This window comes from Micrasema longulum, unplaced genomic scaffold (assembly GCF_059751315.1).
Source record: "Micrasema longulum isolate JH-2025_06_02 unplaced genomic scaffold, ASM5975131v1 h1tg000227l, whole genome shotgun sequence".
Taxonomy (NCBI): domain Eukaryota; kingdom Metazoa; phylum Arthropoda; class Insecta; order Trichoptera; family Brachycentridae; genus Micrasema; species Micrasema longulum.
Window position 1 is genome coordinate 29 of NW_028277432.1, and position 144179 is coordinate 144207.

Sequence of the window (144179 nt, forward strand, 5' to 3'; positions counted from 1 at the left end):
TGGAAGACTTTCTGTCAGCTGTGCATAGAGTAAAATTATTATAAATATTCTCCTTGGAATTCTCTTAACTTCTTATTCATTTATTTTCCATGAAACTTTCCTTTTTTATTGAACGTTGCAAACGCCAACACACGGAAAATTTGAAGAGATTTTAATGCTTAAACATACGCAGAGTGGTGAATGTTAGACAGTGAGTATAGTGATAAGTAAAGTAGTCAATGCCAGGTCAAAAGATGTAAATGTAAATGCCTTGACTTCCAAATTTTACTGTTGAAAATGTTTCACGTCTCCGTCAAATTCACGTCATTCATTAATGTTAGTATTTATTAGAATTTAACTAATTACGACTTTTTATGCCTACCGGTTTTGAGACGTACCGGTCTTGTCTTCAGGACACTCACAACACCAACATGCAAATACTAAAATACAGTTTCATCTTTTCTATCCCCTTAGAATACGTAATATTTACGCAATAATGAACAAATTACAAGTACAGTTAATTGGAAGCAAACACCACCATGGCCAAACATGCACTAAAATTTATAAGGTTGATAATATTTAGTGATATGTTGCAAAATACGTAATAAATAATTCCTAATACACAATCGAATACCTCTTCAATATATCTTTTTATTTAAAAAATAACCAACCATGTAACGTTTAACCTCTAGCCGCTCTCTTTCCCAACTCCCACCCGCAAACATTCTGCAACATATTGCTAAATATTATTAACCTAATTTCAGTGCATGTTCGGACATAGTGGTGTTTGCATCTCCTTTGACTGCATGTAATTTATGTATTTTTTTTGTAAATACTATGTTTACTACAGTGATGGTTTAGTTTTTGCATGTTGGTGTTGTGAGTGTCCTCACAAAGAGAGGGGTACGTCTCAAAACTTGTAGACATAAAAAGCTGGTAAGTGGTAAAATACTAATATTTACTTACAATAATTAAAATGCTTGACCACAAAGTCAATGCTTTGAACACAAATATTTAAAAAAAATAAATTCTTTAATTAATACCTTTATAAACAAAACAATTATAAACATTATTTATTGATAAACAATTAAATAATACATTCAGTAAAAAAATGGAACACTTAAGGTTAAACTTGCCAAAAAAGAGTCTGTGTTTGGCAAGTTTACAAAATAACATAAAAAAGAAAAAAAAATGCAAAACAAAATAATAAAATAAATAAAAAATTAACTAATTTTAAAAATTGAGAAAATATAACACTAAAAAATATTAAATAAAAACACAAAATTTGGAAATTTATAAACACAGGCACATATTAAACAAACATTTCCATTTTCAAAATACAGTTAATGTTAATTATGTCAATAAGCTTTTCTTTAATTTATCCTTAAATTTTCCGTAATTTATTTCTTAACGTAGATTTTGGGGTAAATTATTAAAAAGCTTCCGTCCTATGTAAGTATTGATGTTTGGCTGTGGTAGTTTTAATTTTCTGTAGAGCGGGGCATCCTGTTCTTAACCTTCCCGTAATACGGTCCGATGGAAGGCTCTCCTTATGCACCAGGAGCATACAACACTTTCCGTAGATATTCTCCACTCTTCAAAACATTAAATTTTTTGAATATAATGTGGTATATTTTATACATTGATTAGTTGAAGTCGTAAAATCTTAGTTTATCTCAGAAAATGTTTTTTTGTAAGTATATGGTTCCCCTAGTACTAGTAAAAAGGGAAAGAAAATTTAATGAAGATTTATTTTACTACAGTGATGTATCGAGATTCTTCGCCTTCTCAAATACTTAACCATTCAAATTTTCAGCGACGATCCTAAAATGATAAGATGTTTTTTTTAAAGCCATTAAGTTGTATTCTCAAAGGATTAGACGAGGCATAAAATTTTAGGATTTTCATTTGGCCTACAGTTATGAATATATTTTAAAAACTGTGTTAAAAAAGTTATCGGCATTTCTGATAGCAAAGTTTAAAAATGAATAAATAGAAAAATATTTTAGCTTTGGCAGACAAGATTTGGGGTAGTACTATTATTATTATTTGTTGTGTTTTTATTATATTTATTAAGTTTTAATTGCGTTGTTATAAAACAAAAAAAATGGTTTTAATGTTTTCTTCGCTAGAAAAACACGCCAAGGAATAAATTTTACAATTTTTAAAGCTTTTTTAGACAATATTTTTTTTTAATAAGTGCAGAATAATATTTGACACAGTAGGTATACTGAATTGTTGCTAAAATATTAATACTAACTCATAATCATTCCCTTTTCGCACCTAATAGTGCATAGGCGGCAGCCTCCGTGGTGTAGTGGTCAAGACGCTTGACTCACGCACGGAAGGTTCCGGGTTCGATTCCCGGTGAGAACACAAAAATTAAAATGTGATTTTTCTCAAGCCTGGGTACTCTGTGATGTAATTCACCACTGTAGTTAGGCCTCCTGGCCTGTTGTGATGTAAAAAAAAATAAAAATAGGAGACTGCATTGGTACAGAAACCGCAGCGTTTCTTGTTTATTTTTGTTACATGAAGATAAGATGATCAGTCTTACGCTTCAGGCACCAGTCCAGGTACTATGAAATAGTCTAGTGTAAAAACACCCTATTAAATAAATAGTTCATATCAACCATCTCGCGAATCGAATCCGAGACCTCTTGCTTGGAAGGAAAACGTACTGACAATTACACCACGAGGCCGACTACTAACTGGGTGGCCATAATTTTGGAAATATAAATGATGTATCGATGGCAAAATAGAGTGTTTGACAACCGCCGGTCCCCGGACTGGAAGCGGTCCATTGAGATGTTCTGCTGGAACGCAGAAATACGTGTCGCCGAGTAAATTTTAAAATTTTTTTTATTTTATTTTTTATTTTATTTTTGCACCACAACAGGCCAGGAGGCCCAATTACAGTGGTGAATTACATCACAGAACACCCAGACTTGAGAAAAATCACATTTTAATTTTTGTGTTCTCACCGGGAATCGAACCCGGAACCTTCCGTCTGTGAGTCAAGCGTCTTGACCACTACACCACGGAGGCCGCCAAATTCTTAGGCTAAAAAATAAAACGCCATTTGTTATTTCCATACCTGTAATAATAATTTTAAAACCTGTAATATATACCTGTAATAATAATATTAATTAATAATATTAAAATTATAATATTAAAACCAGTTAACAAAATACTTCATAAATTAAAGTTTTTGTACTTGCATTTCCGGCCCGCAAAATTTTTCTCCTTTTTTCACCGGTCCGCTGGCTTTAAAAAGTTGGGAAACGCTAGTCTAGAAGACAAACGTGCTTATTACGAAATCTTAAATTTTTCAGTAGAGCTGATTAAATTTTAACAAGTTGCCATTTTGTCTTTGTTTTCATGCCACTTATCATGAATATGTTACTAAGAATAGGATACTTCAGAAAGAGATAAAATGATAAGATTTGTTTTATTGTTTTCTTTGATCACTAGCATCATTTTCTATTTTTAAAACAATATCAACTAATTACATACCAATAATATTATTTTCATTCGCTTAAAGTAGGCAGCGTAAAATACGCAAGAGTTTTAACATGTTTTACTATGTATTTTTAAAAATATGTTTTTTTTTTTCTATATCTTTTACTATGTTTCTTGGTATATATTTTGTTTTTCACTTCGTACATATTTACTTAGTTTAAAGTAAAATATTTTAATATGTTTCTTGCTATGTATTTTGTTTTTCACTACGTTTTACTTGGTTTTAAAGAAATATTTTACTATGTCTTTTACTATGTTTCTTGCTATGTATTTTCTTTTTGCTTTGTATTTACTGAGTTTTTCAAAACGTTATTTACTACATTTTTTACAATGTTTCTACTACGTTTTTTACTTTGTTTTTTTTTAGCTATGTATTTTAATATTGCAAATTTTCGGAAATTTGACCACATAACCGAGTATCGCACGCAACTACACTGGTTCAGTATCAGGCATAGAAGAAACATTCACATTCTATCACTTTTTCACAATATTTTAAATAATCCCACTTCGCATGTTTATCTGAGAGAGCTCATCCAACCTTTTTCACAACACGGACTATCTTTTCGTTCTAGTAACGAGAGAACCCTTTTAATACCCTGTCATCGCTCTAACTTTCTTGCCTCCTCTTTCACAGTAGTAGCCGCTCGATTGTAGAATAATCTACCCACTAATGTTAGAGACGTCCCTTCTTTATTTTTATTTAAGTCAAGATTGAAATGTCACTATCTAAATATTTAAATTGTTCCTTTATCCTTTTTCTTTCCTTCCCATCCCCTCTCCTCTCTTCATAGTATAGTGTTAATTTTTTATATTTATATATTTTTATTTTTGTTAATTTGTTAATTTTTGTATCAAATTGTTAGATTCAATATGTCCATGTATTTATAGTTTTCTCAAACTGCATGGTTTGGGTAGGTAGGAAGAAATTTACTTAAGGCAATATGCCTGCCCTTATATGTATGTTTATTGTATATGTATATAAAGTGTCAAATAAATAAATAAATAAATATTTTACTCTGTTTTTTACTATTTCGTTATTTTTTTGACTGGTTTAGATCAAGGTTAATAACCCTAGTTAGATAATCAAAGTAACGTTTTATAAATGTATAATTTTATGTGTATAATATGATTATAAATAAATGAAAAATAAATATATTTTGTAATATTAATCGTTCTACGACCATTGGTTGCCGAAGTAAGATGAGTATATTTCCAAGCTACACTGCGGTGTGTATGTTCTTGGTAACCAAATCCCGCTAGTGAATCTCGTTGCCACTACATTAATTACCAATGTTTGCTATGACAACCAAAATATTAAATCAACCTATTTACTGGCATTTAGTGCTACGTGGTATCATATTTCTGCATCACAAGTTGTTTCCAATGTTATAATATATGATAAAACCTTATTTTCCATAAATGTACGTAAATATTGGTTTATTTTTTATTAATTTACCTCTCTCTAAAAACCCGTTGAGGTTATTATGAGAAATATTATAAGGTCTTGTTATGTTATGTCTCGTCTGGTTAGAGTAGTTATCATGTGCTTTTTCAGGTTAATTTAAATTTGTCTTCAATGTAATTTTTCAAGTTGTAGGGTAAGTCGTTGTGGCGTCCACTTACCATTGTAAGTCCATTGTATAGTTATTGATTATGATAAAATTATAAATAAACTTATCAGTGAAACTTCTTGGTTTTGTTTTACTTTTTATTATTTTGACCAACAAGCGCTTTGGCCTAAGTTGGCATCTTCAATCATTAACTATGGAGTTTTATCAAGAAATATCAACAAAAAACATCAATACCATTATATAGTATTTTTGAATGACCTGCGTTTGTCTTTGCTTTTTTTATGTGGTAGTGTTGTTTTTGTCAACGTCAGCATAGATTGTTTCATATTCCGATATTCAGGACCAACCTGCCTATGGTTATGCCTGTTGGAAGAGCTACCGCTATGCTGAACAACATCGCTCTGGATATTGATCTGTTTCATGTATCCGAAGGGATTTTCCGGAGCAGGATTCTTCGACTCCTTTGACATGAGTCTCTTTCGTGTATTTTTTTTCCTTTTTTAATTATTATTATTAATGTACGTATTGAATATATTTTTGTAATGTATATGTTATATTTAAAATAAATAAATTGAATTGAATTGAATTGAATTGTCTGGTTTGTTTATGTCAGTATTTTTTGGTAATGTTATGTCATCTTTTGTATATTTTCCAATGCAACTTTTTCAACAATTTTCAAAGTTTCAATTTCCGTCAAGTAATTCGTGTAAAACTGGCGTATTTTTTCGTATAGTTCAGGCGTTATTGTCAGGTAGGGTAAGTTGCGTATTAACGAATATATTTCATTTTATTGTCTTTGTATCCTTGTTATGTATATTTTGTTACCAGTATCCCCGGAATGAGATTAACCCGTTTCTTTGTCAATACATTAGTAACACTAACATGTAAATGTTGGTACATTAAACCGTGATACGTTATCGGGAAGCACGACCTTAAAATTAAAATATTATAAAAAGCTTACAATTAAATATAAACCACTTCCACTTAATATTTGTTTTAACATCTAATAGCATGTGAAAGATTTTTGTTTTATGATTTTCGTTAGAAATCTGATAAATTAAAGTTATGATACACTGATTAAACAAGAACATACAGAACAAAACCAGTCATTGGTGAACTATTAAATATTGTAAAGTGGTTAAAACTAAAAAATTTCTCACTTTAATTACAACTCAGTTCTACCTATAAATTTTTTTATTTTTTTATTTTTTTATTTTATTTTTGCACCACAACAGGCCAGGAGGCCCAATTACAGTAGTGAATCACATCACAGAACACCCAGACTTGAGAAAGATCACATTTTAATTTTTGTGTTCTCACCGGGAATCGAACCCGGAACCTTCCGTGCGTGAGTCAAGCGTCTTGACCACTACACCACGGAGGCCGCCAATGCCATTAGATTAGGTTGATCTAAAAGAAAATAAAAACAAGCTAATTTGAGACCACGGCAAAAGGAGCTTTTAAGTATAATACTTAAAGTAGAGATGTATATTATACTTTAACTACTAACAGCATTTACAAAGTACACCAAAAAATTCTGTTAAAAAAACAATCAAAAATACACATTATTAGACAGTATCAATCGAAACGAAATAAAGTATCTGTAAAAAATATAAATATTTACCTACTTATGCGTATTTTATTGGCCTAAAAATTTTTTTTTTTTTTTTAACTGGCAATATTTCAAACTTCAATGCCATTCAATTCCAAACTTTCAAAATTTTCCTTCTTAAAACACGCAATTTCCTGGATTCAAACTAAAGTCAAAAACTCTTTTTTTCTATGATATATTTTGTTGTCCTGGAATATTTTTATGTTTTTTTTAAAATATTTTCTATTTCCTTTTTTAATTAGTAAAAAAAAAAAAATTAACTACAATTAATATTTTCTTTTCTCTTTCTTTATAATAAAAAGTACCTTTCTATTTATTATGGGAGCAAAAATTCATAAATATTTCTCATATACCCACGAACAAGCCATGCCTTTGTGGGATTTTTTGTTCACTATTTTTACTGTTAAAATGTATTTCATTGTTATGTAATTATCCTTTATTTTTGTATACTCTGTTTTACCTCTTATGTATATTGTAAAAAAACAAAAAAATAAAAAAATAAACATGTAATAAAAAGGTAAATTAAGCAAAAATAACATCAGCATCATTCCCTTTCCGCACCTGATGGTGCATATGGCACTACATTGTTACACCAGTGCCTTATGCACCATTATGTGTATCTTGATCATTTTTGTTACATGAAGGTAAGATGATTAGTCTTACGCTTCAGGTGCCAGTCCTGGGACTATGAAAATATTCTAATTTGAAAACACCGATTTAAATAAATATTTATTGTTAACCAAATTGGCAAACGAACCCGAGACTCACATGGTAGGCAAACCAGCTGACCACTTGATAAAATAAATCATAAACCGAAATAAAATAACAGCTGCGAAAAAAAAAACTTTATTTCAGAAATAATGTTTAAAGGTTACGTTCTTTTACTAAAAAGCCGTTATGCAAAAAAAAAATGTCTTAGAAGAAAAAGAAAGAAAAAAAAAAAAATCTTTTTTGTACTAAAAGATAGTTTAAATTTTTTTTTAAAAAATTGAACGTTCTAATATATAAAAACAAAAAAAAATCAAACCTAGAAATGCATTAGAGCGATGGATTGCTATTATAAATCCGTATTTATTTATTTATTGATAGTTTTAATAATTGTGCGATGGTTTGTAGTTCCGTAGTTAGTAATGCGGACTCGGCATCAAAATGTCCAAGATTCGCTCCATGCTCTACCATAACGAGTATTATATTTTCAAATACGGTTTAATAAGAGTTAAAAAAAATTGTGTAAAATTTAATATTTTCAGTTACTCATAGTGGCCCAAGAATTTATTGAAAAAAAAAATCAAATTTCTAGTAAAATCCTACCAATTTACTTTTTCTCATTTCAAAACTACGCTGGTTTTGTTATTAAATTTATTGAGTTGAGCAAGACCACTCATGTGACATTCGAGGCAGTTTTTTCGAAGAAAACAATAACAAATTTTGGGCAAATAAAAATGTTGACACGCTAAAAAAGTTTTGTATTGATTAAACATCAAGGAAAAAAGGCAATTTTGCGTAAACCATCAACTGACTACATACTTTACCTTGTTATAACATTTTTACTAGTAAGCCTAGAATATGAAGGCTACAGGTCTCTAGATGAAATTTTATTACTGAAAATTACTTTAGTAGGAAAAGTTTGTTTTCTTCGTTTTATGGCGGGTTTAAGAAACCTTTATTGGTTTTCCGGCTATAAGTTTCCATACTCATCTTTTCTTCCAGCAACGCACTTATCTGCTGTTAAGAGGAAAATTGTTTAAAGGCTGTATCGGGTTTTATTGTTTCTTAATGGGAGTTCAGTTTCAGGTGTCACGAAATTATTTCTGGCATATTTCACATGACGCCGAAATGGAGACTGAGTTGAAGGGTTTTTCTTTTCTTTACAAGTGTGCTTTCAGCCTTTTTGTATCAGGATGTAAAATAATTTAGAATGTCGTCAACACTCTCAAAACCAAATACGAAACAAAATTTATGGCAACATTACAACTTATATTTTATATTAAAGTTAGCAAACAATATTTTGAGTTTTTCCAAATGTTTGCACATTAAATGCATTTGTTTTATACTGTTCTTTAAAAAAAAAAAATATATTAAATGTTTTTTTTATTTTCATTTTATTTTTAAAATATAAAAAAAATATTTCAATTTAGATTAATTGACTTTATTTTAATTAAGTTTATTTCAATTTATTTTATTTTCAATCCAGAAAAACTTTAAAAGCGTGTCAACATTTTTATTTGCCTAAAATTTGTTACTGCTTTCTTGGAAAAAAACTGGCTCAAATGTCGCTCGAGTGGTCATGCTTGATTCGATCAATTTATTTTATATACGGCCTAAGCCAATCACAACAGTTAAATAAATAAATATATGTTCAATAAACTTGACAAAATTAAAATAGAACCATTTATCAAAATCAAATATGGGCAGAAAAATAATTGTATTCAATATATATATAGCACCCGCTTTTTCCCTATAATTTTTTTCGCATATTGTTATCCTTTTCTTACGAGATAGTTACGTATAAACAACTCTTCTAACATATGGTATAGGTTTGTATATTCGGCCGCATTCCAATGCGATGCCCTTCAGCCACCCGCGCCAACCTCAGGCCCCGCGAGACCCCTAAATTTCTCATCCCCCCCTCAATTTTGTCCTTTATAAGGCGGATTTCTAGCCCCAGAAGTCAGAGTATTCCGGGTCGTCCTCTAACCTTTCTGCTTACCTAACTTCTTGGTACTTTTTGGTAAGGACACCCACTCGGGGCTCTCCTAGCAAACCAGCTTGCTTTCCTTTTCTGGAACTCTTTGGTACTAGGATACGCCCTGGCTCTGATCCCGTACAGTCATATTATACTGTCAACCCTTGCTAACCTAGTTGCTTGCCTTATTTGGCTCATCCGGGTTCTTTGGTCAGACATATAATTTGATTAATCGAGATCCTAGTAATTGGATATAGAGGACATTACACAACAGGACATAGAGAGACAGAGAAGAGCCATTTATGTCAGGGCCTCTATGCTAGCGAGACGCTTCTTTCAATGCAGTAACGAAGTGAAGAAAATCATATTTACTTCGTATTTGACGTCCATGTATACATGGGAACTTTGGAACAACTATACGCAAGGAGCGTGGAATAAATTAAGGATCACGTATAACAACTTATACCGACAATTATTCGGATTGCCTAGGTACTGCAGTGCCTCTGAAATGTTTACAGCTGGACGAATAAACACCTTCGCTGCCCTGCTTCGCCTAAAAAAGAAAAGAAAGTCTAGCCATCCACATGGTCTTTTACCTGTCACTGAATGGTTAGATTAGCCATTAAGACACTGCAATAAGTACACCATTTTTTCGATGTTTAAGCATCCATATTTCTTCAATTCTTCTTTGTTGATTTTTTAAAATCTAAACTTTTATGGATATGGATAAGATTCAATTGATTAAATCATTTAACTACATACTAGGCATCACCTGAAAATATTTTTATATTTTATTTCTTCTCGGACCCATAGGTTTTATAGACGTTTTTTTTAGTTTTTACAAATGTTTCCCGACAATAACTAGATTAATTTAGTCCAATGATTCTCACAGACAACAAATAAGGTTTCTGATCGTGAACTTGGTAAAAATCAACTGGTAAAGGAATGGAAGAAATGTAGACATTTAAACATAAACCGAATGGCCAATATTGAATTTATTTTTAATGAAATACTTTGTAATTTTTACCACCTAAAAGTTCAATATATTATAACACAACTAGATTCAAGTATTCTGAATTTCCTATCATCAGGTGTATATAAATATAAATCTTAAGTATCTAAATACTCAGTGTAACCGATATGTGTATATTTTTACCACATAAAAGTTTAATATATAATATGATATTATAACACAACTAGTTTCAGGTATTCTGATTTACCCATCATCAGGTGTAAATATAAACTAATTTAAAGTATAAACACAGATTAGTACTTAGGAACTGATTACTTAGATACTTAAGTTTGGTTTATATTTAAACCCGATGATGGGTTATTTAGAATACCTAATATAATATATGAAACTCTTATGTGGTAAAAATTACAAATAAATTCAAAATGTTTTTCCACAAAGTAAATGCTGAAACAATAAATGGTAGAATGGTAAATATTACTGAAGGTGTAAAGTAGCCACTTAAACCATCTAATGACACGTCAAAAGCCTTGCAAATGACTTCGATATTGCTTTCTCTAAAATATTACCCATCTATGCTGTAATATGTTGAATATTGTGTATTTTGAATTGTAATATCCGTAACGAAGTTAAATATGATTTTTTATAAACTGTATCGTCTTCTAACATCTGGGCGGAATCAAGAATACAGTTATGCATGCAAAAAAATATAATACTCATTTTATTTTATTACAAAAAATATAAACAGAATCTGACGATTTTTACTTGTTTGCTATCCTATAAAAAGATATTGATCGGAGATCCGTCACTTATTATTGTAATGATTTGCGCATTTCCCTACCTTGCTTGAGCTTTGTTCAATTTTGGAAGTAAAGATGCGCAATGTTTGTTTTAAAGATAGTCCTACACTTTAAGATTACATTGTTCTTGGATCGGGACAAGAAAATTCAGTGGGCCAAAATCCGTAAAACCGTTTAATTGAAACAGTGATTTTCTCTACTTCCTTGACTTAATCTGAAACATAAAACGAATCATCTTGCCTTTACCTATCAAATGAACATCACTTTTTGGCTAGTTTTTTTGTCTTAAACATTTTTTCAAACAATATCGGTCAAATAAAAGCCTCCTGAATCGACTTTTGTAAGTTTATTGCTGACAGGGTTGAGAAATTGATATCGGATATCGCACCCCTAAAAAATGAGGGACAGAATAGTGATATGTGAGAGATAGAAGATGATACATAGTTTCCCTTTTTAGCTGTTACATTTTCGTTCCAGTTTTGCACAAAAAAAGTTCAAAGAAAGAAATATTACCTATGTAAAACACGATATTTTGAAACAGTTTTACAACATTTTTAACGTTCTTGAATGGTAATAAAGTTTTCAAAACGTGATAGATCTCTTTTTAAAATTGTAGGTTCATCTGAAAAATATTTGCGTTCTCATGATTTATAACAATAATATATGGGCGGAAATATGAAAAAAATGTTTTGTAAGTGGTTCTACATTGCAATATTTTATTGTTCATTGACTGGACTCTGGAGCGTAATAATAATCAACTTATTTTTAATTTAACATAAAATAAGTTACGAAACTCTCAAAGAACTAGAACACGCTACATACCTAGGACATACCATGGACAGACAATTAAATTGAACGAAACACACAGACAGACGCACCAAAGTAATGTCATCATAGCGTAGCCTCTTTTATAAAATTTAAACCAAAAAACTAGAAATCGCGATGGGCGAACCTTATCTTAAAAGCAAATTGAACTACATAATCGCCAACTGGGGAACCGGTAAAAAGACGTTCCGTGTTTGAACTACGGTTGAATTGTCTTGTCCTGGGTGGAAGAGAATGTTTACGGATCAAGAACAAGACAATATTGTCCCATCTATTTTATTGTCTTTGTATAAATCCCACATTAAAAAATATTGAATTAATGTTTAGAATTATTTTCTAGGAACCTGGACTAAAGGTCCAACCGCTAAGTTTGGTTACGATTTCTGGTATCAACCTTATCATGACGTTATGGTGGCATCAGAGTGGGGAGCACCCAAATTCTTTAAGAAGTAAGTAAAATTTATAATGTTTCTATTTTTAATACTAAACTATCTTAATTACTTAATCAAATACGAACCTAAGTAAATGTATAATAAATTAGATTACGGCAAAATTCTTAAGCACAATCGTGAAACAAGAGCAATTTCGAGAAGTGTGTTTATGGTTTGTGTTGGTGGTTTATAGGGAAGGAGGATCTTTATCATATAATAATAAATTGGTTTAATCTTTGCATCAATATTTAAACTCACTAGATTTTTAGGTTTAGATGTTCACAATATTTACGTTTACCACTTAATCGTGGAAGCTTTATAGAACAGGCCTCATATTGTTTTCGAGAAGTAGGTATTTTTGATAAATATGAGTACATAAATAACAATTGGTTTTAATTTTTTTTAAATACTTTATAGCTTTTTGTATAATTGATAGAGAAAACGAATTTTCCCTGCGGATGCGGGGGCGAAGCCCTACGGCTTCTATGATGGTATAAGAGGGGAGTGGATTGTAATTTGACCGAGCATTTTATCAGCAATGCGGTATCAATTTTCTACGGAAAATTGGATATAAAAATGTATTCGTACGCGCAGTAAAAATTAGAGCATTGAAAATGTGTGATAAAATAATAAAAATGATTTCAATAAAAACCAATTACTCTGTATGACGTCACCAATTCTTTCGAATCAATTTATAAAAAGAGCATCTTTCTTATTTTATTTAAATCTTTTAGATCTTAATTTTAATAGGTACTTTTAATTTTCTTATATATTAATTTTTTTGTAGATATGAATTGAAATTTTCGATTAACTTTGCTTAATGTTTTATCTTGTTTTGATTATATTTATGAGTACACACTATTTATACATGTGTTTAATTTTTTTCTTTTATTTAAGATATTTTCAAGTAAATTACTACTCTTTAATTTTAATTGTTTTATTTTACACTATTTTCTTACTTTATTTTTTTTTTATTTATTTAAACTATTGCCATCTGTTCATTATTTTATTTTATTTTATGTTTATTGTTTTATACGTATACAGTATTATGTTTGTGCTCTTTTTATTTGATTATTAATTAAAACTAATGTCTGAGCATCCGATGACAAACTATTTTTAAATAGTTTATAGGGACATAATATATTTTAATACTTTGTTTTCTTTATAATGTATTAATATTGTAATAATGGGTATAATTTATTGAATAAAGACTCTATGATTTAGAAATAAAATATGAAAAAAAGAAAAATGCATAAAATTTTTCAAAAAATATTTGTGGCTCTTTAGCAAATGAATGTGTATGTAACAAATGCATTACTTAAAAATTGGATCTCTGATTAAACAACTATATCATAGACATTTGACCAACATTATCTTTAAAACATCAAATATTATTTAACATGATATAAAAATATCCGTTTTATGTAAAATAAATGTTGTTCCATATTTTAAGTTCAAAGTTCATTAATTCAATTACTCTTATTAAATGACCCTTTACTTGTCTACTCTGTTGTGTCAATTAATGTTTCCGCGTGCACAATAAAATTATAGAGAAATTAACAAGTGCTTTTTTTAACCATACATTTGAGGGTACTATTTGCAAACCTGGCAAAATACATATTTCTTTATTTTGAGCAAATAACAAGAAACTAATACAATTACAGCTTTAACTTGTTTTTCCATTTCTTATTTTTATTACAACAAGTTATTATTTTATATGTAACTGGTTATGAAATAATCATGATTTTACCAAGAAATAATAAATTTGATTTTAGAGATTGCCAACTTTGCAATACTCAAGTAGAGGTTGCTATATTTGCAACCGACCCAATAATTTGAATTCTCGTAAATAAAGTCGTATTTTAACTGACATTGTTATAATTATTATAAACAATTGCATTCTGAATCAGTTTCAATTCGTATTGCACAGTTATAAGATTTTGGATTTTGCCGGGTATGCAAGTAATACCCTCATTTGCGTTATGATTATTATTTTTTCCCATCAAGCAACATTACGCGGTGACGTCACGAATGCGCGCGGCAAAAGTGAGGCATAGTGAGGAAATTATTGGACACAGTCCGATGTTTTCCAATATGATTCTACGCTCCTTCTGAACTATTCTTGATTCTATGTTTTGTACCGTCATAAACGTCAAAATTAAACATGTAAATTAGGATGTCTGCAAAAATATATCGTTAAATGTTTGTCCCATGAATGTTTCATAAATAAAAAATGCGTCTCTCTTTCTCTCTTATTTTTTATGCGCATATGGGAGCATGCTATCTATACTTCCATCCTAACATTAGAAATGCAAAAGTGTGTTTGTTTGTGTTTCCTTCACGTCTTAACAGAGAGACCGATTGACGTATTTTTTTCACAGTGATAGCCGAAGACGTGAGAAGTAAAATAGGATACTTATTTTTTATACCGAATAAAATTAAATTACAATGAAATGACATGAAATGTCAACAATAAGCAACATTATTTGTAAATGAGTGGGCGGTGACATGTCCAAAATAATCAATTTGAAATTAATTATTTTAATTTCTATACTAAACTTATTTTATATATTGTAAGTTTGGTTTGCTTTTCGATTTGTAGGATTTTTCAATAGAGTAACGACACTACGTCACTAAAGAGTAACAGATCGTCAATTTTTTTCATAGTGATAGTTAGAGGACCGGCAAGCGATACTAATACTTTTTATCTCGAAAAATATATTATTCATTCTGGAAAATTCTTATTGATAAACAACAAAACCAATAATTAATTTCCTAACTATTTTCTCTTTAATACCATGCGTGCAAAGCCGTGGGTAAAAGCTTGTAATTTATATAATTGTAAAATTATTAATTAATAATAAACACAGGGAAATTATATTATCAACTAACTAGAAATAAAAGTACCTTCAATAAAAAAAAAATTATACACTGGTTTTGAAAATATGTTTCTCAATGTAAAAAAGTGATGAATACACATTTAAAAATACCTATGTTCAATGTAACCGTCCCTTCCACAGAAATATAAAAATGTATTGTGTTCAAAGTTTAACTCTTTTAAAATCATTGATTTATTAATATACATAACTTTATCTTCAAATTTGACGACATTTAACTGGAGCCCAAACGCTCAATAATGCCTAACGATTATTTAGTCGTTCTTTGACCGCCAGTCGGGTATGACATGAGCTCAAAACCAAAATGCCTGCTTGTATCGTGACAACGTGTAAAATTCGTTCGGATAAACACTGTAAAAATAATGGTGTTACTTTTCACTGGGAAGTATTTGTTTATAAGTGATTAACAAACCTTAAAATCGTTAATATTCAAATGTAACTACCATATGTTTTAAATAAAGTTGCGGGTTTTCTTGGTATCAACACAATTTTATTAAATGATTCGAACCTTTCTCAGAAGAGAGACTTTCTAGAACAATATATCTACCAAGTAAACATTCATTTTAACTAAAGTTTCATTAACACAAGCATCCCAAAACTTGTGTTAAATGCACAGAATACAATCCACAATATACAACAATTTAAGTTAAGAATATTTGAATTAAATATTAGCGTGACATTCGCATTAATTAAGGTCACAGCAATCAGCCATTTTGAAGCATCTTCCCTAGCGGTGAGGCGCCGAAGCTTCGTTGATTACGCGTCACATTTCGGCGGGAAAACCGCAGGGAATAATAATTTGAGACGAAACCTTACGCCAGTTTTATAGGGAGTAGAAATCTGAACAGCTGTTTTAAATTCGACATGGAAAATATTGTGTCGTGAAATATAAATTATATCCCTAAATTAAATATACAAAAATACAAAATATTCAAATTCAGTGAAATCTTGCATGCGAATATTGAAGTTTACGGTTTTATATTTATTTTTTAGATTTTTCATTTAAATTATTGTTTTAAAAATGAAGCATTTTCTGCTATGACATTTTTGCTTGACTATGGACTCGATAAGAATACATTATTATTTTAACAGTTAAAAAAAAGTTTCTTAGTGTATGTACTAAAATGACATTTGTTGTTTTAAATAAATACACTCTCATGCAAATGTGTGGTAACACTGTGTACGGTGCATAAATGTTTAGATTCATGCATTAAGTAAGATTGAGACAAACAAGATCCTGGGTTAAATTCCTGGTATGATAAGCGCTAAATTGGTTTTATTGATTTATTCACCGCAATATTCAATTATTCCTGAACTGGCACCTAAAAAGTAAGACCGAAGATAAATCGATCAACCTTTCTTTTCCGTTAACGAAAATGATCTATATATGGTGCAATTTTAGGACCAATGCAGTGCCCTATGCACCGTTGGATGTGAATAAGGAAATTATAAATAAATCCATCATTTTTGCTATTTTTTACTTAATGGTGCATAGGGCACAGCATTTGTACACCAATCCCGATTATTTTCGTAACGTGAAAGCAAGTGATATGCTTTACGATTAAAAAGCTTACCCTGCGCTGTGAAGTCTCGCAGTGTTAAAACTCCCTTTGAAATCAATATTTCATGTTTAAAATCGTACATTAAAATAAAATCAAACTTTGTAATAAATCACATGAAAATGCAAAATTATTTCTAAATTAAAATAGAACAACTTTGTTTTCAACATTTTGTTTTAACACTCAAAAAGTATCTCGCTAAAAACAATGTTATTTTTATATTTATTTTATAATTATGAATAGCCAGTTAATAAGTGCTTCAAATATAAATTTCTAGGAAAATTATCTGTTTGTTTTGTTTCTATAAAAATCGTAAGAGTTTCTGAATTAGTTGATTGTCCCATGTAAAACAGACTTTATAAGACGCTAACGAATTTACTCAGCCATTTTGGCGTAAATTCTTACCGCTCAAACGTCATGTGTACACAGCAACATAACGCAACTTCCGCCGCTTAATTGTGACGTAATTTGTGTCAAATTGTATTAATATGTCTCGCTTATGAAGGCTTGCGTCTAACTAAGAATTGAATGAATTTTCCTCGTTTTACGTGGCGTTAAAGTACCAGTTTACGCTTTGCTACATTTAATAACGACTGTGCAAAGACGCTCGAATAATGAAACCACGTTCGAAGCAAAACAGGCAATAACGAAATATATCTAAATCGACTCAAAGAGAGAGATTAACAATATGTTGAGTTTGTCCAAATTTTTGTAGACAGGGTCTGGATTCAACATTCAACCTCTTGGGAAGCTGTGAATATTAACATATTACAATAGAGATAAATGATATTTTAGAAAATGGAATTCAGAGGTCAAGGCATCTACAGGGCTTGTAACCTGTCATTTGGTGGTTTAAGTCTCTTTGACGTAGTGGTGAAGATGCTTGACTCACACACGGAACTTTGCGGTTTCGATTCTCGATAAGAACACAAAAATCAAAATGTAATTTTTCTCAAGCCTGGGTGTTCTGTGCTGCAATTCATCACTGTAATTAGACCTTCTGGCCCGTTGTGCTGCAATTTTTTTTAAATGGTCACTTTACACACTGTGTAACATTTACCATTCTGCCCATATTTGAACATGTATATTACTTCAATTATTCTTTCTGATGATGTTTATGAAGTAAAAGAGCTGAAACTTTTATTGATGCGGGTGAGATTCATTTGATTGTATTATTTCACCTACATATTAGGTAACGCCCGTAGACGCCTAGATTTCTATATTCCCTTTTTTCTAATGTTCTTCATCTCTGTTGCAATATATTAAAGACAGATATATTATTTGCATAGGGAAATCGATCATAAGCCTTTTAAATGCCTAGATTAGTTTTAGTTCTCAAAAATGTTTTACCGTTCCGTTACAATAAACAATGTATATCCTGATAAATCTGAGGGGGTGGAATTCAACCATTGTTTGAAGACATTTAAAGACTCAAAATATTGTCAATAAGAAAAAGACATTGGCCCTTATACACCCAAGCCACATATATGTAGGAATCAAAATAAATGTACCTGAAAAAAACAAAGGGCCTATTCAGTAAATTAAGAATAATGTTTTTTTTAGGGGTATGAATTTGGGAGATTTAAAGGAGCCCAACTCTTATGGCCAATCTCTAAACTTCTACAGCTGGTCCAAGAAAGAGCTGGTGCAGACTATTGATCTTGGAGCTGAAGGACTCACTCCATTAGAGATAAGATTTCTCCACGACCCAAAGAGTCCTGTAGGATTTGTTGGATGTGCACTCAACTCCAAACTCTTCAGGTATTTTTATATTATTTTTTATTATATTTTATGTAAATTAATACAGTTCATTCCAATATTAAATAAACTTTGCTTATGTGTGTGTGACAGAAATAAAATATTATAGAGTGCCTACTTATACAAACGAAATTTGTATGTTTACTTTGTTTACGGACAGGTATTAATACATTAACATATGCATGTTGAACATTCGTTAGCACTGTACTTACATTAAAAAGCACCAATACATTAACACATGCATGTTAAACATTTGTAAACACTGTACTTACATTTAAAAGCACCAATACATTGAAATGTAGGTTTGATGGCTAGGTACTAGTAATTAATCAAAATATTTGTATGTGTAAATATACATTTATGTATATTTTTCATCGTGTTGTAAACTGGTTTTTGTAGTTTTGATATTATTTACTTCTTTAATTTATTTTGTTAAAACTGCACGAATCGGGTTGTGGTCCTGTGGCTAGTGTCTCGGACTCACGGACCAAAGGTCTGTGGTTCGAATCCCACTTTACCCCAACTTGATTCCCATTTTCTAATAGTGAGTTATTTACAACTCGTTGAAAATGGCCCTTAAAAATAAAATATTTGGGTAAATCATAAGAACGCAAATATTTCTTTTAAAAAAAAGAAAAAAAAAAAAAAAAAAAAAATATCAACAAACATATACAATTGTTGTCATACATACATACAAATTTATAAATTTATAAAAATTATAACAGTAATCTTCAGACTACACCGGCTCCGAAACGAGTGTGGAAAAATTAAAATGATTCGTTTTCCATTGTAATTTATCGATTAAAAATGCTTTCCGCTAAAAAATCACAATGACTTTATACCATTATTTGAATGCTATAAAAATCAATTTGTGTTTTTGTATTTTACTTACCTATGTTTAAATGATACCGACTGTATACTCCATTTTTTTGCCTAAAACTGTAATAATTTTTCAAAAACATTTGATTGTGTACGTACCTACCTACTTTCATGTAGTGTTTTACGTTTATTTATAAATATATAAAAAAAAAATGTAATAAGTTACTCGAAAAATAAAAATCAGAAGAATTTCTCTTCTTAAGTTACATATTTATTAGACCAATAAATTGATTTGTTACACCATAAAATGCTTGAAATTTATTTTTGTACCTGTCTTGCAAAAACCCTCTAGGCGTTTATAATTTAAGGAATCGTTGAACACAAGGTAATACATATATTTTTTAATTTGTGAGTTTCCTTTAATAACTCACATTTTTAAGCCTATAATTCCAATTTTCATCAATGTAATTTCAAAATCTCGATAGAAATCATCACCTAGCATTTGTCATTAAGTAAATAAACATTACTAAAAAAGTTTTGAAGATTTTTTATTATTATTTCTTAAGTTTAGTTATTTAAAAACATAATAATTAAATGTCCAATTGGTATAAAAGTAACCAAGAAGTTAATATTAAAGAACAATTAAATGAAAACAAAAGAATAAGCAATTTCCTGAGAATATCAGCTTCATAAGTAAAGATTACTTTCTACAATAATTGTCCCTGAGTGCCTATTAAGTTTGATTTTCTTCACGACTTTTCCTTTTATCGATTTTTCTTTTCCTTATTTTCTTACACAACATATTTCTCATCTGAGAGCCCTCAATTGTTTCCATCCCTTGGGTGCATCCAAGCCTATAAGGTTCTATTACTATTTTCTACACCAAATGACCCTCTCTCACCCTGTGAACCTTCTACATCCTGCTAAAATATTTTTCTTCAACTGAGTAAGAAAAATATTCGAGTATACAATATATTTTCAGGGCTGTAAGTACACTTGATAATACTTTTCCAACAGATAGACGTTATTTTTATCTTTATATTTATTTACTAGGATACAATATCTGTTCACAATTACAATTCTTATTTATAACTTTACCAGCAAATTTTCAATTTACATGTAATGTTTTATAATTTAACTTATTTCGTTTTATCTGTTGATTATACAAAGGTCGGTCAAAAACTAAAAAAAAATCTTTTTTTATTTAAATAAAGTTAGTTAAGTAAAAGTTTTAAATTTGGCGATATTTATTAAACTTTTTTTACTATTAGCTGCAGTAGTAACTGCGTCAACCGGTGATAAAACTATAATCACTTGCCAAATGGCTGACATCGACGTTCGTATTAAACAGTGCTCTATGATTTAATTCTTGAATGCAAAATGTGAAACGCCCTTTTGCATTCATGAATGCCTAAAAAATGTGTAACAATGACATCATTTGCGGTGACCACCGGATAACTACAGATGAATTGTTTCACATTCTCATCCTGTGCTATCTGCACAATCTGTCCAAGTGTCAAGATTGTGAAAATTGAATAGGTAGGCTTCCTCATCCTCCATACAGCCCTGACCTGGAGCCATCAGATTTCCATCTGTTCGGGCCGCTGAAAGAACCTCATCGTAAGATTCGCTTTAAAGCTATAATATACAATTGTTATAAATACAACATTATTATTTTTAAATAATGGTTTACATGACTTTAAGGCGGACTTATTTCTGCTTGCAATGTCTAAGTTTAACTAATATTTTTTTTAGAAATACTATAAAATATTTTTTACAAAAATTAAATAAAAAAGTTAAGAAAAAATAACGATAAAAATAAACTGTTATAGTCCTTAAAATGCAATATGATTAAAATGACAGTTGTCAGAAAAACTTAAGACATAACTTTGTAGTAACGTCTAAGGAGTGATTTATATTGACACACGAAAAATCATTCGTATTTAGTATGTTAATTTATTTTTTTAATAAAATTCTTGACATACAAATCGACATAAATATATAAAATCAGCTTTAAAACTGAAAAAACACTATAATTAACCCAATTATTAACAACTTCTCACAAGGTTACATCATTTTGCAAACACGTTAAAGATGGGACAAATTGATCAATGTAATTTGATCGAATAAAAAAATGATTGGTTTGATAATGTTCACGAAAAAAGTATAAATGTCTTATTTTTGGTGTATAATTGTATTTAACACATTAAAATAGGCTTGTTTTTTCGTTTTTTTTATCAATTTTCGGAAGAAGAGTTTCATATTTGCATGAAAAAACGGATAAAATCGATTTGATCGGTTCATGATCAGTGATCAGTAATTTCACATCACAATTGATATGAGTTTGACAGCTGTCATTTTAACCAAGCTAAATTTTAAGGACTATAGTTATGTTGATTTGTGCTTACATTGTTTGTGTTAAAAACATTTCAATTTACTTTGTTTCATTTTTCGAATATTCATTAATACTATGGTTACATTTATCTAATAAGAACACTTTTAACACTCTTGCAAAAAAAATATTCAAACCTTTTTGAATGTATGTATCTTTATAGAATCAACTAGTTTATCAAAATTATTTAAATCAGATGCAATTTTTCTGAGCTCACAGTTTTATAACTAAGCCAATAAAATGTATTGTAACGTAAGTAAGACCATATACTTTTTGGAACTTATAATGTGTAACAAAAAGTTAACGGAATTTAAACCATATGTTAATCAATTATATTGCAAATATAATTTAGAACTCATTATAGGTATACAAAAAAAATAACGGTCTATTTTTTAAATTTTTTGGTGAACAATGTGAGAACCCGCCTTTTTTTCGGGAATTATGTACTACTTTATTTAATATGAGATATAGCTACATGTTTACTTTGTTGCCTTAAATTTTTTTTTAAATAAGTTTGTGCAAACAATTTATGCATAAAGTAGATCAGAATTATAATCCTTTATCTATTGAATAAAATTATTATTGAGCGAGACTCAAAGCCTTCTAATTAAGCCAAAAGCACGCTTCAAAACCATAAACCTGATCGCCATAGGAATAATGAGTATGTATTACGAATAAAGTTTAGAAAATTATTTGAAGGAAAAGTTTCCACACTAAACCAGATTGTGATCTTGTTGAAGCGTCGTTAAATCAATTCAATTTTTATTTTCAAACACAACTTTTAAAAAAGTCCTCAAAATTGAACTACTTGTGCAAATATCAAAGATATGAAATGTTCATATAAAATGGTGTTATCTCACCAACATATTTCATTGTCGCTGGACTGGTACCTAAACCGTAAGACTGATCATCTTACTTAATTTAACAAAAAAAATGGCCAAAATTCGCTGCGATTGAAGTACCAACATAGTGCGCAATGCACCATTAGGCTCGGATAGGGAAAGATGTTTATAAATTAGAATTACTTTAAAATCCAGAAATTTCTTAGTCAGGTGGAAATAACTGTTGGGAAATTGAATTGACCTAAAATAGTAGATTTAATTTCAGAATTTAGAATTTTTGCCATATAATTAATCATACTTTTTACATTTATACTAAAGCGTAAGACTGATCATCTTACCTTCATGTAACCAAAAATGATCAAGATACGCTGCGATTAGCGCACCAATGCAGTAAGTACCCTATGCACTCTGCGCTGTCTAATTTTGAGCCATTTCAATTACTCAGTACTCACCGTTACCGTTTGGATCATGTTGCATTTTACAGAACTGTATTCAAAGGTACAATAAATCCAATTTTTTATGATTTCTCCCTTTCGCTATCTGATGCTGCGGCTTATTACTTCCTCCGAAATTTGACGCCGGTAAGGTGGGTGAATAGGAGCAGTTTGAACATGCTCAAGACATACATTGGTAGTATGATCAGATAAATCAAAACATCAAACTTGTTTTATCTAACTCGACAAATTTGACGGACCATCCGTCTTTTTTTACATTATTTTTTTTGCACCAAACAGGCCAGGAGCCTAATTACAGTGGTGAATTACATCACCGAGCACCCAGGCTTGAGAAAAATCACATTTTTAATTTTTGTGTTCTCACCGGGAATCAAACCCGGAACCTTCCGAGCGTGAGTCTAGCGTCTTGACCACTACACCACGGAGGCCGCCAATTTTCTATATTCGTTATAAATTTTCTGGCTACCCTATTCAAAGTGAAAATGGCTACCAAAATTGAAATATTTGGGTTAATTATAAAAACTTATAATAAAATAAAAAAACTGACATTAATGTCATTCAACATATATTAATTATAGATATTATAAAATGTTCTTTACTGTGCAGTAATATAATGATATTAGTAACGCCCAAGGGGGGGGTTAAATCCAGTTCTTGTTTTCAAAAATTTAGACTCACTAAAAATGTTGTTGACAAAACCAGTTGGTCAAAAAAAGTATGTATAAGGCGTTGCTTAGTATGCAGGTGATATAGTTCTGTTAAATCTCACCCGCATCAATAAAGATTTCAGCTCTTTAACTTGATAAAGGTCAACAGATGAAACAAAGAAGAGACATAGATTTTCGAACATAGGCAGAAAGGTAAATGTTACACAGTGTGCAAAGTGGCCTCTTAATCCAGCCAATGACAGGTTAAACCCCGTAAATTCCTAGACTTATGTATTTCCATCTAAAAAATGTTCATCATCTCTGTTGTAATATAATGTCATTTAATATTGTTTTTTCATTTTAAAAAGTTTTGAAAAATGTATATTTCATATGTGTTTGCACGTAATTAATGAGAAATATGTAGATAATGCCTTTTTTATGTGTGAAATCTGTTTTAATGCATTATTTTTTATTGTTTGTAAATCAAACAAGTAAAATAAATTAACGAAAAAGAAAGTCAAATTAAAATTAATTTACAGTATACTCGTATAAGACATTATATATATTTTTGAAACATCTGTGGTGTCAATCCGTATCTTTTTTGGGTGATTCTGTGTTAGTTGGATACATTCCGATGATTTGGCTACCATTGCAGAAGCCGTCTTCATGGTAAACTGTGTGTTTTGTGGAAAAAAATATGTGTTTATGTACTAATAATTTGTAGCCTGTCGCAGTCGGCAGCAGGGACATCCTGTATCAGTTTAATAGCGTGTAGTGCCCGGGAACCATGTTGAATTTATATTTTGGCGTCGTCTTTGTTTATGTTATGTGGGTGTTTGTATATTTCAACTGTTTCTTTATTATTCGTGCAGTGTAATTTCTAGGTAAATGCGAAATCCAACGACTGCAAAACGGTGCAATTTACTTACACATAAACATTTTTTTTTACCCTTATCCAAAACACATAGTTTACCCTGAAGATGGCTCTTGCCACAGTAGACGAGTCGTCCAACTTATACGGGAGCCCAATTAAGATGCATTTTGATGAAAGTGACCGCAAAAATCATCTGCGTATCTGTGGTATGTATAATTATACCTTTAACCCACTACCCGAAATAATTCATAACAACGACAAGTTCTAGAAAAATTTATTCAGTAAAACAAAGAAAACTGTTATTTATTGAGCCATCTAAACGCGAAACTCTCTTTCCTTATTTTTGTTGAAAAATAACGAAAACGATGAAAATGTAATCCCGTTTCGTATGATTTCTTAAGATGGGAGTCTGTTAACAAATACCCCGCACAAACGAATTTTTATTTTTTTCCCAATAATAAAGTAATTTAAACAAAAGAAAATAATATAATAAATAATAAATATGTATTATGGTTTTATATTTTTTACTTGCACCACAACAGGCCAACAATTACAGTCGTGATTTATTTATTTACTCATTAAAAATTACTCTCGTTTAAATATTAATAAACTTACAAAGGCTATTTTAGGCTGTGCCCGTGTCAAGTTATAATAATTAATAATAAAAAGTACATGATAAAATTATTTAGATTAAATTATGAAGACATATGAAGCAATAGAATAACAATTCAGAATTATAAGGTTTAAGTTATAAATAATAAAATTCCAAAGAATTCAATGTAAAAAAAAAAAAGATATAAATATTAAAATATATATTCCGTCAATTAAGATTCATACATAATCAAATATACAAAATAAAAGTATAATAGTACAATACAGAAGTACTGAAAAAAAACAAAATAATAGTATCATTAAAATCAATCGAAAAATAAAAAACAAAATTGAAATGATAATTGAGATATGGTACCTAGAAACTCACGCTATACTATAGTAAGACATATAAGTAATTAATAATATGCCAAATAAAAGTGAGTACTAAATTAAATAATACATTGTAACAATGAGTGACACCGATTTCTTCATATACCCAACTTTGGTTTTTATGCACCAATGTCCAGAATGTGTAGATTAGTCAATTCATTACACGACTTCGAATTTTTTGGGATAGATCTTCCGGCTTTTCGTAGATCTCTTCGCGACTAAACAGTGTGGGATGAAGTTGGATTGGCATGGTTTAGCTCAAAGTTTTTGGTCTTTCGTTTTTTTTAATATATTGTTTACTATTATTGTTTTGCCCTTGTTTGTCTTTGCTAAATAGTTTTATGTTATTTTTGTTCAGTTTCTTGCATTAATGTTTCTTCATGTAACTGTTGTAATTGGCTTCGGCCGTATATAAATATAAAAATAATAATACCCGAAAACCACGAAAGATGATTTTTCTTATCGATTTCGAAAAATGAACAATTTTTTTTGTCAAAAATCGAAAAATTTTGTTTTTAAAATTTAACTTTATAAACCATAATATAAATTGAATTAAACTCTATTGTTTTTATTGCCCTTTACATTGTTAGTTTGACAAATTATATGGAGACTTTTTGGTATTATTATGGTCGAATATTGTTGTTGGAATTTTGTTTCTGAGGGCTTTGATCTAGTCGTTATGTGCAAAACTGTTAGTCTTGTACTCAATATTCAAGGAGAAGCTTCATCGGTCGTCGCTCTATTACGTGAAATGATTTAGCGTGTATGTGTCATTGATCACGGACTGTGAATTTCCTGTGTTCATTGTTTCTCATGACCAAATAATAATAAATAATTATTTATTTTAACATTTCATAAACATATACAGTTTATAAACATATAAGGGCGGGCATATTTCCTTATGGCAATTTCTTCCTACCTACCCAAACCATTCAGTTTGAGAAAATTACAAGTACATAGACATATTAAATCCTACAACTTCATACAAAAATTAAAAATAAATATTACGAAAATAAAAAAATACACAAAATAATTTACACTTTACTGAGAAGAGAGGAGACAGGATGGGCAAGACAGAAAAAGGATAAAGGAACAACTTAAATATTAAAATAGTGACATTTCAATCTTGACTTAAACGTAACTCTAACATTAGTGGGTAGATTATTTCACAATCGAGCAGCTAGTACTGTGAAAGAGGAAAAAAGAAAATAAGAGCGATGAAAGGGTATTAAAAATAATTATATGAACAGTGGCGAAAACTGTTTAGTAACATTTTGTAAATTCAATAGCAAAAATCCATTTTCGTTACGATGTTTTAATATAAATTCAATTACGTCGGTTTAATTTATTGTCATCATTATTTTTTAAAATTATTACGTAACTCTTACGCTCTTCATACAAATTAACTAGTAAATTACAGTAGGTACGAAACACCCTTGCTTGAGATTTTTTTAACCGGGAATTGAACCTGGAAAACTCCGTTAGTGAGATTTTTAATTTTTTTTAAGGATTGCACTATTTTGAACCTCGCTTATAATGTTCAAGGTTTTATATAACTTAATGAGATTCATTTGCTTGAATTAATTGCTGAAAATTATCTTTAATGTAAAAGAAGTTTTACATGAATTGTAAAAGAACAAATAAATTGATACTAAAATAATTTTAAAACGATAATATTGTTATGAAATCCAGTCGCTTACCAATGACACTTTAATCTCCAAAGTTAGCAAAAATCATGGCCATCCTGCGAAACGACGCGATAGACCCACCCAGCATCCCTAATCTCTTTTGGCAACTAATTAAACATCTTAAGTCTTTTACAATACAGATTTTTTAGAGTTGCCAGGATTCTTATCAAGGGGAGTTTGAAAACCACTGTCTGAAAGACACTAGTGCGTATCGCGTGAGGACAGCGCGTTAATGTGCAAAAATGTTTGAACAAATCAAGAGAGTAAAATCACTTTGACCATTTGCTAAATAGCCTGTGAAATTAAATACGACAAAAAAACTCGCAATAATTTGGTAGATCGAAGTTTATTTGATGAATAAGTTAAAAAATATTAAATCATTGTCATTTTTAAAAGGCTTTATTTTAAAATTGATTTCAGTTGTCATGCCTAAATGCCCCTTTTAAAAATTTTCACAAATAGGAATTTGAAGTTTTCTTTCTGTTACTTTTTCACAGATGCCTCCAAGATTAGATACAGTGCAAGAAAGACTGCCCGACACACTGATTTTGGTCAACTAAAATGGACAAAATCGACGTTTTTGTGTACCATTTTGTGTACCAAAACTAAATCAATTTTTCCTTAAAAAATAAATAAAAATGAATTTTATCGTATTTCTAGATTTTTCGTTTTTCAAAATTATTTATCATATTTGCACACCGTACGTCCGAAGGCGGTAAATAGAATTGGGCGCTTTTTTAGGGTTTTTGGTTTATCCTAGCTTCCATAAGAAATCATTTATCAAAAAAGCAAAATAATAAAAATATGCTAATGGTAATATCTATAGTGTGTAAAAAAAAAATCTATAGTGTATAAAAAACTCATTGTTCTTGTGATATAATCTAGGGAGAAAATACGGGATATCGGTTGTATGAAGAAAAGTAACACCGCCTTTTCTCTTAAACCCTTAAACAATTATTGATTCGACATTAGTTAGTGCAGCGCAAACATTAAAAAAAAAAATAAAAAATAAAAAAAATATTAACAAAACAAGTCTGAAATTTTAAATGTTTTGTTTATACGTACTAAATGATAATGTTTCCAAACAATATTTTGAGTTTGTCCAAATTTTAGTGGACAAAGACTGGATTCAGCTCCCTGGGGAGCTGTTTATATAAACATATTATAACAGAGATGAAGAACATATAAGAGAAGGTAAAATAGAAGTCTAGGCATCTACAGGGCTTATGACCTGTTAATGGCTGGTTTAAGTGACTACTTTACACACTGTGTAACATTCACCATTCTTCCCATATTTGAACATCTATATTCCTAAAATTCTTTCATCTGTTGATGTTTGCCATTCACAGGTCATAAGCCCTGTAGATGCCTAGACTTCTATATTACCTTATCTTAAATGTTCTTTATCTCTGTTGTAATATGTTGATAATGTGTCTACCTCTCTAATAGATTAAAAACTCGTGTTAAGAGAAGTTCGTATTTTATTTATTTTTATATTTGTACTATATTTTATTAACATTTCATTTTTATTATCTAAAAGAGGCTCCTTTGTTATTTTGATTTAACGCATTATTTTATAAATACATTTATAAAAGAAGTTTCTGTATTTTTTTCTTGGTACTCCCCTTCTAAAGTTAACGGAGAATAAAAATGAACCACTTCCAGAAATAATATTATTTATTATTTACCCATTAAAGAAAATGGGTTTTCTGGAACTTTTTCGCTTACCAATAATATATTTTTCCAAGATAAATTAACGCAAGTTTTATTTCGATTCTGAGAAATAATAACTCATTTACTCTTGAAAAACGGTGAAAGCTCTTATTCTCTTTAAACCTTCGAATAAATGGGCTTATATATTCTTTTTTTTTAATGTTCAAGATAATAAAATAATAAAATGTTACGCGTTTGTTACCTTTTACACATTTGGTTTTGGGTTCAAACTGTAAAAAATATCATCAATATTCTAATTTACTTATCTGGGCTTTTTACTACTTTATTAATTATAATTGATATGTACGCGTATATATGTAGGTACGTATGTGAATTTGTGTATGCACATATGTTTATGCGCGTATGTGTATATTTGTATATAAGGATGTGTGTGTGTATGTGTATGTATGCATGAATGTATGTATGTTGTATGTTGTATGTGTACATTTAAATGCATTTTTTTTTCTTTTTGCATTGTTTTATATTTACTTGTTTTTTTTAATAAAATAAATATTTGCATTCTTATGATTTATTTACCTAAATATTTAATTTTTAGGGCAATTTTCAACGAGTTGTAAAAAAATCACTATTAGAAAATGGAATCAAGTTGGGGTAAAGTGGGATTCGAACCACGGAACTTTGGTCCGTGAGTCAGAGACACTAGCCACAGGACCACAACCCGATTTTCTTCTTTCTTCTTCCTTCTTCTCTTTCTTCCCTATTTTCCCATTCCACTTCCTTTCACCTCTAGCACCACTGTTTTATATAATTTTTTTCAAATTTAAAACTCGTAATTGGTTTTGTTATTTGTTGTTATTCTGTATGTATTGTTTATAACTATGACTGTGTTGGTTTCAAAAATAAATAAGTAAATAAAAAATAGGCTGTCTAAATACTGTAAGATTATTTTGTTTTGCGAGCTGATATTGTCATGTTTATCCTTTTTGATACAAGGATGGAGCTTAAATAAGATTCTCTGTAGGTCAACCTCAGATTCAGCTGTTAAAGATAATTACACAAAATTATGCAAAATTAGTGTCATAAATATTAAGTTTCTACCAGCTTGATTTAAAATATATGAATTCTTTAAAAACTTACCAGATAATTACCAACCCAATTTTTTTTATTTTAATTTCAAAACTATTAAAAGTTTTGTTTCTAGACTGCCACTTTTACCTTCATTTATGTACATTGCCTTTTGTAAACTTTAACCTTGTTCAGATGTTGAGTTAATCCTATTATACACCGTTGTTTTGTGTGTTTGTTCAATTTAAACTCAAACTGCATACAAATTGTCCAAACTTTATTGCGTTAACTGGTAGATAATGTTTACCTTACTAAGAAGTCAACGATAATAGTATTTGTGGTCAGTAATTTTCGTTAAATGATTTCTTAAGGACCTGCGGTATTAAAGTAGTCAAAAATGCAACCGGAGAAAACTTATTTTTATCGCTAAATAATTACAACAGGGATGGAGAATACCTTAAATAAAGGAATACGAAAGTCTAGGCATTTACAGGGCTTATAACCTGTCATTGGTTGGTTTAAGTGGCCACTATACTTTATTTTTATTGTTTTCATTTTCAATCCTTTTGGATCCAGAACTGTGGGATATATATATAACAAATAAGAAAACATTCAAAACCACAAAGGTAGCCTCCGTGGTGTAGTGGTCAAGACGCTTGACTCACACACGGAAGGCTAGGGGTTCGATTCCCGGTGAGAACACAAAAATTAAATGTGATTTTTCTCAAGCCTAATTCACCACAGTAGTTGGGCCTCCTGTCCTGCAAAAAAATATAAAAAATAATAATAAATGGATAGCTAAAAAGGCCAGAAAGGAAACTGATGAACGTGTCTCATAAATAAGAGCGTAAATGCGCTATTAAAAATTTCACTATTAAAACCAAACAAGTATTGAGATTGAAGTGAGTAAACAAAAAAGTATTTGACCCATAGTACCAAAAAATTTTTTGGGTGTTAATGTAAGTTGTATCAGTTTTTTTCTAATTTTAAATGGACACCGAGAGTAAAGAAAATGGTTAAAAATTATACGTAATTCGAAAGACAACTTTCTGTTCTACAAGATCTTGTATTTGTTTTTACTCTACAAATATTATTAACTTACTAACAAGCTTTTCAAATGAAATGTCAAGTAGACGAAAGTGAGCATTGTCAACATATTATTTTGTTTTCGTTCAATCGAGGGAATAAAATAAAAATATTATTCATATTTAAAGCATTAACTTTGTGGTCAAACATTTGACTAAATGTTATTTAATGTTTATATAAAACCATTTACCGACTTTTCTATGTCTACCGGTTTTGAAACGTACCCGTCTCTTCGTCAGGACACCAATTAAACCAGCATGCAAACCAACATGCAACACCCACTATACACCTTCAACATAGTTGTAGCATAAAAATATAAAACCAACACTACATGCATTTTAATAAGCACATGCACTGATTAGGACAAACATGCACTGATTAAATTATGAAAATATCATATGTTGTTTGAGAAATAATTGAAAAAAGTTAGAGTGGATGGAGGAAGGGGGTTAGTTTAATAGGTTTAATAGGGTGACCACTGCAATGGAACATCGTATAAAGGACTATATTGAAAGGTTGTTTGATTATTGATCAAATGAACATTATTTTAAGGGCAATAAGCCCGCCAATGTACAAATAAAATTATTTACAAAAAGTTAAATAAAAATAAATAAAATAAAAAACATTATTTTTTAAAGCTAGAGTGGCCACTTAAACCAGCCAATGACAGGTCATAAGCCCTGTAAATGCCTAGACTTCCATATTCCCTTCTTTAAGGTATTCTCCATCCCTGTTGCAATTTGTTACCATCATTATACTAACAGTAGAATATAAAAAATATTAAAATAGTTTATGTAATTTTAATAATTATCTATGCCCAGAGGGTTTTAACACGAATAACCCTACCTACTTTAACCTTACCTGGCGGCTTTTGGTTTGGCCGTTCTTAAAGGTTTGGCTTTCAACCAACGTTAAAAGTTGAGCTATATGAATTCATTCAACGAACGGCCTAGCCATTAAATTGAATGCCGGGATTTAATGAATAGCCTAGTCGCCCAATTGAGTGGCCGATTTAGCTATTTGGCGGCGACATGTAATAAACTTATATTTAATTCGTATGAAGTTGAATTTTATAAGTTTTTTTTTAATAAAAAAACATTTTGCTTACGTTATATGTTCAACGTACTCGTTTGTAAATACATAAATTCGTAAAAATCATTTGAATTTTCAGTTTAACTTCAACTAATTTCGAAATTACTACTAAATACTCCTTTTAGTACGATGAGGCAATAATCTCGTAGTCCTAACGTTGTTTTGACGACTAACCTTCCATTAAAGGCAATGGTACATTTGATTATTTCTTTACAAATCTCAATTTAATTGGTAATCAGTATTCTATTTGGATTAAAACTGTTCATTGATTTTAGAACTTTGTTTTTAAAACCATAAACAGATCTAGAGAATTCCTAATAATAAAATAATATTAATTAAGGCCATCACAAGAAATTCAATTAAATCTTTTGTTTGATTTATTATCATGTTTTCTTAGAAGTGTCATTTACAATCATTTGTAAATTGTCTGAGGGAAATAATATAACATTTTTAGGACCGCTTTTGACTTCCTTTGCTAAACTTATAAATAAGGTTGTCAGTTTTTGAATTTAAAGGCTTTGAGCATAATTCATGTTGCAGCTATAAATACTACAATGAACAATAATTGAAAAATAATTATTGCATCATTAATAATTTAAACTCCAATTTCTTTTTTAGACTAATTTAGGTTTAAATGAATTGAAGAAAATAAAAAACAGGAATTTAATAAAAACAAAAAAATTATTTTTTAGTGCTTATACAAACTTCACACTTAGTAGTGCATAGAGTACTGTGATAGTATTTTAACCGAAGCGTATCTTGGTCATTCGTTATTTACATGAAAGCAAAATGATAAGTGTTAAGCAACTAATATTTCGGTGTAAAAACACCTTTAAATAAATAATTAATAACAGCTTTACAAGGTTTTGAACCCGATACCGAATGCATGTAACATAAACGACTAGACCGCTGAGCAGACTGTTAAAAGTTTATATTTTGCATTGATTTATTTTTCATATCGTCTTGTTGTTTTTTTTCTTTTTTAACCGACGTAATTCGTGTTTCATGATTAATTAAAGGATTATTTTTTCTTTATCAGAACACAATAAATAGTAACATTATAAAATACATAGTAAGCAAACAACTTACAAAGTAATAATCATCGATTGATGCCGAAATTTAATTATTACGTATGTTCAAACATAGGCACAACTGAGAATGTGACAATAGAACATGGTGTATAAAGTGACCACTTGCTCAGGTCAACGACAGGATACAAGCCCTGTAAATGTATGGATATAATAAAATCTTTCAATCTTGATGACCCCCCAGGGGGTGGAATCCAATATTTATCTTCAGGCGTTTGGACTTTTTTTTAAAGGAATAACCCTAAAGCTTCTATTTTAAAGGCTTGCCGGCTGGTGGAAAAGAGAGGATATGGAAGCGAGTTACGAAAAATACACCATAAAACCCGGAGCAATTGAGAAAATAATATTTCTTGGATTTTTGTCTTGTAACTAGCTGGAATCGAACCCGCGATGCCAGTTTTACATTTGGCCTTCTTATCAACTGCGCCACGGCACCTTTAACTCTTAAAAGACTGATGTAACATCGTGTTACTACTAGTAAAAGACGGAATATTTTAAAGTTAGAAGATTGAAAAAAAAAAACATGGAGACATAGTTTTTAATAATTACTTTTCCACAATTTATGCAAATAATAATATAATTTAGCCCTATTATAGCAAAAAAAAAAAAACATAAATTCGATATTCATGTTGCCCGCGTGCGTCCTTCGTCACTGTCATCAACTGACTGAATACTGAACCTATTTACACAACACCCGCCACAGAACAGCGTGTCTGTCTTCCTTGTTCTGAGTTATATCTCTGTGCTCTCTCTTATACAGATGTGTTGTTGAATTAACGAACATTCATTCTTCGCGTAGCAAGGATAAATATTTTTTGTATTTACATCCAGCATAGTTTTACAAATTTTATTTTCCAAATGCGGTGTGAAAATGTTCATTTGAAGATTACACAAAATACGAGTTCATCATTGAAAAGAATAAGAGAGATATATCATATCTTGTGTCCTATGTCGACTAGTGTGACATCACAGCCACACAAGATTTAAAATAATAATTATATTGTTACCTTAAAAGCCGGTTTTATAAACATGCTTAAGTTAACTTGACATCATTTTTAACTAATATTTGAGGTACCGACCAATTAAAGCGTTTTATAAACGTTTGTAGCTTTACCGGTCGGATAAATAAGGATTAAATGGTAACCACCCAATTTCGGTCCGTTAAATGCTTTACAATCACATTGTTATTTGATTTTTTTTTTTCACCGCATGATATTATTTCATAATTATTATTCAGATTTTTTACTGGGCATTTTATTGAGCAAAGATATTACAAGAAGTAGTTGGTATACAAACGATAAAACAAAGATTTCTAATGTTTTTGAAATACCAGTAAACTTACATAATTTTCTAATTGTAATTTGCAATATTATTACTTTCTTTTTCTCTGATTTGTATATTTTTTAATTCCTTAAAGACTATGATACAAATTTTCTTTACACGCGGTGATGTAACGGCGTGTTACTACAAGCAATAAACAGATTATTCCGAAGTGCAGACGTATGAAAAAAAAAACATTGACACATTGTGTTAAATTCAAAATAAATTTCCTTTCCAATAATTTATAAAAAATATAAAATGATTTAAGCCTGTTATAGCAAAATATATTAAAAATCACAAAAATCAAGGTCGGTCATATAACTTGCATGTACTTTCACCTGCTGCCAACAGCCAAATGATTGAATGAATTTCTTCTTTTGTTTTTGTCTCCTTCACACACACACCGGCCAGAGAACAGCGTCTCTGTCTATTTTATTATAAGTTATATTGTCGTGATTTTTGTTATACAGATAAACAGAATGATTTGAATGAACGAATTTTCAAATAAATATTTTTTTTGCAAATGTCGAATTCTGCGCTACTTACCGACAGTGGTACATTTTGTGTAGGAATCCGTTTTTCAAAAATGTATAAGATATCGGTTGAAATTATTTAAGCATTACCAAAAATTAATTGAAAATAAGTTTATATGTAGAAATTAAGAAATTGTTAGGAAACTAATCAATTCAGTAGCTTTTGAAAAAAATTTATGTTTGTTAACGTTAAAATACAAACTTTTTTAACAAACAAAAAAACAACATTCTCCGTTTTTTTAAAAATAATTATTTCAGTCAAATGTAACCCTGGAAGTTCGATGAAAAACACATATTCGCTCCTAATTTCTTTTCCGATGAACATGTCGAAAATATTATTATTTATGAACCTAAGTCAACTGAATTGGATTATTTTGCAAGATACCGCATGTAAATCACTTCGGTACTTATCGAGTATATAAAAGACAAACTATCATAAACTCACAATATTTGAGTTTGTCTAAACGTCTGTATACAAAAGACTGGATTTCATCCCCTCGGGATACATTAAGATTAACAAATAACAACAGGGATGGAGAATACCTTAAAGAAGGGAATATTGAAGTCCAGGCATATACAGGGCCTATGACCTGTCATTGGCTGGTTTAAGTAGGACTTTACACACTTCTACACTTCTTTAAGGTATTCTCCATCCCCGTTGTAATTCGTCAATTTTTATGATTCCCGGGGGGGTGAAATCCAGTTTTCGTCTACAAACATTTGGACAAACTCAAATATTGTAACAAAACCAACTGTTCCAAGAAGAAGTTTAAAAAATGGAAAACTGTTGTCATGCGTTGCCAAGTGTGTAAAATAATTCAGTCAGATGAATCTCTTCACAACAATAAAGGTTTCAGCACTTTAACTTCACTAAAACCAACAAATGGAAGGATTTGAGAAAGATGGATGTTCAAACATAGGCAAAATGGTGAATGTTACACAATGTGCATAGTAGTCACTTAAACCAGTCAATTACAACTCATAAGTTCTGTAAATGCCTAGACTTGCATATTCCCTTTTTGAGTTATTCTCCATCCCTGTTGTAATTTGTTAATACTGATTTATCAAACCGCTCCTTCTTCGCATATTCTTTTAAGATTTTTTGTGATTTTTTTAACGAGATTGTTTCGGAAAATCGCAGATCTCAAGCTTGCCAGCCAAACATGCTAACAATGCATTATAAATTATATAAAATATGCTCTCCATTTCTAGAAATAAATTCCCTTCTTTAAGGTATTATCTATCCCTGTTGTAATTTGTTATCATAAACTCATTTTTATATATAACTATAGATTTAAAACCGGAACATAGCAATGGGAGGTATTTGGGTTTGTCAGATAAAAGGTTATTTTATAGTCTATCAACAAAAAAACCTAGAAATTAATTTTTTTAATTAGTATTTTGTGACCGTCAACTAACAAAATTTCTTTCACCAACCATCAGTTATCTTTTCGAACGGTTCATAGTTCTGATGAAAATTTGGTAGATTGTTTGTAAAACCAACCCTTAGTAGTCGATATTTTTCTCATTTAAAATTAACTTTCATTGTAATTTCATTAAATTTCCATCCAAATTTTATCTCTGTAATTCTATGCCTAAATAAACACCCAACATGAAATTTAATTACTAATTCTGGGATGATTGTTTTTATAAACGCGAACCCGGTTGTTTCGCTCCTTAAATTAATTTCGTTATTACTTAAATTAAAGTTTTCAGGACTTTTTAGCTTGTCCGGTATTAATATCGTCAAAATATCGGTCATTTAACCATCGAGGCTTTAGATAGCAAAACTTCGTCTTCTGAAAAGTTCTAAGGAGTTTTGTGTCCACAAGTAATGGCGCCGCGAGCTTCCTTTCATGGCTTAAATTTAATATACTCGCGGAGAAAGTTTTAAAATTTTATAACGTATTCTTCAATATAAAAAAGAGTGTAAGTTCCAAATAATTTATTTAATGTGTATTACATGTTTTAATTTGCTTTTACAAAAAAATTATAATATTTGACATCTAAACATGTATATATATTTCTTTCATTCTTATAAGATAAGCATGTTCAAATAAAGGCAAAAAGGTGGATGATAAACTGTAGGTTAAATGGTTATTTGAACCTGCCAATGACAGAATGTAAGCTTTATTTATTTATTTACATTCTTTGTGTTATTTTTTATACGGAATAATGTTCCCTGGGGTGTCCCGTGTCGAGGGAAACATTTTACAAAATGTAAAACATGCCTTAAATGAGCTATTTAACAAAATTAACATAATAATAACAATAAAAAACGTAATAAATCCAATTAACCTAATAATCATGGACAACCTAAACTAAAATAATCATAAAAAAACATAACCAATGTGTATAGACCAATAGAACAAATTTCATAATCAGTATACACATTTGACTTATTTGGCTTGATCCACTCATCGATCCGTGTGCAACCCACCTCTACTATCCATTTCTTAATCGCAATTTTATATTGTGCTTAACTTATGAATTGTCCTTATAGATAATGGAAGTAGATTGTATGCTTTAACCGAGTAGTAGGCCAATCCTCTTTGACCGAAGATTGTATTAATTTATTTTTTTTGCAGCATCAGGGTGGAGTACCTAGTAACTCTTGTATTTGTAACGGAAGGTAGAGAATAATGTTTATGTGCGTTTAGAACAGTGCTTTTAGATAAATTGTTTTATAGATTTTACATTAAGATTTTTGAATATACCGAGGGAGCTAGTTCTTATTGGGACTCTTAAGATACTTTTTATAAATGCCTAAAACTCCATATTCACTTCTCTAAAATGTTTTGCTTCTCTGTCGCAATAAAATTTGTCTTTGAACCTCTTCATATCGTAGATTTACATTTGCATTGCTATAAAACCTAGCCAAATACGTTTGATTAACAAATCGTTCTACGTATTTTCAGACCAAGTCTTTAAAAACTACGTACTATAATAATATAAAATATATATGAGATTCTTTCCAATGCAATATCTCTCGTTCCTGTTCGAATCGGATATATGAAATCTCATTCTGGTGTTTCAATATCCCTCGAAGTGGCTTTGTTTATACCAAACAACGACCGCAGGTTGTATTAAGATCTATCCCTCGATATACAAGGCATCGTGTCTGCTCAGGTGGAAGGAAAAGCGGAAGGATGCTGTGACTGCATTTATATTACTTTTGTCGATAGTCGGGAACCACGATAAAAGATCAATAAACAAAAATTATTCATACTAAAAATTAAAAATACTGGTTGAACCACTAGGATGGTTGTTAATTATAATTTAATATATTCTGAACTCTAATCAAATGAAAAAACTTCACCGTGGGTGACAAGACCTTTGTTATACCGTTGGTTTAGTTAATTTTTGTCTAACAGACTAAAACATAAATCTGCCGAAACAGAGCTTTAAAGTTTTTTTTTTTTAAATAGTCATAATTTTAACAAACAATGATATAATCGAGACCTCACTATGCTGACTAAATGGACAAATACAAACTTACTTACACTTAATGAAAAAAAATGCAATATTATCCATTTTGAATCTAGAAAAAAATGTCATAAAGTAGATGCTTACATAAATAGTGAACGACTTACTGAAATTGAACATGTTAAATACTTAGGACTAACAATAGACATACAATTGGCATAGACAATTTATATCATTAATTTAATTAGCAAAGTGGTGACATTATCGAGTCTTTTTTAAAAAATCTAAAACTTTGTTCCAAAAACGGAAAAAATTCTAATGTTTGAAGCCTATGTAAAGTCAGATATGTTTTACGCAACTACTATGGGAAACAGGATATCAAGTGGCATGAACAAACTACATGAACAAACTACAACGACAATAATATTAAATATTAAAGTTAGTATATGACCTTCCCTATCTAACTGCAACTAGAGAACTTTTTAAACAAACTAAGCAATTAAATATAACTGAACTCTTTCAACTAGAATCATTAAAATTTATACAATATTAAATTTCTAATGTAACCCTAACGGGTTTTTGAAAATTGTAAATAAATAAAAATAAAAAAAAATACGAGAATATCAGAAAAATATCATATACAACTTTCTAAAACAAGACAAGGACAATCAAGACTTATTAAATCAGGGACTGAAATTATACAATAAACTACTAAACAAAATACTCAGACAAACTTTTCAAAATATGTAAAAAATATTATTTTGAACAACAGAGTATGAATAAAAAATGTCTATTTTATTTTTGTAAAATAAATGTAATAATCTGTAAAGGTTTATAAATCAATTTTAAAATAAAATAAAATAAAAAATAATGACCCCAATTTAACACAAAACTCGTTTAAAAATCCCGTAAAACAATTTAAAAAAAATAATAATAATTTCATTTTATAAATAAAGGCTTTCTCAAAACTTCTGTACACTGAACTCAATGCCGTTAAAAATGGTCTGTTGGACAAAAACGATCTAAAGCGACGATATGGCGGTGAGGCTTCCGCGAGTGTTTTTTTTATAGCCGCGCGATCGCAAGTTGTAATTTGTGATGTACGAGTTTAACTATTAATAATTGCAATCTATTAAATTTTTTCGTTTGGTCGCACAAAACTATTCAGGGGACAAAAATACTTTATTCAAAACATTTGAGTCAGCATGATCGCGAGAATATTCAAACAATAAGGTGGAGGACCCTTTTGAGAAGGATTTTTGAGTTCGCCACCCTCCCGCGGCTGTTACAGAGACCTGGAAGACTCTCTGACAGCTTCGTTAAGAGGAAAGTTATTATAAATATTTCATATTTTATATGTCCTCGTCAGTGCTAGCAGAAGAATTCTATATCCACTAAGAAGTGCTAGTCTAGCCACTCCGATATTAACTAATGTACCCATACCTGGGCTGCATACGTAACCTGGGCCACATAAGATCCATAATATAGGATCCACAGGACTGGAGAGTGAATTTTTGTGAATGGGTGGCTGATTGGATTGCTTTTTATTTCTATGGCATTGCTCCAAAGCGACCATCACACGGCTGAGATTGCAATTAAACATGCTGATATTTTGGTAATTGAACTCGAGACTTAGACATGTTGGGCAAACGCCCTGAGCAGAACACCAGGAGGCGAATTGATTTCTCCAAGATTTTTTTTACCTGGGAGTAACCATATACATATTTTAGAGTTCTAGTGTTATTTTAAACAAAGAATTGTATTTTTTATTTTACCCAGATTTATGGAATGAATCATGCAAAATTCTGATATATTTTTTACATCTAAAATCCTGAATATTATTCAACAGTATTTGTTAAGAACGGTAGTGGTTACACACATAAATAGAGACATTTACCCGAGCGTCAACCACAACCATAATACAAGATACTCTAACAGGGATCTGATACTAAGTGAAGGGGTCAACACTGTTCTAGCATCGAGACTATTATGTAGAATACTATTACTATTACGTAGGCAAAAAGGTCCATAACCTTTTGCCAGTATCGTGGAAAGACGGGAGTGTTGTCAAGTTGCGAAAGGTGTTGACCTCGCTCTTTCAAGACATTGGTCGTAAGGAGTCAGAAAAATTGATGCATGCCACGGATCGGAGATTTTTACTGGATGTCGAAAATAAAATATAAAAATAAGGAATAATTTAAAAAAATATATTTATAGATGGCAACCATGAAGTTTCGCATAAATAAATTGTCTATGTTTTTATGAATGTATGTATGTGTATGCGCATGGGTGTATGTATGTGTGTGTGTATATATGTGTATATATATATATATATGTTTGTGTATATATGTGTATGTGTGTATGTATATGTATCAAAATGTGCATATGAATAAGCTTATATTTTATTTGTTTGTGCTCTATTAATTTGTTAACAATATAAGAATGTAATTTCAAATATAAGAATGTAATTGCCTAGCTTGGAACCATAAGTGAACGTTAAATTGTATTTTGATAAAAGGCGTAAATAAATAAATCTAGTAAAACGTGTGAAGCGATAAAGTAAGTTCCGAATGCCGTTTGTGATGAAGTGGTAGACGTATGAGAGAAATGATGCAATTGCATCCGTATAAGTGATCCGAGATGTAACGAGAAACATACGTATTTGTTTACTCCATCCGAGAACGATACAAAGCGATGCATTCATTCGAGCATTGGATTTATTATGGAAATGTAAACGAAACGAAAGAAATTGTGTTTATCAGATCGTAAAAGTATAGATTTAAAGAAAACGAATGTATCGTTATTTTTTATTTAAAAAATAAATTATCGATTCTTTCGAATAAGATAAAGACTAAGACATGCATTATACTTAACATTTTATACATCTATGGTTCTTTTGTTGCAAATATGAACCAATTGTTTACTTTATGCATGATTTTCTTAACCATTCATTTTTTGCATATACTGTGAAAGTCTCTTTGTCATTATCTTATATTATTATAAAAATGTGTTTAGGAGCCAATTAGAAAACGACTCTACTACATGGTTACCTTTTTACAAAATTCACATAAATAATGTTGAAAGATTCCAATGAAAATTTTAATAATTCATTAATTTTAAACTGCATATTCCAGTAGAACAAATTAACTGCGTGTCTTTGTTATTTTTTTTATTTGCCTGCTCTGGAGGATCGCACGACAATAAGTGACTTAATATTTTATTTATGAAATCATTTATTCTAAAATCAACTATTGCGAACTCCTGGATTTAATGAATATTAATATACCAACACGTAGAACTAGACAAAATACTCTTTACCTTCTTAATATCTGTTACCCTTCTCAAACCAACTATCTTTGTCACTCACCTATACCGCTTATACGCAGATGAAGAAATGAGTTATATAAATTAATTATACCTCTCATATCGATATTTTCAACTCGAGTCTCCGTGAATTCAAATCATCTCTCTATAAATATTTTATGATTTTCTATAGTAACGTTTTTATTACGCGATGAATTTTCAAAAGTTACTTATACTCATAATCTGCTGTTAACTCGTTTTATGTTCAAAATATACCAACTTTTAATAAATTTTGTAGGCTGACATTTTCTTTTTCTTTTTATATCCATGTTTCAATATTGTTTTTTATTTTTGGATATCTAACTGAACTCGTTATATTCTTATATTTTATTGCACTTGCTTGGTATAATAAATAAAAAAATACAGTCATTGATATTTAAAATTAAAATCCATAATGTATGCAAACTGTTAGCAAAACTATTTTGTTTCAAGAATGTAATAATCCGTAAGGGTGCATACATTTCTGAGAATGTGATAAAGACATACACCAACTATTCATAGACTTCAAACAAGTACATGATAGCATAGATCGGGAGTGCCTATACGATATAATGCTACAATTTAAAATCCCTCCAAAACTGATTAGACTTGTCAAATCAACCATAACAGACTCAAGATGTCCGGTCAAAATAGACGGAGAGCTAACGGAATTTTTTTTGTATCCTTGGAATTAAAACAAGAAGACGGCCTGGCTCTATTTCTTTTTAATATTGTGCTCGAACATGTCATAAGAAGAACTCTGATAAACACTAGCTCCAATATTTTTTATAAAAGTAGCCAATTTGTTAGATGTACAAATTATATCAAAATTGGAAATCTATAACAGCCATTAAATAGGTTTTTGATCAATTGGAAACAGCTGCGCGAGATGTGGAACTGCAAGCAATGTTATGAAAACAAAAATGAAGACAGAGCAGAAACCCATCGCACAGAGTAAGAAGTTGTGTCTAATTTAAAGATAATTACTTCTTCGAAGTGGTCAAACGATTCACCTACCCGGGCTCCAGTATAACAAATAGCAATAAGGATCTGGCAGAAATAAAAAAAAAGACTCACAACAGCCAAAAAAAAATACTTTTTTTTCTACCAGTGTTAAATAGATAGCTGAAATGCTCGACACTTTTGAACGAAAAGTACTCTGAAGAATCTGCGGTCCAGTGAGAGAGAATAATCACAGTCGTGGCACAGTCGGTATAACGAAGAACTGTACAATATATTATTCCAGGCCACGGCATCTCGGCTCATATGAAGTTTCTTAGATTAAGATGAGCCATACATGAACAGTGAATGCCTGATTCACGTGTCCCTAATAGATAAATCAGCGCACACCTAGGTAGAAAGAGATTAGTGAAAAGACTCAGGTGCGATGGGAGGATGAAGTGAGAAAGGATGCAGCCCAGTTTCTCCAGGTGGCAAATTAGAAAATGGCGGCTGAAAATAGACAGAGTTACAGGTGAAAGTTGCAGGAGCCAAAAGCTCGATATGGGCTAAAGCGCACTCGGAGAGGGTAGATATTATTTTTGTTATATTTGTTCCGAATGGCTGGTGTGACATACGTATATACGAGTATATTTATATATTTTTTTAATAATATTATTTTAAACAGGTACCCTGTATTTACTTTCAAATAGCTATTTTTAATATTTCCATTCCAAATGTGTATACTCACTGCGCAATGAAGTGATTTGGAACAAAGTTTATTTATTTTCCATGAAATGGCACAGGAAAAATCTAGGTCACTTGTAAAAAAGCAATGAAATCATTCTAGAAAAATGCGGTGATTTCAAAACGTACAAGAATAATATAATCGTTATATTTATTCCAGTATATTAAAAATGGAAAAACCAATATGACTTTAACATGTATTAAGTTTGAGAGATATTTCTACAACACAAATACTTTTTAGGAGGGGAATTTGGAAGGAAAATATAATGAGTTGACGGTCCGAAAAGAAAATATGGTTATTGTAGAAATATAGTTACTGTAAAGAAATACGTCCTATAGCTAGGAAGCGCTGAATCTTAGTGCCGTACGAGTGATTACTTTCGCCCTTCTGCATATTGCAACGTTCCACGCGGCCCCGCTTACTCTTACGTCATGACTGGCATTGCAGCGACTTCTCTTGAGCAGTGAGTGTCATTACTTCATTGCTTATAGGCATTTTCTGGATTATGCTGTTTATCCATTACTGGCTAAATTAATTGAATTTTTTAACAGATCTTGAATATATTCGTAAAAACTTTATGTTCTGTAAAATGGTGGCCTCCTTGGTGTAGTGGTCAAGACGCTTGACTCACGCACGGAAGGTTCCGGGTTCGATTCCCGGTGAGAACACAAAAAAATAAAATGTGGTTTTTCTCAAGCCTGGGTGTTCTGTGATGCTATTCACCACTGTAATTGGGCCTCCTGGCCTGTTGTGGTGCAAAAATTAAAAAAATATATAAAAAAATATATATATATTGTGTCAATTCATCGCGTTATAAAAAAAAAAGAATTTTTAATTCTAAAATATTATAAATTTTTCTCGTTGATTCTCTTATAATGCTTTTTATTATTATATTTCTTTACAAAAATACACGAATAATATTTTGAGTTTGTCCAAATTTTTGTAGACAAGGACTGGATTCAACTCCCTAGGAAGCCGTTAATATTAACATAATACAACAAAGATAAAGCACATTTTAGAGAAGGTAATAAAGAAGTCAAGGCATCTACAGGGCTTATGACCTGTCATGGAAAAATATTTTTTTTAGGTATTGCCTAGTATGTAGGTGATATAATTTAATCAGATGAATCTCACCAGCATAAATAAAGGTTTAAGCTCTTAAACTTCAAAAACATCAACAAATGGAAGAATTGAAGGAATATAGATGCTCAAATATGAGCAGAATGGTGAATGTTACACAGTGTGTAAAGTGGCCACATAAACCAGCTAATGACAGGTCACAAACCCTGTAGATGCCTAGACGTTTATATTACATTCTCTAAAATGTTCTTCATCTCTGTTGTAATATGTAAAACGCAACCGACCGCAGGTACCGACACGAAAAATTTCATACTTATAGTCGTTAAAAAAAAAAACAACCTTATTGGTTTAGTTTTGGTATGTGAAAATCGAGAATATAATTAATAAAACATGTAATTAATACATAAAGTAGATATTATACTACAAGGTGTTATAAAGAAAACTCCTTTGGGGCCGTATATAATTTTTTTTTTTTTTCTAAAAATAAATAATGTCATACACAGTTAAAACATCCGAAATAGTAAGAAAACATAATGTAAGAAACATAAAACACAGTACTTTACACCATCTACATAAATTACCTCTGATTTTACTAATGTCCGTACAATCAAAACTCTTTATTGCTCAACTGTTCGCTCTTTTCTAGAATATGCCTCCGTGGTCTGGTCTCCATTCTGTGCTGTCTTAGGTAATTATCAGAAACATACAAACCGATGCTCATCATTATCTCAGAATTATCGATCACCCCGCGAAACAATCGATAAAATGTGCATTCAAATACACATTTCTTCCATCATGACCAAACATATAAGACTTCGAGCTAACCCATGCCAATCCATCTTCATCACACACTGTTTAAGTGGCAAAGAGATCTACTGAAAGCCTGAAGATCTATGTTAGATCTATTTAGATCACATATTTAGAATCAAAACAAGTTAAACATATTTATAACTGTAAATGGTATTCTTCTAATTCTTAACCTACAATTAAAAATCACTATAAGTTCTTTACAGTTTTTGTAATAAACTCTGTCTTTATTTAATTCTTTCTTAGATTTCAAATCATAAAAAATCTTTATATTTAATGTGCGTACGTTCGCAAAAACAACATAACTTCAACTCCCTTTAAAATAATGTTTGAGATATTACATTTTGAGCTAACGTCACTTGATATATGTTTAACATTTAAACAAAGTACCAGACTAGGTTTTCTATCCTCGAATTTTTATTCAACCCTTGGATTCTGCGGCTTAGGGTAGATAAACTTTAGAAATAAAACCGAGACTTGGATTTTAATGTTTGTCCAGAAAATGGATTAGGGGTTTTACTGTCTGAGTGGTTTTTGTAAGGTGTCAACGGGAATTCTGTTTGAGGTCGTTAAATCAGAAGAAATAGTACATTTATGATTTAATAACAAGATCAGAGCCCCGGTTTTAATAAATATTCAATAAAGTTTTTTTCTGTGTAAAATGAAATCGAATTTCATCCACAATCATGAAAATGTATAAAAAAAAGAGTCATCTTTTTTAGTAGTCTATAATTGAACATTGAAAATAATTCTACATACCGAAAATCTGAATGAATTCAATATACGATTGAGGATAAATTGGTTAACTTCCCATATCTAGATCCAGAACAAGCAATTGTGTAAAATATATTAATTAATTAGAACAAACTATAGTTTCAAATTATATGAGGAGAGGTTGTGTAAAAAAATATATTAGCCGTAAAATTATTAATGTTTAACTTAAAATTATTGTTGTATAACTGCTAAAATCGCTTTAATGACATTTTATCAACTACCTTTAGTTTAAAATCTTCTCCTTATATTGCTTTTTCAAATTTTAAATATTACTTGCTATACCTGTTATTATTTTTTTTTTCTGTGCTGCATTGACATGTTTTTATACTTTTCAACTACTTTTAATTATCCTTATTGTATAAGTACATAAAATCAATATATTGCTGCTCTTACTGTCTTACTGTAATGTGTCATTAATTTTGAAGATAACTTTAAATTGACTTAAATGTATTGTCTTATTTAAATATTCATCTCATCGTTTCTTTGAATCCCTTAATATAAATATGTTTAGGTATATTTATGTTTTTCCCTTTTGAAAATGTTATTATTATTTTATTTTATTTTTACATCTGAGCATGTTTTTCAATCTTAATTTTAATTCTTAACTTTTTGTACTTTAATTTTAATTTTTAAACAACTTTTATTTATGTTTTTTTTCTTTCTCTTTTTTGTACTTTAATTATATACCTTAAATATAACTAATTTATATTATGGAAACTTCACTGGTCCTTTAAAGTTAAGTTTAACTGTGTAAAATATAAACTATGTATCTCTACTGTATGTTCCCTAAATAAAAGAAAATAAAATTAAAAAAATAAATTAAAAAAATAGTTTCAGAAACAAGCAAACATTAAAAGCATTAATTTTTACTTACAATTTAGTAGCTTATTAATGCAATATTTACCATTACAGGTGTAATTATTTTTTCTGGTTCATTTAAACGAAATATTAATAGTTTACTTATTTTACAATTTTTAAAAATATATTGCTTTTAAATTTATAAAAATATTTTTACATCAGAATTTTCATATACACAATAAAATAGAAAAGGCAGATGGCGTTCTATTCTTTCTTTGCCTTAAATATAAAAATTCCAGTTTTATGCAACATATTAGTTTTTAAAAATGTATATTTAAATTGTTTTATTTATATTACAAACTTAGTGAAAAAATATACTAACTCTAAAATCACGACTGTGAAAACAAGAAAATTTTGTTACGAAATTAATATTTAAGGCACTTGTAAATTTATTAAATAATTAAGTTATATTTTTTCGTTTAAAATTACTGTTTTTTTAAAAATGCACGTTGATTAGAATTTTTATAATATTTTGACGAAATAATTGTTGTGGTCTAAAACCAGTCAGCATTATAATCTAATATTAAGTCATTTTAAATTAAAATGCTTTCTTTTTAATTTTTAATTTCTTAAAATTTTGAGAAAAGAAAAAAAACGTCATTCAATATTCCAACACGCTTCGAGCGCTAGTACGATGATAATTTTTATCATTTATCATTTATTTATTCATATATATGTACATTAAAAAATGGAATATCTCAATTTATACATATAGAAATAATTAGGTAAAATTAGGTTTATATAAAAAAAAACATATTAGGATACATAATATCCAAAGAATAATATGCTTAAAAAGTAAGAGAATCTTGTAACAAAAAACTCCCTCAGAGACGTGAAAAATGTCAATGTCCAAGGTGATATTCTTCAACATAGAGACAGCCCTTCCAACAGGCATAACCATTGGCAGGTTGGTCCTGTATATTGGAATGTGAAACAGTCTATGCTGACGCTGTCTAAGGTAATTATCAGGAACATAAAAGCTAATGCTCCGCATAATTTCAGGGTCGTCAATAATACCGCGCAACAATCGAAAGAAGTGCGTTGTTAAATACACATTCCTTCTAGTCTTCAAACTGCTGTAACCAAGCATATTCTGGAGGAACTCAGTGGGATAAAGCCATGGATAATATCCGCACTCTCTCATGTAGAGAAACCGAAGAAATTTCTTTTTAACCCTCTCCACCATAAGTGTAGTGTAGTAGTAGTGTGGTGTATATTTCATTATTATTTTACATGAATCTTTACCAATATATAGTTGTTGACATGCACACGCACTAACCAGTTCACTACAATGCGGAAATCTCCACTTGATTACTTTTCCCGATTTTTTAAAACTTTTATAAGAGACTAGCTAATGAGTCGAAAACACTCATTCAGTGTTTTAAATCTACATGTTTAAGGCACAGAACTAACTTAATTTTTCCAATCAAACTGCAGTAAAAAAATATCCATGTATTGAACAATGAAGTTATTTTACCATAGTAAAAAAAAGAAATTTTCCTCTTCAAACATTTGAGCATACGTCTCACTTTTGTATGAAACAAAGTAATTTTACACCAATGTTTTTTTTATTTTTAGTAAAAAAACGGGTTAGCGGTTTTATCAGTAAGGGGATGGTTTAATCACACCACGTTTTCCAGCTTTAAAAGTGGCTTACGCGGGATACCAAAGTAAGGATAAACGCCATTTGGATAAAATATACAACATTTACAAACATATACATACAAAAGCCAATACTACTTTTAGAACTCGACTTTGTACTCTCTTAATTCTGGTCAGATGGATTGATGACAAAAAAAACCTTATCTTAATTTTCCCACGAAGCATTCAAATGTGTACTTAATTTAATTTTACTTTATTAGGAAAAACATCAAAAAATATATATTATAAATATTAAAGCATTAACTTTGTGGTCAAATATTTTACTAAATGTAATAAAATATTTGTAAATAACCACTTACCGACGTTTTTATGTCTACCGGTTTCGAGACGTACCCGTCTCTTCGTCAGGACACTAATTAAACCAAGATGCAAACCAACATGCAAAACCCAATATACACCTTCACCATAGTTGTTGCACAAAAATATTAAACCAACACGACATGCATTTTAATAAGCACATGCACTGATTAGGACAAACATGCACTGATTAAATTATGAAAATATTTTCTTGTTTGAGAATTAATGAAAAAAGTAGAAGGGATGGAGGAAGAGGATACACTTAATAGTTTTTATAGGGTGATCATTACAGTGGAACATCGTAAAAAGCACTATATTGGAAGTTTGTTTGATTATTGATCAAAGGAACATTATATTTTAAAGCTTTCTTACTTTTAACCCTTTATTATTTGTATGTAAGATTTTAACTCCAGTATTTCTATTAAAGTCATGATTTTAATTAATTAGGTGATTTGCGAATTCAGAGAAACTATTATTGTGAAGACACTTCATATGTTCTTTAACACGAATATCAAAATTTCTTGATGTTCTTCAAACGTAAACTGAAGGACAAGAATTGCAATTTAATTGGTAAACACCTGAATTGTTTAATAATCTATTTTTAATTTTATTTTTAAGCAATAATTTACCAATATTGTTATTTGTATAAAAAGCAGGTTTGATATTATTTGGTAAAAAAATTGATACATTTGTGAATATAGTATTTACATAAATAATTCTTCTCCATTTATAGTCATTATTAGTATTATTATAATTACTGTTGACAGGATATAAAAATTGTTTGACTATTTTTTTTTTTAATTTTCTATTTAAAAGGGTAGTTACTAAATAAATTGTTTATCCATTATTAATGGCCTGACAAAGAGATGGGTACGTCTTGAAATCAGTAGACATAGAAAAGTTGATAAGTGGTTATATACAAATATTTTATAACATAAAGTAAAACATATTAACTATCATTAACTCTTTTGTGATCACACAAGTCTTCATCTATTATATCTCTCGTAAATTTTTAAATGACGAAGTTGTTTTTTTTTGTAATCCCCAAATAGACATTTTCGCACTAACTTTGAAAGTTAAATTTGTGTAAATATGCAGGATTCCGATACAAAAAATATTTCGATGGTCCCTACGTATACCATCAAATCTGCATTTTGCGAGTTTTACAGGACAGCAAAAACAAACCTTGGTATTTTTTTTAAGAAGCTATCGAATATTGTAGAATTGCCAAACACGTGTCTATCGTATTTCAATAGACACATGTTTGACAATTCTACAATATCTGATAGCTCCTTAAAAAATATTGGCAATTTTTTGCTCTCCTGTAAACCTTGCAAAATGCTGATTCGATAGTGTGCGTCGGGAGTGTCAATTTATCCTAGCTATGCGAAGAATGAATCTGACGCCAATACAGCAATAAATCTGTGTAAGAGAGATAACAAAGATATAACTCAATGACAAGGAAAATAGACGCCGTTCTGTGGCCCGCGTTTGTGTATTCAGTTGATTATTAGCAGTGAGCGGGGGTACGCGCATGTAAGATGACCAGCGTATTTATGATTTTAAATTTATTTTGCTACAACAGGGCTCTAAAGAATTATTATTTTGTCTGAACTTCAGAAAATTCCGTCTTTTGAAAAAGTTTTTAATACGATGTTATATCAACACGCGCAAAAGATTTTTTTACCACAGTCTTTCCAGTTAACGTTTTGTACAAATACATAAAAATAGTAGAACATCTTTCAGTATTAGGATAAAAAATAAACTAAAAATATTATACTTAGAAAGAAAAGAGGAGCATTTGTTAAGAAAAATGCCATAAAGAATGGGCGAGGATCTATGTGCAAAGTGCACGGAAGGAATGCGGTTATGTGTTTTAACCTTGTCTGGTCGAGTTTTGATTTAAATAATTTAATATATTTTATTCTTAAATATCTACGAGAAAATGTTTATCGAAACTCAACCGCACAGCGTCACAACACACTACCGCATTCCTTACTTGCACCTTGAACGTAGACCCCGTCTATGTATGAAAGGAAAATTGAATTCTACAATAGAATTGACGAATTCTGAATTCATTTCCGATAAATTAGATAAACGCAGTAACATGTACGTAATTATAAATTTTGTAATTACCGAATGTTTTTTGTGTAAATGATAATAAAACAAAACTCAATGTTTTGACTTTTTCCAAATGTTTGCAGATAGGCTAAATTTCCTCCCTAGGTACATCGATTAGTGTTTTAAGGCCTAGTTGGTAAAATAATTCAGACAGTTGAATTTTACCCATATCAATAAATGTTTCAGCTCTTTTACTTCACAAAAGTCAACAGATGGAAGAGTTGAGGAAATGCGGACATTTAAACATAGATAGAATGGTCAATACTACACGGCGTGTAAAGTGGCTACTTAAACCAGCCAGTGATAGGTTGTAAGCCCTGTAAATTCCAAAATTCTTTATTCCTTTCTCGAAAATGTTTTTCCTCTCTGTTACAACATCATTATCATCATCATCATTACCTTTCAGCACTTTAAAATGCATAAGCTATTGCATTGGTACACTAGCACGGCGAATCTCGTATATTTTTGTTACATGAAGGCAATCATTCTTACGCTTCAGATGGGATTTTGAAATATTCTAGTGTCAATCACTTCTACAATAAATATTTCATGTTCACCGTGTCTAGAATCAAACTTGAGACCTCTTGCATGGTAGGCAAACGCGGGTGATTATATTTTTTGTAAAAAAATCTTTATTAAATAGATTTATTTTACATGAATAGTTATTTTTTATGTTACTATTTTTTTTCTCACCACAACAAGCCAGGAGGCCCAATTACAGTAGTTTATTACAATATGGAATACCCAGGCTTGAGAAAAATGAGATAATTTGATATTTTTTTTGTATTCGAAATATTGATTTTCGCTGCTATATCAGATAAAAGAAAAAATAATTTCACATATCGCACCCTTTTTTTCAACTTAGTATATCTCGTTCATTATTAGTTGCATTAGATTATACAATACGGCGTTGTAAAGATGTGAGTGTATACTACAAACGCGTTCTAACAGTGTTGCGCTTGATCGGTTCAGCCGTAAACTATCGTGCGTCGAGTATGGAGATCTCAAAGGAAGAAATTCGCCATATTTTACAATTTTACTACCTGAAAGGAAAAAACGCGTCGAAAGCCATTTTTAAAAGAATGCGATGTGTACGGGGCCGATACTCTTTCGCCAACTAGCACACATCTTTGATGACGCACCAGAAGCTCCGAAAGCTCAGATAGAAAGTTCTTATACATTCACTCTATAGTCCTGACCTGGCACCAAGTGACTACTACCTGTTCCTGTCTATGGCCAACGCGCTTAGGGGTGCATATTTGGCCTCAATAGAGGCTTGTGAAAATTGGTTGTCCGAGCTTTTTACCAATAGAGACAAGGGCTTCTTCAAAAGAGACATTGTAAAATTCTCATGAGCAACAAGATATCAAACAGAACGGCGTATATTTGACTTAAATCGGATGATTGTAACACTTTTTATAAAGCATTGAAATAAAACAAAAAATACGAAATTAATTTTTCCTGAACCTATTATTTTTACAGAGACAATTAAAATATTTGCGAAGGAATAAGGTAGTCCAGACATTTACCAGTCATTGGCTGGTTTAAGTGGCCACTTAACACACTGTGTAACATTCACCATTCTGCCTATGTTTAAATATTCACATTTCCTCAACTCTTCCATCTTTTGAAGTAAAACATTCGAAACCTTTATCACGTGGGAGATTTATCCGGCCATACATATTCACCTTCTAGGCAAAACCTGAAAACAAATTTTTATTTTTTATACTTCGTCTTACACCAGTTAGTTTAATTAATAATACCTACACTTCTATATTCTCTTTTTAAAAATGTTTTTCTCTCTCTGTTGCAACAAATTTAGATTTAAAAAACTTCCTGTCCAGCCTATCTACAAACATTTAAACATACTCAAAACATTGTTGAAAATATTTGCGTTTATAAACGACACGACACGCCCATTAGGGTTGTCCGATATTTTTTTTTCCAAGTTTTGAAATGAAAGAGGTCTAAAAAGTTGCCTTTTGGATCACTCGGAATGCAAAAAATATTTGAAACTGCTTTTGGCCCTAAACCAGAGCTTGAACTTTTTTTTAAAGTCCAGTTTTTGCGCTAAACCGACTGTCATTTCGTATTTAAGTGAGAAAATCAGTCCAATTAAATTTTGTAATGTGCATTGAACCTTATTTAATAATTATCTAAGGGCGTGAGTTGCATTTTGTTTTGTAACAAATAGGTAGCATTGTTTTAATGAGCCATTGTTTTCGTCAATATTAGCCAGGCGCTCATCGGAATCAGTTCAGCAGAGTGTAAACTTTTTGCATTTAGGTAGTTTTAAAACGTGTTCGAACTTATAATGAGATAAGGTTATATCTTTAGTAACGAAAAAAATATGTTACCAATATATAATTAATAAAATATCCACTCAGTTATTAACTTCCCATATTTTTTGAGGGCCAAAAGTAGTATGGAATATTTTTTACTATTATTAAATTATTAATCACCGGCCCACTCTTACGCCCATTAGTTCTTGTGTTTATTCGTGTTCTGATAATGACGGGTATAAACTATGTCTCGGCATTGTTCCTCGCCATATAATGGCGACATGTCGCCCTAATTGCGCCTTTTATGCCTCTTTGTTTCCATGACATCTCGCTTAACTCTATGATGGAGTGAAGAATGATGTCGGGAATATTTATCTTGCGGCGCAGCGCGGAGCTTCACAGGTGAGGCTTCCATTTTAAACTAAACCTCGTGATGTATTGCCGCAATAATACTAAGGGATGTTATATAAATGTACAAATGTGCATGAAAAAAAGGGACAAATTATAGGGTGTTAACATAAGTTGTGTCTGTTTCCAAATGAAGAGAACAAGAGGACACATTAAAAAAAATACAACGATTTAACAAAGTTTTGAGTTTGTTCAAATTTTTGTAAACAAGGACTGGATTCAACTCGGAAGTCCCCCGGAGGGGAGCTGTTAATATTACAACAAAGATGAAGAACATTTTAAAGAAAGTAATATAGAAGTGGCTACTTAAACCAGCCAATGACAGGTCATAAGCCCTGTAGATGCCTAGACTTCTATATTATAGAGAAAATGTTCTTCACCTTCATTGTAATATGTTAATTTAAACTTCTCCCGGGGAATTGAATCCAGTCCTTGTCTACAAAAATTTGGACGAACTCAAAATATTGTTGATAAATCCACCTGGTCCATGAAGAAGTATAGAAGTATGGGATTGCAAAACATACTATTTTCAGGCGATGCCTAGTATGTAGGTGATACAATTTAATTGGATGAATCTCACCCGCATAAATGAAGGTGCTAGCTCTTTAACTTCACAAACATAAGCAGGTGAATGAATCGAAGGAATATAGATTATCACATATAAGCAGAATGGTGAATTACACAATGTGTTAAGTGGCCACTTAAACCAGCTAATGACAGATCATAAACCCCGTGGATGCCTAGACTTCTACATTTCCTTCTCTAAAATGTTTTTCATTTGTTGTAATATTTTGAAATAAATACATTACATCAAAACGGAAACATAATTCAGAAGTCATTACTAGGATTGTGAAATATTTCAGTAAAATACAGCTTTGTAAATAAAATTTCAGGTCGACTTTATCAGGGATCGAACTGGGACCTCATGGAATGACTGATTAGATACCACAAAGGGACAGTTGATTAGGCGCAGAGTTCATCGTCCATTAAAATTCTTCATAAGAATAATGTATAATTTATATAAAATTAAAAATAATGGTCTTAAAATAATGTGAAAAGGAACATCGCTAACTTCTTCATAAATAGGCAAAGTACGAGTGTTACACACGGAAGAAAAAATACATTAACAAGCTTTCATTTATGCGTCACACGTAGAGAAAATAATTTTCCTTTTTGTCAAGTTCGCAAATTTTATCCGTTTCTGGGGGGTTTAAGGCTTAAGACGGATATAAGGGTAGAATTTTCTTAAGGATGTTGTATTGTAGAATTATGGTAAGCAAGCGGAATAGAATGGATCGTTTCCCTCTAGGAATATACAATATATAAATGCTTTCCTTGAATTTTTATTGCAGTACTTAGATTAAATCCTAGAAATTTAAGCGGGTTATGTTCTCGTACTAGAGCTTGCATAAATTATGGCTGTAATAATATTCAAGGGTTTATATTTGTATTTGTTTATTTATTATTTAAATATTTTTTTGGCGCTTTTGTTTACTTTTTTTTAACAGTGTCTATATACAAAACAGTGTTTTCACACTATTGAGACTTAAAACAAAAATTTATTTTTTAATATTTTTTAGTAAATTATTAAATTATATTTTGCACCCACAGATATATAAAATCCAATTGCACCATATAAATGTTTTTTTTTCATAGTCTTTATTCAATAAAATATACACAAGAAAACAAAGTATTAAAATATATTCTGTCCCGATAAACTATTCAATAATAGTTTGTCATCGGGTGCTCAGACATCAGTTTTGATTTATAATAAAATAAAAAGAGCCCAGACAAAATAATAAACGTATAAAATAATAAACATAAAAAATAGTTTGAAGAAATTATTTTTTTTTTTAAGTAAGAAAATAGAGTAAAATAATACAGTTAAAATTGAAGAGTTGCAATTTACTTGAATATATTTCAAATACAAGAAAAAAATTAAACACATGTATAAATAGTGTGTGCTCATGAATGTAATCAAAACAAGATAAAGAATAAAACAAATTAAATGGAAAATATCAATTCATATCTACAGAAAAAATAAAAACAATTTGAAATTAAACGATTGATTTATTTTATTTATGTTTTCATTATAAATATATTAATTTTTTAATCAAAGTATGAAATTATTTTAGAATTAAATTATAAATATAAAATACCCGATCTTAATTTTGGTACACCATATTTAATAAAAAAAAATATAGGCATTATGTTTTTAATTTTTTTTAATTCTTATTATGTGTTTTATATATTGATGTGTGTCACAATATTAATCAACATATTTATGTATTGATTTCTTAAGTATACGAGAGTTTAAACTTAACGCGGAATTAAACGATAAATTTATTTTATTTATGTTTTCATTATAAATATTAATTATTTAATTAAAATATGAGATTATTTTATAATTAAATTATAAATATAAAATACACGATCTTAATTTTGGTACACCATATTTTATTAAACAATTTATTTGCATTGTGTTTTTTTAATTTGTTTTAATGCTCATTATGTGTTTTATATATTGATGTGTGTTACAATATTAATTAATAGATTTATGTATCGATTTTTTGAGTATACTAGAGTCCCTACTTAACGCGGAATTTTTTAACAAGTCAAGACATATTTTTTTTTATTTAATACAATATATAAAACAAATACATAGTTTACAAAAGAAACTGTGTATGCAATAGGTACATTCAATATAATTTCCATTTTATTTATGAAAATTAAAATTGTTTAATAATGTTATGGTGTATTCGTAGAGTGAAAAAAAATACAATATTGTTGAATACAATACAGGTTATTTTATTTTATTTTTATTTATTTAGTCTTTTCAAATTACCATTTAATTTTTTACGCTTAAAATAATGTTCTCTCACTAGGGTCCCGTGTCTGGGGAAATATTTCACGTTATTTAAATTTGCCCTTAATACACATTCAATATAATAAAATCCTAAAAAACTTGAAAAAAAGGGTTTATTTATCTATTTGGTCTAATCTACTCATCAATCCGTATGCAACCCGTCTCCATATAGACATACGTGGAGTTTTTGTAAATAACAAATCAAACAGTCAAAAAATACCTGTGGTAAAATACTGTGTAAAATGGCCAGTTAAATCAGCCAATTACAAGTTTTAAGCACTGAAAACTTCAAGACTTTTATATACACTTTTTTAAAAGGTTCTTCATCTAAGTTGTAATATATTAGTAATAATATACATTGTGTTTGTTAAACTGTTACGCGAGTACTTTATCAGCATATTAAAAAAAATACATAATTTCTCAATTCTCAATAGTGATATATTTATCATAATTTATCGAAATGTTCTTAAATATTAATATATAACCACTTGCTGACTTTTATGTGTCTACCGGTTTCAGGACGTACCCGTATCTTCATCAGGACACCATTTAAACGAATATGCAAGACCCACTTTACACTTCCTAATTAATTTTTATCGTGACTTTAATAAAGATACAGGAGTTAAAAACACAAATACAAATAATAATTTATTAAAAGTAAACAGTGTGGAAATATTTCTCATTAGGAAGGCTTTCAAAAATAATGTCCCTCTATTCAATAATCAAACAATTGTTCAATATAGCCCATTATACGATGTTTTATTGTAATGGTCATCTATATTTCATCGATTGTTGCACGGTATGATCGGTAATTCTGAGATTATGATGAGCATTGGTTTGTACGTTCCTGATAATTACCTAAGATAGCGTCAGCAGAGATTGTTTCATATTTCGATATGCCTGTTGGAAGGGCTACCGCTATGCTGAACAACATCGCTCTGGATGTTGATCTGTTCCATGTATCCGAAGGGGTTTTCCGGAGCAAGATTCTCCTACTATTTTGACAAGAGTCTCTTTATGTATTTTTTGTCTTTTTATAATATGTACGTATTAAATTTTAGTTTGTAATGTATGTTTTATTTAAAATAAATGTAGCAAATTAAATTGAATACCTATCAAATTCACGTCCCTCCCTTCATCCTCTCCCTCTTTTTTCTACTGCTTCTCCCGCAACGTCAAACATTTTCATAAACTTATCAGTGCACGTAAGGGTAACCGAATAAAAGCATGGGGTTTCAAATCAGCATGTTTGTTTCAATGTTTGTGTAACAACAATGGTAAGGGTGTATCGGGGGTTTCGCATTTTAGTTTAATTGGTGTTCTGGCGAAGAGACGGTTACGTATCAAAGCCGGTAGGTATAGAAAAGTCGGTAAGTGGTTATATAAAAACATTTGATTAAATGTTTAACCACATAGTTGATGCTTTAAATATTAATTATAATAATTTATCGTTGAACAAGAATTAAAGGGATATGTCAAAAATTTGTTTGCTTCATCGCGTATTTTAATATAAAAAAATTCTATAAGAAATATGAAAAATATCTTCTTTTAGTCTCTTTTAAAAGGTTCGGGTTGTAACTTTGTAATTGTCAAGCTGAGAGCCATTATTTTTCCGAAAAAGAAAACGTTTGACAGAAAAGGACGAGAAAAGGACACTTTTGGGGGAAATATCACTTATTAAAAAGTTATTGGAGTTTTTCATTCTAGTTTCACGAAAATTTCTGACAACAAAACATTTGTAAATGTTCGCTTTTAACTTCATTTTCCTAAACATTTTCATCAAATTTCAACATTCCTTTTTTGTTTTCGAGTGATTTATTTTGGAACGTTTTTTTGTTATTGGAAACCATTTTTGAATGGACGGATTGCTGGCAAAAAAAAATTGCTCAATAAAAAAAGTCTTCTAACCATAGAATAAAGAATAGTCCAGAAACCGCTTACGCACATCAAACAGAAGGCGACTCAACGTAAGTTTACGTTTTGACCAATTAGTTTCATTGTAGACGTCGCTCAGTACGCAACTCCTGATTTGAATTCAACTATGCCGTGTTGTGTCCTTTTAAAGTTTAGAAATACTGTTAGGATCTTAAAGAAACTGGATGCATTAACATTGCATCTGTAATTTGTAAATGAATGTGCATTACTTAAAAATTTAATTATTTTTCCAACTGTCAGATTGTCGAAGAAACAAAATGGAAATTTCGTTAGTGTTGCCAGGGTAGAAATTTTTTTACCCTACTTTGCTCATCTAATAAAAGAACTAATGAAAATAAGACCTCGGATTAAACAACGCCGTGGGAGACATTTGAACGACATTATCTTTAAAACATCAAATATTATTTAACATGATATAAAAATATTCGTTTTATGTAAAATAAAATTTGTTTTATATTTTATGTTCAAAGTTCATTAATTCAATTACTCTTATTAAATGACCCTTTACTTATCTACTCTGTTGAGTCAATCAAATTTTTAGGGTGCACAATAAGATTTTAGAGAAATTAACGGATTACTTTTTTTTACCTTACATTTGTGTTATGATTTTTTTTTTCCCATGAAGCAACATTACCTGGTGACTTCACGAATACGCAGGACAAAAGTAAGCTGGAGGGGGGGAATTATTGGACACAGTCCGATGTTTTCAAATATGATTCTACGCTCCTTCTGGACTATTCTTAATTCTATGCTTCTAACACATTGGTTTAGGGTCAAAAGTGTCATATGCCTTTTGCCTTTTAACGTTTATAGTCTAAATTGTTTACACTATCCGTTTTGACTATCGGTTGAATTGATCTGTATATTTGTAGAATTATATACATTAGAATTAGAATTATATAGAATTATATTAATTAGAATTATTAATTATAATATTAATTAGAATTATATAATTAGAATACTGTTATTCTTTACAACTCAGGGTGTAGATAACGGGTGTTGATGCTAGTTGATGATTGTATTAGTTGGTAATCTATGTGAAGTAAAACACTTCCAGTATCCCCAAATCTTTGTAGACTAATGGTCTTACTTATAAACCTGCTATAAAATTACGCGTAGGCATAAGGACGAATAATAATTCTTACTCATGAATCTCGTATAAAGTTATTCCCGGTATAGAGCTCAGATAGCGACTATAGGAACTTATTTCACGTTTATACTTGCATCAAACAAGGTATAACGCTAAAATAAGCCTGCCATCCTAAGTCTGTCACAATTTTCAGTACTTATGTTGCGTTTATCTTGAATTTAAAGAATTTAGAAAACATGCTATTGTTTTAGAGATTTTCAAGTGAAATAGTCGGCCTCGTGGTGTAATGTTTAGTGCGTTTGCCCACCATGCAAGAAGTCTTGGGTTCGATTCCCGACATGGTTGATATGAAATATTTATTTTAAAGGGTGTTTTTAAACGGGAATATTTCATAGTACCTGAACTGGTACCTGATGCGTAAGACTGATCATCTTACCTTCATGTAAAAACAATGATCAAGATATGCCACGATTGGTGTACTAATGCAGTGCCCTATGCACCATTAGGTGCGGAAAGAAAATGATGAAAGTGAAATATCGTTTGAGTGTGAAAGCTTTTTCATAAATGTACGCAGAAATATGGCATGTTTTAAAAATAAACTATGTAAACACACTTCGTATAGTCAAACTAAGTCGTAAATATTTTTGTAATTAAGCTCTTTCTTATACCGGGTATAAACAGTTGCACCGGGTATAGCTATTCCTTATATTTATAGGTATAAGGAAATCCAATAAGTAGGGCCCTAAACCTGAAATAAGCCGTTTAATATTTTATCTACAAGTTGAATGAATTATTGCGGAACGTAAAAGTTTAGGCATTTAACAGAGTTTACAACCCAATATTGGCCGCTTAAAATGAAAATTTGCATATACCTAATAACTCCTACATTTTGATTGAGCAATCTTTCAAAAAATATTTTCTTCGTCTCTTTTGAGATATCGGTGTATCTTTATGTAGGTTACCAATAAAAACAATAATTAGCACACAGTCAATATTGAACGCCGAAACGCGAAATAATTATTTATTTATTTATCCTTATTTCTTACGGGCTTTTACATTTACGGCAGCAGTGTAGCGTAACTAAAAAAATAGATTTGAAATAAGAATAACATTAGAAAAACTAAAAGAAACAATAATAAGTAAAAATAAGGAAATGTACCCATATAGGCATTGGGGTATACATGAAGATATTTAATATTTTTGCATACATAAATAAACGCACATACATACACATGCATATGCATACATTCACAAACAAACAAACACATGTATATGCATACATACACACACACATATACATACATGTCTACACACATTTATTAAAAAAATATATATGAAATTTATCCCTATTTCACATATTGAATTGTATTCTTCATTTCTGCCGGACATGCAAATTATTATTTAGTTTAAAAACATGATAAACTATTAGTTATTAAACATCGCGCTTCATTTATTTTATTGGAATTATTGTGCGTTAGCATATAAGTTCTGTGCATTTTTTGCAAAATGCAAAATTAATACCCAAATTAGGTCCGTGGTTCGAATCCTACTCTACCTCAACTTGATTCCCATTTTCTAATAGTGAGTTATTTACAACTCGTAGAAAGTGGCCCTCAAAATTAAATATTTGGGTAAATCATAAGAACGCAAATATTTCTTTTTTAAAAATTTTTTTAAAAAATAAAGAAATGGCGGTAATGATTATTCTCTTTATTTGCTTTCTCTTTTATTCCCTGGATTGAACGAGAACAAAAGGTATGAAAAATTCTCACTTTAATATATTTGACATTCCATGTTGGAGGTTTGTAATCAAATAAAATAATATATTTAACATCTTGCAAAGCAAAAAATATTATTTCGAATGACCTACGACATTTGCCATTTAGTTTTCCATTTGGCGCTGATTTTTATATTGAAAAAAAAAACAATTGCCACTAACGTTAACACCTACTATTTCCCTTGCCTTTATTTTCGATTGTTTTCATCGTAAAAATCGTCATAATCAACAATTTGAAATGAAAACTTGGATTGCAAAAATATTTTCGCCTCAGCACAATTGTTTTTTTAACAAGAAAAATACGTCCAACGATTTCTAAAGGGGGTTCTCCTGAAGCAGACGTATATATCACCCTTTGCTTGTCTTGGAATTTTAATAGAAAATATGCCAGTCAGACATAAAATATGGCCTAGAAAAATAACGCAAGTTTTCTCACTACAATAAATACAGATAGCATCAATTTATTCGAAGAAAACAAACAGTTTGTTTAATATTTTATATTAATACGTAAATATTTCTGGTAATAAAGCTGAGTCATTTTACAGATAAAGAAATATGGAGCCTTTTTGAGAAAAAAAAATAAATGTCTTAAGCTGTGGTTTCCTATAAAAGCAGCGCCGTTATCTAGCGGTCGTAATATACCGTATTGTGGTGGGCGTAACAGGACTGCCGGTTTAATGGCGACCAAAGGCGCCAACTTTAAGAGAGCAATTCCATTATCTAGTGACCTCGATCATCTAATTTTATTAATTGATCAACTAATTTTACTAACTTATTTTATGAAATTTAGGGTCTTAAGCTAGGGTTTCCTAGGACAGCGGTGCCCGTATTTTAACGGCCGTAGTGAACGGTGATGCAATGGACAGCCGTCGTAACGGTGACTTGAGTGTGGTCTTCTAGGAAAACGGTGTTATCAACACCATTTAACACAGTTTTCCTAGGAAACCACTCTCTAGTCGACGTTACGACGGCTGTCCACTGCATCACCGTTCACTACGGCCGTTAAAATACGGGCACCGCTGTCCTAGGAAACCCTAGCTTTACTCATAAACTTGGCAAAAAGTTACGCCTGGTAAAGTAGTAGAATACGGAAGGGAATACAATCCTTATTATAAGAGTAGAATAAGAATGGTATTTCTATCCTTATTTTATCATAATGCTTAGGCGGAACTTTATACCAGGTTTAAAAGTAAGGCACTGAGATACTACTGTGTAAAATGAACAATCTAGACATACTTAGCACTATGAGTAGGTATATTTGGAAGATGAGGAGTCATCGTGGGTTGATAATTAAGCATTTGGAGATGAGTGAGGTGTTTAAAAATTATGCTACAGAGTGCGCATTTCAACGTTAAGTGTAAATTTTCATGATGACATCAATCAAAATTCCGTTATTTTTGATAGTTCAAATCACGTTTGCACTCATATTTAGACTCAAAAATGTTCACTGCTACACAAAGATTAAACTTTACCGGTCCAATGTCAAATCTTATTCGACATCGTTTCAATTAAAAAAATAGTTTCTATAATTTTCCAAAGTATGATATATGGAAAAAATTGATTTCGAATGAGATTCGACAGTGGGCAGGTAACGGTTTGAACCTTCTTAAATTATTCGTACAGCTATGTCGATGTCAGTTGTCCTAAAAAAGACCACAACGCTGTTTGACGTCCTTCTTATAATCAAGGCTCTCAAAGAAAATTTGCGCCATCTGGTTAGTACAGGCAACGTTTTAATGACGTCATTCACCGCTACATGACGGCACCGCATATCAAGGAAACAATAAATTTAGCATTAAGAGGCTTGTGACCTTTGATTGGCTAATTTTAGTTATCACTGTACAATAGGGGCGTGCGGTGAGGTTTTCGATTAGGGAAGCAGTCAGTTGGTACTCGGTATAATATCTATTGATACAATTATTTACAATTCAATTCTCAAAAATAAACAATCAGGCGTATCTCAGCCGTAATTTAAGCATTAAAATTTAGTAATTAGATTTTGGTGCTTTATTTGTTTTAAACTAGGTACAATATATATATATATAAAGAACATGGAAAATCTTTCAAAGATCTAAACTTGCAAATGCACGGACTTCAAATTAACTGACATAAAAAATCAACGCGATTGTCCTGTAGTTATCACAATTCTTGGTTTAACCTTTTTTGTACATTGACTCGGTCATTTTTTGGCCATCGTTTGACTTATTCAAAAATAATTCACATAAAACAACCTGATCTATCGAAATTTATTACCTTCTTTTCCCAGGAAAAACTGATTTGAAAAACTGGTGATTTTTAAAAGTCGTATAATAATAGTTTTATTTATTTATTTATAGGGTATGTTTATTGCATTTTGAATTATTTTCATATGTGTATTTTTTAAACATTTTTTCTTTTCCCTTAAATGATGAAAAATAGTTTAAATTCGTAGGATTTTTCATCAATTACATGTTAATAATAATAAAAATCACAAATTTCATAAAATTACCAATGAAAATGATTAAAATAAAATTACTATAAAAATTCATTCATTAATATAGACACGCATTATGAATACACTTTTTAAACCAAAACAATCCACTGTCAAAAATGAAAATCTCTGTGCTTTCAATATTGTTAGATAACCTGCACATTCTTAATTGAAGGACAAATTATTGTTCGTTAACAAAAATCTTTTTCGAATGTTTTCGGGTTCCTTAAGTTATGGCCATTAGACACGCTTATTTTTATATGACTCAAACAGCACGAACTTTCCAATTAACCATTAAAAATATTACATAAATGTGAGTTATTTAGCTTTCTTCCAGTTTCCAATGTTTTGAAATGGCAGCGTCAAAGTTTTTTTTCGTATCCATTAATTTAGTGAAAAGTTCAAATTATATTTCTGTGATAAAAGTCTTTTATTTATTTTTCACAGATTTAATTATACATAAGAATATTTATGAACTGTATTGAGCAATCGTCTGGCGGGTTCATTATATTTATATTCATTATTTACTTGAGCATCCAGATTATTCTAATATTTCATTACATTGTGTTCATCATATTTTTGTAACATACAGTAAAACGCGTAAAAATCCTTTTATTTAGGAAAAAAATATGGCGTTCTAATAAAAATATTTGAATTTTGGGCCCATATTCAACTATGGAAATCACGATTTGGAAGCTTCGGACCTCCGACCCTCGAGTCTGTGACAATACTTAATTTCAATTTCCATTCCAATTAATTTATTTTATAAACAAAAAAGTTAATTACAAAAAAGTTCAATGCATACATGAAACGAAAAAATTAATACTTAAATTAAAATATACAAAAATGGTAAAATAAAAATACCCAGCAATTATAGAATAATGCTATCCTCTCTGAACTTTTTTTCACTAATATGAAAGATGTCAATATCCGAAGAGATACGGTTAAGTAAAGACATTGCTCTTCCTACTGGCATTACCATCGACAGGTTGGTTCTGCAAGCAGGAAGATAAAACAGCTTAAGCTGTCTATGTCTAACGTAGTCATTAGAAACATAAAGAAAAATACTCTCCGTTACACCTATGTTGATCGTAATACCATGGATCAATTGGAAAAAATACATAAGCAATTATGCATTTCTTATTTTCTCCAAACTATTGTAGCCAAGCATTCCCAGTATGAAGTCAGACGGGTACAACCACGGATAATATCCGCACTCCCTTAAGTAAAGATACCTCAGAAACTTTTTCTGAACTATCTCCAGCATAAAAGAGTACTTCAATTCGTGGGGTGCCCAGATCAGAGATCCACACTCAAGTCTGCTTCGCACCAATGAATTATAAAAAAGCCTTAAAACACGAGTATTCCAGAACACCTTAGCTGTTCGGAGAACAAATCCCAACATTTTGCGCGCATTGTCACAGACAGTGTCTATGTGAGTATGAAATTTCAGTCTAGCATCCAACATAACTCCCAGATATTTAATAGTGGCAGTTCGCTTAAGTGAACACCCTCCCATACAGTACCGTATAAAAATAGTTTTTAATGTTCTCATATATGACAGAACATAACATTTAGAAACATTAAATTTTGTGTTCCCCAATCAAATATATTATTTACATCAGACTGGAGAAGGCGGCAATCTTTCAAGGTGAAATCTCCAGAAACAATTTTAGATTATCTGCAAACAGAACTCGTGAATGCGATACTACGCTAGTAATGTCATTTATAAAAATAGAGAATAAAAGTGGACCTAAATTAGAGCCCTGTGGGACTCCTGAAAATGTAAGAAAAGGTTTAGAAGTAAAAAGTCCATAAATGACAAATTGACTCCTGTTTTTAAGATAATTTGCAAAAAATATTAATAGTTTATTACTAAAACGAATTTTATTTAATTTGCTTAGCAACACATCGTGATTCACCCTGTCAAAAGCCTTGGCAAAATCATTATATGAGCAATCCACTTGATGACCTCTATCCAAGGTTTTCGACACGTACTCAGTAAATACCACAATATTAGATTCAGTTGATCGTCCAAATCTGAATCCATGCTGTTCATCAACCAAAAAAGGGTTGACTTTTGATGAAATGAAGTGATGTAACAATGACTCGAAAACTTTGGCCAGAGCAGAAAGAATAACAACTGGCCTGTAATTCTCAATAGAAGTCTTGGAGCCACTTTTGAAAATTGGAGTTACCTTGGACTTCTTCCAAACTTCAGGAAAGGTACTTAAATTTAAAGACTTGTTAAAAAAAAAACATAGCGGTCCTTTTAAAAACTCAATACAACCTTTCAGGATGAAAGTAGGTACAAAATCCGGACCAATTGAATTAGTATTTTTAAGTTTGAGTAAAAAAATTGAAACTTCCTTCTCATCAAAACAATCAATGGATATGTTATTGGCTCCATAAGGGCATTGTTTTGATGCAGTATCAATACAATGAATAGAAGGTTCATCAGAGTAGACTGATTTAAAAGGACTCGCAAATACATCAGCCACGTCCGAGTTTCGAACAGTCTTATCACCCCATAACATAGTATCAATATGTCCACCATCCCTGCGTTTGGATTTGATGTAATTCCCAAAATTACTTGAATCGAGAAGAATATCCTTTTCCATAGTATTAATGTATGATGAATACAAAAATCGAATTTGTACATGGATTTCTGAACGATAGCGACTAAACACTTCATACTCACGCACATTACCGGTGGCCTTCCACTGTTTATGATGGAAATGTTTCCTCTCTATGTCCCTAATAAGTTCTCTAGTGTACCACTTCGGATATCGTCTTCCACTCAATGATGGTGATTTTGCCGGTAGTGTCTTGATAATTTGAAGTTCCACTGTGATTTGTTATAGAGATACGTATTGTTTTTCTTCTGTTGATTGAGTGCATGTTGTATAGGGAAAATTATTCTAATGTTTCCTATATGTATTTGGGTTTCGTGTCGTTTGAATGATTTGTTTGTATTACTACGTTCTTCTTCCTTTCCGAGGCGGGATCTGGAGCGTGCGGCCGCGGTCTCAATTTGGAACTAACACTGTATTCCTCCACTGTCATACTGGGAAATTAGAAAAAAGTGATTGTGCTGACCATGTGTATTTGATTGATCACAAACTGACAATACTGCAGTGAGGGGTACAATGAAAGTTTTTAAAATGTATTTGTTTTGTTATTTTCGCGGTTTGATTGTAAAGAAATATTAAATTTTCGCTTAATTAGTTTTAAAAAAAATAAAATTATATTGATATGTGAAACTGAAGAAAGACTCAAGTCTTTATGAATAGTTTCGAGAAAGGGGTGGATGCTTTCATTGTAATGATGGTGATTTTCTTGGAAAACCCAAATTAAAAATACTGTTAACATAGGAATAAAAATAATCAGTAGATATATTAACATCAGTCGACTCATACATATCACTCCGGTTGACTTCTCTCATTAGTCTATATAGCAACACGAAATTACCTTTGTAGAAATTCCATCCTCTCCAAGTAGTTCTGTCTTGCATAAGGACAGCGCTAGAGTGATGAAATTGGTGTTGACGGAAGTCAAAATCAAATTCAAGACTCGGATAATAATTATCTCCGGAAGTTAAGGGATTGATACTCCTTGTTATAACCAAATAAATCTTACTAAAAATTAAATCCAAAATACGATTTGACGAGTTTAAAATGTTGTTGCATTGAGAAACACCCAGTATCTCAAAAAGGAGTGAGAGTTCAGCTTCTATTAAATCCTTACTGCGTGCTGAGTGAATATTAAAATCTCCCAGAATAATGACTTTTTGGTCATTTATTATACTTAAATTGGCTAAAATACAGTCAAATAATAATTTGTAAACTTGAAAATCAATTGCCGGTGGAATATACAACACAAATAAATATAACTTCACCATAATAAGTCAGTTTTACCCAGAGATCCTCATTTGGAGTTTCCAAAACAGCGAAATGTTGAACTTGCAAATTTTCTCTGTTTCTAACCCCCAATAAGCATTCCCCGACCTGCCTGCGGACATTATCGGTGACATTACGATCCCTTCTTATAACTGTAAAATTACCATCAAAAAGTTCAGAGCTGAATACACTATGGTTAAGCCATGTTTCTGTTAGTGTGATGATCAAAATTACATGATTCAACCGCACAACAAAAATCCGCGCACTTACTCTTTAATCCACGGACGTTCTGATAGTAAAAAGAAAGAAGACATTTGTAAGTACTATTATATCGCTGTCATTTAGGAGCAGGAAGCCGTGGTGCTTCCATCTTATTAATCCACTCTTTAACAAAAGAGTGTCGCGGCCAGTTCTCTGGCTTTATAACTTCCCCAACCAAATTACTGGGTATTCCTATTTTAAACGAAACGTAATCGCCCTTAGTCTTAATATAAATTATTTTATATTTATCTGACATAGCGAGAGAGCAATATATATTTATTCGTGTCTTCACTCGTGGTAACTTTATGGAAGGGATAAAAATGATAAAAAATAATAGGAGACTCATCATTCTTCCGAATATTACCACGAATGAGAACACGACGAGGACTCTTCTACTTCTTCTCCACTTTCCTCCAGTCTCCAGACGAAGCATCTTGATGGTTATTTATTGTGTCAGATGTTCCTGCTGAAGTTATTTCAGCGGCCTTCATGGTGGCGGAACGTGTCACAATTTTTCTGGGCTCCAGAATGGAAGAAAGAGCGAGCACCGGACTATTTGGTCTTGTCTTGTTATTAGATGTAGTCTTGCCACTACTTGTTGAGGCGACAGCGCTCCAGTTACGTTGATCTTGAGTCGCACCTGGCGTGTCGGTTACCGCTGGCGGCGGCAGCGGTAGCGTCTGTGCGGGCAGTGGCTCCGGCAGCGATTCCGGCGGCGGCCGAACGGGGGTATTGGCGATCTCTTTGGGCGAATGAGAACGCACAGGACGAACACTGCTTAATTTGCCAGAGCCGGCAACAGTGTTATGAAATTCGACACTTTTAACAGCACGTAGTTTGTCGCACTGAAAATCACATTCGCATTTAGATTTAATAATTAAATCTAATTTATTAAGTATTACGGATTCCAGTGTTTTAACTTTCTCCGTTAGAAAAATCAGCATTTTATTACTATGAGCAATAAGTGCTTTTAAATCGGATATATCTGACATTTCGACCGATAGTTAAAACAACAAATAGCAGAGAATAATTACGTGTGCTTCGGTAAGCAGTCGGCGAGTATATAGTTTATAAGAACAACAACTCAGTCCTATTAAATAAATATCGACAATAATGAAATACTTCTCATTTTAACTTCATGCTATATAACACAGAAGGAAGAGAAATCATTTTCAACTAAAAACAAGAAAATAAAGAAAATTGTCTTAAAAATGGTGGTCCCGTGGTAATATTGTAGACTCGTGGACCGAGTTCCGACTAAAAAAGAAATTTCCTAACAAGTCGTAATAATTTTTTTTATACTTGTGCCGTAATAAAATTGTACGTTGTGAGTATTGAATAAACAAAAAATTAAAAAAAACGCAAAGGTTAAAATCCTAATAAACCACAACTCGATTTTCATTTTGCCAGCATAAGTCATTTACAACTTTTAAGAAAATGGTTTGAAAATTCCAATATTTGAGTATTAGAAATGAAGTATTATTTTTCTTTTTTTTAAAATATAAATGTTAACATATACTCCCGCCCCTGCTCTGCATATTTGCGACAGTGACATATTTATTTTTTTATAATGCTTTTTTTCGTAGGACTTTTTCCGTGTACAATACAAAATTTAATGACATTCTACACAAACATCACTCTGTCAGATTTAAAATTTATACTAAAAATGCATCATCTAACTAAGGGTAGACATTATAATAATAAATATCTCCCTTCCCCTCCTTATCCTCTTTTCTTGCATTTTTGACCTAATCCCGCCCAATTTACAATAACTTACTGTTCTTTAAAAAAAAATCTTTGATTATTGAAAGATATATACGAGTACGTGAAAATAATATTTTTATATGTATAATTTTATATGTATTTATATGATATAAAATAAATTTTATATACTAACTTTGCGGAAATCTGTTATTGGTTCTGAGTTTATACACTATGACTTTTTACTGTAAATATGTATGTAAAACTGTTAGTTTCCCAAATAAAACAAAATAAAATAATACTATGTATTTTTTTATAGATTTTGGAAGAAAAACGACGGAAACTGGGCTGTTCAGAAGGTGGTAGATATCCCAAATATTAGTGTGGAAGGGTGGATTTCACCCCAGCTGACAGGTCATTATAAAATCAATTAAAATATTATTTAGTATTTGATAACGCAATAACAAGAAATTATTATAAACTATGTAAGTGTTACTAAACCAGTCTTAGAAGAATGATATTGAAATAAAAATGCATTTTCAGGTATTTCTTAACAAGCGAAACAATTCCCATTTTTTAAAATTAATTTTAGTAATCACAAAATATGTTTTATTATTTTTTTGCACCACACTAAGCCAGGAGGCGCAATTATAAAACACTAATAGCATAAAACACCCAGGTTTTAGCAAATCGTTTTTCATTTTTTTTTGTTCTCACCGGGAATCGAATCCGGAAGTCTGAGTAAAATGTCTTATTTATTACACCACGGAGACCGTCTTTAATCAAATATGTATATTTTTTATTGATTAATTTTTTTAACGTTGCTACCTCTCTAATGGAGCGAGTACTTTGTGATTAGAGGGGGGTAAACAATAAAAATAACTGCTAGATTACAGCATAGAACAACCCCCAGGCTTGAGAAAAATCACATTTTTAATTTCTGTGTTCTCACCTGGAATCAAACCCGGAATTTGGGTGTTTAAACAAACGCAGAACGTTGAATATTACAAAGTGTGTAAAATGATAATTGCCCGGAACAATTTATAAGTCTGCGAATTCCTTTTTTCATCCCCCTTTCATAAAGTATTACTGATTTAAATCCATTAATTAAACTATTTTAATATATCTTTTAAACAATTAGAAAATATCAAAAAATTACCAAAAAGCAAAATGGATAATTTTTATAATGCTTGTACTTTGTAAATATCATTTTTTTTAAAAAACACATTGTACATGTCCGGGTGGATTAGCAATATGTGTGAAAAAGAATCAGAATACTAGAGTAATTTTAACTAGATGACTACTCCACGATAAAAACCCTAAAAAAGAAAATAGAGTAGATTTATAAGTCCACTTCGTAGTACAATGGTTGGTGCGGTCGTTTACCATGCTTGAGGTCTTAGGTTAAACCGGTAGGGTAAATAAAATATTTATTTTTAGGGAGGTTTTGCACTGCAATATTATCTGTCCCTGGACCAGAAGCTAAAGACTGGTCACCTTATCTGGTGTACTAGTACAGCGTCCTATGCATCATTAGGTGCAGGTAAGGATAATATTAACATGATGACGTATACACACGTATAATTGATAACAGTACCTTTGCTCGCAGAAAAAAACACTTTAAAATAAAATTCAGGAATTTAATTCATCGTCCTAATGGTTCGCAAAGTGTTCTATCGTCACAAATAAAGGTCAAAAAACGAGAATAAAAGAAATTTCCCCTATAGTAAAACGATGGCAAAAACATTTGAAAGATTTTATTGTTCGTAGCTATAAATAAAACTGCTTGATAATCGGAAAACTTTCTGAATCCAGTAATTTTTATAAGGAAGTAAGATATCGCATATCCGATATAATAGTGCCAAACTTAAAAAAACAGAATTTCCATAAGAGCTTAAAAACCCAAATAAATACGTTATACAGAATATTTTTTTATGTTTTCAGTATAATAAATTCTTTAAAACACAAATATAAGTGCCTGAATTCCCCTTCACTAACCAACCGTCTGGCCTTAATCTTAGCTTTTTGCTTTTCTCATTATTATAATCACTGAATTCGCTGAATATGGTACGTTCAATAAATGATTACTTAAGTACCGAGAATTGAATAATAGTAAATACGGACGGCTGAAAAGCCTACTTATTTTCTTCGTTCGTTTGAAAATGCCCTTACAAGGCAAAACAATTGTCCGATGTTTTTATTTTCTTTTAAAAAATAAAGTAAACGACATTGGCAGACTTAAACTAGTGTAAAGTTTTAAGTTTTAATATTAAAATAATGTGTTTATCATAGAATTTTTTTGTTTTTCTTTTTGCTCTTTGCCAATGATTCACATGTGTTTAGATAAGTATTAAAAAGTTTTCTAAAGATCCATTAAGCGAGTTAATCGTAAAACTATAATAGAAAAATATCACTTTTTTAAAATATTTTTAAAGTAATAAAGGTATCTGAAATACTGTACAATAAAAAAAAAATTGGCAAATTATTTGTAGCATAAAAAATATTTTTTAATTTGTAATTTTGAATTCCCGCAAAACGGTCATTCCATTGGCCACGCCGCTAATACGTCACGATTCATGTTTATTTGGCCCTGGCCATTAAAATTAGTTTAATCTTGACGTCACAACAACAACCAACAACACGTCGGGTTTTTAGGCAACGTATTTTTATTAAATTTCTTTTCACATTTATGTATGAAAACATTTCTCCACAATATCCGTATTGATTTTGAAAATAAAATTAATAATTCGAATAATGATTTTGAAATCCATTTCATATTTGTATTTTTATCGATATTTGTAGTATTTGATATTTCGCTATTATGTTAACTTTAAGCATAATATGAGAGTTTTTTAAAAGATTTATTCAAAACTAAATATATTTTTTGAGTTATGAATCTGTTTTATCGGGAGTAGGATATATTAACTGAACAAGCTCTTTCTGAATATTTTCGTTTGTAATTTAACTTTTTGAATAGTGCTGTGAGTTTTATTGAGAAACTCTCCGAATTTTAAACTTTTACTTTTCAGCATAAGAATTATATTTACATTAAGTATAAGATCAATCATGTTTGAATGATGAAACTCCTTAAATATATTTGTTCAAAAAAATATTTCTTTGAATTTTTTGCGCCACAGCATACCAGGAGGGCTCAGTTTATTTGTGAATTACAACACAAAATACTCTGGATTGAAACAAATCTCATTTCATTTTTGTGAATTCGAACCCAGAACTCTTTGTACGTAAATCAAGCGTCTTAGCTATTACACCACCGAGGCCGCAAATATTTATTTCAACTTTTTACTGCAGAAGTAATGCCGTATGTAAAAAAATTAAAAAGTCAACATAAAATGAACTAAATTTGTTGCAACACACAGGAAAAACATTCTTAAGAAGGGAATATGGAAGTCTAGGGCTTATGATCTGTCATTAGCTGGTTTAAGTGGCCACTTTACACACTGTGTAATATTAACTATTCTGCCTATGTTCAATCATCCGAATTTCCTCGATTCTTCCATCTGTTGACTTTAGTCAATTAAAAGAGTTGAAACCACTATCATGTAGGTGAGATTCATCCGGCTGAGCAATTTCTCCTACTACGCAATGCCAGAAAACAATTTTTAAATTTTTTCATATCTTCAATTTTATTTATTCATATATATGTACATTAAAAAATGGAATATCTCAATTTGCACGTAAAAATAATGATAATAAAAACGTAAAATTAGGTAAATATAAAAATAACACATAAGTATTCATATTATCCAGGGAATATTTTGTTAAAAAAGTAAGAGAATCTTGTAACAAAAAACTCCCTCAGAGACGTGAAAAATGTCAATGTCCAAAGTAATATTGTTCAACATAGAGACAGCCCTTCCAACAGGCATAAACATTGGCAGGTTGGTCCTGTATATTAGAATGTGAAACAGTCTATGCTGACGCTGTCTAAGGTAATTATCCGGAACATAAAATCTAATGCTCCGCATAATTTCAGGGTTGTCAATAATACCGCGCAACAATCGAAAGAAGTGCGTAGTTAAATACACATTCCTTCTGGTCTTCAAACTGCTGTAACCGAGCATACCTTGGAGGATTTCAGCGGCATAAAAACATGGATAATATCCGCACTCCCTCATGTAGAGAAACCGAAAAAAAAAATCTGAACCCTCTCCACCATAAGAGAGTACTTCAACTCACACGGTCCCCAAATCGTCGAGCCACTCTCGAGTCTACTTCGCACCAACGAGTTACAAAAAATTCTCAGTACTCGTGCATTACCAAAAACCCTGGCAGTACGCAGGACGAATCCTAACATCTTCAACGAACTACTACAAACTGTTTCGATCTCATCATGAAATGTCAGGAAACTCACAAAAGTGATGCCCAGATCTTTAACCTTCGAAGTCAGCATAAGATTCTGGTCATTCATTGCATGGCAGATTTTTTTAAAAATATCTTATATTATTTAGTTAAACCAACCATATTTAGGGTACGTTCAAATGTTTGTAGACAGTTTACAAACATTTGGACATACTCAAAACAATGTGATAAAAATAGACATTCAGTATCTTTATTAGGATACATTTTTTTTTCTCTTTGTTTTGAAAAATGTTCTCGAATTTTTTCAATTCTTCCATTTGTTGACTTTTGTGAAGCAAAATATTTGAAACCATTATCATGTGGGTGAACAATTTCTCCTACTAGACATCGCTCGAAAATAATTTGTTAATTGTTTATATTTTTTATACTAGTTATTTTAATCAACCATGTTTAGAGTACGTTCAAATGTTTGTAGACAGTATACATATATTTGGACATAATTAAAACAGTGTTAATAAAAAAAACATTCAATATCTTCATTAGGATACAATTTTTTTTCTCATTATTTTAAAGAATAGTTTAATTTTTTTTTTAACAAAACAGTTAAGTAAAATAAACCTTAAAGTTAAGTTAATGCGTTTTCGCCAAAATTAATGAAATATGTTACAGAAACAATGTAAGATAACAAAACCCATTTTGACGAAAACTCAACAATTTTTTGTCGTGCAACTGGCCCTTGGCCAATTAAATAACTTAAAGTGAACGGCTTGTTAGATGACTAACTGTGAAACTGGCGTCGTGAGTTTGATTCCTCCCAGTCGAAAGTAAAAATCCAAGACATTTTTTATCAGTTGGTCTGGGTGTTGTGGTATTTCTTTCATAATTTCTTACCATATTTTCATTTTTGCCCCCGCTGACAAGCCCCTCAAAAATTAGCTTAACTCTTTTGAAAATAAGAGCTAAATATATATGATTCAAGTGCCGAGATCTCCTTTTTTGGTCATCGAATGAAATAACTCAATGAATTCAACTTCATAATACTTGGTTTTCAAACAAATTCGTTAACTATTCAGGCAGCAAGACTGAAACAATTTATAACGAAATCTTAAAGATAGATCATCATTATAAAACCGTAAAGAAATGTCCGAAATGACTACTTTTCCTTGAACATTTATCCAGTTTTAAGTCGTTTCTACCTCCATTTCGTTCCCTTTAACTCATTTCTCTACAACCCGCTTTTGAAATTTATTTTTAAAAATTATCTTCATCAATAAACTCACCAAGTACAGAGTTAAAGACGTTTTAATAAAATAATATATTCGATCAACGATATTTTAAGTATGTTCAAATGTTGGTGATCAAGGCTGAATTTTACTATCCATCATCAAGATTGAAATTTATTGCAACGGAGAGGAAAAACATTTTTGAGATGAGAATTAAAAATGTTAAGCAATTGTAGGGCTTATTTTTTTTTGCAACACATCAGGCCAGGAGGCCCTATTACAGTGGTGAATTACATCACAGAACACCAAGTCTTGAGAAAAATCACATTTTAATTTTTGAGTTCTCACAGAAACAGTTACTTTGTTAAACATTAAACATTAAACAATAATAACCCTTCGTCAAGGCATAAAATAAAAATTAATACGCAATATTATTTAGTTCTTACAAAAAACAACAAAAATGTGGATGGATCTTATTGTCTTATTATTTTATATGTGCTCTGAACATGCACATTTTAATTTTATGCCTTGATGAAGGAACTTTTATGTTTTGATCCGATCGGGAAATAAAAAAATACATTTTTTGATTTTAAACAAAGTTAGTATTTATTTTTATTTTAACATGTAAAATCACAAAAAGCACATAAAATATTAATGTTATTATTGTTTATCATTTCTTTATATTTAAATCAGGTATGATGACTGATATCATAATATCTCTGGATGACAAGTTTTTGTACTTCACTAATTGGCTACACGGTGACGTCAGACAATATGACATCTCAGATACGGAGCACCCTAAACTGACAGGGCAGCTATTTCTTGGAGGTAAAATCATCAGTGACCAGCTGAAGGTTGTAAAGGATAATAATATGAAGGTAATTAATTAATTACTAACTAACAATGTTTTGAGAATCTCTTAATATTTGTTTACAGGTGCGGTTCTCAAAATAGTTACATCCATAACTTTCAACATAATCAAAATGTCCACAATAATCCATATTAATATTATTATAAAGGATAAAGTGCGTTTAATTGTTTGTTTCCTTCACGTATCAACGGAGCGAGCGATTGATATGTTTTTGTATAAGGATAGCTGGAGAGATGAGAAGTCAAAGAGGATACTTAATTATCATCCCTAATTAAGAAAAAGTACAATAAAAAAAATATGTAACAATATATCAACAATGAACATTGCTAAACAAATTAAAACAGGGATAAATAATATTGTTGAGAAGATAATATAGAAGTCTAGGCATTTACGGGGCTTATGACCTGTCGTTGGCTAGTTTAAGTGCCCACTTTACACAGTGTGTAACATTTACCATTTTGCCAATGTTTGAACAACCATATTTCTTAAATTCTTCCATCTGTTGGTTTTAGTGAAGTAAAAAAGCTAAAACCTTTATTGTTTTAAAGAAATTATTCTTATTGAATTATTTCACATTCTAAGCAATGCCTGAAAATTATATTCCAGTTTTCAAGCTTTTTTTTGGACCAGTTGCTTTTACTGCAATATTTTGAGTTTGTCCAAATGTCTGTAAACAAAATACTGGATTTCAGCCCCTAGAGAGTTATTACAAAGTAAAATCACTACTTAAACCAATCAATGACAGTTCATAAGCACTGCTTATGCCTAGACTTCCATAATCCCTTTTCTTAAATGTTCTTCATCCCTCTTGTAATTTGTTAATCTTAATGACCCCTTAGGGGGCGAAATTCAGTCTTTTGTCAACAAATATTTGGACGAACAAAAAATCTTGTAATGAGCATCGACATGTTTCTCGGTGACAATGAGCAATATTATTTAAAAATGTGTGGGCGGCAAGAAGATGGAAAATAAATTCTTTTAATTTCAATAATTGACTTGTTTTATCTATGGTTAGTTTGGATTGCTTTTTGTTGCGGTTTTGCTGTAGGATTTTGGATTTGTGAACATAATAACGATGCTACGTCAATATAGACACACGGATAGTAATATTTTTTTATTGCGATAGTTAGAGGACCAGCAATGGATATAAGTTATTTTATAACTCGAAAAAATATATTATTCCATCAGAAAAATTCTTGTTTATGTACTAATTAATTGCTTCATTAATTTCTCCCTAATACCATGGGAGCGTGGCCACGGGTAAAAGCTTATATGTATTATATGATGTATTTAAAATCATAAAACCAACATAGTATTAAACCTTGAATTATGTGTTAACAAAAAAAAAATTGTTTAGTATGTCAGTACCCACATGTTGAATCGTTATAACATGAAGCACTTAAATTTTAATTTTGTACCAGCATATCAAAGCTCTCTGCGCATACAATAAATAAACAGCTTTGTCAGCTTTATTTCCTCGAATGAACGCAAAGAAAGAGGTGTTGAAAATGCTCACTTTTGTCTACTTGATATTCCATTTTGTGTAATCAAATAAAATCTAAAATGTGTAATGTAAAAACAATAGAGCAGAAAATTCTGTTTCAAACAACGTTTATGTAACTTTTACTTCTAGTGTTCATTATTATATTACAATAGACATAAAAAACATTTTACAGAAAGTGATATATAAGTCTAGGCATCCACAGGGCTATACACTGTGAAACATTCACCATTCTGCCTATATTAGACCATCTTTATTCCTTCGACTCTTCCATGTGTTGACGTTTGTGAAGTTTAAGAGCTGAAACCTTTATTTTTGTGGGTGAGATTCATCTGATTAAATTATTTTACCTACCTACTAGGCAACACCTGAATTTTTTTTTCAATTTTTATACTTTTTCATGGGCCAGGTGGATTTATCAAGAATGTTTTGAGTTTGCCCAAATTTTTGTAAACAATGGCTGTTTGAAAGAATATAGATTTTCAAATATAGACAGAATGGTGAATGTTACAGTGAGAAGAGTGGCCACTTCAACCAGCCAATGACAGGTCATAAACCCTGTGGATGCCTAGACTTCCATATTTCCTTCTGTAAAAAGTTTTTTATGTCTGTTGTAATATCCTAATATTAACAGCTTCCTAGGGGTTTGAATCCAGTTTAAGTGTTCATTTTAAAATTAGGAAAAAATCGGACGCAACTAATGTTACCAACTTATACATAAAAGGAGTTGATTTTATCATCATCAAACCCTAATTTGTATGATAGGGCACTGCATTTTTGGAGTATGTTACTTTTGGTGACCATTTTTAAATTTAGAAAAAAACCGACAAAACTTACGTCAACATTTACTCAGTAAAACTTTGTTTAAATGTCTAAAAGACAAAAAAAATAAATTTAATTACTTTTGCAATATTTTGAATTATTCATTCTTACTTATCTGTTATAAATACTTTTGATTTCGCTTTCGATTTGATTTCAAAAGCAATAAAATCGGTCACTGGTTATTCCAAATTAGAGCATTTCATTTGTTCCATTCGTATCATAAGTCTTTTATTTTAATTATAAAGTCTTAATAATTTTTGTTATCAGGTGCTGATAACATAATAATGATAATGATACTGATTTTTCATGAACGCTATTATTTTTTTATTTCAGGTGCAACCTACCCCCGTTGTCGTTAAGGGTAGAAGGTTAGACGGAGCGCCGCAGATGCTACAACTGTCCTTAGATGGAAAGAGGTTATATGTATCATCATCCCTCTATTCCCCTTGGGATAAGCAAATCTACCCCGAGATGATTCAGAGGGTATCGCCTAAAAAACCTTTCTAATATATTTTTTCTAACTTATTACGAATATTAATCTTCAAAGTCACGTTTTTCGTTTCATAAAACTTTAGGCAACTTGTATAAAAGTAATTTTTAAAGCATAATGTAAAAATCTTTTAAATTGCCCGAGGAGGGAAGTAAATATTAGTTTCGGATAGTTTTAAGACTTGAATAATATTTTAACATAAATTGTAGACAGTATTTAAATTATTCATACATCGTAAAACGTTTCACAGTGGGACTACGTTTTAGAAATTTTTAATCAAATTATTTTAATCATCCGATTGAGCACCAGTTTCTCCAAAAAACTTTCAATTAAATAATTGTGACTCTTTTATTAAAATGGACGAAATAGTTTGCAAAAGGAAAAGTAATATACAATTTCCTAATAAATGCCAATAAATATATGTATTTAACAAATTACCGACTTTTTAAAGTTTGCTGGTTTTCAGACGTATCCGTCTTTTCATCAAGGCATTAATTACACTAACATGCAAATCCCACTGTACACCTTCTCCATAAGTTCCCCATTGCATAAAATATGTTTACTTAAATAGAGAATTGTTAAGTAATAATTTAAATCGTATTAGTAATAAATCCGATAGTTTACTGTCAGTTCCAGGATGCAGAACTTAGTACGCACAGAGGCACTCCTCACATGTTGGTCCAAGATCCTTCAATTTTCTAACCAAGAAACTACAAAACATCAAATCACTTGTACATTTTAAAGTACGTTTGAGGTCTTGGATCAGCATAGAAGGAACAGATAGACACATTCTTTTAAAAAATAATTGAAAATAAAAATGCATTCTGCAAATAAATCATGCATTCGTAATATCAGCAAATATAAATTTAGTTTTTTTTTCCTTTTTTTTCATGTTCATGTCATACCATGTATATATGCTATTAACTTTTGAATAATTAAAAAAGGAATGGCCCACGCTCAGACGCTGAAGTCTTTGTGGGCATTTTTTCCAATTCATGTTATAGCTTATTTTTGTAATTATATCTCTGTGTAAATAATATGTGATTGGAAAAATTAATAAATTAAAAAAAATTTTAAAATAAAAAAAAATAAAAAATAGACATAAAAAAGTAAGTTAGTGGTGATATACAAATATTTACATACATCTATAGAAAATTTTGACCATGAGGTTGATCCTTGGAATTGTATGAAAAAACGCATTTTGAAAGAAAAAAAAAAAATCCGCACGTAAAAATACCATATTTTTATGATTAAAAAAATTAAAAAACCACTGCGTAAATAGAAAAAAAAACCTCACGTACGTTTTTTTGATAATTTAACATTTTTTATGGTTTTAAAAAAATCATCATCATTATTCTCTTCCCGCACTGTGCATAGGTGCATAAGGCACTACATTGTTACACAAATTGCATCACTTTTGTTACATAAAAGTAAAAAAAAACACCAAATTAAAAAGGTGACTAGGCGGAATTCAAGTTTAATCATTGTTATGTTTTGTATTTTTTACTGCTCATTTTCTTGAATTTTTGGTTTCAACCAATATTTTTATGATAAAATAATATTTTTAATTAATATCATTTAGAAATAGTACAGCTCAAAGTTGTCAAAGAAATAAAAACATTATTACTATTATCTACACACCATCATCACCATTCCCTTTCCGAATTGGTACACCAATCGCAGCGTATCTTGTTATTTTTTTTGTTACAAGAAGGCAAGATGATCAGTCTTATGCTTCAACAACCAGTCCAGGAACTATGAAACATTCCAGTGTAAAAACACCTTTTTAAATAAGTATTTCATGCCAACCTTGTCGGGAATCGAACCCGAGACCTCTTGCATGGTAAGCAAACGCGCTGACCATTCCACCACGAGGCCAATTACCTACACAAATAACAATATTCGTTTTGTCGAATAAATTAAAAGCACCGTTTCGAAAAAAACAGAGGCTTTAAAAGAGGAGGTCTAAAACCACAAGTTGACTGAAATAAAATTTTCCGGGGTAAAACAAAATACATTACCCCTAAAAGACAACAGTAAACCTCATGAAAACTTGAATCTTTTATGACTAAAAAAATTACGAAACGCATAAAAAGTCCGTTATTAGTAGATTTGTTTTTAAATAAGAAAATCTCAGTTTCCCTTATATACGAGTATTTATTTTCTTATCCTGTTATTTCAGAAAATTCCATTTTTAATAATGAAGTTTGTGTACAAAATAAATTTATCAAAAAAAATAAATTATAAATGCAGTAAAATTTCTTGGTATGTTTTATTATTTCGTTTAATTAACGAGCGCTTTCGGTTGATATTATCAATCTAATTTAAATAATTTTATCATTTCTCATTATAAAGGAATTACATCAAGAAATAGTTTTAAAAAACATCAAAATTATATGGATAATATTTTTATTTCATGTAAATTGAGGTAAATAGTGGTGACCGACAGAAGTTTTGATTTCGGCTATTAAAACGACTTTCGGTCGCGGTTTTGGTTTCAGCCGAAAATTGGCTGAAACTTCGGCTCAGCCGAAACCTGTCGACGGAATGTGTCGGATTACGTTCTGCCATACTCGGGTGCGTCTTTTGACTCGTAAAATTTATTCATTTACATATACATATTTTAATATTACATATATTGTTTGCATACCCCGTAGCAAGCTAGGCAATTACATTTTAATTGATAATAATTATTTACAAGTTAAAAGAAAGAACAGACAAATAAAATATTAACTTTTGAGGTTCCACGTTTTTTTTAAGCCAATCAACAGGTTTATAAAAGCCCTAACAGATTGGCATTATTGACTTCATAATTTATAATAACACTTAATCTTAACAATCTTAAAGTCTATTTAAATTTACAAAGGTGTAATTATGGCATAATCTAGGCGGACATTGCAAGTGTATCATCGCGAGTCAGGAGTGACAACACCGCTTGCTTCTTGAATGCTTGCCTTTGCTGTTGAAACACATCGATAGCACCGTTTAATGAGAATTTGTTCATTGTTCTAAGGATTCCTTGGCAGAGGGGAAAAGAATCCGATGTTGGTTTCATAATTTCCCACAGCAAAAACAGCATTTTATTTGTGCAAGAATATCAAACCAGCCAAAGTCCTTTTGAATTCCAAACTGAAGATATTAAAGTCCTCGAGATGATCATAATAGTTAATTATGAAAGTATTTGATCCAATTCCAAATATTAACGATTTTAAAAATTTACGTTGCACCGATTCAATCCGCGTAATATGAATATTATAATTAGGAGACCATATTATAGAATTAAACTTAAACAGGCTACGAACAAATTATTTGTACAATGTTATTGCAATTTTTGGGCTTTTTAATGGCATAATACTGATACATACACACATACATACACATACGTGCGCATACACAAACATACATACATACATAAAATATACTAAATTTAATTAATATATGCGAACTTCATAATTTCCTTTTGTATTTTTTTCATTATTCTTTATTTTTATATTTTATTTTCAAAATCCAGTAAGAATCTCCTATCTGCGGCATGCATCAACCTCTCTGACTCTCTACAACCAATGTCGTTAAAGAGCGAGGTGAACACTTTCTTCAACTTGACAACACTCTTACTTTTCCACAATTCTGGAAAGAAATGCATCTTCTTGCCAATATTTTAATGTTGCCTCGATGCCAGAATAGTGTTGACCCCTTCGCTAAGTATCAGAGATACCAATTAAAGTATCGTGTATAATGGTTGTGGTTGACGCTTGGGTATTTGTCTCTATTTATGTGTGTAACCACTACCGTACTCAATATATATTGTTAAATAATATTGAGTACTCGGAATTCTTTGAGGAGCAAATCACTTAGATAGCAAAATGTTTTTTTTTTTAATTTAAATTTTGTAATTTTAATATTTTATAATTTTATTATTTTTAGATAAATGTATATTTTTGTAATTTCTTTACAATTGAAAATATAGTTAAAGATATATAATTGAAGAGCTATTTTTAATTTAACATTTATTTAATTAAACAATAAAAACGTCAATCTTTGGCGCTTTAAACAGACTTTCAACTCACTTTTTAGTTTTTTATTGATTTAATTTCTGAAGATCCAATTTAAATTTATTTCAACAGAGAGAAAAAAACATGGTTGAAAAGGGAATATGGAAGTCTAGACATTTACAGGGCTTATGACCTGTCATTGGCTGGTTTAAGTGGCCACTTTACACACTGTGTAACATTCACCATTCTGACCAAACATCCACATTTCCTCAACTCTTCCATCTGTTGGCTTTTGTGAAGTAAAGGAGCTGAAACCTTTATTATGTGGGTGACTTTCATCCGGTTAAACCAAATCGCCTACTAGGCAACGCCTGAAAACAATTTTCTAATTTTTATACTTCTTTTTTTACCATGTAGTTAATTCAACGATGTTTGAGTTTGTCCAAATGCTTGCAGGCTGGCTGGATTTTCCTCTTTGTTGAAATAAACTTAAATATGAATAACTCCCCAGGGACGAAATCCAGCCAGTCTGCAAGCATTTGTACATTTATGTAGATTTCTTTATTACACGCATTACTTTGTTTTTTTACTATGTTTTTTTTCTGTTTACTACGTGTTTTGCTGTTTTTTTTTAAAATACTTTTTTTGCTATGCATATGTAGGAATCTTTATTTTCGATATTATGTTATGTTTATCACTTTAAAAATTTACGTCGACCTCGCCAGTACGCAAATCTGAAACTTCATTCACTCATCCACAATCGAGTCTTTCCACCAATGCGGATGCACAGTCCGGTTTTTCCATACAAACTTATTTTCTCCCAGGATTATGGCACAAGAGCGATGATTTTTTAACACACTATAGGTACATGCTATTGTTGCTGTATCCTTGCATTTTTATTTCGTGAAATGTTTTTTTAACACACTATAGATAGATGCTATTATTGCTGTATCCCTGCATTTTTATTTAGTGAAATGTTTTTTTAACACACTATAGATACATGTTATTGTTGCTGTATCCCTGCATTTTTATTTCGTGAAATGTTTTTTTAACACACTATAGATAGATGCTATTATTGCTGTATCCCTGCATTTTTATTTAGTGAAATGTTTTTTTAACACACTATAGATACATGCTATTGTTGCTGTATCCCTGCATTTTTATTTAGTGAAATGTTTTTTTTAAGAGCTGACACCATCCAAAAAACTACTTATGGGCCTAGTTCTATCTGCCGTATACAAATATGATAGCTATTTTTGAAAATAACAAAACTCATTTTTTTTCAAAACTAAAGTTGGTCTATATTATGTATGTTGGATTTGATCCGACGTTTCGGCTACCATTGCAGGAGCCATCTTCAGGGAAAACTGTGTGTTTTATAAAGAAATGTATGTGTTTATGTACTAGTAATTTGTACCGTGTACATAAACACATACATTTCTTTATAAAACACACAGTTTTCCCTGAAGATGGCTCCTGCAATGGTAGCCGAAACGTCGGATCAAATCCAACATACACGGTATTACCCAAAAAAGATACATAATATTGATAACAGTGACCGTGAAAACCTTCGCACCTATTTAAAGTTGGTCTAGTTTTAGAATGCGGCAAGAGGGAATAAGAGTCTTTGATTTTGCCGATTTTAGTTAGACTCAGTCCAACGTGCAGTTGTTTTTATTGCACAGTATTTGGGGAGGCATTTGCGAGAGAGAAAACCGATATTCAAACACTGATTAATCACAATATTTGAGTTTGTCCAAATGTTTGTCGACAAAAGACTGGATTTCACACCCTCGGGAGTCATCAAGATAAACAAATTACAACAGGGATGGAGAATACCTTAAAAAGAGAATAGGTTAAGGAAACAGGGTTCAGTCAGATGAATCTCTTCACAACAATAAAAGTTTTAGCTCTTTAACTTCACTAAAATCGACAAATGGAAGAATTGAAGAAATATGGATATTGAAACATTGGCAGAATGGTGAATGTTACTCAGTGTGTAAAGTGGCCACTTAAACCAGCCAATGACAGGTTGTAAGCCCTGTAAATGCCTAGACTTGCATATTCCCTTTTTGAGTTATTCTCCATCCTTGTTGTAATTTGTTAATACTGATTTATCAAATCGCTCCTTCTTCGCATATTCTTTTAAGATTTTTTGTGATTTTTTTAACGAGATTGTTTCGGACAATCGCAGATCTCAAGCTTGCCAGCCGAACATGCTAACAATGCATTATGAATTATATAAAATATGCTCTCCATTTCTAGAAATAAATCGCTGAGCGTGTGGTTTAAGAATATATTGCGAAAAAAGACAAGTGGCAATCAGTTATTTCTACCGTTATAACTTTGGCATTTGATTTGGGGTCCTTTGATAAATTTGGTCAAAGTCGTTCCTATGTGCGGTCAGCTTAAAGGTTTATATGAGGAGATTTCCCTGGACATATCCCCACTCTACTCATTTGCATTCCCTAATCACAGCGGCTATCTGATCTCCCACAGATATGTCGTGGCATCACAAATACAATGAGCTACCGCCAAAATTATAAAAAAATATTGTTTAGAACTTGAATATAATTTTTTCACGCACAATGAGTTTTAATGAGTTGTTATGCCTTGCGTCATTCACGCTTATTTCCGAAGTTTCTGATCGCATAACAGCGCCTGTCATCAGGGTTGATGTTGTTTGAGTAGATATGTAACGTTACAAACTAAAGATTTGTATATACAGCTAGTGGACCCAACAGACGTTAGCTTGCCTGCTACTACCTTGGAAAACATTTTCATTGATAAGTAGGTTCTTAGGCACTTGTTTATGATTGAACTCTCAAATGAAAAAAATATTAATATCCTAATATTGAATTTAAGTAAATACCTAGGTACTTGTTTATGGTTAAATTCCAAAATAATTCATTTTCGATTACAGAATTCTTTTCGCAAATATCAAACTCAGCTCTTTTCACCAACAGTGGTGTACTTAATTAAGGAATGCAATTTTCTAAAATGTAATAAATGTTAGTTAATAAAATTTTAATATTACCAAAAATCCAGTAAAAAGAATTAAATGGGAAGAAATTATAAAGAATGAAAGGAATGAAACTGATTGGTATCCATAAAAAGGCAAATTTTGACAACAACAACAAATCTTGACACAACAACAACAAAACATTCAAAAACAATTTTTTTTAAACACAATAATCCTTAATGTATTTGTATTCTTGTCGAATGCAACCCTGGTAGGTCAATAAAAAAAAAGATGAATGCTTCCAAGTTTTTTTTACAGATTCGATTGAAAGTTTTGAAATGAACGAACACGCGCAGCGCAAAGAACTACAATTCGTTAAAAACTGGTCGTTAATAGATTAAGCCGTTTAAGAGGAGTTTAATGACATTACACGTACAGAAGCATTATATATGTAAAGATCTGCCCTTTGTTTATCTGAAATCTGTATCGTTGACCACGAATCCGGAAAAGAGTGCGAAAGACACACTTATCTTCCCTTACGCACCTAAAGGTGCATAAGACACTGAATTGGTACACGAATCGCAGCGTATCTTGATCTTTTTTTTTTACATGCAGGTAAAGTAATCAGTCTTATGCTTCGGGTACCAGCCCAGGGAATTATGAAATAATTCAGTGTAAAAATACCCTTTTAAACAAATATTTCATATCAACGATTCCGGGAATCGAACCATTACACCACGAAGCCGACACACTGATATCCCAAAAAAACACATTGAGCGTCTAGACAGCTGTAGAAAATATAATACTTTCATTTAATGGTGGTTTTCATGGTAGCAATAATGGCTAAGGCATATGACTCCCGCATGGATGCTTCTGGGTTCGGTTCCCGGTGAGAACACAAACAATAAATATGATTTTTCTCAAACCTGGGTGTTCTGTACTGATTTTGGGCCTCCTGGCTGATGTAGCGCTTTTTTATTTGAAAAGGTTTTTTTTATTTTATGTTTCCTCTTACAACTTTATCAAATGATGAGGTGATCAAAAAAATATATGCATGTTTAATTATCAATCAAACGACATCAAACAATCATTTAAATCATAAATTGTAAACACTTTCATTTTAATCGCTCAAAAACCTATTCATTCACTCATAATTTTCTTCTTCTTTTTTTTTATCCCTATTTCCTTATTATTCTTTCATTTTTATTATTTATTGTTTCAGCATTTACTTTGTGGAAAAACATTTTGAATTTATTTTAAATAAACCACTTTATAAATTTGCCACACAAGAGTTTAATATATTTTATATTTACACCTGAGGATGGGTAATACTGATTACCCAAAACTAGTTGTGTTTTAATGTATTAAACTCTAGTGTGGTAAATTTACAAAGTCTTTTATTTAAAATAAACTTTCATTTTTAATTTATAAGAATAACGTTATTTTAATTTCTTATAATTATATTTTTTTATTTAGTTTAAACCGTCGCTTTATTTTATCACAAATAAGTGAATACGTGAGATCGGATGGCAGGCCCTACTACTTAAATGATATAATATACATTTAAAAAAATATATCTGTGTATAAATATTTAACCAGAACTTTCTAGATAAATAAAATAAGAAAAATCAATAATTTTTTTGATGGAATACTTGACAAAATTTCAACCAACTAAAATATGGTGGGTATAAAACACTTTAATTTTCTTGCGTTATTCCATTGAAAAGCAAAGGGATTCACGCAAATTGCCGTCCAGAATAGTAAACGCTATCCAATGCTGTTGTAAATTCTACTGGAAAAATATCACGATTAGAATCCCTAAAATATATTTTATTCCGTTACGGCTTTGTTTCAAGAGTCACAGTTTATTTATTTTATTTAGATATCGATTCTCAAACTCAGACAACATGTTATAATATACGATAAACAAAAACGAATATCTCATTTTTATTCTTATTTGTTAAGAATACAAACAAATATTTAGGTTGAAATGCTAATTTAATTAATGTAGATTAATACTTTGTGCCCAGGAGCCGTGTAAACACGTAATTATATGCGGTGTGTCCCGGTCCCGTGTTTTCACGTGGTTTGCCAGCTGTCTAAAAAAGTGCATTTTATTGACATCGAGTAACTTTTATTAGTACTTTTTTGCTGCTGATAAACTACGTGAAAACACAGGACCGGGACACAACGCATGGTTATTATAATTACGTGTTTACACGGCTTCGGGATACAAAGCACAAAAATAGGAGTGAAACCGTGTTGTATATGTGCGAACATTGCAACGTGGCTCTCCATAAAGGTCAATTTAGGCAGAACTATCAAACAAAAATGGCTTGTTAAATGGTTTCAAATAAATATGAGAAGTTTTAATTGATTTAACTTAGTATTTTCATAATTATGACACTTTTAAGAAACCCTTCCGAAAGCGTGAAATTTCACAAAAATGGGCCGGGCACAGGGTAAACTCTTTATGTATTTGGCCGGTGTTCAAAGTGTTAATATAATTTAATGGTTTGCTAAATGTTTTGAAGGTTACCATATATTTTTTTATCCCGTCCCATATTTCATTATCACTTTTATATTATTTTTTATTTCTTCCGCAATTCTTTTCATTTCTATTTGTATTCTCGTTATCAAATTTGAAATGTCTATGGTCGTTTGAAGAGTAGTTGGTGACTTGGTTTAAATTTATACGTTAATTATTTTAATTTTAACTCTCTTATTCCCATAATTATATAAAATCACAATTTACAATCCACGTTTGCACTTCTGTATGACATAGACATTTGTTTAGTCTCCCACTAGTCTGACGATGTCGGTCACGACGAAACCCGGTAACTGAAATATATTATAAATAAAAGTGAAATAAAACTATACTCCCCTAACAAGTATATATGGCAAAAATGAACGGCAACGTGAGACGAGGACGACCAAGGAAGACGTGGCATGATCAGATAAACTAAAATCTCTGAAGTCTGATCATGTCAAAAGCAGACAGAACCGAAGGGCATGTATGACAAGATGTATGAATGTGGAAGAAGCTAGGAATGCCAGGATAGACGTGTGTGGCGGTCCATTCTCTCTGTCTACCCCTACGGGGAAATGGCGTGATGGTTGTTGTAGTAGTAGCAGTAGCAGTTCCCCTAAGAAATAACTAAAAAAACTCAAAATTTTATAATATAATATCAAATTGTATGAAATTTCGATAATAAACCAAAAAGAGTCAATCGTGAAAAATTTTGAGATTTTTCGTCCGAAAATAATTTAAGGGAGCTAGCTTTAGCATATTGACCGCTGTGCGGTGGTTTGAATAATATAAAGAATAAAATAATAAGTATTTAAACCAATATTCATGATCAAAATCAAAAGAATTGAAACAACAAAAAAACAAGGAGAGAGTAGTGGGAAAATAAAAAAAGTGACAAGGAGTGGTAGAGGATGGATGAAGGAAAGCAGGAGTGTACTTAGTATATTTGATTTTTTCATTTATTTTATACGGTAAGCAAACAGTTCAATTACGTACATAATTATTGACAATTTCTTTATATTTATTTATTTCAATTTGATTTGATGATTTATTGCGTTTGTTTTATAATACTAAATTCAATGTAATGATAAACCGAATGTGATGGTTTTTGAAAGAAATGAAAGCATGATTAAATGTGAAATCACTGTAAATGAAGTTATACTAAAACAAGTAAAGTAATTAGTGTATCTGGGAAGTATGTTTACTAGGGATGGAATGACTGGGAGACATATTGAAAGGAAGGTGAGTGCCGGGAACATAGTGAATGGTGCACCTTGTCCACCTTCATAATCCACCTTGGCAAATAAATGGCAAATTGATGTTTGTCGCAAGAGGCAAAATTAGCAGTTAACAACGGAGTCCTGATCCCGACCCTGACGTATGGGAGCGAAGTATGGACTTGGAAAAACAGGGATGAAAATAGGCTGAATGCTGTCGAAATAAGATCCCTCAGGCAAATGTGTGGTAAAACTATGTACGATATATGCACAAATGTTGAGATCCGTACATTATGTAAGGCTGAGATAAGCATTATCGACAAAATCAAAAAAGGAGCTCTGCGCTGGTTTGGACATGTAGAGCGAATGGACAGCGAAAAAACGGCTGAAAATATTTACGATGCGAATGTTGATGGATGCAGAAATAAAGGAAGACCGAGAAAAACATAGCATTACCAAATCCAAGAAATATTCGAAGATGGATATGTTAAAATTCGGAAAAATAGGCGCGGTTGCATGAGAAGATATATGAACGTAGATATGTGTGCAAAGATAGATTAATGTGGCGTTCTATTCTCTCTGCCTGTCCTTCCGGGAAATCACGTGATGGTTTGTTTGTTTGTTTTGTTTGTACTAAATTCCTGGATAATATGTAGATCTTTAATGGTCAATTGCCTCAAGAAAGGTTATGTTAAATATAGTTTAATGTTAAATAATTGTTTCGTTTTCAACTAAACGGACAAAAGAGTTCGCACGAAAAAGTCAAATAAAACAAATCATTTTGCACATCTTGAGCAAAATATTTTTATTTATTTAACTTATTTTTTTTTAATGCAACTAGCCCTAAATGATTATAAATGTTTTCTAAAACTTTTGTTGCTAAATTTTGGCAGTCACGATCCAGCCAATTCTAAACAAGGAAGTTTGTAATGTATTGAAACAGAAAAAAAAAACATTTTTGAGAAGATAATATGGAATTCTAAGCATTTAGAGGACCCATTATTTGCTAGTTTTATGCCACTTATCGTTCTGCTCATTCGTCATTATACTTTTGCTTAAATATCCACATTTCCTCAACTCTTCCATTTCTTGACATTTGTGAAGTAAAAGAGCTAAAACCTGTATCGAAAATACTAATTCCAAATTACACAGTGTGTTGTGCACAGTGTGTAAAGTGGCCACCAGCCAATGACAGCTCAGTCCAGTTAAGTCCTGTAAATGTTTACTACCACATTCCCAAATTATTTCAATAATTTTATTTACTTATGCAATACATTATGTATTTGTGGAAACAAATCAGACATAAGTTTCTAAATATTTAAGATAACCTATCTTATGTAAAAAATTCGGAATGATGGATTTAATTGCGTAATTGTTTTTTTCAAGAATTTATTTATTAATTTAAGGGATCCTGGATAGTGATGCTGGATGTCGATACAGCAAAAGGAGGCATGAAGCTGAACAAGGACTTTTTGATTGAATTCAACCAAAGTCCCGATGGTCCAGTGCTGGCCCACGAAATGCGGTAATATAAAATTATTCATTTTAAATTGTTTAAGTTGATTGACTTTCTGTGTCCGGGTAGATAAGGAATCTGTGTCCTGTATCAGTGGGTGCTTAAATAAATACAAAATAGAGACCCCTACAAGTTAAACAGGAATGCTAGTAGAAGCAGAGAAGGGCGAGTGACATGTTGCGTGTCCTTATATAGGTGCATTTGGTACCGCGCGCAAAGACAATAATTTGATGTCGTCACTCTACTCTCTGGTACACTGTCTTTCTCGGTCTTTTCTTTTTCTGCATTGATTAACATTCACGTTTCTTAGTCGTTCTATTGTTGTCTATTTACTTTAATGGCACCTCTTTCTTATTTGTTTTTTTTTTTGTGTGCAATCCTAATAATTTTACACTTATTAGATGCTATCTTTTGTAAAATAAGTACTCCTTTACTTATTACTTATTACTTATCATGAAATATTGAATAATAAAGTAGACTCTTTAAACATACTCTCCAATATTAATTAAAATGTCTCCTTTCGCGTGACAACAAATAAATATTTATTCCATCTGCCAGTCTGTAGCACTAACTATGCACAACACTCATTTCTCTATCGTTTTTGCTTATACTAAATGTTTTTATTTCATATATTGATATACTTTACATGCCCTTAAATTAAAAAATAAATTTAGACTCATTATATCTAACGCACGCTTACACACACCTAATCACTTACTCTCACACAAATACACACAAACACACCTCTACACTTCCTCTCATACAAATACACATCAACACACTCTTTTACACGCATATATGTATAAACGCACGCACATATTAAAAAATGTACCATAGTTTAATAGATTTGATTTTTTCTTAGAAACTTCGCTAGTCTGTCTTTACACCTTATCTTTAATGAGTAATTTAATCATTGTTGACTATTTGTTTCTATAAAATCAATCAATTAATACCCCTTTACGCACCCAGTGGTGCACTGCGCACTACATTGGTAAACCAAATGCAGAGTTGTTCGATTATCAGTGGGAAAAGCAATGTCTCAACTAAGCCGTATTTCTTGAGATACCGACATTTTTCATTTTACTGAAATAATGTTAATAGAGGATAGCTTTTATTTACTCTAATAACTAAATACTTTTGTTATACATTTTTTTACATTCCAATCGTTTTGTTTATTTTTTTTCGTTTAATGTATGCTTTAAATATATTTTTCGTAATGTGCGTATTAAATAAACTAATTGAATTTGAAAAAAATAACATAATGTAAGTTGGTCAGTCATACGCTTTAGGTGCCAGTCCGGAACAGTGAAATATTGCAAGATGTTTAAACTCCATATTAAACTTCCACCATGCTAGGAATCGAACCCAGAACCTGAAGCATGGCAGGCGCACACACCATGCACTTGGCAGAATTTTCTTTATTCGATTCATTTTTTTGGATTTTTAAAGCTATTGTTGTTTCTTTCTTGGGGTGCCGTAATCTAGCGGCCGTCATTCAAACGTTATTTTACAGGACCTCGACTCACATGTTTTTTTATACGTGTATGATTCATATCATTAATTGTAGTGCTTTCACACTTATAAATTACGCAGACAGGGTATAGTCTAAGCTTATAACCGAGTTACACAGTTTAAACCCGCGCTGTGCCAGCGGGTACCCTGCAAGACATCGGACCCTCCCTATACATCTACACATACTAGATAGCGCAGGTTTTCTAGAAAACATTGACTGTGAGTAGGACCTCAAAAAGCGGTGCCGTCATTTGCAGGATCGTGTCAGTCGGTACGAACAGTTTGGGGACGTTTTTTCTTGTGTAGTGGTGAACATTTTTTGTTTTTGAAAGTTAGTGCGAACGTAATTTCGACTCCCAAAAATGACAAAAATTTGAAAAAAAATTTTGAATTTCTTACTTAACCTTAAAATACACTTTCCGAGGCATAATTTTTAAATATCTCATCAGCTCGACACAGTCCAGGGTGGGCCTTGGCTGTATTCGGAAGTCTCCTTCACTTTTGTCGGCCGTTCCTCGTCAGTTTCTCACTTTCGACGTTGCCGGACCCGCATTCATTAAGTTCCTTTATATAAAATAATATTGATCGGTGTTGATCTAGCAAATACACCAAGTTATATAACAAAGTAATATAAGGCTTCCTTTACGACACCAAAGCCGGCGCTACGTGGGCATAAACACTAGTTTCTGGTCTAGCCAGTAATTCCGACTTGGCGTAGTATTCCCCTAAGCAGCTAAGCATGGTCATAATAACGAGCGAGTAAGAGGAAACAGACATGTCACTGGCAATCCAAGACCGGAAATGACAAATGGCGTCGAGACATCCGGATATTGTGTACGTTGGCACTTTTCCACGTTAAATTCACCTTGAAAATTAATGATCTGTCAGTTTCCTACCGAGCACTGAAAATTGTACAGCACAATGACGTCATAATCTAACTACAACTGTTAATTTGAAAACTGTTTTCAACATTTTCAAGTTAAATCTATTTTTCATAAGTTTTATAAGGAAATAAAAAAAAAAACAAATAAGTCAATTTCAGTTAGGGAAATATACCATTTAAGAAATACGGAAATACAAACATAGGTTAATTAATATCTATGAATAGACTAATAATTATTTTTTTTACTTTCATTTTAATTTTTAAACAACTTTCATTCATGTTTTTTTTTCCTTCTCTTTTTTATACTTTCATTCATAACCTTATATACCTTTTTATTTTATTTGGTAAATCAACAGTTCTACATATATTTTTATAGTAAACAAACAGATATAGTGTATAAACTCAGAACTAATAACAGATTTCCACAAAGTATACAAAGTTAGTTAAGAAAATATATTTAATATTAAATAAATACATATAACTATTATATAATATGAAGACTTCACTGGTCTATTAAAGTTAAGTTTAACTGTGTAAAATAGAAAACTATGTAACCGTACTGTGTGTTTCCCGAATAAAAGAAAATAATAAAAAAAAATAAGTTAAATAAAATAAAAAAGGCAAAAAGGTGAATTTATTTATTTATTTACGGACATTGTCCATTTTTAAAATTTACGAGGATAAATATTACAATATAAGAACAATTAAAAACATTAAAAATGAAGAAAAGAAACATTGGCAAACATAAAGAACATCAGGACAAGATCTGGACTATTTTTTTAGTGCTCGTTTTAATCGTTGTAAACTTAAAACGAAAAAGTCCAGATCTTGTCTTAAGTTAACAAAACGACAAAGGCGGGTCATTGGAGAATAAGGGCCATAGTTCGTTCTATGCTGATTGATGAACAATACTTCATTGTTTCTTAACCTACGACTCGGAACAGGGAATTTTACCTGTCCCAGTAACGATGGCACATTGATTATACCATTTAGTATGCTGAACATATATATGGAGTCAATATTACTATGTTGCATAGGATGTAAATTGGCCTCACAAACTACCCGATGACAGGTCATAGGCCGAGCAAACGCCTGAACTTTCATATTTTCTTCTCTAAACTGTTTTCCACGTCTGTTGTGATGTGTAAATCTTGTTAAATTTATTTCGATGTATCCTTTAAACGTACCCGTCCAACCAAATAATTTTACTATCCCGACGTAAACACTTAGAGCTTGTCCAGAAGGGGCGAATTCGCCGCGAAACGTTTCGCGCGAATTCATTTGCGCGTTATCGAGATACTATAGTCCTTAAAATTTAAGATGACTAAAATGACAGTTGTCAGAAAAACTGATGACATAACATTGTAGTAACGTATAAGGAGTGATTTATATCACACGAAAAACCATTCGTATTTTAGTTAATTTATTTTTATAATACAATTCTTGACATATAAATCAACATTAATATGTAATCAGCATTAGAACTAAAAAAAACGTAAATAAACCTAATTTTTAACGACGTTCTTACAAGGTTACATCATTTTGCAAAAACGTTAGAGATGGGTCGAATTGATCAATGTAAATTGGTCGAATAAAAAAAAATTCGTTTGATAATGTTCACGAAAAAAGTATAAATGTCTTATTTTTGGTGAATAATTGTATTTGACACACTATAATAGGCATATTTTTGCGTTTTTTAATCCATTTTCGGAAACAGAGTTTTATGTTTGCATGAAAAAACTGATAAAATCGATTTGATCGGTACATGATCAGTGATCAGTAATTTCCCATCACTATTGATTTGAGTTTGACAGCTGTCATTCTAATCATCTTACATTTCTTATATTTTATGGACTATTGGCGCCAATACATCGCGTCCACAAGCACCGCGCGAATCCAAAATACGCGCGTAAATCGCGTCTACTTCGTCAGACTCGCCTCGCGCTTGATTCGCGATTACGTTTTACGCACGAGAGAATCGCGGCGAATTCGCCTTTTCTGGACAAATTTTTATGCAGCGAAAAATTCATGTAAACATAGAATTTACAACATGTACAATAAAATAATTAGAGCCCATGTGACTGCTTTATTTTATTTGAATAATAATTCATTCAAAAAGAAAACCAGCGACAGAATGCTGGCAATATCATCGTGGGTGAGTAATGATGGATAAATACCATATTATTTTTTTATTACGACAGACATTAGTACAGACATTTTTATTTTACAAATTTTATTCTTGTATAATACAACTTTACTTAGGAAAAATTACGTATATTGTTAATTATAAGTTTGAAATCATTTTTATTCTAGTATTAAGTATCTAATATTATGACTGTATTGTTTTGTATATGACTGAAGATTTCAATATATGAATACAATAAAAATAACTCCCTTAGGGGTGAAATCCAGTCCATGTCAACAAATATTTGGGAAAACTCAAAATGTTGTTGAGCCTCATATTTGTTTAAAAAATATCTATTACGGCTAGGTAGTTTAAAATGGACTTTATTAAAGTTCATAGCGTTTATTTTCGTTTTTCAATCAAACGCGGTTCTTGTACTATTCCTGTTTATCCCCACTCTTTTTCCTTTTTTACGAGTTATCATCGAGTCAAAAACACTCGTCCAAAGTTCTAGTTATATTTCATACACAACTGTATTTTTTATCCCCCGGACACAGAATTTCTGTCTATTAATCATGACTTTTTTTTTAAATATCAATTTTTCAACAAAAATTAAATGCGGATACATACTACGTCACAGCATTTATATTATTTTGTATCGAAAAGGTCCAAAATAAGTTTTTACGATTTATAAATTTTAAATTAGGTGTTGGTATTGAATTTTTAAATTATAATTTGTTACTGTTTATTTTGAAATTATTGAGACTTAGTGATAGGAGAGTTATAACTGATTTATTAAATTTATATAAAATAATCTATTCTATGTTTGACACACCTGCATTTTTATCACTAATTAGTTTTAATGTACCGAAAAGGACAACTCGGCAAACCTACCAATACTGTGGCAACAATACTTCGACATCATATGGTAAAAATACAGTCATCAATAGACTTCACTCTCTAGGCAATAAGTACCAGGACATTGGTGACTCATTTCACATGAAATTTAGTACATATAGAACGGCTCTTCTTCTTTATTTCATTGGTAATAGTTCTAGGTAACTATTTGTTACTATTGTTAAAAAATTGTTTTAAACTTCTTTATTAGTGTTTTTTTTTTCTTTTTTCGTTTCTTTTCTTGAATGAATTTATAATTAAAAAATATTTCTCTTTATCATTTTTTTTACATCATTATATATTTTTATACATAAACATATACTATTTACCTAAACATAAGTTACATTATATACAATAATACATATATTTTATTTTTTTAATGTTATTCAAAATTGTTTTATTAGTTTTTTTTAACTGGTTCAAAGTATTTCTAATACAAATTTATCTTTTTTTATCGATAATTCTATAACTGGTAATATTTTATTATTTTATATCGTTTATATTTCTTAGACTTTCTCAATTAATAATATTGTTTTAAATTCTCTGTATTACTTATACTTACATGTATGTATATTTAATTGTATTTGTAACTAATATGTAAAAGGCACTAAGTGCCGTTTTATATTTACAATGGTTGGTATGTATTATATATTTTATTATTTTATGTAAGATGAACACAATACCTATTCTATCTATTCTATCCATCTCTATGGAGAATAATTTAGAAAATGATATTAGAAAATCAAGGCATTTACAAGTTTCACGACCTATCAATGGCTGGGTTAAGTGGCCATTTTTACACACTGTGTGATATTCACTGTTTTGTTCAATGTTTTAATATCCATATTTCTTCAATTCTTTCATCTGTTGACCTTTGTAAAGTAAAATACCCGAAAACTTTATTGATGTGGGTGAGAATTATAAGGCTGAATTATTCATCTTACTGCGCCAAAAAACCAATTTCAATTTTTATATTTCTTTTTATACCATATTTTTTGCAAGATATTTTTTTTAAATTTTCATTTGTTAATTTTTGTGAATGTCTACGAGCATTTTAACAAGCTAGTAGACTAATTTTTTTTCCTTTTTAGTTAAAAAAAATATTTCTACACATTACTGATCTCAAAATGATATTAACGTTCATTTACATAAACAAAGATCAAATATTATTGTAGTTTACATAATTTACTTTTTGTGCATGTAATCTTCAACTATTTAACCTTGGCGGTTTTCAAGCTAACATTTTGTCGAGCAACCAATTCTAAGTAATTTTTTAAAGTTTGCTAAATTAATAAATAATCTTTGGGGTTCCTGCCTCCCTTACGATTAATTGTATTTATTACACGTTTGCATGTGTATAGTGAGCTTTATCAACTGCATATTGCGAAGCAGTAAATAGTTCGTTGCACAATCTGGAAGCTTTTCATAAAGTTAGTTAAATTAAATCAGCTACTCGGAGTTAATTAACTGCTTAGGTAATTAAATTGTATCACGGGCGCACGTAAAAGCAGTGAATAAATTTAACACGATTAATTTGCAATTTTAGCTTGCTGAAATTATTATTTTTTTAGATTAAATAGGTTGATTGTTTCAAAGAAAAATTTGATTTTACGACCATCGTGATTTCATTTTTCGTATTTCGTGGTTAATAGTGTAAATAAATTTGTTGATAAATTTGTTAAGGTATAGGTAAATGTTATCAACTATCAAATATCCAAATTTAGTAAATGAGGTCTAGAATTCCAACCGTCCATGCGCTCAGTAGCTGCAAGACTTGTTGTTATCTAACTTCTATTTTTATAAATTTGTTTTTTATTTCATTTTTTAAAATATCACTAAAACTCTAAACTCCATTGTCAAATAAAAAAAATAGAAATGTAAATAGGGGCTAGATTTCTTATTGTCCATGCGCTATGTAGCTGCAAAACGTATAATCTAGCTCCTATATATCATAACTGGAGACGAGAAACAAGAATCCTAACCATCCATGCGTTCTGTAGCTGCAAGACATGCTGGGATATTTATTTATTGTACAGCGCCCTTGAGGCGATTTTCACAAAAACGGCGCTGTATAAATTATCCAAATATAAATAAATAAATAAACCAAATTCAAGGAATTTAGATTTTCTGTTGCATGAAGGTAAGGTGATCAATCCTGTTCTCCAGATACCAGTCCAAAAACAGTAAAATGTTGAGTTTAAACAAATGCGCCAACCACTACATGTCGAGATGAAATTAATTTCACACGATTTGCTTATTCGGGATTTTTACCTGAGAACAGCTATCGAGTCGTTTACACTCGGCCATGGTTCTGGTTTTATTTTACACATTGAACTTAATTATTTATTTTGAAAAATACAGTCAACAATGATCTAATAAAATAATTAAGATAAGGTTTAAAAATAGACCTCGTAGTGTAATGGTTAGTGCGGTTTCCTGCCATGCAAGAAGTCTCGAGTTCGATTTCCAACATGGTTGAAATGAAATATTTATTTAAAATGGGTGTTTTCACACTAGAATATTTATAGTCGCTGGACTGGTTCTTGAAGCGTGAGACTGATCATCTTACCTTCATGTAACAAAATGGATAAAGACACGCTGCAAATGATGTACCAATGCAGTGCCCTATGCACCATTATGTGCAGAAACGGAATGATGATGTTAAAGACAGACCAGCAAAGTTTCTTAATAAAAACCATGTATATAAAAGTATGGTTCATTTTTTTAAGTGTGCGTGTGTTTATACATACATATATATGTAAAAGGGTATGTTTGTGTATGTTTGTATTAGAGTAAGTGTAGAGGTAAGGGTTGGTGTATTTGTGTGGAAATAAGTGTTCAGGTGTGTGTAATCGTGAGCATCATTAAAAAGTAAGTGAGAGCGTATCGCAGCCAGATAGAATGAGTCTTAATTTATATTTAAATAAATTAAGGGGCATGCTAAATATATCAATACATGAAAAAAAAGAATTATAGTTTGAGCAAGAACGATAGAGGAACGAGTGTTTTGTCCGCCTAAATAAAAAGTATAAATAAAGGCGGTTGATTTCATCGTCATCAAAACCAATCTGAACCTGATGGTGCATAGGTCACTGCACAGTTAAAGTTCATGCAGTGCGTCGTATGTAGATTATTTTATTTATTATTTACTTTTGAAGAATTAAAACTTCATAAATTATTTACCCTGCCCAACGTTTATTTTTTTTACATTTTTTAATACAATTTTAAGCAGCCAAAACTCCACTCGTTCATGTGTTTTATAGCTACCAGACGATTATTCATCTGGCTTCAATATGTAAATGTTATCAACTATCAAAGTATCTGAAAGACTTGTTATAATTTAACTCCCATTTTTAAAAATACCTTACCTCGATGTAACATATTATGAGTGTCCAATGCACAACTAGGTGCGGCAAAGGAAAAAAAAATGAAATAAAATCAATTAATTAAGTAAGGTTAGTAAAAAAATAACTTTCAAAATTTTCGCTTATGTTGGAAACTAATACAAGACAGGTTTTATGCTCTAAAAAAACTTACCAACAACAACAACAACAACAAACCATCACGCCGTTTCCCCGTAGGGGTAGGCAGAGAGGATAGAACGCCATAACACTCTATCTTCGCATACAGACCTCGCTTCCTCTACATTCATACATCTTCTTATGCACGCACGCCGATTATTCCTACTTTTGACATGTCCATCTTCAAGTATTTGATGGACTTGATCGTGCCATGTCTTTCTCGGTCTTCCTCGTTTTCTGCATCCATCAAACTTACCCATTTTTAATAATAGGTGTTGCTAGTTTTCTCTTTCTAAATAAGAAACGCATCTTCCCCATCTGCCAAAAAATGTTATACTAAAATATGGAAGTCCATATTCTGAAGGTTAAATGGTAAATATTACACAGTGTGTAAAGCGATCATTTAACTCAGTCAAAGATAGATAATAAGTTCTATAATTACTTTGACTTCCACATTCTTAACTATTATTTCATAACTATTATTTCATAACTATTATTTCATAACTATTATTTATGTTCAAAGCATTAAATTTGTGGTCAAACATTTTAATTAAGGTTAGTAAATATGAGTATTTAACCGCTTGCCATTTTTTTATGTCTACCGGTTTCGATATGTACCCGTCTCTTCGTCAGGACACTCACTTCACCAACATGCAAATATTAAAATACACTTTTACCTTTACCATCCCCTTAGTATACAAAGTATTTTCGAAAAAAAAACTAAATTTCATGCAGAGTTAAAAGAGATGCAAACACCACCATATACCACCAATAATATTCCACTTATAAATAATCTACTACTTACATACATAAACACAAAACAAAATACCCGCAAAAGCATGACCTGTGTGGGTATACATTTTATTTTAAACAAGCAAACCCGACAGACGTTGTCCTGCCCAAACTTTAGCTTGCCTGCTATTAGCTGGTTGATCAAACATTTTTTTCGTAATTAATTACACACGTTATTTATTTCGGGCTTTTTTAAGCTATTTGTATATTCGTAATAAGGGTTAGTTTTTCGTTATATCTCCTCATGCGATTGGCTAAGAGGCCTCTTCGCGCTAAAATCAAAATCATGCAAAAATCACTAATCTAGTACCATAATCCATGGAGAAAATACAGGAAAATGTGTTAATTAATAACATTCAGAGTGCGATTTTCCCTAAGCTCTCTAAAACTATGGCACTCAACCCATGCCCTACGCTAATTTAGTCATTCTTTAATCGTCAGCCGTGTTTCGACGTGACTTGACATTTAATTCGAAACCAAAAGAAAAGGAAGAACTGAGATAGACCAGATCTTGTCTTGAGGTGGTATTTTTTTTTGTCCTAGCTTTAATTTTATTTCGTTGTATTTTATTTCATTTGTACCTGTATTTAGTATAAGAAAATGAGTTTACCATTGTTGGAATGAACTGTAAAAGTCCGTCAATAAATAAACAAATAAATAATAAAAAAAGGAAAATGACTGTATCGTGAAAACGTGCAAAAACTTACCAGATAAATGGAAAAATAATTTTCATTGATATGTAGGTACCTAAGTACTTGTTTATGATTGAATTCCTAAACTAAACATTTTTAATATTTAAATATTGGATTTACTTACTTTATAGGTAGGTACTTAAGTATTTGTTTGTGGTTGAATTCCAAAACATGAAATAATAATTTTTCAAATATAGAATAATATTTGCAAATGTCAAACTCTACGCTACTTACCGACAGCGGTGCATTCTGTGTAAGGGTCCGTTTTTCGAAAATGTCTAAATTTGTCAGTTGAAATTATTACAGCATTACTAAAAATCCATTAAAAATAAGTTGATATGTAGAATTTAAGAAATTTTAATTAAATTAATCAATTTAGTATCCATTGAAATAAATTATTGTTTGTAAACGTAAAAAATCAAACTTTTTTACTATACGAAAAAACAACATTCTCCAAATTTATCAAAATATGCATTTCAGTCAAATTTCACCCTGAAAAATCGATGAAAACACATATTTGCTTGTAACTTTTTTTCTACAAAACATATTGAGGATGTTATTGTTTGTAAACCTTGCGAGCGTGAATTAGAAAATTTTGCAAAAAACCGCACGTAAATCTGTCAAGCCATTTTCGAGTTTTTGCAAGACACAACATGGCGATTAATTTTTATATATTTAGATTTAAATAAAGGTTACTGGAAGAGTACGATAGATATCAAAAAACAAACAAATAAAAGCCCATATTAAAACACATTTTTTGTCAATTAAAATGATAAAAAATATATAAAAATTATTTGCTGGTCATAATAAAAACTAGATTTAAATTTTTATTTTTCATCCATAATTTCAACAAAAATTTGAATCAAAACAAATTCAAATATGTAATCTCTAGTTGAAGCTTTTTTTTTAGTTGGCGTTTATTTTGTAGGCTTCCATAATATAATAGTTATATTTAATTTAAACAAACACTGATTTGAGTCTACTTATTTGTCATTTTTTTTTTAACAAAAAATCAGAAAGTGTTAAAAACTTATTTTAAAAAAAAAATGTTAAATAAAATTTAATGCATGCTTAAAAATACGAGAAGGTCTATAAATAACTTCCAAAAGTTGATGGTAATTTTGACAGAAATTCTAAATCACTTAGATATTCAAGTCCCTTTTACCGTCCAGTGAAAGTTTATCAAAACTAAATAATAAAATTATGTGCCTTGCTGACTCTCGCTAGCTTCTCAGAGAGTTCACTTGTGAATTTTTTACTTGAGCAATCCTGCCAATTAGTCCATACTATGTTATTCAACAACTTTTTTTGTATGTTTTCTTTGCCATAACACTTGTACCTAAAAAGATTTATTTCTTTATATATGCTTTATTGCGTTGGCTTTATTGGACAGCTAGACTGTTAATTAAATTGTTTATTAACTCTTTATTGCTAAACTGTTCGCCCTCTTCTTGAATATGCCTCCGTGGTCTGGTCTCCATTCTATGTCAATCGCATAAATCACATGGAATCAGTCCAACATCGCTTTTTTCGAAAATCAGCGTGGATGCTTGGACTAAAAGAGGTAATTATTCTTATGCTGATATAGAGTCAATGTTAAATATTTCTAGTCTACAAAAACGTAGAACTGATTCCATGCATATGTTCGGCATACTAAATGGTATAATCAATGTTCCATCATTACTGGGACAAGTAAAATTATATATTCTGACTCGTAGGTTGAGAAACAATGAAGTACTGTTCATCGATCAGCATAGAACAAACTATGGCCTTAATTCTCCAATATTGTTAACTCAAGACAAGATCTGGACTTTTTTGGTTTAAGTTTACAACAATTTAAATGAGCACTAAATAAATAGTCCAGATCTTGTTTGGATGTCCCTTATGTTTCTCAATGCTTATTTTCTTCTTTTTTTAATGTTTTAAACTATTGTCTATTGTAATATTTGAACCCTTTAAATTGTAAACATGGACAATGTCCGTTAATAAATAAATGCCAGCATGCGATTAAATAGCTAACGGACGCTTAACTAAAAAAAATGAAGCAACGTTTAACGAATGGGCTAAACGTTGTTTGGCCTTTTAAATTTAAATTCAATAATAATGTATTTATTTCTAAATTTTTTTTTATAATGTTAACTTAGGTTACGTTAGGATACATTCGGCTAAGTTTAATAAAAATAAAAATAAGTTTTTTTATTTAACATAATCCAACCAATTCTTATCTACCCGTCGGCTTTTGCTTCAGCCGTTTCCAAGGGGCAAACTATCAACTAGCAAACACGTTGAACGTTGCGCTATATTAATTCATTCAATGAACGGCCTAGCCATTAAATTAAATGCCGGCATTCAATGACTTACCTGGCCTTTCGATTGAGTGGCTGATTTACGATTTGGCGACGAAACATATTCTATAAACTTTTGGTATCATTACATTTATTAAAATCGATCAACATATTTTTTCCAATTTATTTTTAAGATCATTTAATATTTAAATTTATAAATTATTTACGAAAATTCCAGTTTAGTGTAAATTCTTGGCGGGAGTTCGTTTGAAATTTACTATAAAAATTAAAGACACATTCATTTTTATTAAAAATATATTAGTTTTGTAGGTCTCGAAGAAGTCGCTAAATCGATGATACCATCGGAAACTGGTTATTCCAAATTGGTAGATTGAAGAATCATTTGTTTTTGTTTTTAAATATTTTAACCCTTTTCTTTTCTTGTATTTTATCGGCTAACATGTCCTACAATATAAATCCCTTGTATAATGAGTTTTGAGACTTAGTTTTTTTCTCACTTTATTTTTATTAGTGGTTGTTTTATTAACGTAGTGTAATGGTCAGTGCGTTTGCCTACCATGCAAGAGTTTTCGGGTTTGATTGCCGATATGGTTGATATGAAATATTTATTTAAAAGGCTGTTTTCACACCAGAACAATTAATAGTTCTTGGACTGGTACCTGAAGCGTAAGACTGATCATCTTACCTTTATGTAACAAAAATGATCAAGATACGCTGTGATTAGTGTATCAATGCGGTTTTCTATGCACCATTATGTGCGGAAAGAAATGATGATGATATTTTTATTCTCTAGTTTCGTATGTATGGGGTTGTTGGTTTTTTATGAATTATTTTTCACATTATTATCATCATTATTTTATTTACGAATAAAATTGTACCATTATGGTATATTTGTTGCTTTACTGTTATAAAACCGATTTCTACTCGTATATTTATGCATTATTTCTACATTTTAATATTATAAGTTGACTGGAACTGAACCCGCCATAGCAAATTCGCACACAGAGGCGGTCACTTTTTAATTTATTTATTTATATTTTTTTTCAGTTTACAAACAGTAAAAGATATCACAATATAAATACAATTTATACAATAAAAAATAATCACACTTAACATCTTTCACCAATTATTTGTGAACACCAATAGTCACAAAAGAAAAATTGAAAACTATACATCGACCAAAATTTAGTTTTCATTACATGTTATTAAAACAGTTATTAGAATGTATATAAGATTAATAAAATTTAATTTGAAATAGATACAATTTATACAATCGAATATAATTTTACTAGATTATTAATAAAGTCTCGTAGCAGTAATAAGTTTTTTTAATCAATAAATCATAGTAATAATAGTCACAATAAAATAACATAAATAAAGAACTATGCGTACTCTTATTTAGTGTATCCGTTTTATTATTGTTGTACATGTTAGTTAGGGTGAGTATATATATTTAGGGTGTGTGAGGGTGTGTGTATATGTGTATGGGTGTGTGAGTATTGTGTGCATGCGAGAGTGTGTAGTGAATATAAGTGGACTTATTGATCAATGATTATAAAAAAATATCTGTTTTTTTTTTTTTTAAAAACCTTAATGAGGAAACGAAGAAAAAATCTTAATAAGAACGCTCCAGCCTAAAATCCAAATTTAAAAATATGTAAAAAAAGAAAAAAGAATAATTTAAAAGTAATAAAAAACATATACGTATACATATATACATATATATATATATATGTGTAGGTACTCATTATTCACAGAGATCTGTCACAATCTTTGAGTTTATATGTCACAATAGATATTCACAGGTCGCATTTGCTAATTATTGGATCTTACTTTCCTTTAAGTTTTATAGTTTGGAAGATATGTCAATTTTCATACTTTATTGAATTTTTTCCATTTGGCCTTCAAACATTGACATTTATTTTTGACATTTTTTTCATTATTTAAGTATTTTTATAATATTTGTTGGTCATTATAAACATTTGTGATTAAAATACGTCGGAACCTCCCACAAACTAGGGTTGAAACATTAAATTTTAAAAGAATCTCTCGATTCCTCGTACGTTTTAGTAGAGCACATAAACAAATGGTTTAAAATTGCAATACCAGCATAATAAACACGATTGATTGTGGCCAGTATTTAAGAATATAATTAAACTTGATAAATTTAAGTACTCCGTTTTCAATATTAAAATTACTAACTATATTTTTTTAGTTTGAATAAGAGAGTGCCAAAAACCGAGGGGGGGGGGTGCCGACAATACCCAATGTTACCCAATATATATTTCATTCATCATATTTTCTACTTCTGCTTCATCGATATTGTAAGTCAAATATTTTATCAAATTATAATTTTCGAAGATGTTTTATTAAAGTTTTGAATACTGTTTTCAGATATCCTGGAGGAGATTGCACATCCGATATTTGGCTCGCCAGGGAATAAACATGGCTATTACAAATACTATTTTAATAATGCGTGGGTTTTTTATTGGGTTTATGGAATTATTATTTTTTATCGCCTACATTCTTATTAAAAAACTTATTGTGAGTGCTGTTTATCAATGGTGAAATTATTTCACAATTATTTTGTTTCAAATATGTTGTTTTTATAAAAATTATACAACATCAATGAATGTTTTTTTTTATTAATAGAAAATAAAGTTAATCATGTCAGGGTTACCAGTTTGTCGTTTATACTGAAATCGGATAAAATAAATTTAACCTCAAAAAGAAATAAATAACATATTTCAATTACTTATAATGTTAGTTTATTCCAAGCACAAAAATGTAATTGTTTTACAAAAAAAAAATATGCTTCGTAGTATATATCGAAATGCACTGAAGACAAAGAAAGGTGGGGCAAGTGAGATGTTGCAAACCCTTCAAACCTAAAAATGGAAATTACTCTTTGCTGCTTGCTAAAAGAACTGCATCATCAGCGTACAGTAAACAGCTTACTGCAAAATTATCAATTTTCGCTCCAATACCCGTACATTCAATCTCTATCATACGAAGGGAAGTGGTAAATTTCAAATGTAAATAGTAGACTAGCTCAAGAGAACTCGCGCCGACCATCCTCTAGGACCCGTTTCGTCTGCTCTAAGGTCTGATAGATTGTTTGGACGATTAGGATCTTTGCAAAGGATTGTTTTTACCGTTGGTATAAGGATAATGCTTTTTGCGAGGGATTCAGTATTATGACGAGAAATAATTTCGCCTGAGTTCGATAGGGATCATGCTAGGATCTGTGTTGTAATTTTGCCAGTAGTGTCTTGATAATTTGATGTTTCTCTGTGATTTGGTATAGATACGTATTGTTTTCTTCTGTTGCTTGAGTGTATGTTGTACAGGAAAAAATATTCTAATGTTTTCTATATGCATTTGGGTTTTGTGTCGTTGTTTGATTTGTATGTATTACTACGTTCTTCTTCCTTTCCGAGGCGGGATCTGGAGCGTGTGGCCGAGGTTTCGATTTGGAACTAACACTGTATTCCTTTGCTGTCAAACTGGGAAATTAGAAAAAGGTGATTGTGCTGACCATGTGTATTTGATTGATCACAAATTGACAATACTGCAGTGAGGGGTACAATGAAAGCTTTTAAAGTTTCTTTGTTTTGTTATTTTTGCGGTTTAATTGCAAAGAAATATTAAATTTTCGCTTAATTAGTTTTAAAACAATTGATAGTGATATGCAAAACTGAAGAAAGACACAAGTCTTTATGAAAAGTTTCGGGAAAGAGGTGAATGCTTTCATTGTAATCTCTATCATACAACCATAGTGACATTACATATCCCTCTTTTGAGATCACAAACTACGAGTTCATCAACAAATATATCAGTTATAATTTAATTAGAAATTAATGTATGAAATGTATGCACCGCACCTATTTACTAATATTGATTTATTGAATTTTATTGGGAAATATCTACTCTTGAGCCTTTATTCGGGATAAGGGTAGTGGAACGTATCATTATCTGAAAAAGGTGCTGAGTAATTAGTAAAATAAATAACGGGTTCATCTCAAAGGGGTGGAATTCTCAAAAATGTGCAAATATTAAAGCCTTAACGGTCGGCGTTTATCCGAGAATATGAAAGGCTAAAGCAAACTAGCACATGAACCTTTAGTAAAAGCTCCATGGGAAATGTACACAACCCTTTGTAAATATTATACAAAGCTGCAGACCAGTGTGTTCCTGAACCGAACTGACGAAGAAATATGACATTTTAAATTCCAGACAAAAGAAAATTCATACTATTGTACGTCGTGATTTTTAAATAAATAAGTAGATGCTTTAAATTTTATCGCATCTGACAGAAACTATTTACGTAATCTATATATAAAAGGCAATGTTCGGATGTGTGCCCTCGGTAGACTGAATAACTACAGCGCTTTTTTGGTTTGCTAATTTACGTCCGGTTTTCAGCGAGATGTAGATCTTTGCCACGAGCATATTTAAAGCTATTAAAATATTCAATTTATTAAGTAGAAAAAAGTTAGGAACATAAATGTTTTTTTTATCCATCACCAAGGCTGCATTCGACGAGAATGCATATAATAAAAAATTCATCATCATCATCATTCCCTTTCCGTACCTAATAGTGCATAGGGCACTGCATTGGTACACCAATCGCAGCGTATCTTGATCATTTTTTTACATGAAGGAAAGGTGAACAGTCTTACGCTTCAGGTACCTGTTCAGGGACTATGAAATATTTTAGTGTAAAAACACCTTTCTAAATAATATTTCATATAAACCATGTCGAAAATCGAATCCGAGACCTCTTGCATGGTAGGCAAACGCGCTGACCATTACACCACGAGGCCGACAAATAAAAAATAAAAATTTGGGCAGATGTTACTTTTCAGATTATAAAAAAAGTTTGTTTTTGAATGTTTACAAGCAACATCAGGTTTTTTTATGGATCCCAATCAGATTATTTTCTTAAATTCCTCATAATATCTACCCATTTTTTTCTTTTTAATGGATTTTTGATAATATTTCAACAACAAGTACCTGGGTACCTACTTCCCAATTAAAAGTTATTACATCTTTTTACGTTTGTCCTAACGGTTAAACACAAAAATGATAATGTTTACGTAAATATCTTATTAGGACTAAATACAATAATTGAAATTAAACTTTGGTTTGTGTTCACTAAATCTATACTCGTATACAAGTATGTACTCAAATCTAGCAATGGCAAAGCATTGCCGTTTTCATTTGGTATCATATAAAACCAGCATAGGCTCGAAAACCATAGAAAGAGTCTGTGAAGATGTGAGGATTCATAGTTTTATTAATATTCGTCAATTTGAATCGGGTTGTGGTCCCGTGGCTAGTATTGCGGACTCATGGATAAGGTACAACGAGGTTCGAACCTCTTTGTACTCCAACTTGATTCCCATTTTCTAAAAGTGAGTTATTTACAGCTCGATTACAATAGCCAGCAGAATTAAAATATTTGGGTTGATTATAAAAACGCTAATATTTGTGTAAAATAAAAAAAAATTGTACTGTTTTTAACAAAAGTTTGACAAACCAGCCGATTTGAGCGTTTTGTGACCTTTCGAAGCGTTACCAGTAAGCTAAATAATGGTTAAATGGAATCTAGCCGATTTCGATACTGAATACTGAGTTGTGAGAATAGGTGTCTTAAAAGAATCGTGGGTGTGCGGTGGTCTGACTTTGTGAGGAATGAAGTAATAAGAGAACGGACGCAGCAAACTCCGGTAACAAGTCTCATCAAGCGGAGGCGATACAGTTGGCTGAGCCAGATACTACGGATGCCTCCTGAGAGCCTAACCACGCTTGCCTACTTTACAAGGAATCAGGTTGTCGACTTTCTGGACGTCCACTGCTGACTGTTCTTTGGCAGTTTGTGAACTACGGGACGCTAATCTGACTTGGAAGGAAGCACAGGAGCTGGCAGCTAGATATGAATGATAGAAATGCACGGAGGTTATTTGTGGACACGCAGCGCACATGGAATGAAAATGATTAAGCCGATTTCGGCCGGTTGAATGCACGACAAATGCATGCGCCAACACAGCCGTATTTTACACTGATGGATGTTTTGATACATTGCTTTTATTATTCATTTTTAAAGTATTTACCTCGTGATCAAAAAATTTATTGAATGTTACTAAATAATTATATAAATTCACTTACTGGCTCGTCTATGTCTACCAGTTTCTATACAGTACCAGTCTCTGCGGCAGGACATCAAACAATTGTTAGTTTACTTGGAAGAAAGTTCTATTCTATTCTAGAAAATATTATATTCTCATAAACGTTCTTCATTTCTGTTGTAATATGTTAATGTTAATCCAGTTCTAGGGGCTCTGGGGTTTTAATCCAGTTCTAGTCTACAAAAATTTGTATCAATTCAAAAATCCATCTGATCCTAGAAAACGTATAAAAATTTAAAAATATTTTCAAGCCTTGCCTAGTACGTAGGTGGAATAATTTTAAAAAATCTCACCCGCACCGATAAAGATTTCAGCTCTATGGTGGCTACTTCAACGCGCATATGACGGGTCATAAACCCTGTAGATGAGACTTCTGCTTTTCCTTCTCTAAAACGTTCCTTATCTCTGTTTTAATATGTTCAGATTGTTATTTGATCTTTTCTTTCGTCGTCGTGATTATTTTATATCGCTGTCCCAGTTCCACATGGAAACAAGTCCGAAATTGTTATATTTGAGTTAGACATTGATTCAAGTCGAAAAGCCGATATTCTTCCAATCCCACTCGGAAAAAACTAAATAAAGGCTATTTTCTATTTGTAAAGACTATTTATTTCTTATATATTCCACACAGAAATATTTCGACAAGTTTGTGTGTGGAAATTAGAATGATGAGTGATAAATGTATCTTAGTTATATTCCATAGAGCAACAGGTTTGAAATAATTATATTCACCTATTTTTTTTAATGTTTTCAATGAACTTGATCATTATTTTGAATGATATTTGTTACAAGTGCATTCATTTAACGTTTTGACATTAATTATATTAAAAAATATTTATATGTTTTTACAATGGGAGGTGATCTCTTATTATTTGAATGTGTACAAATTAATACTTGGAGACAAATTCATTACTGGATTATATAACAACATAGTTGATATCTCAACAGAGAAGCTTTCTAAATAAATATGGTTTATCAAGACATTTACAGGGCTTCTTACCAGATTAATAATACCAACCATGATTACCTTATGATAGATATGTGAATACGTTACAATGTTGAAGTTAAAATATATATTTATTCCATCACGCCTCACGCCCCATGACTCCCTTGCGGGATAGGTAGAGAGGAGTGAGCGCCACTCACTTCTATACTGATATTCATCCCTTCCCTGGGCCTGGGTTTCCTTACATTCATGCTGTTCCTTATACATGCCTTCTATTCCTTACACTCAAAACATGGCTTAAAATAAATATGGGTTTGAGTTTTTAATTTTAATTTTTAATAAATGTTTATTTTCACAGTACAAGTATAAAAGTAGATATTATCATTTTAATAAACACAACAATACTATGATATAATGTATTAACACAATAGCTAAATAATGACAAACCTCAGGCAGGAATAAAAAAAACAATAAAACTTTTCATAATGCCATAATGTTAAATATAAACTAATTCTATTATACATCATTATTAATGGAGAACAATAAAATCTTCCTCGGAGTTCTTAAAAATATTCTAGTGTGAAAACACCCTTTTAAACAAATATTTCATATCAACCATGTCGGGAATCGAATCCTATACATCTTGCATGGCAGGCAAACGCTCTGACCATTACACCACGAGGCCGACGGTATATATTTATATATTATATTGAAAACCATTCTTGTATGTTTTACTCTGGGTTGTATTTTTTATTTTTTATTTATAAAATTATATTTAAACGCATTCTAAATTTATTTTTTATACATTAGTATGTAGTAAACTGCAAAGTAGGTAAACTGCAAAGTAATATATTATTAAAAATTAAACGAAGTCAAATGGAAAAAATATATTTATATAATAAATAAAACCAAAAAGCAATAATGGACTAGTATGATGATGATTCCTTTTTACGGTTTTTTATTTAAATAAAGTACAAATTGAATTTTAAATAAAGTACCAAATAAATTTTAAATAAAGTACAAAATGAATTTTAAGTAAAAAACAAATTGAATTTTATAGTTATTGAAGAGCAGATTCAGAAAAAAAAAAGTTTTAATCTATAACCCTTTTTGAAGATATCACGCTGCCCCATATGAAACGGATACAATTACACGACATTCTACATTCCTACAAATCACGTCTGAAGTCCCTATTTCCTCTACGCTAGCCTTAAACCCCTGGAAAGAGGCTGTGTATGCCATGCAAAAATAGTCTCGAAAATCCCAGTGATATATGATTTTTCTAGACATTTTGGCATGAAGGCTGCCTTACAACTTAAAAGGTTAATGGGAGACGTTTGATCTGGGACGTGATGGGGCATTAGATGGTTGACCAGAATGAAAAGAAAATGGATGTAAAAATCAAGAAATTTGATTCAGGTTTACAGTTTTCTATATTGATACAGAAACTTAGCATAAATAAAATAACACATTACAAGAGAGACGGAGAACATTTTAAAATAATGAAATATGGAAGTCTATGCATTAACAGGGCTTATGACCTGTCATCGACTTGTTTAAGTAACAACTTTACACACTGCGTAGTATTCACTATTTTGCCGATGTTTTTTTTAAATACAACAGGCCAGGAAGCCTTATTACAGTGGTAAATAATGGCAAAAAACACCCAGGCTTGAGAAAAAACAAATTTTAATTTTTATATTCTCATCGAAAATCGAACCCAGATCATTCCATGAGTGGGTCAAGTATCTTAACCACTACACTACACCATGGAGGCTGCCCTCAATATTTACCATTCTTCAACTTTTCCATATGTTGAATTTAGTGAAGTTAAAAAGCTGAGATCTTTATTGTTGTGAAGAGATTCATTGGATTGAATTTTTTCACGTATTTGGCAACGCCTATTACTGTAATAACTCCCAAGGGGGTAAAATCCAGCTTTTTAAGTACAAACATTTGGATAAGCTTAACATGTTTTTGAATTAGAAAGATTTTTAAAAGTACTTTTCGCACTAGAAAATTCAGATTAAAAAAAAAAAAAAAATTCTCACGTTTTAATGAAAATGCGAAAAATACGTTGCTTTATCTTATATTTCTTCATGCAACTGTTTTGACAATTTTCAATAAAACCTACTAATTATTATTAACATATTACAACATAGAAGGGAATATAGAAGCCTTAGCATTTACTGGGCTTATGACATATCTTCAAATATTCTGTCTATATTTGAACATCTATATTCCTTCAACTCTTCCATCCGTTGATGTTTGTGAAGTTAAATAGCTAAAACCTATGAATAAGAAGAAGAGATTAATCTGATTGAATTATTTTATTTACAAAATTACAGATATTTAATTGCAATATGATTATCTTTTTTGGTACTTTATCTACAGCCTATTGATTGTAAAAATTTGATTAAAATATTATGTTAAACTATTCAATCGAAATAAAATGCTTTTTATTCAAGAAAAATATGTTTTTAGAAGTTTTTATTGCAAAAAACGACAAAACCAAACCAAATAAAATGTGTCATTCCAAAATGTCTCCGCGGTTTTATGATGTTATTGAAATATTGTATTGAGAAAGGAATAATGGTCCCATTTTGATGATATATGCCACACTTAAGAATCTTTACTATTTCGAAAGTCGGCCTAAGAAATACATAAAACATTCATGATAATGTCCTAAATTTTAGCTTCTTTTGCAAAGCGTAAATTTGACGAAAATCTTATAAGGATTTAAAAGAACTTAAACCCATTCAACCAAAAGTAAACACATGTTTTTGAATTTTTTAAAAGTAAATAAATTATGTAATATGACTTAGACTATTTTCGATTGGAATACAACTCTTGATATATTGTATAAGTAAAGGATTATTTTTAAAACACGCTCTTATTATTGATTTGTTTACGAAAACAGCTTACGAAAAAAAAAACTGGTCGTTTTCATCTTACTTCCTCCTTTTTTAACGCGTACATGTGATCATATTTCACACATGTTATTTTGACTCCATTTAGCAATCGTTGTGTGCTTTAAAAAAATAAAATGGCTAAACCTAGTGCCCACGCGGCTTGGCTGTGGAATCATCTCCCATCTACTCACTATCAAAGTTGTTTCTACAACAGTTGTGTTTAAATCACGGCTGAAGAAACATTTCATATTTTAGTCTCTCCTTTTTTCTTCAATGTTTACTTCCTTTTCCCAATAAAGACTAGTATTGATGTGAATTTATTTATTGTTTCACATTGTTGGTTCATTTCTTTTATCATTTTTTTCCGTTTTGAAATTTAAATGAAATAAATTACAAAATTTTATTTTACTATGTATGTACTTTAAAAAAAAAATTATTCAAGAAACATACAGTATAATTTTATAGTCTAAGTGCTTAAAAAATTACACTTAATTCTAATGAACCAGTGAAATTTCAATGACTATTTTTTTACAAAGATAATATTCTAATGAAAAAAAAAATTTAAAGTACTTTGAAGATTACTTTGAAATAAAATAATTTAAAGCTTTTTCTACGTAACTACAAGAAAAAAAACGATATTTAAAGTAACCCCAAAACAACGAGTAAAAAAATATGCTTAAAGTATCTAATCAGTATTTACATAATATGTTAAAGTAATATTCAAAATAAAACGTGCAAAAAATAATTAAAAACTAAGAATTTAAACAAGTCAGAATAAAAATCATGCTTAAATGCAAAAAAAAAATCAAAAAGGAAAAAAATATATTTTTAAAAATTTGAAAAAGTACAGATTAGAAGCAATAATTAAAGAATTTTAATAACGAAAAGTTAATTTTCATTAAATTAAAAACTAAAAAATTAAAACGTTTAGAAAAATAATATATTTTTGTGAAAAAGCAATTATTAGCAAATTACAACAGGGATGGAGAATACCTTAAATAAAGGAATTTTAACAAACTGTATGAAAAGAAAATTTTAAACTAAACGTATTTTTTAAAAAATGAAAGTGATATTACAAAGCGACAGTTACAAAAGTTTCTGAAAATAAATTTAATTATAAAAACAATATCAAAATATGTAATGTAACGTAAATGAAAAAAGGGTAGATTGATATTATAATAAAATCAACGGGAGTTTACAACACTGTTATAATGTATGATGGATATTTTATGATTGAGAAGGCTATTAAAAGTCAAACAAGATCTATGTAAAAACTTATTCTGACAATAGTTCGTATTGACGTTAGATATTCGAAGGGTTGGGTTATGGGTGGTTTGGTACAGCGCGTAATTATCGATAGCCAATGATTTATGGTATGTCGTAAATATAATCATAGTTAACCCGATACTAGGATAAATTATTTAATCCCTCTCTAATCTACTCACTGAACCATGTATCACTCTGCCAATAATCACTATTATTACAATCAACAGTACCTAAACAACAACACTGCAGAAATGCGTAACCGAGCATTCTATAAGGCTGAAGAAATGAGTAGCGCGTTGATTGAGATGCGTAGAGCGAATGGACAGCAAAAGAACAGCCAAAAGGATTTACTATGCGAATATTGATCGAGGGGAAAAATGAGAAAGACCGAGAAAGGCATGGCATGACCAAATTTTAAAAAAAATCTTTAAGATGGACATAACAAAAGTTGGAATAATCGACGCACGTGCATAAGAACATGTATAAATGTAGAGGAAGCGAGGTTCGTATGCAAAGATAGACTGGTTTTCTATTTTCTGTGTAACCCCACGGGGAAACGGCGTGACCAGTAAAGTGGTTATGAAATTTTGCCATATAAAAACAAATTTAAAGTAAATATTTTACTTTGGTTATGCTTGAAATCGAACCTAGGACTACGAGAAATAATTTAAACTTTATTTCCTTTTTAGGCTATGTTCCGGTATATGTTAATGCTTTTGGTCCAGAATTAAAACAATGTAGACTTTCAAACACAGGCAGAACGATAAATAGAGTGAACGGTGCGCTTTAATCAACCCTGGCAAATATTTTTTTGTCGCAAGAGGCAAAATTAGCAGTTCACAGTGGAGTCCTGGTGCTGACCCTGATGTATGGGAGCGAAGTATGGACTTGGTAAAAAAGGGATGAAAGTGGGCTGAATACTCTCGAAATGAGATTTCTCAGGCGAATGTGTAGCAAAACTATGTACGATAGATACACAAATGTTGAGATCCGTACATTGTGTAAGGCTGAGCTAAGCATTATCGATAAAAATAAGAAAGGAATTCTGCGTTGGTTTGGACAAGTAAAGCGAATGAACAGCGAAAGATCGGCTAAAAATATTTACTACATGAACGTTGATGGCTGCAGAAACAAAGGACGACCGAGAAAAACATGGCATGACCAAATCCAAAAAATAATTGAAGATGAACATGTCAAAAGTCAGAATAATCGGCGCATGGGCATAAAAAGATGAATGAATGTAGAGGAAGCGAGCGGGGTTTATTGTTGCTGTTGTGCGTTACGAGATTTTTTTCAGTCAATGACAGAGCATAAGTCTTATGTAAACACATAGACTTTCAAATTGATTTCTCAAATAATTTTACATCTCTGTCAAAAACATATACGTTATAGAAATAAATAAGCTTTGTAAATAATAAAAACATCTACCATAAAAACAATTTTTAGTTGTGGAAGGTGTAAAAATTGGTACTCGAAACAAAAAACTGTGGCATCAATTCAGTTTTATATCGAAACCGATAGTATTATAAAAATTTAGAAATAAAATCAATTTTATTCGTTTTATATCTCAGCGAAAACCATAAAAACGGATATAAAAATAAAATCTTTATTATCCTAGAGTATGATCAGTGTCTTGTGTGAAATATTGTGAAAAAGGTATGCCAACTTCACACCAATGGAGCGCTGAGACCCATAAGAGCATACGCTGCATTTTACCTCGGTTCGATCAGAAGATGGAGTCAATTTTTAAATATTTTCTTTCTTTTTTTTTTTAAAGAAATATTTGCGTTCTTATGATTTAACCAAATATTTCATTTTGACGGCAATTTTCAACGAGTTGTAAATAAATCACTATTAATAAGTTATTAATAATTAATAATCAAGTTGGGGTAGAGTTGGATTCGAACCATGGACCTTTGGTTCACGAGTCCGAGACACTAGCCACAAGACCACAAGCCGATTTAAATAATATATTATAATTTATAAATGTTTGCGTTCTAATAATAAACTCATTTTGTAAATTTTTGGTGGTTTTCAAAAAACCGGATGGAACATGAAAAAAAGGCTGGGTTATAGGGAGGATTGAATCTCAGACTTTTGATTCTTGAGCCCGCAACACGAGACACCCCGTCAGATGAAGATTTCAAGATAACCGTTTCCGATCAGAATTATGTAAGAATACTCTTAGTTATTTTTATATTATTACGAGCTGAATCCGGCAATGCTTTGCTATTGCTAGATTTTATCAGATACTTATATATCTAATAAATATATATATATTTAATGAACACATGTTCGAATGTTTAATATCAGTTATTGTATTTAGTCCAAATTAAATATGTGCGTATTTTGTGTTACGGTTTACATAAATTGTAAGGTCTCCTTGATACTGTGCTGAAAACACAACTGCATGTCAGACCTTTTGTTAGAATAGAAAAAATCGACGTTTCGTTGTCCCGTTTTCCGCATCTCAAAAGTTAACCGATTTTGCTATTTTTTTCTAGACGAGAATATTAAAATAAAAATTTCTGTGCATTTTGCGTTTTACAAAAAAAGTTTGTATACTATTGTATATTTGAAGACAGCAGATAAAACTGTGTCTAGTTTCCATAGTAAACAATAATTGTAAAAACGAATCAATAGCTTCACGCCAATAGTAAATATCTACAGTGTGTAAAAAATCACTGCTCTAACGTTTTAATCCAGAGAGAAAATACGGGAATACGTTTATATGAAGAAAAGTCGGACCGCGTTTCCTCTTACAATAAAACATTAGTTAGTTTACTTACAAAACTTTACTTCATAATGCTTTTATGTAACCATAGAGACAGGTTCTTCTTATCTTCCCCCTCCCCAGTGGAGGCTAGAAATCACCGTAGAAAATCTCATTTTGTTCACAGCTACCCTGAACAAGGACTGAATGCTGCAATGGAACCAGTCACGCTGGTTTTTTAGCCAAGAGACGCGCTTTCTACCTGCAGTGCGTCTTCCTTCAATCCTTCCATATAGAATGACTTTTAAAATGTTATATTTTTTGCCTCTCATCACATGTCCAAAGTACTCAAGTTTTCTTTTCTTCGTGATCTTCTGGACCAGGTTTCGGACTCTGTCTACCCAGGAAATTTTAAGTATCCTGTAGTGCCACATTTCAAAGGCTTCGATCTTTTTTGAAGTGTTTGGGTGAGTGTCCACGTTTCGACGCCGTAAAAAAGTACTGAGAAGACGGAACATCAATTGGGGGGGTCTTAGTTCAATTCTCTTCTGCAAAGAAGTTTCCGCATCCTGAAAAAGCAGTCTCGCGCCATTTTTATTCGGATTTTAATCTCTCGTGTATCGGATAGCTTCTTAAAAAAATATCAATCTTTGTTTTTGCTATCCTTTCTGTAAGCCTCGTAAAATTCATATTCGATAGTTTACGTAGGAACATTTGAATAGCGACTTGCTCGATGCGTAGGTGTTGCTCCCGCGTATTTTTTCTGCAGAGATGGAGGCAGAAAAAATACGCGTTTTTACTATCCCTCTTCGTTCTTTAACAATTCCAGTGCATCTTGGAATTGAAAGCCCCACTCACTTACCCGGATCTGTTTTAAAGGTCTTGTGGCTTTTTTGCAGATCTGCACTTTACAAAATCAATTTTTTTTAGCTGTGATGAACGTAATTTTTTTTTTTTCAAAAACTCCTTTTTTTACAAAATATTTGCGTTTTTTTGCATCTTGGTAAAAAATATTATTTTGTGAAATAGGTCGTAATAAACACAATCGTGCATTCATTTTCTGCAAACTGGGGCCAAATTTTCGTACTATCCCAGCGTTTTGTGTCCTGTGCGGTGGAGGCTTTTCACGGAGCTGGGACAAGACAATTTTGTAGTATCTATTGTATTGTTCAAGTGTAAACGAAACTTTATAATGAAAACTCTATAAACTCAATCATTCCAGTAATATTTAAATACATAGATACATTTGTATAATATGTTGACATACACACATAAAATACAAGAAATGAACGTACAATTTTAAATAAAAATATTGATGAGCCATTTATTAAAATAATAACTAAATAATTTCATTTTAAGCTAATAATATTAGAAATCAAACCCTATTTTGAGTCTACTGAACACTTTATTTTATTTTTACAAATATTTTGTGTCTATTGTTTCACCTTGTCAGGGCATTTTCAAACAAATGTGAAGATTAGATGGATTAAATGTCTTTATATAGTTTTATTATTCAAGGTACTTAAGTAGAATATAAAAATAATATTAATAACTAAAGCATTTCTCTTAACTTTTTGGTGCAACTGATCCCGAATCTTTGTTTTAAGTTTTCGTCTAAATGAGCATAATGAGTTGCTTGTTGCTTTAGCGTTCTTTTTCAATGCGACCAATTTTATAAGTTTATCATTTTTTTAGTTGCGAGCCGGGATGTGTTCCTACGTTAATGTTTTGGACTCACGGATCAAATTCCCGAGGTTAGAGCGCGATGAAAATAAATGTTTAAATTAGTTCTTAAGATGTTATGAACTAACTAAATAAAGCAAAAATTAATAACCAATCCCATTTTCCCAGAACTCGATTCCTATTTTTTCAGCACAAATTATTTACGACTTTTAGGAAAAAATACAATCTCTATTCCCTTTCCGCGCCTACTGAGCACTGAATTGATACATTCATCGCAGCGTATTTCGATCATTTTTGTTACATTAAAGTGAGATGATCAGTCTTAAACTACCGGTGCCAGCTCAGGGACTATGAAATATTCTAGGGTTAAACATCCTAGAAATCGCACTCAAGATTGCTTGAGTGGTAAGCCGATGCGCTGACCATGGACAAGTTCAAGGAAAATAATAACGACTAATAAAAGTAATAATACGTAATCTTAAACGAATATTTTGAAGAAATCTTGCCGAAAACTTTTCAAATGTCGGTTAAGTTCATCTGGCTCTCAACGCTCCAAATAGCAAGGCGTAATAGGGTGTTATATTCAGTGAACCGTACTAAAATCACAAGTAAAAGGATCTCACGTCTTGTTGCCCAAATCGTAATATATGTATGTATGTAAGAGTAATAACATGTAAATGACTTTTCCTTTTGCTCTTATCTTTGGTTCTTTTTGAGCCACTATTTTGCCGAAATAAAAGAAACAAATTCCTAACAACTAACAAGAAAAAAAATAAGACAATCCTAAAAGATTGTTTTTTGTGGCCGATAATTTTATCTACAACTTTGGCATAACTACATATCTTATTATACAAATACGACAATTATTTTCATATACTTACGTATTTCTTAAATATATTTTCTACCATATTTTGTTTCTTCTTTTTCTTTTTCTTTTTCTTTCTTGCATAGACCTATGTTATTTGTTCTCGAGAGTGCTCTTCTTTCTGAAGTGGATTCCCAGCTGTCCTTTCATCTTTCATGAGGACGAGTCTCGTGAAGCTGATACTGCACTGCGACATACGGATGTCTAGTGGTGTCCATTCTTTGGACATGACCTTACCGTTTCCTTCTTCGCTGTTTGTTCCATCCTACGATGTCCTCAGCATCACATATTTCTCTTATTCCGGTGTTGCTCACGCGATCACTTAGAGATTTTTCGTTGACAGTTGTAAACCCGAGGATCTTAAATTTAAGGTTTAAATCCCTATCTAGTACAAATCGATTCCCATTTAATAAATAAATATATAAATAAGTGAATACACTACAAATCAGTCACACGATTGTTAGGAAATGAAATGGCCCGAAAATTTAAATATTTGGATAAATAAGAAGAAATTAAATAATATCTTTTAAAAAAACATTATATGCTTTTACTTTTCACTCTCTAATAGGTACTTTGTTAAATGGTGAAAACGCTTATTGGTCGAATATATTACATATTTGAAGTATACCGATTATTTGAGTTAGTGACACATATGAAAATAACAGAATTCCATGCAGAATTCCATGCAGAATTGTATGAAGGTAATGAAATGTTCCACTTTGTAAAATGCACATTGTATTATGTAGCTAAAATAGAAATGAGAATTAAGATCTTATATAAGAAAGTTGAACAAAAATATTGGTTATGAAAAAGTTGCAATGTGCTATAGTTAATTATTATAATTACTGATGTCCTTAAGCGGTCTACTTCGTTTGACAAGCTAGTAAACTTTTTGATTGACTTTTTGACTTTTTTAATGCCTTTCACTAATATCCTTCTGTTTCGTCCTTTTCCAAAGTTTTATATAGCCTGTAGCAGGGGTACTTTTTTATAGCCTGTAGCAAAAACATCGAATGCATATCCACTTTGATGGAAAAACCACCCTAAATCTACCCCAATATACGCCTGAGGGAAAAATTGATTGAAATAAATTTGTTTCGTATGTAAGGTATACATACATATGTATGAGAACACACGTGTCGATTTTATGTTGAATCTAAATAGAAAATATATACACTTTATTCAAGTACAAGTTACATACAAATATATGTACATAGTTCTTTATTCTTTTGCAACAGCTGGTGTGTTCAGCGGACTTAAAATTGATATGATTGGAAAAAAAAGCTTTAAAAAAATTGCTTTTTCATTTAATTTATTAAAGAGGATTTACAAAGCAGAATCGGTACACTAATGGTACACTAAATGTTTTAATACCCATTGTTACACCACTTCTAAGAAATAAATAATTTGACTCTCTAGAATGGTCAAATTCACTACATATCTATCACCAGGGGGGTAAAAAATACATTTTTGTTTGTGAAATAGATCCTGAACCCTTGACGAGTGTTTTCGACTCGATGGTTGCTCTCGGGTAAAAATTCTGATTAAAGAAATCAAGTGGAAATAGGCTCGCCTCGTTGTGTAGTGATTGGCTCGTTCCCCTACCATTCTTTATGTCCTGCTTCGATTCCTGGTAGGGTGAATTCAAAATATTTTATTGTTCCCGGATTGGCGCCTGAGGCGTAATATTGATCACCTAACCTTCATATAACAGATTATTGAAATACAATGAATTTGGTTGACATATTCAATGTCCTTTGCACCTTTGGGAGTAGAAAAGGGAATAATGATGATAATACTTATCATCACAATTCTTGAAAATTTAACATTTCTTACTAATTAAACTGTTCTAAGAAATTAATAATAATTGTTATAAAAATAATCGACAAAGGTTTCAGCTCTTAAACTTCACTTAAATAAAAAAAATGGAAGAAATAATGAAATACGGATATTTAAACATAGGCATAATGGCAAAAGTTACACAGTGTGTAAAGTTGCCACTTAAACCAGCCAACGACAGGTCACAAGCCCTGTAAATGCCCAGACTTCCATGTTTCTTTCTCTAAAATGTTCTCCATATACATATAATATTAGCTTTATGTAACATGACGTTACAACACCGTCTCCAGAGGATTTTTTTAGCACAGCTTTTGAAAAGTTAAAAATAGGAACAAATCTGTTCAATCAGACAGAATGCTACTGCATCTGGGTTATGGTTCAGGTACTACTTCAAGGCCTATGAAATATTGCAGTGAAAACGCATACATCAAATTATCAATCGCGTCAACATTGCGAGGAATTGAACCCAACTCAGACATGGTAGGAAAAAATGCTTAGAGTTCACCAAGAGGTAAAGTAATATTCACTGAATTTCCTATTTAAGAATTTGTACGCAACAGTAGCCATTATCCCAGTTAAACTCGTCCAGGGTTCTGGTTCTATTTCTCACACAGCACTGAACATCATCATGACAGTTGACATCATCATGACAATTTCATCACGACAGAATAGAATTTAAATGTATTTTTTCAAGATGTTTAAAAACCTTGATGATATTTTAATTCTGTTTATAAGGCCTCGATTTCTACAATATTAAAGAAGCTTTCAACGTAGTGTGTGTATGCTTAAACTTTCACAATTCGAGATTCAATAAAAATGTAAAGCGACCCCTTCCTGGAAACCCCTAACTACAGACCGTTCGAGTTCTGAATATTCACCCCGACATTTTAAACGTCAGGTGAAAGGAGTTGAAAATTTACGATTGCAAAAGTGAAAAGATTTCATTAACAAATTATGAAAGGTTTTTTCAGAAACCTACTGAAATTAAGGGCTTTTTATTTCAAGAGTTCGAGTTGTGAATAAAAATGCTACGCGTAAATTTTAGTTTTTCAAGGAGTTCTGTAAAGTGGAAATTTCTAATTGTTATTTTATGTTTCTCTTCGGATATTTTACGTTGATTTCGTTGGTAAAAATATTTTTTCTTACTTGTTTGTCTTGAAATAATTTAAAAGGCCTTTAAAAAATAATATATTTTAAACACGATAACATTAAAACCATACTGGATAAATTAACACTAGTTTCTCAACATCACTTGAATTTAAGAACACTGAATAAATTCCAAGTAAATTTGAAGAAATTTATTGAACCCGAATAAAATAAATTAGTTTTATAATTATTTTCTGTTTTTTTTTATTTTGTAAATTTTTTTATTATTTTCTTTGTTCGGAGTATTTGTATATTCAAAATCATATAACTTAAAATTACTAAATAAATATAACAGTGTAAGTCACTCTCCAAGCACAAGAGCTAGTCTCTTTTTTGGAAAGTAACAGCTAGAACAAAAAAATATATAAAAGTAGATAGTATAAAAAAACATGTATCAATTATGTAATAAAATTGATCAACAAAAAAATAAAACCATAAATGTAAACTGAATTATTTTAAATATTTGAGATCCAATATTTTTCTTTCCACGCTTAGTGGTGCATAAACCACTGCACTGAAACACTGCATAGGTGCACCAAATGCAACTTATTTTTTTTTTTTTTCCATAAAGATCAAGTTATCAGTCTTAAACTCCAGGTGCCTGTCCTGGTACAGCGAAATATTGCAGTGAACTACCTTTAAAGCAAATATTTTACATTGACCTCAAGCCATTGCACTGTGAGGTGAAAATATCTCTCCAATCAATTTCCTTTTTAACGATTTTCACTCTAAAGAAGCCACCGAGTCAAAAGTGCTCGTTTTTTATTCTAGTTCCATTTTATATACAGAACTGTTTCATTTATATGCCTGAAACGAAACAGATTTTATGCTTCATTTTACAGTAGGTATTCCGCCAATATTTAAACAACAATTTTTTATCATAATTCTAATATTCATCACATGTAATATTTACCACCCAATATTGAAGAAGGAATGTGCAGTTTCAACAAAAATAATCGACTTAAAGAAAAAACAAAGATTTTTTTCTTCTGAAAAGGGGTTTTAAAAATATTTTTCGCGTGAATATTTCATGTATAGCTCATTACGAAGAACTGGAAGTAATATTGAATCAGTATAGACCATGTATTCTAACGCTTAGTGAAACATATGTATACACGACTGTCAGATGTGATTAGTTTAGTCAGCATACAGAAGGCGTAATGATCGGCATTCAAAGTAAAATTTCTTTTCAGATAATTTCAAATGAGGTTCTGCAAGAAACAAAACTCACGATGCTCGCTATACAAATTAAGAATGAATTTATAACATGAATATATTATGCTGTAATGTGTCATTCTAGTAAAAAAAATGATTTTTCTCAAGCCTGGGTGCTCTGTGATGTAATTCACCACTGTAATTAGGCCTCCTGGCCTGTTGTGGTGCAAAAAAAAAAATGAAAAAAAAAAAATGAAAGCTAATTGACTTTTCATGCTCACATCGAGAGAACATGTGAACTTACACCGAAGATGTTGGGTTTTATTCTCCAAACTGCTAGGAGTTTCAATTATTCCAGTACACACAGAATCCAGTATAATCCATAAGTTTGTACCAGGTTTGAGAGTGCCTCGGTGATATACAATCTGCACGAGGTGAGATATTCTCCCATGTTGGAGAGGGATCAGAAAAAAAAACTGAGATATCTCTACATGGGGGAGTATGGTGGTGATCCGTGGGTCTTTCCCGCTGCATTCTTCATGGGTATGTTTAGAACCAACATATTGCAACTTAGAAGGGATGGGTTCACACTGACCCATTTTTTCAAACTGACAAGAAGTTAAGAGTACTCAGCCATTTAAGTCATATTTTATGTTCTTTATGGCTATCTCTAACAACTTTAGCACATACTGTACCTTATGGCTCCAGAACCAACTTACTCTGGTTATACCAATTGGAAGAGCTCTCAGGTAGCTAAACATCACTTTGAAGATCGACATCGTTCACATAAGTGAAACTGTATTTAAGAAGAGGCAAATACCCTTGCTATTAGCGCTTAGAATCTTCTTAGGTTATCCAAGATCACTGGACTACGCAGTTTTTATTAGGTCATGGTAAATTTAAAAAAATATATTTGTTTTTAATATGGTTGACTCCCCTTTGTGCTGCTGCGGATATCCTAACCAATCTTCTGAACACATCCTGTGGTCTTGTCCCTTTCCCTTTCTGTATGATTACCAAATGGAGCTTCTCGCTACTATCCATGGCCCTGTTATAGGTCCTGTCAGATAAACAGATCTGGTGGCTTCCAAAAAGAATTTCAAGGCTTTTAAAAAGTTTTGTATTCATTTCGGCGAATTGATCATGTTCAATCAATTTAATCCTAGTCAGTGAAGAATTCACTTCCCTCTTTTCTCAATCCAATGAAGTACATATTATGTACTTCTGGATTACTTTCTTTCAGCACAAAGATGCTAAGGCTACCAGGTTTCAGAAAACTCCTTCGGGCAGCTTTTCTCGTTTGATAATGAGCAAATTTTGCGTATATGTGGGCACCGCCAAGGAGACTTATGTCCTCAGATGCGGTGTGCGGTATGTGGTGGGCAATTTGCTATTAGAGATTATTATACTTTGATTAAGTCAAACTATTACTCGAGGGTTCCTGGTTTGATATTTTGTCCTAATATAATGCCCTTAATATTTTGTTATTCGAATTGTCATTTTGGTAAATTAAATAAATTAGTTAAATAAAATTCGTTTATCAATTCAGTCTCCCGACCAAAACCATGAATTTTAATTGGATTTCTTTGAAGATTGATATTAAAAAACATGCAATAAAGGAGGTAAAAACAAAATTACAGCAATTTAAAAATATATATTGAACATCAAGAAGAAAATTTTAATAATGAAACATATATATGTGAAGTGAATAATAGAGAAGGTCGTTTTGTTGACAATATCATGCCAACTAAAAAATATTAATTTAAGAAAACTAACAAATAGTGGTTCACACAACCCTCGTGTGAACTTTAGAAACAGAGAGATGACTCACACAAAGTTGCTCAAATAATTCCATCAGATGAAGAATAGGAAATATTAAAAAATTACGAAACATAATGCGTCTGAATTAAATGACTTATAATAAAGTATTTGAAATTATTTTTGAATAATTCATATTGATTATGATGTAAGTTACAATAAGTTGTTTTAGTTATTTTTATACCTATCTAAATAAATTCATTACATATTTACTCAATAAAACATCCAATGGCTTTACTAACTGTGAGCACTATCATTTTTAATTTTCTCTTTGCAGAAATTGTTTTAATTAACAATACTTTAAGCGTGTACAAATAAATGAATGCATGATTGTAAAAACCCACCTCGGACCAAAAGCAAAAGTTTCAGAAAATCAATGAAAACTGTCTGGTGTAAAAAAAAATAACTGCATGTTTTTTTTTTTTACTTTTTATGTTGAAAAATATTTAATTTATGGTATGTTAAAAGGTGGTTGGATAATATATTCATAGATTTTATTTTTTTAAATTTTGGGAAGAGGTGGATTTTTACAGTCATCTTGTACAAGGTGTGTTTTTACAATCAAAGTCCAATTTGTACGAATGTTTAATAATATTTATTTTCATAAAGAATTAACTGAATTAATCTAATTCTTCATCTTCGACATTTTCAGCTGTTTCATGTAATTGCAATATTTTGTCCCAGAACTTAATTTTTTCATCTTCAGGCACAAACTGAACGCAATTTTTCAGGTCTTGCATCTTCTTTGCATTAATGCAGAGCTGCCTTGGTCCATACGCAGGTTCATTTTGTAGCAATATGGTAATATGTGGCCTTATCTTCAACAAAAATGTATGCTTTATCATTCCATCAATAAATTCCTGCGTTTTTACCGGCACGTCACTGCCGATTTTTTTTAATGTGAGGTGATGGAACTTTGAGATACGGAAGCTTACTTTCTCCGTTCTCAGAACCCACCAATCCTTTGTTTCAAAGTAAAGTGCACTCTTTTTGAAATGTTGAACCTACCATTTTTTAAACTCGGTCACATCCTCTCCGCTGACCAAGTAAACTGTAAAAAAAAATCACTCTGCCTGCTCGAAGATACTATTAATTCTATAAGTTCCTGTACACTTTACAGCCTTTTTTACGACAAAGACTTCTTTTAATAATCCCAAATGCTCTATCACACGGCAGAAAAGAATTGCCACGCGTTGGAAAGATTTGTTGAATGTTTTTGAAACGCCCACTGTCAACTAGGGCCATATTCATTCGTATTGCTGTATTGTTTTTATTCTGCCCTGCGCAGTTATCAGAAAAGAGCATAAGTTCCACCACTTTTTTGTCGACGTACTCTTTACGTATGTCATAATAAACAAGCATACTTCGTTTGGTCTCTTTTTTGCTTGCCCTTCATAATACAAGAACAGAACATTTTTGCCAGTTTTCAAATTATGGATACAGAAGATAGAAACGCTCAATTGCCGCAAATAAAATATTTCTTGCACTGGGATTATTGGCAGTGATACATTTTGCATGTAATCGTAGCGAATTCCCAAAAACGTTTCATCTTTTTGGGATCTTTGCCTTGCTTCTTGAACTTTATTATAGAACTTCTTTGCCCTCTTTTTGTGTACGAGCTTTTCGGCCAAAACTACCCTTTTAGCTACGTCATTCAAGGTTTTCAAATTGATTTTCAAGTCTAGACTCTTGCAGAGGCAGCACGTATCTACTGCTAGTCGTCCAAAACGAAGAGCAAAATTCTTTCTTAATATTTTATTATAATATTCGTAATTAATCCTAGTGCCTGGGTATTTTATCTTAAAAAGTCGAAACATTTTTTTACTGATAGGTCAGCAGAAAGATACTTTACTATGCCAGAAGAGTAGTGGATCTCTTTTGCTGGAAAACAGGATATATGAGAGATCACTGCAGTGATTTCATCACCAAACATTGCATTAACCATTTCCTTCTCTTGTCTTTCGGTATTTTACCCAACAAGTCACGGAGCCCTTAACACGGTCCTTAGTAATGCCAAACAAGCTAAGAAAAGCAGAATGGCATACATCTTTATTCTCATTACCAATTTAAACGGTGTATGTAAACATTTTCTGTCTTAATGGGATCTTCTCCAGCACTCGGCGTCGTTTTATGTCCTTACAAGATATTAACCCTTGGAAATTAATATCTTGTTAATTTTTTGTCACCAAGTTATATAATTTGGTGAAATTCCCTAATTTGTCATTTTCGGATATTGTTTCCCAGCATTTTTTTGTACACTTGCATGGAGGTTCCATTGTCTTAGACCATACAGTTTTATTTTTTGTCGATACATAAGCCGGTTCATGAATACGTGCTTGTTTGATCTTATTCCGAGAATAATCAGCAGAGTTATCTCGTCGTTTTTTTGTGTGAGTTTCACCCGAGGAAGACTCACCTGAGTTTAAATATATCACATTTTCCTCAGTTTCAGCGCTCATTTTCACCAATAAGCAATAAAATTTAATTTAAGTTGTGTAATGCAAGTAATTTGTGTGCGTTACAATCACCTCGGTTGTTCAAACTAACCTTAAAAACTTCAATATTGACAGCTGACAGTTTCAGGTGCTGCCACATGTTTGATTGTAAAAAAACACCTCATCCAGGATAAGGTGGATTTTTACGCTCATTGAATATTCGTGTCTTTATAAAACTGTGGGATGCTTGTATGACCGAGTTATGTTTTGACACTCAAACAGTTTGTCTTGCCATAGAGAATATAAATCCGCCATAAACAGGATTTCGGAAAAAGTGGTCTGAGGTGGGTTCTTACAATCATGCATTCAAATGTTTGCGGACTAGATTGAGTCGATATATTTTTGCAAGAAATTCAAAGAAAGTTCTGCAAAAGCATTAAATCGTTTTCTTAAAACAAAAATTACTTTTACGCTTTCAAATTTTGAGATCACTGTAATATATAGTAACCAAGAAGCCAAAGGTTATTAAATATTAATTTAAATGAAATCTCATGGAATACTGAACTGCGCTTTATAACGACTTTTGCCACGTGATCTTGCAGTCAGAGTTAACCCTTTAAGTATTACTCCCACCACGGTGTATATAAGTAAAGCAGACGGTAAAGTTTTGTAATTGGTTTCAGTTCGGGCTCGAATGATTTAATGATTCCTTTACAGGATGGGAAGAGTTAAGGTTGTGTACCGGAATACTAATTGAAAACACGTATTAAAAATAAATTCTCTAAATTAATCAAAAGTAGCAGGTTTAAAACTTATTCTGGAATTTAAAAAACTGTTTTTTCATTTCTTATTATGTTGGTAATTTTTTTTATTTATGCTTCATTCAGTTAGTAAATAATATTTAAATTTATTTCAATAGAGAGAGAAAACACTTTTGAGAAGGAGATATAGAAGTAAATGTCTAGACTTCCATTTTCCCTTCACAAAAGTGTTTTCCCTCTCTGTTAAAATAAATTCAAATATGAATAACTTCCCAGAGAGGAAATCCAGCCAGTCTGCAAGCATTTTGACATACTCAAACATTGTTGAATTAACTACCTGGTAAAAGAAGAAGTATAAAAATTGGAATATTGTTTTTAAGCGTTGCCAGTAGGCGATTTGGTTCAGCCGGATGAATCTCACCTACGTGATAAAGGTTTCAACTCTTTTACTTCACAAAAGTCAAAAGATGGAAGGGTTGAGAAAATGTGGAAGTTCAAACATGGGCAGAATGGTGAATGTTACACACTGTGTAAAGTGGCAACTTAAACCAGCCAATGACAGGTCATAAGTCCTGTAAATGCCTAGACTTCCATATTCCCTTCTCAAAAGTGTTTTCCCTCTCTGTTGAAATAAATGTATATTTGAATAACTCCCTAGGGAGGAAATCCAGCTAGTCTGCAAGCATTTGGACATACTCAAACACTGTTGAGTTAATAATATCTTTAGAATTAAAAGCTTGACCAGGTTATTTATCAAAAAAGATTTTAGCTCTTTTAATTTTAAAAAATTTACAATTGGAAAAATTCAAGAAATATGGATGTGTGAATTGAAAACTCAGAAAGAATTGTGAATGTTACAACGTGTGTAAGGTGGTCATTAAAACTAGCCAAAGACAGGTTTTAAGAAATATAAAGGTCAAGACTTCTATATTCCCTTCTCTGCGACTGAAAATGTTCAGAAAGTAAGTAACCTTAGAGGATTGTGTGCATTTATTTTATGAGGGTTAGCAACACTCAGTGATAGAGGGGCATCTCTTGACAGAACAAACATTGCAGTAATACGGCAGTACGACTCACGTTGTAGTGTCCAGTTGCGTAAAGATGTTGGTAAGAAATCCTGCCAAATGCGAGTCACGTGCTATGATCCACTGCCTACTTACAGAAGGAATATCACCCCCGAATTCTTTTAGCAAACCGAAATGGTTTACGGCAAAGGTGTTATGAACAGAACGAGTGTGTTTAAGTGGCGTAGGGAGTTAGGTAAAGGCAAAACAAATGTTACAAACTACAATTTCTGGCGAAAAATTATGGCCTCAGTGTTTTGGGACTGAAAAAGCATTATTTTGGTTGAATTTCTGCCTCAAAAGGAGACCATCAGTCCACAACGATATTGTGAGAGCATTGAAAAAGGGACATTTAAAACAAAAGCAGGGAAATGCTGACATGAGGAGTGTGCTAGTTACACGACAACGCTCGTCCTCACTCAGCTTAGCCATTAAGGTTCCTTTTGGACTCATTTGGTTGGGATGTTTTGAACCACCTCCCTTATTCCTCTGACTTTACACCTTCAGATTATCATCTTTTCACCTCCCTAAAGGCACGCATGGGTGGAATTGAAATTTAACTGACGAGCAAGTGCAGAAAGATGTTCTGAAGTGATGGAAGAAGATGGCGGGAGAGCCTTTCTAGGAGGACATAAAGAAGCTTGTGCCCCGGTTCGCCACATATATTGAACGGGATGGCAATTATGTGGAAAAATATTCGAGAAGTATCAGTAAAATTCTTCTTTTTTTTCAAATATACCCACTTTCTGAACATGCCTCGAACATTGTACATACATTATACATTGTACATATATAATGAATAAATACAGTAATTATAATTAATTGCTGTATTTATTCATTAACCATAATAACTTCCTACAGGATGAAATCCAGTTCTTGTCTACGAAAATTTCGACGAATTGAAAATACTGTTAATTGGTTTTTACAACATTACCAAAAAATTTTGTACGCATTATGTATTATATTTTATAAATTAATTCTGTATTTTCTTCTAAAAAATATAATTTCTCTCTGTTGTAATATATTAATATCAATAACTCCCGAAGAGGTTTAATCCAGATGTCTACAACAATTTGTATAGACTCTAAATATTGTTGAAAGATCCAGCTGGTCTAAGAAGTACTACAAAAATTGAAAAATATTTTCAGACGTTGCCTAGTGAAAATAATCGGTCAGAATCTCATCCGCACCAATAAATGATTCTGCTATTTAATTTCTCAAAGATCTGCGGATGCAAGAATTAAAGCAATATTTTTTTTTAAATTAAGGCATAATGGTGAATGTTAGTGTGTAAAGTGGCCATTTAAGCCAGCCAATGACAGGTCATTAGACCTGTAAATTCCTATACTTCCGTACTCTTTTCTATAAAATATTATTTTCTCTGTCGTAAAATATTTATTGAAAATGTTTTCATTTTATTTCTTAAGGTAACTCATTCTACGATTTCAAACCCTGGTGCAATGAGTTTTTAGACTATATTTCTCCTTATCGGTAATCATATTTCTAGTTTCATCGTAGTTGGTTAAAATCCTCCATAAAGTTAGGATTGCATTGTTCTCGTGTATTGTGAAGTAGTGTGTTTGGGAGCCATCTGGCGCGTATCGCTTATATGGATATTGTACGGGTAGAGTTACATTACTCTCGTGTGTTGTGTCTAGGTGCCACAGATGACTCCCCAACAAACCACTCCACAACATACGAGGACAATGTAATCCTGCAATTACTGTACACGTAAACCGCCAACACATGCATCCCATAATATTGTCCCTTTCTTTTGCACATAAATATTTTTGGATCGTTTACCATTGTTTTTAAATGAACTTTAGGTAACATATTGTTTTATTCTGTTTTATTTTGTTTTATTTATTATTATATACGCCCATAGGGTTTTTTTTATTAAAGCGTTTCACGGCATAAAAAGGCAATATGTATGTCACAGTTCTTTTTTTATTTTAAGTATCGAATTACATTACGCTTTATAGAAATATATTAATACAGATAAAATACGACATAAAAGTAAGAAGGTACATGAATTAATGTTTATGAAAAATTATAACAGGTTTCGGAAAAAAATTAGAATTTACAGTAGATATTATTTAAGCACCGGTACTTTGATTTTATTGCCGTGAGAATTTTTAATCTTAAAACTGGCAATGGAAAATGAAACATATCAATTTCTCCATAGTTGTTTCAGAGCTGGTGCAGTTTGTAGTTTGTTTTGTATGAATTCTTTCAACCCTTTATAATTTTTACCAGTGTGAAAATGTCCGGTAGAGGGTGAAACCGCTAGTTAATTAAATAAATAAGTGGTAAATAATTTGTATTAAAATATAAGTTATTACCTTATTATAAGCATATATTGAGAATCGGAAAATATCATACGACAAGATGGAAATCAATGCCCTTTAAACAGAATTGTGAATTTTGTTCAGTGTGTAATGTGATCACTTAACCAAGCCGATGACAGATCGTAAACTCTGTAAATGCCTAGATCGGTGTATTCTCAAAAGATTCAATTTATTTTCAATATGTAAGTATGCTAAAGTGTTGTAAATCTGAAATGCTTTTTGAAATTTAAACGTCTATTTTATTTTTATTTCACTAAAAAAACAATTCATGTTCATATTTTTTAACCAAATTATTTTTTTTGAAGCTATTTTCGTGAAAATATAATTAATTTTGAAACAAAAATGTTTGTCGGGTATTTTTTCTTGAGGGTGAAATAATTATAAGTCTCTTTTAGTTTCAAACACTTTTCCAAAGTTTGTACTAAAGAAAAATTAACGAACTGAAAGAGTTTTGCTTAACTACAGAAAAAGTGTTGTTTCTTTTTCAATTATAAAGGAGACGTTTAATTGTTTTTGTAAAACCATGATAAAGGGGTTCAAAAAGTAAAGTTTTTAATATTTTAAATCATCAAAATCACCGTCATTCTCCTATCTGCACTTATAGGTGCACAAGAACCGTATTGGTACATAAATTTCACTAATGATCAGTCGCATCATTTAAAACCATCAATCTAGGCTAGCTTATCGTCAGATTTAAATTTCGTCTCACCAACAAATATTCATTTAAAATATAAACAAAATTGAAAAAAATACTAAATGCAATTAAAACAGACGAAAAACAGAATGTCCGCCGGCAGATTTGATACGTAAAAAAATAATAATAAATCTTATTAATATTTAAGGCATTAACTTCGTGGTCAAACATTTTAATAAATGTTATTAAATATTTGTATATAACCACTTGCCGACTTTTCTATGTCTACCGGTTTCGTTTTCGTTTAATAAAAATACAGGAGTTAAAATCTTACACAGAGATAATAAAGGGTTAAAAGTAAATAATATGGAAATATTTCACAAAAGGAAAGCTTTGAAAAATCATGTTCCTTTGATCATTAATCAAACAAACTTCCAATAAAGTCCTTTAAACGATGTTCCACTGTAATGGTCACCCAATTAAACCTTTTAAGCTTACCCCCTCCCTCCATCCCCTCAACTATTTTAATCAATTCTCAAACACAAGAATATGTTCATAATTTAATCAGTACATGTTTGTCTTAATCAGTGCATGTGCTTATTAAAATGCATGTCGTGCTGGTTTTATATTTTGGTGCAACAACTATGGTGAAGGTGTATAGTGGGTTTTGCATGTTGGTTTGCATGTTGGTTGAAATGGTGTCCTGACGAAGAGTCGGGTACGTCTCGAAACCGGTAGACATAGAAAAGTCGGTAAGTGGTTATATATAAATATTTAATAACATTTAGTTTCTGAAAAAAATAATGCAGATTTTTTTCTTAAAAGTAACTTGACCCAGATGGTGTCCGTTTTGTTGCAAACACCTTTGCAATTAAGACCTCATATTGGCAAAAACTTGCTTTAAGAGATCTGAACTGATAGCTGCTATCTCACGTCGGATATTTTACTGTAGGGCGCTTGTGGCACCTGTTGAAAGCAATTTATTGAAAACGCAAGATTTATGGTAACTTTATAAGAAACAAATAGATTGGATAAAATCAAATGATCTTGAGAGTTAGTCGATTTTATCAAAGCGATTTATTAATTGTTCAGAAAAAATGCTCCTCATTTTAAACATTGATGTTTTAACGGTGTTTATTGTGACCTTATCCAGCTAAATATGGATTTAAGGTATTAGGACTATTATGTTGCTGCAGTTTTAGTATAAAAAAAATCATCCATCATCCCACAATATCGTTTTGAAGTCACTGTTGCACAGTTACCAAAAAATGGCCCAATTACACGTCGGCCGGAAACGGTACACCGAACTGTTATCTTCAGACTATGAAGTGTTTTTTTAGGGACTTCTTGCAGATTGTTCTCGCTCAAGTTGCGCATATTCTGTTAAAGGGCGAATCTTTCAATGTGAAAATGCACATCGTCACTTAAAAAGAGTTTGTTCAAGCACGTTATGTTAGAAAACCCTTTCAAAATCACTCTGGTATAGTTTTCCATTCGTATTGGGGTGGCGATTTTAATTTTGCGTGGATATTATTTTACTGGATCGTTGATCTGTGTTAATTTTTGTGGGGAGTTAAAAGATGCATTGCCTGAAAATAGAAAATGCGGAAAAGAACAGTATGCAGCTAAACAAACTACAGCAAACAAAAATCCTACCTTAAGGAAGACAGGAAAGAAAATCAGGGACAGGAATCCGGATGATATTTCCAAGTCCTGGCTTCTTGGTAGTTTTTTCCTTTTTTGGGGAACATGGCACTTTCACTATGGTTATTTGCAAAATATAAAGATGAATGTGGCGGAGCGGCGGTCATAAAATGTAAATATGTTCAGATGCGGGCATATGTTATAGGACGTGCAGATGTGGGCAGATAAAATTATGAACATGCGGTAGTTGACAGAAATTATCAAGAAGAGAAAAATGTGTGTTTGTTGATGTTAGTTGTAATGGATATGGAAAATCGTTCCCATAGCAACCGTAGCTATCCATGGCCATAGAGACGAGGAGAATAATAAACTTTGAAAGTTGGGAGATTACTGGATGGGTAGGATAAGTGAATCTTCATCCACTGGCGGTCCACCCGGCCACAAACCACGCAATCCCATCAACCACTCGCGCAACCACGTATGTATGTTTTCATTTTATTTCAACTTCTGGATAATTTATAGCTTGTAGGGATAGAATTCTAAATTTTTTAAATATTTTGTATTAAAGTCATATTAGTGCCAGTTAAGTAAATGCTGCAACCTTGTGGTCATGCGCAGATTTTGGAAAAAATGACTCGCACAAGGCTTACGTTTATCTGATTTAAAACAAAAGTTGAACGTCCGAGTCAAGATTCATTTGCAACTGATTTTGTTCCTTTAAACTTTTACACCCACGACAATCAATTGGTTCAGCGGCCATCACTAGGTCTTCGGGTATCGAACTGAGAACAAAAACAGTCACCTTGTTATATTGGTGGAATTCTTATTATTGAAATACACAAAAATCTCGAAATCCTAGTGGGCTCATATTCACGGACTCATGACTCATGACAAATAAAAAATACTGCAACACTCTTGCGTCGAATGATACCCCCTCTATCTCTCCTCTGCCTTCAATATAATCAGAGACAGCGGGAAATCTTCTGGCGGACACACTGCATAATGCCAAAGAAATAAAAGTCAATTGAAGGATGTTAAAAGGTGTACACTTTATTCGTTTGGTCACTATTTTATGTACAACTGCACCTGACAGACGTATCTATGATAGGGTCAACACTTTAAAAATTTTAGTGCCCAATACCATTAAATGCTTCTGAAAAAAAGCAGTTCTACTTCGTGGTGCTCTAGAGTTAATGCTCGTTGCATATCGTGTTTTAGTGTTTTGTTTGGTTACATTATTTCTATATATATCAATTTGGTTATATTAGATATAAAAATCAAAAGTTATTTTGAACTAACCGGATTTAAAGCTCTCGGACAGTTAGCAAATTAATTAACGCAAAATAGTATCTGAGGGTGGCAGTTTGAGAATTGTTTTTAGCACTGTTTGTTTTTAGACTAGCCAATGAATAAAAAAAAATCTAAGCAAACTATGATTATTTTGTATGACGCAAAATTACCAAAATTGTAGATAAATTTAGTCAAATACTAAATTTTTTTTTCGAAATTTAAGATATTTCAATAAAACCACAATTGCAATACACACATTGTGTAATACACTTGTCCAGAGCATATTAGAATGCTTATGAATTATTTCATCTGCATTATAAAACTCTTGTTTTTATACACTTTCAAGACTAGGTGGCTTAATAAACAATCTACAAAACTCCCTCACCGGTAAACCGTAGTAGGTACTTACGCTACTAATTTAAATAGCTAAGGGTTAAGCTTTCGTGGTATTTATTTTAAAAAGTCATTCCGGAAATCCGAAAACAAAAGCAGTGCAATTTAAGAAAAGTTTAACTAACTCAATTGTTGCTGGGCGTAAAAAGAGAGCGCCTTCCTTCGGTCCGAAGCGGGAAGATAAATTAAAAGATAGCTGAAGTTCTGGGCTTAGGTCTAGAACTCTACAGACTTCTAGAATTGTTTTAATCCAAAATTAATCTCCTCAGTTTTCTGCTTCACGGGTAAGGCGCTGCAAGAGTCGTAGACTTAATTAAAATGCAGCTAAAATATTATTGTATTCACCTTTACTTCAAACTTAGTATTCAAGAATAATTCATTTGTCAACTTGAGAAACTGTACTCTTGTATTCAGTATTAATTTGTTCATTTTACTTTTTTTACGAAATACATTTGGACCAAGTTTATCTACATGTACATTAGGGTAGGCCGATATTTTTTTTTTACAAATTTTGAAATCAAAGAGGTCTAAAAAGTTGCCTTTTGGATTATTCGGAATGCAAAAAATATCAAAAAAAATATTCGACACTACTTTTGGCCCTCAACCAGAGCTTGAAGTTTTCAAAAAAGTCGTTTTTTGCGCTAAACCGGTTGTCATTTCGTATTTAAGTAAGGAAATCAATCCAATAAAATTTTATTATTTGCATTGAATCTTATTTAATTAGTATCTAAAAGCGTGAGTTGCACTTCGTTTTGTAATAAATAAGTAGCGTTGTTTAAATGAGCCATTGTTTTCGTTAATATTAGCCAGGCGCTCAACGGAATCAGTTCCGCGGAGTGAAAAATTTTTGCATTTCGGTAGTTTTCAAACGTGTTCGAATTTGTAATGTGATTAAGTTATATCTTTACTAACAATAATTTTATCAACATAGATAATTAAAAAAATGTTCAGACAGTGATAACCTTCAAACCTCGGTTGAGGGCTAAAAGTAGTATAGAATATTTTTTTAGATAATTTTTACGTTCAATGTGATCCAAAATGCCACTTTTTAGACCCCTTTCAATTTGATGTTTAGAAAAATAAAAAACTTCGTACATTATCGGCCCACTCTTATGTACATATCTACTTCCATATTACCTTTTCAAATGTGTTTTTCCTCTCTATTGCAATAAATTTACATATATTGTTCCTTATATTCCCTACGTATCCATACCCGTCCAAGCTCTAGTTCCCAATTTTTCTAGCGCAGCTCCACGCAACAATAATCACGCGTATGAGTAGCCGCCAAAACATGAAATCGCGAATACACAACAAACGTCATCCAATTTAGCTTTTAACAATTGACAATACCCAAGTGTACTCCGCCAACCACCAACTTTACCAGAAGGTTCTAAAACCACGTCACGCCTCGGTAGTTCATCGGGTTAGTGGAGTTGCACAACCTTCCCTTCAAATACAGTCCACTGACTAAATTGTCCTCCTTCGGGACGAGTGTTTTTTTCTCAATAATTTAAATGTCTAATCTGCCGGCAGACACTGATTCACGTAAAAAAAAGACAATAGGGAAATATCACATACTACAAATACCGATAAAAATATATGAAATAGATGTAGAAAAATTAATTGTATTTTCAAAAATCAAAATAGATATTGCGGAAAATGCTTTCATACATATCTTTTAAAAACACATCATTTATAAATATGTCCCAACAAAAACGTGACACGTTTGGCCTTGATAATTGTGATGTCGAGATTCGCGACGAAGTTCCATTTAAATTCAAACTGTCGCAAACAAAGTTCAAAATTTACCCGAATCATGACGTATGAGGGGCGTAGCCAATGCGGGAATTCAATATTATAAATTTGCAAATACTTTTTATGCTTTTAATAAGTAGTAAAAAAAATCGGTGATATTTCCCTACTCACAAAATATTGAAAGGCCTACATTTTATTCACTTGGTTACCATCTTTTAATATACAGTAGCATCTGACAGACGTCTCTCTGATAGGGTCTAACATGTTGAAACTCTTGGGGCCCATTACCTTTTTTCTCTAAAAAATTTTCTTACATCGTATTTAATTTATTTTTTCAGCGGTGTTAATTATTGTATGTTGGGCATTTTGTATGTAAGACTTGTATTAACTATTGAGATGCTAATACTAGAATGAGGAACTTCAGACCCACAGGAAATTGGATAAAAAATATGTTTTCTTGGGTGCGGTAAAAATTATACCATTAAATTGTGCAGCAATGTTTCTTGAAAATACACAAAAAAAGATTGTAATAAAAACTCACTACTCTGAACGACGTCACCGGCTCATATGAGCCAACTAATGGTATAAAAGCTGTGAAGGATATCCGGATTACTTACCATAGACGATCGGGAGAACTGACAGAGAAGAACCTCTGACGTCACTCGTGAAGTTATTTCAGAAATACAAAACTTAAAAAAATTATAGCACTAATAATACGATACATAAAAAAATGTTACCAAAAAAATATTTTAAAAACACTGAATTCATTGCACAGACAGTAAAAAAAGACTTCGTTCTTTCATTCGCATAAACCCGTAACATTAATCCTTTGATGATTTAATGAGTATGACGTCATCCGTTTGAGGATGGTATTCCAATGAACTTATATCCAGGTCAGGAATGTGTGGACTTATGAGGTTTGCACAGAAACGTGCATGTTTTATAAGCCTAAAATTTTTTATTTCTTTTTTACTGATAATATTTCGCTAATCCGCTTTAAAAATTTTCCTTCTTTAAAAAAACACGCACTATCTTGGATTCAAACTAAAGATATAAACTTTTTTTTTCTATGATATATTTTGTTGCCCTTTAAAATAATAAGGAACAGTAAAAAATATAGTGAAAAAGTACCTTTTAATCTTTTACAGACTATTTTTTTTTCTCTTTCTTAAATTTATAACACAAAAATATTATACCTGTCTATTTATAAAAAAAGCAAAAGCATAAACATTTCTTGTATACGCATTAACAGGCCATGCTTTTGTGGGATTTTTTACTGTTTATATGTATTTCATTACTATGTATTTATTCTTTATTTTTTTCAATACTCTGTTTTACCTATTTTGTAATCTAATTTAGCCATTTGATTCTCATCATCAATAAAGGTTGCAGCTCTTTTACTAAACAAACGTCAAAATACGGAAGAATTAAGTAAATATTGATGTTTCAAAATCATAGGCAGAATGTTAATGTTCCATAGTATGTAACGTAGCCACCTAAACTAGCTAATGACAGATCATAAACCCTATAAATGTTTAGACTTGTACATTCCCTTCTCAAAAAATGTTTTCCCTCTCTGCTATCTCTTCTCCTCTTTCTGCCGCGATTTTCGGCAGAAAAAATATGCGGGAGCAACACGTTTACGTCGAATAAATCACTATTGTCACAAGATCCTGTCCATGGCCACACGAGGACAATGCGTCCGCGGGCCATCGCGCGCGGTGGGGCGGTAATAATTGTTCCGCGGAGCCTGCCTTCGTGACATTGTCTCGGAAAAATGTTTTATTTATTTATTTAACAAATTTACGGACAGTGTCCAGTTTGAAGAAATCATAAAATGAAAAAAACAAATAATAGAAGAAACACAACAGAGAAAAGCAAAGACAAGTGAATACATTAGACAGGCATTATGGAATCCAGGTTAATTCTACAAATTTACAGTAAATTTATTGGGAATATTTTTTAAGTATATTTGTAAAAATATATTTTTTTAAAAATGTTTTGTCTTTATAATTGCTGTTTACCCGTGGGAAATGGTCGAGTCCGGGACAAAACAATATTGTATTGTCAACGTGTAAACGGCTTTCAAAAGACGATGCGGATAAGGAATTCGTGTAGGATGTGTTTAGTGCAAAATTATTAAAAACATCTTAATTATTCATTTTTGTGACTTTACTATTTTCTCCATAAAAACTTCTTTGGATTAAATCGTTGGGTGATTTTATCCGCTCCAAATTCGCCGATGAAAAGTTCGTGACCCATTCAAGTAAAAGTGTCATTAAACGGGGTATTCCAGTAAATTGTCTTTAAATTCAGCAGGACACGTCTACCGCTCCGACCGAGTCAAGCGCTTTAGCAAATTTCTACATTGCTCTCAATTCGCGACTTTCGGATCTTATAAAACAGACATTATACTCTGTATCTAGCGTGGCTGGAATAATGATCAGGGGGCCGAACTGAACGATGTTACGTTGCTCGTTTATCATCTGCGATGCTATTATGAAATATTACCAGCGACGCTGTCGACATTTTAAAAGGAAATGCTCCCGTTGTGAACGTACTGGACTGGACTGGACTGTGCAAACGGCTCATAATATCGCCAAAGATTGACAGCTTTTACCGGTTTACAATAAAAGTGGCATTTCTTCCAAGTAAAACTATCTATTTCGGTCAAATTATTTAGGGGCAGTTACATTGAAAAAGGTTACGTTAGTCTAAAATTTAAACGTAGTAATTAATTGTGACTTGTTCGTAAAAATAAACAAAATCAGATGATTTGCTTTTTTAAATATTATCAACCAATTTAGTTTATTTTGACATAAACGTGATATTTATTTTTTATTTTTGGGTGTGTTTTTTGTTGCGTTAATTGAATTTCAGCTTTAGGTAAAACTCCGTGATATTAGACTGGTTCATCATTAATATAGAAAAATGTACAATTACGCATTTTTTTATTTTTTTTTAATATTACCAATAATTTATAATAAAATGAAGTTACATAATAATTACAACTGGTTACGCAATTTTTTTTTAATGAGTCACAGCGTAAATTAATTCCTAAATCTTTTCTCTCGCCAAAGTTAATCTTGTCCGTTTAGAATCCATATGAAGATTTTGAAAAACAAATGAATAGTTATTATTTGTCACCTAAATTAAATATCCGCTTTAACCTCTATAGAAGTATTCGCCATTCCGAATTTAATAAAATGCCCGATGAACAAAAACACGAAAAGTCGTATAGTAAATCCAAAAGTGTCGCAATTGAAAGATATTTCTTAAATCTTTTTGATAGTGATAGTTAATTTTCTAATTTATATAAATGGTGTAAACTACTGTGTTTTATGTTTCTTATATTATGTTTTCTTACTATATCGGATGCATGAAGTATGTATGATATTATGTATTGTCACAAAAATGTTTTCTTTTTATGTACGGTCCCAAATGAATTTTTTTCAATAATTCCTGGGAGTATAATATCTTCTTTATGTATTACATGTTTTATTAATAATAAAAATAGTAAAGAAAAATATATATAAAAGTACGTGTTTAAACGCTTATCGATTTTCGGTGGTACAAATACGGCATCGCAGAATACAAAATATAATTAATAATAAACAAAAATAAGTTTACTGTGACAAAAAAGACAAATATATTAGTGTGGAGTTTTGCTGCTTAAGCAGAGAAATAAGAAAAACTACAAAAAGGTCAGTCCATACACCATTTCCTTATTGTTTATTTGCGCTGTGACATTTACAAAATTTAATGTAGCTTCAATCGTGGATCAGCTCACGATCCGCCAACAACAGAGATGGAGAACACTTTAGAAAAAGGATATGGAAGTCTAGGCATTTACAAGGCTTAGGATCTGCCATTGGCTGATTAAAACGGTCACTTTTCATACACCATTATGCTTATGTTCGATCATCTGTATTTCTTCAAACTGTAAAAGTATATACTCCACATACACGAAAATCATTGAAATGACGATGGGTCTTCCTAATACCAAAGAGCGATGTTTTTTTGTTAATATTCATTAAGATTCATTTGTTAATATTCATTAACAAAAAAATATCGCTCTTTTGAGCTACACTTTTGAAATTTTAAATTTTTTAATATAATGTATCACGATTTGAATAGAATTTTATTCAAAACAAAGTTATACAAGATTCTTTATCTAAATACGATTTTGAGATAAATGTTATCCTATTTTATAATTTTAATAGAGTCTACTAAATATCAAATCAAATACATATAAAATTAATAAGTCATGTCTTTATTTCAAGTAGTATTTTGTATTTGTGGAAGTAAGAAGTGAGGGGAGACGGAGGTTGAAATTTGATCATTTGCACTTCTAAAATTAGACAAGAGAGGATAATAGTGTTTTTTTTATAGTTATAATTATATAATCAACAACCGCAAAAAAGTTCTTCGATCGTAAACTGGAAAGTTATATTTTAATACGAAACGATGTTCCCTTATCTTTCTGACGGTAGAATATAATATTTGCTATGGCAAATATTTACAATTTTACAAAATGGCCACCGGTAATACTCTGTTCACACAGATCCGTGGTGCAAGTTGTCGACTGGGATAAATTGATATTGAACGTCACTCTAGGAAAGTAATAGATGCAGTTATACGATACCCACACGACACTATAGCACCCTGGTCGGTTATGTTACCCTGGCATATCGATTTGTCGAGCAAGGAATAAAATTTATGGGTTTATTACTAGTAACGAAAAAATATGTACAAAGCGTTATATGAGTAAGAATTTTAAAAATATTGATACTTTGAAATTGATGTACACAGCTCTAGTTGGTAGCCAGTAGGAATACAATTCAACTATATCGAATTAGTATATTCAGCGTTGAGATATAATACATAGAGATAACACTCCATAAAAATCCGAGCTAAAAAGTTGTTCCCGAAAAAAAGGGAATCACCGGTGGAGGAAGCAAGTATCGTCACGTCATATCACTTCGACTTTGTCAAGCAAAACAAGTAGTACAAAAATAGCATGGACTTTTTACATCGGTCTACTGTAAGTTCTATTCAGTATGTCACTCCTTTCCGCATATGCGTCACCTTTGTTTATCGTTTCACTATACGCCCGACTAACTGAGCAGGACAGAGACAGGAGATAGCTTACCACTGGTAACATATTAATAAAACGTTTTTTAAAATTAAAATAGCCGTTGAGAAGTGGACGAGGTGTGAAGAATACCTCGCCCTATAAG

General features: G+C 31.2%; 1 protein-coding gene across 1 annotated transcript; it reads left to right on the plus strand.

Annotated features, from left to right (window-relative positions):
• Positions 1-12310: 12310 nt before the first annotated feature.
• On the plus strand, positions 12311-106710 carry LOC148283488 (methanethiol oxidase). The gene is made up of 7 exons (XM_088243770.1): positions 12311-12414; positions 18416-18613; positions 70229-70323; positions 76146-76330; positions 78980-79129; positions 91244-91362; positions 106476-106710. The coding sequence occupies exons 1-7, from the start codon at positions 12374-12376 to the stop codon at positions 106522-106524; spliced, it is 837 nt and encodes a 278-aa protein (XP_088099896.1). The 5' UTR covers positions 12311-12373; the 3' UTR covers positions 106525-106710.
• The last annotated feature ends 37469 nt before the right edge of the window (positions 106711-144179 follow it).

Bases quoted from the DNA above. Each gene is read 5' to 3' on its own strand.
- LOC148283488 (XM_088243770.1), top strand. From the start codon at position 12,374: ATGGTGGCATCAGAGTGGGGAGCACCCAAATTCTTTAAGAA. The intron at 76,331-78,979 runs GTAATTAATTAA...TTTTTATTTCAG, and splicing joins TAAAGGATAATAATATGAAG to GTGCAACCTACCCCCGTTGT. The intron at 91,363-106,475 runs GTAATATAAAAT...TACTGTTTTCAG, and splicing joins GTGCTGGCCCACGAAATGCG to ATATCCTGGAGGAGATTGCA.